At 43.5% G+C, this 144,179-nt stretch overlaps 3 protein-coding genes, 2 long non-coding RNA genes and 1 pseudogene across 15 annotated transcripts in view; 2 read left to right on the top strand and 4 right to left on the bottom strand.

The window, feature by feature from the left end:
* LOC103696110 (putative pentatricopeptide repeat-containing protein At3g05240 pseudogene) overlaps window positions 1-284 on the bottom strand; it is a 2,656-nt pseudogene extending 2,372 nt beyond the window's left edge. Inside the window, exon 1 of the transcript XR_015973758.2 lies at window positions 1-284. This exon is cut by the window's left edge and continues 2,372 nt beyond it. The product of XR_015973758.2 is annotated as a putative pentatricopeptide repeat-containing protein At3g05240 pseudogene (transcript).
* A 34,836-nt stretch (window positions 285-35,120) lies between these two features.
* Window positions 35,121-50,359, bottom strand: LOC103696112 (DNA ligase-like protein). 7 transcript variants are annotated; one of them, XM_039121098.3, is made up of 8 exons: window positions 50,176-50,359; window positions 36,804-36,925; window positions 36,646-36,734; window positions 36,480-36,575; window positions 36,304-36,398; window positions 36,185-36,225; window positions 36,020-36,103; window positions 35,121-35,562 (listed from the first exon to the last, which is right to left on the bottom strand). In XM_039121098.3, the coding sequence occupies exons 1-8, from the start codon at window positions 50,240-50,242 to the stop codon at window positions 35,413-35,415; spliced, it is 744 nt and encodes a 247-aa protein (XP_038977026.1). In that variant the 5' UTR covers window positions 50,243-50,359; the 3' UTR covers window positions 35,121-35,412. The 7 variants fall into 7 exon arrangements, 4 of the variants coding, with proteins under 4 accessions (XP_038977026.1, XP_088568068.1, XP_038977023.1 ...); XM_088711942.2 differs by lacking the exon at window positions 36,020-36,103; XM_039121095.3 differs by having other exon boundaries at window positions 35,421-36,103.
* A 1,832-nt stretch (window positions 50,360-52,191) lies between these two features.
* Window positions 52,192-59,141, top strand: LOC103696114 (pleiotropic drug resistance protein 1-like). Its single transcript, XM_089927212.1, has 24 exons — window positions 52,192-52,696; window positions 52,780-52,900; window positions 52,997-53,085; window positions 53,173-53,257; window positions 53,397-53,556; window positions 53,685-53,761; window positions 53,856-53,909; window positions 53,986-54,076; window positions 54,186-54,487; window positions 54,601-54,882; window positions 54,968-55,284; window positions 55,414-55,574; window positions 55,709-55,812; window positions 55,900-56,056; window positions 56,167-56,274; window positions 56,345-56,496; window positions 56,601-56,933; window positions 57,022-57,312; window positions 57,410-57,493; window positions 57,577-57,710; window positions 57,790-58,017; window positions 58,116-58,287; window positions 58,404-58,658; window positions 58,741-59,141. Exons 1-24 carry the CDS (start codon window positions 52,371-52,373, stop codon window positions 58,996-58,998), a joined length of 4,341 nt encoding a protein of 1,446 aa, XP_089783338.1. The 5' UTR covers window positions 52,192-52,370; the 3' UTR covers window positions 58,999-59,141.
* Window positions 59,142-77,958: 18,817 nt separating this feature from the next.
* Window positions 77,959-84,191, bottom strand: LOC149768856 (uncharacterized). The gene is made up of 3 exons (XR_016398333.1): window positions 84,052-84,191; window positions 83,893-83,960; window positions 77,959-78,289 (listed from the first exon to the last, which is right to left on the bottom strand). It is a non-coding gene; the product is annotated as an uncharacterized LOC149768856 (long non-coding RNA).
* On the top strand, window positions 82,870-93,466 carry LOC103696113 (pleiotropic drug resistance protein TUR2-like). Of its 2 annotated transcripts, XM_008777645.6 has the most exons (24): window positions 82,870-83,586; window positions 83,678-83,798; window positions 83,918-84,006; window positions 84,109-84,193; window positions 84,290-84,449; window positions 84,552-84,628; window positions 85,457-85,507; window positions 85,957-86,047; window positions 86,154-86,455; window positions 86,555-86,836; window positions 86,914-87,230; window positions 87,338-87,498; window positions 87,636-87,739; window positions 87,818-87,980; window positions 88,083-88,202; window positions 88,278-88,417; window positions 88,538-88,870; window positions 91,184-91,474; window positions 91,634-91,717; window positions 91,813-91,946; window positions 92,022-92,249; window positions 92,366-92,537; window positions 92,711-92,965; window positions 93,034-93,466. In XM_008777645.6, the coding sequence occupies exons 1-24, from the start codon at window positions 83,264-83,266 to the stop codon at window positions 93,292-93,294; spliced, it is 4,344 nt and encodes a 1,447-aa protein (XP_008775867.4). In that variant the 5' UTR covers window positions 82,870-83,263; the 3' UTR covers window positions 93,295-93,466. The 2 variants fall into 2 exon arrangements, with proteins under 2 accessions (XP_008775867.4, XP_008775866.4); XM_008777644.6 differs by having other exon boundaries at window positions 83,022-83,586; window positions 88,083-88,417.
* LOC120103958 (uncharacterized) lies at window positions 85,746-108,705 on the bottom strand. Of its 3 annotated transcripts, none has more exons than XR_016398331.1 (5): window positions 108,568-108,705; window positions 108,301-108,452; window positions 93,041-93,299; window positions 86,609-87,525; window positions 85,746-86,420 (listed from the first exon to the last, which is right to left on the bottom strand). It is a non-coding gene; the product is annotated as an uncharacterized LOC120103958 (long non-coding RNA). The 3 variants fall into 3 exon arrangements; XR_016398332.1 differs by having other exon boundaries at window positions 86,609-87,481; XR_015973746.2 differs by lacking the exon at window positions 85,746-86,420 and having other exon boundaries at window positions 87,275-88,952.
* Between the last annotated feature and the right edge of the window lie 35,474 nt (window positions 108,706-144,179).

Raw genomic sequence — 144,179 nt, 5'->3', positions numbered from 1 at the left:
CACCCATGGCCACCTCTGTTCTTCGCTTGCCGTCCTTCTCCCCCTCCGCTCACCTCTTTCGCCACGGCTGCTACGGTGAATCAATCATAATTACCGGCGCTTTCCGACCATCGAAGGGCCACCAAAGATCGACAGAGAGAGGAGAAATACCTATTCCCGCGTCAAGGGTATCCAGGAAGGGTGTCAAGGTTTTCTCTCGCCCCCTTCCCTTACCGGCCGAGCGAGCTTAGAAAATTTCTAGGCTTTTTCTTGATCCAACCCGTATTTCGGGCCGGGTGACGAGCTGACTAAACCCGTATTTCTTGATGCCAAACTTAACTCCGGTTGAATCTGATTACTTCGGTAAATAATTATACTCGCATTTCATTGGACAAAGTGTAGACAGTCAGCTTGGAAAGCCGATTTGTAGTCTGATTGACCTCTCAGTAGACATGAGGGGCTCAACGGCATCATTAGGTTTTACAAGGCAAGCTAAAGTATCTTGAAAAATAAGAGTTGAGGGTTAATGTCCTTTAAGAGCCGATTTGCAGTGTGATTTGCCCCACATAGGTGTGGCTAATGAATACAGTTAAATCGCTGCAAGTTTGATGTAATCTAACAATATTACGAGATACAGATAAGCCCCCAGTGATGGAAGTAAGTTTTACTACAAACAACTAAACACACTTTATCACGTCCCTTTCCCCAGGTTCATAAGTCTCAATATTTTATTATATACCAGTTATGATCATTTACAAAATCTTACTAAGAACTAAGCTCAGTAATCTCACTAAAAACTAAGCTCAGCAATCTCACTATCCAGAGAGTAACATCGTGATTTTCAATTCTAGTTAAGTCTGGTGGTTCCATAGAGAATTTTACTCTCATGTTATTGGATTGGAGCGTAGATAGTCCACCTTGGAAAGGCAAATTGTAGTCTGTTAGCTTCACACCGAAAACATGTGAAACTCGAGACATTATTAAGTTTTACAACACAAGCAAACTATGTTAAAGGATAGGGTGTGATTATATGGCTAATCAAGCAGTGTTTATATGGCAAATCGTGCTCTGCAGGGGAATGCGATGTGGACTTTGGGGGCTGTTTTGGACCCTTCGTTTGTAGCCATTCTTCAAGCTGATGGATATGCTATTTCTTTTATTAGAAATGAATAAGATAAGGATGTAGGGTTTTACTTCTGCGCATAGTATTATTGATCTGATAGGAGTGAAGTAAGATTTTCTTCAACTCGCTCAATTTGAATCTTTCAAAAAAAAATTAAAAGAAGATGAAAGAACATCTTCATGCTTCTTCAATCATTTAAATTTTTGGTTGGCTTCCGTCAAGCCATGTAGGGGTGTTATGATTACTGAGAAGTTTCTCATGAATTTTCTGATATACTGATCCGCACCCATGAAACTTCTAAACTTAGTTACGGTCTTGGGTCTAAGCCGGTTTTTGATGACCCTCACCTTCTCTAGATCAATTTACGGCTCACCTCCACCAACCACGAAGCCTAAGTACACTAAAAACTGCTTTCTGATCTTGCACTTCTTGAGGTTCATCTTCATCTGATTTTCCTTGCAGCACGTTTAGGACCTTCTTGATGTGCATGACATGTTCTTCCCAAGTATTGTTGTAGAACAGATTATTGTCGAGGTAGACAATCACAAATATCATCAAAGAAGGGCTGTAGAACCTCGTTCATCAGCCTCATGAAGGTGGCAGGGGCATTGCATAAACCCAATGGCATAACCAACTACTCGAACAAACCCTGCCTCGTCTTGAAGGTCGTCTTCCTTGCAAACCCGGACTTGATAGTGCTTGAATTTTAAGTCCACCTTGGTGAAGCAATATGCATTCTTGAGTTGGTCTAATAGATCATCAATTCAGGTTAGAGGGAACCTATTTTTTATTGGGATCTTATTCAAGGCACGATAATTGATGCACATCCTCCATCCACCATCTTTCTTTGGCACTAGAACCACAGGAGATCCACACAATGAACAACTTGGCCTAATCTTGCCCTGATCAAGAATTGCTCAGTGACTTGCTTCTTAATCTCCTCGTTCTCCATCATCGAATTGTGGTAGATCCCCAAGTTAGGGGTAAAGGCACGTCACTAATTAACTAAATCTTGTGCTCAATTGCTTTTTTTGGGTTGCCCCTTTACATCATTGAATAGATCTAGGAAACTCTTCAATAGTTGGCTTATTTCAACTTTCTGTCTTGGATTTAAGTCTTTTATCAAGAGGCTGAAACTTTCTTATGCGACATCAGCTTTTCGTATCATCATCAGCGCAAACTTTTTGCAGGCATTAACGAGTCATTTTGCCTAGGCAACAGTCACAAGATCTACATTTTCTTGTGTTTTGAAGCATTGATCCTAAACTCCTTCATGTCCTTCATGAACCGATACTTTTTCAAATGCCGGTAGAAGACTGCATCTCGATCCCAAAGGTACGGGCTCTTAAGGATAACTTAGCAAACATCTAAAAGAACACTTTACAAGTTACCTCGTCAATATACCTCTTGGTTATGACGAAATTAAAGGTACACTGCTTCGTAATCTTTATTTGATGTCCTTCTGAATCCAATTAAGAGGGTAGGAACGTAGATGAGGCTTGTCTACAACCCCAGCTTTTGAACCACATTTTCAAATATGAGATTTTTTTGGCTTCTAGGTGAAAGAGTAGATGCCCTATAAGCCAATCATTTGATGGGTTTCTCTTTGTAATCCTCCAAATCATGTACTTTGACACTCGATATATATCAATAAAGGCATTGTGTTTCATCATTTGCTGCTTATCTATTTTATTATTGGATGATGAACCCCATAAATTAGGACATTGATTTTAGGGTTATGATGAGATTATACCAGTGAGACCTAAAATCCTAAAATCTTAATTTAGAATATTCCCAGTCAAATTGGTATATTGAGTCGGGGATCAATATTACCGGAAAGACTGGCACATCTTATGTATGCTCAATGTAGAGGGTGATTGATCTCACAATCACTTGTGTCAGACACTAATACAAAGATGTGGGTGCTCATTAGAGGAATGAGTTCACTGAAATGACCAGCCATGAGAACATCTTATGGATTCTTACTTAATTATCAAAAGATGGTTCTCATAGTGGGAGTTGTGCAAGTGATCCTTAGACCTGAGATCACCATGGTACCTTGTGCACTTGAAGCTATATTTTGGTTTACCCTCATTCACGACATTGCGTTGTGTACGGGGTATTCTGGATATGGTGGATTTTGTACGAAGGTTGTGAGTAGGTCAACAAGGAATCAGTCACTTCTAGTAAGAGAAGGTAACATCCTACTTACTCTAATCTTATGATGATTCACGAAGCCTTTGATCAAAGCAAAATGAATATTAGAAAGAGTTTCTAATGTTTCATTGTTTGAATTATCATATAAAAGATTGAGAGAGACATGAATAAGTGATTGAGTTTGATATTGATCCATACTCGAGCACTTATTCAGGATGTAGTATGACTGAGGGATTGAATTGCACAGTAACTTTCCACTGAAGGGTATGTTTGGATTTGTCCAATACATTCCTCATCTTCCGGGTAGACATGATACGTTGCTAGACGTCAATCATGTCTTGTGGGTTGATCGGATCAAAGAGTTTGATTAGATCAAAGCATCAGAAAGGTTCTGATTGCTAAGTCAGGTTTAGCACTAAATTGAACCTAAATTGGATTAGAGGTATTCTAATCAGGTTAGGTCAACTTGCACCTGCACCTACTGCTGGCTAAGATAAGGAACCCAATGGGTCACACACAAGGGAATTGATCAAGGGTCTAATTGGATTAGATCATGTTTGCAAGATGAACATGCTAGCACGTGTTGCAAACCCTAGCTCCTGATTCAAATTAAATTCGAATATGATTCTTAGATTTGGTTGATCTAATATGATTAGATCATGACCTAATATGGGTTAGCCAAGAGTTGAAACCCATTTGGCTTTAATTAGACCTGATTTGATTAGGTTTAATGTTTTCTTTAAGTTGGTTAAACCCAATTGGATTGGGTTTGATAGGGCCTTCACTTCTGGACCATTGGATCGCTTCCTGGATGAAGGATCTGGTCCACTGGTTGGCGCCTTCATCTGGACCATTGGATGGCTTCCTGGATGAAGGATCTGGTCCACTGGTTAGCGCCTGAATCTGGACCACTGGATGGCTCTCTGGATGAAAGATCTGGACCGTTGCTCAGCGCCTGAATCTGGACCACTGGATGGCTCTCTGGATGAAAGATCTGGACCGTTGCTCAGCGCCTGAATCTGGACCATCAGTGATGGCATCTTACTTCTGGACCATTGGATGGCACCCTGGATGATGATGTCTTGATCTGGACCATTAGATGGCACCTAGATCTGGACCATTGGCTTTGGTTCACTGCATTTGGGCCCTTGGATCATCAGGATTTAAGAGGGAGATGTGAGAAAGAAGTTGATACACCCTTCTCCTTAGCACCCCATCATGATGGGATGCATCTCTTGGCACATGCCTCATCATGATGAGGTGTGTGGATGGGATGCATCCCTTTATGATGCATCCCTCCATCTCTTATAAATAGGAGGTGCCTTGGGGTTCTAAAGATCATCCAAGAAAAAGCCTCTCCTTCTCTCTCCCTTATCCCTTCTTTCTTACAAGCCTCTCTCTTTTGTCCTAACCCAAGACAAGAGGGTCTTCTTTAGGACAAAAAGGCTAGTGAATGTTTTAGAGGTAGAAAGGAAGAAGTGAAGGAAAATCAGCCAATTAAATCCTTTGGAAGGATTGAACAATTAGAATCAAGTTTTGGTGGAGCTAGAGTCTTGAACCCATTCCTGTGTGGATCAACATCGGAGGGTGAACATTTGGGCACCTTAGGACATCTTCAGACATATTGGATATAGCGTGATAGGTATTCTTCTATACCAAGATTATATTTTCTACATTATTTGGTTATACTATTAAGGTGATCTTGGCTTATTAGGGTTTCATATAATGGGTTTTATAAGAAAATTTTATAATCCCGTATCTTCCGCTGCGCCCTAGGGCACTGGGAAACCCCAACAGTGGTATCAGAGCCACCCTTAATCAGTTTAACCAAATGATAATACATGCTATTATCTTGATGCTATGAGATAGCTAGGTTGTTTGTATGCATGATTAGTTTATGCTATGAGATAGTGTTATATTCATGTTGTAGCACAGTATAATTGCTAGTACTAAATTATAGAATATGCAATGAGACCAATATAGTAGTATGAAAACTTTGGGCTGACCCATTCTGGAACAATCGACTCAGTTGGTGTCTAGGAAGGAAGCCACAGGTGGTTACTTAATTAGGACCTCACTCTCTGAGTGAGGGGTGCCTCCCACCTGCTTTCCTGGCCAATTATTTGATTGTCCTTTATGGTTGAGCTTAATGTTAGTAAGATACTATTATTTGAAAGCCCTCACTAAATTCATAATTAAGTCGTAGTGTTAATTGCTTTAAGCTGAGCCATTCTGAATCAATTGACTAGTTGGTGTCTAGGAAAGAGGCTACAGGTGGTTATTTAATTAGGACCTTACTAAGTAAGGAGAGCCTCCCATCTGCTTACCTGGCCAACTATTTGATTGACCTCCATGGAAAAGCTAATTGCTGATATAACACTATAAAGGTCCTTCCTTCATGCTTAGATATTATTATGTCAATATCTACGCTAGCTTGTTGTGATTCCCATAAGGCTAGTATTAGGGATTGATATTGTAATATCTTGGTGCATATGATGCATATGGCATATTTTAATATGTTGCCTTGTTGTGATTCCCACAAGGGCAGCATTATTCAAATATGACTGTATAAAAATGAAGGGTTTGACTTAACTAGACACAATAGTTTGTTGTGATTCCCACAAGACTATATGTGTGCTAGAGGACAGAATAAAGTTGGGAATTGCATGGGATACAATTGGAAAGAGTTTCCTACCTTTGAACTTATAAGGGCTTGTTGTGATTCCCACAAGGTCTTTTATAAGGAATTTGGATCTCAACCCCACTAAGAAAATTAGTATTTTCTCGTTCATCATACTTGAGGGTTATGACATTCGATAAAAATAGTGGGAGTAACAATTAGATAGAAGTCCTTGTCTGATTGAATACATGTCATCATGATTGGTCTGCTTATATTAGTGTTCTTTGTAATTATAGATTAATTCTGCAAAAATGGCATCTTCACTCTCACTTAGAGGTATCTTAGATACAAACAAATTGACTGGTCCCAACTATGTGGATTGGTTGAGAAATTTAAAGATTGTTCTCACACAAGAAAAACTTTCCTACATTCTTGAAACCCCTGACCTAGGGTCAGCAGGGGAAGATGCAACTGAGGAGGAATTGGCCACATATCGTATGTGGAAAAATGATAGTTTGACTGTCAAATGTATCATGCTTGCTTCTATGAATAATGAATTGCAGAGGCAGCATGATAGCATGGATACTCACTCCATACTCCTTAACTTAAAGGAGTTATATGGTGAGCAGAGCAGAACTGCTAGATATGAGATATCTAAACAGTTGTTCCGTGCTAGAATGATCGAGGGATCATCTGTGCAAGACCACTGTTTAAAGGTTATAGACTTAATCACTCGATTAAGTCAACTTGGTTTTGCTATGGACAGTGAGCTCAGTCAGGATTTGATCCTGCAATCACTACCCGACTCATTCTCGCAGTTTGTCGTGAATTATCACATGAACAAACTGAATTCCTCCCTGCCTGAGCTTCTAAATATGCTGAAAACAGCAGAGTCTCACATCAAGAAGGACAAGGGTCCGATCCTTCTTGTTGGTGAGAGCTCAAAGAAGAAGTCGGGCAACAAGGGTTCAAAGAAAAAACTAAACCCTAAGAGTCGCATCAAAAAGAAGAAGGGAAAGAAAATCTCTGGACCCGGTACCTGTTTCCACTGTGGCAAGACGGGGCATTGGAAAAGGAACTGCAAGAGCTTTCTTGCAAGTGTGAAGCCTGATGCAAGTGTTGCATCAAAAGGTATGTTTTTATTACATGCCAATATGACATTAAGTTCTTCTGATTCTAATTCATGGGTATTGGATACCGGTTGTGGTTTTCACATATGCAAATCTTTGTATGGACTGCAGAAAATTAGAAGTCTGAAGAAAGGTGACTTCGAGCTATATGGCGCTGGAGGAGAATCCATCCAGGCTGAAGCTGTTGGCACCTACATACTGGAGCTACCCTCCGGAAAGTTCTTGAAGCTAGAAGACTGTTATTTTATACCAAAAATCATTAGAAATGTAATTTCAATTCCTTTGTTGCTTAAGAAAGGATTCGAAATAAATGGAAAGAGCAATGGTTGCTCTATTTCTTTATCTAATGAGTATTATTGTCATGGCACTATGGAAAATGGTCTTTTAGTATTATGTCTTAATAATGTTATGTTTCATATTGGCAAAGATAATAAAAGAAAAAGAGAAAATATTAATAATACCCTCCTTTGGCATTACCGATTAGGTCATATTAGTGAGACAAGGTTACATAAGTTGTATAAAGATAAATTCTTTGACCCTTATGATTTTGAATCATTAGGAACTTGTGAATCTTGTCTTATGGGTAAAATGACCAAGTCTCCATTCTCGGGACATGGAGAAAGGGCAAGTGAGTTGTTAGAACTCGTACACACTGATGTGTGCGGTCCTATGTCAACTCAAGCTAGAGATGGATACTCTTACTTCATCACATTTACTGATGACTTATCAAGGTTCGGTTTTGTGTATCTAATGAAACATAAATCCGAAGCCTTTGATAAATTTAAAGAGTATCAAAGTATGGTCGAAAAACAAACTGGAAAGTGTATTAAAATCCTTCGATCTGATCGAGGAGGAGAATACCTTTCTAGTGAATTTTTAGACTATCTTAAATTAAAGGGTATACTCTCTGAATGGACACCTCCATATACGCCACAATTAAATGGTGTAGCTGAAAGAAGGAATCGTACCTTATTAGATATGGTACGGTCCATGATGTGCTTCACAAATCTTCCAATTTCCTTTTGGGGACATGCCCTAGAAACTGCTGCATTAGTATTAAATAGAGTACCATCTAAGTCTGTATCTAGCACTCCATATGAGATATGGAAAGGAAAGAAACCTAATCTTAAGTATCTTAAGATATGGGGTTGTCATGCTTATGTCAAAAGAAATTTTGGACATAAGCTAAGTGCTAGATCGGACAAATGTATATTTGTAGGTTATCCTAAAGACAGTTTAGGATATATCTTCTATGATCCTACCGAACAAAAGGTATTTGTTGCTAGGCATGCCACTTTCTTGGAAAAAGAGTTTTTCTTAGAAAAAGGCAAGGATAGAAGAATTGAACTTGATGAAGTTCAAGACCTACAAGGTGAAACACATAATAATCCTCAACCAGATGTACCCATGGAAGAGGTACAACCACTACACACTACTCCTCTCCGAAGGTTAGAAAGAGTGCGAAATGCACCTAAGAGGTATGGATTTATCATTGAGAATGATGAAGCCCACATCATTGATAACGATGACCCTCTGACCTATTCGGAAGCTGTCAAGAGTAGGGACTCTGACAGATGGCTAGACGCCATGAAATCCGAGATAGATTCTATGTATACAAACCAAGTGTGGACTTTGGTTGATGCACCTGAGGGAGTGATTCCAATAGGGTGCAAATGGGTATACAAGAAGAAGATAGGAGCTGATGGCCAAGTAGAAACCTACAAGGCCAGGCTAGTGGCAAAAGGTTTCAGGCAAAAACAAGGCATTGATTATGATGAAACTTTTTCGCCAGTAGCTATGCTCAAATCTATTCGGATTATCCTTGCTATAGCTGCATACTATGATTATGAGATATGGCAGATGGATGTCAAAACCGCCTTTCTTAATGGTCACCTTGAGGAAGAGGTTTATATGACACAGCCAGAGGGATTTGTCTCAAAAGGGAGAGCAAATCAAGTATGTAGGCTTAAGAAATCCATTTATGGATTAAAGCAGGCATCTAGGAGTTGGAACATCCATTTTGATATGATAGTCAAAGAGTTTGCCTTCATTAAAAATATAGATGAACCTTGTGTGTACAAGAAGACTAATGGGAGTGCTATTGTCTTCTTGATATTATATGTGGACGATATATTGGTCATTGGAAATGATGTTCCAATGATGCAATCGGTCAAGACTTGGTTATCAAAGAAATTTTCCATGAAAGACTTGGGTGAAGCATCCTATATACTTGGTATAAGGATCTATAGAGATAGATCTAAAAGGATGCTAGGTTTGTCCCAGTCTAGGTACATTGATAATGTGCTGAAGAGGTTCAGCATGGATGGAAGTAAGAAAGGTTTCTTACCCATAGGACATGGCATACAACTCTCTAGGAAGATGTCTCCTAAGACATCTGAAGAGAGGACTAGAATGAGTTCTATTCCCTATGCTTCAGCAGTAGGGTCGATCATGTATGCTATGTTATGTACCAGGCCTGATGTAGCTTATGCCTTAGGTATGGTAAGTAGATTTCAGGCAGATCCCGGGGAGGATCATTGGAAAATTGTGAAAAGCATTCTCAAATACTTGAGAAGGACTAGAGATGTTTTTCTGATTTATGGAGGATCAGAATTGAAACTAGAAGGCTATTCAGATTCTAGCTTTCAATCTGATCCAGATGATAGCAAGTCAATCTCTGGATATATCTTCACTTTGAATGGTGGAGCTGTGAGTTGGAAAAGTTCCAAACAGCAAACTGTAGCTGACTCAACCACTGAGGCAGAATACATAGCTGTTAGTGAAGCTGCTAAGGAAGCAGTCTGGATGAAGAAGTTCATCACAGAGCTGGGTGTAGTTCCTGAGATTGTCGGACCAGTCCCAGTTTATTGCGATAACACTGGAGCAGTTGCACAGGCTAAGGAACCAAGGTCTCATCATAGATCCAAGCACATTTTGAGACGCTTCCACCTTGTTCGAGAGATAATCGAAAGACAAGACGTCAAGATTGAACGAGTAGACACAAAGAACAATATAGCAGACCCATTTACTAAAGCTCTACCACAGCAGCAATTCAATCGTCACCTCGATTGTATGGGGTTAAAATATAAGGGCGATTGGCTTTAGTGCAAGTGGGAGATTGAAAGAGTAGATGCCCTATAAGCCAATCATTTGATGGGTTTCTCTTTGTAATCCTCCAAATCATGTACTTTGACACTCGATATATATCAATAAAGGCATTGTGTTTCATCATTTGCTGCTTATCTATTTTATTATTGGATGATGAACCCCATAAATTAGGACATTGATTTTAGGGTTATGATGAGATTATACCAGTGAGACCTAAAATCCTAAAATCCTAATTTAGAATATTCCCAGTCAAATTGGTATATTGAGTCGGGGATCAATATTACCGGAAAGACTGGCACATCTTATGTATGCTCAATGTAGAGGGTGATTGATCTCACAATCACTTGTGTCAGACACTAATACAAAGATGTGGGTGCTCATTAGAGGAATGAGTTCACTGAAATGACCAGCCATGAGAACATCTTATGGATTCTTACTTAATTATCAAAAGATGGTTCTCATAGTGGGAGTTGTGCAAGTGATCCTTAGACCTGAGATCACCATGGTACCTTGTGCACTTGAAGCTATATTTTGGTTTACCCTCATTCACGACATTGCGTTGTGTACGGGGTATTCTGGATATGGTGGATTTTGTACGAAGGTTGTGAGTAGGTCAACAAGGAATCAGTCACTTCTAGTAAGAGAAGGTAACATCCTACTTACTCTAATCTTATGATGATTCACGAAGCCTTTGATCAAAGCAAAATGAATATTAGAAAGAGTTTCTAATGTTTCATTGTTTGAATTATCATATAAAAGATTGAGAGAGACATGAATAAGTGATTGAGTTTGATATTGATCCATACTCGAGCACTTATTCAGGATGTAGTATGACTGAGGGATTGAATTGCACAGTAACTTTCCACTGAAGGGTATGTTTGGATTTGTCCAATACATTCCTCATCTTCCGGGTAGACATGATACGTTGCTAGACGTCAATCATGTCTTGTGGGTTGATCGGATCAAAGAGTTTGATTAGATCAAAGCATCAGAAAGGTTCTGATTGCTAAGTCAGGTTTAGCACTAAATTGAACCTAAATTGGATTAGAGGTATTCTAATCAGGTTAGGTCAACTTGCACCTGCACCTACTGCTGGCTAAGATAAGGAACCCAATGGGTCACACACAAGGGAATTGATCAAGGGTCTAATTGGATTAGATCATGTTTGCAAGATGAACATGCTAGCACGTGTTGCAAACCCTAGCTCCTGATTCAAATTAAATTCGAATATGATTCTTAGATTTGGTTGATCTAATATGATTAGATCATGACCTAATATGGGTTAGCCAAGAGTTGAAACCCATTTGGCTTTAATTAGACCTGATTTGATTAGGTTTAATGTTTTCTTTAAGTTGGTTAAACCCAATTGGATTGGGTTTGATAGGGCCTTCACTTCTGGACCATTGGATCGCTTCCTGGATGAAGGATCTGGTCCACTGGTTGGCGCCTTCATCTGGACCATTGGATGGCTTCCTGGATGAAGGATCTGGTCCACTGGTTAGCGCCTGAATCTGGACCACTGGATGGCTCTCTGGATGAAAGATCTGGACCGTTGCTCAGCGCCTGAATCTGGACCACTGGATGGCTCTCTGGATGAAAGATCTGGACCGTTGCTCAGCGCCTGAATCTGGACCATCAGTGATGGCATCTTACTTCTGGACCATTGGATGGCACCCTGGATGATGATGTCTTGATCTGGACCATTAGATGGCACCTAGATCTGGACCATTGGCTTTGGTTCACTGCATTTGGGCCCTTGGATCATCAGGATTTAAGAGGGAGATGTGAGAAAGAAGTTGATACACCCTTCTCCTTAGCACCCCATCATGATGGGATGCATCTCTTGGCACATGCCTCATCATGATGAGGTGTGTGGATGGGATGCATCCCTTTATGATGCATCCCTCCATCTCTTATAAATAGGAGGTGCCTTGGGGTTCTAAAGATCATCCAAGAAAAAGCCTCTCCTTCTCTCTCCCTTATCCCTTCTTTCTTACAAGCCTCTCTCTTTTGTCCTAACCCAAGACAAGAGGGTCTTCTTTAGGACAAAAAGGCTAGTGAATGTTTTAGAGGTAGAAAGGAAGAAGTGAAGGAAAATCAGCCAATTAAATCCTTTGGAAGGATTGAACAATTAGAATCAAGTTTTGGTGGAGCTAGAGTCTTGAACCCATTCCTGTGTGGATCAACATCGGAGGGTGAACATTTGGGCACCTTAGGACATCTTCAGACATATTGGATATAGCGTGATAGGTATTCTTCTATACCAAGATTATATTTTCTACATTATTTGGTTATACTATTAAGGTGATCTTGGCTTATTAGGGTTTCATATAATGGGTTTTATAAGAAAATTTTATAATCCCGTATCTTCCGCTGCGCCCTAGGGCACTGGGAAACCCCAACACTAGGATCTATAATAGCCTCTATGATGCTCTGTATCTGTTGACCCCCTAATGGATTTTGATGAATACAAAACACTAGAGTATAATTCTATTTATCTTAATAATTTATTTGAGAATTTCAGGTGTTTAATTAAGAATATTGTTAAGAAATGTCTAGGCAAGTTCCCATAACTTTTATGAATTTATTGAAGAATTTTTTAAGTTGAAGAAAACAGATCAGGGACAGCCGAGACGTCTCCGGTTTGTCCCAGAGACGTCTCTGGCACAAACAGGAAGAACTGGCACATCGGGAGACGTCCCCGGCACCTGGCGAGGCGTCTCGCAGGGTCGGAGTCGACTCTCTCAGTAGCGGAGTCGACTCTCTCAGTGGCGGCAGAAAGGCTGATTTCAAGAGATGCGCGCGAGCCGTCTCCACAGGACGCGGAGTCGTCCCCGCAAGTAAAAAGCAGACTTCCCGAGTCGTCCCCGAGGTAGCGGAGTCGGCTCTCTCAGGGTATTCCAGAGGATGTCTTTTTCAGTGATAAGGCAGCGGAGACGTCCCCTGAAAGAGCGGAGTCGACTCTCTCAGAGAATTCCAGAAGACATGTTTTTCGGAGATATAACGGCGGAGTCGTCCCCAAGGCAGCGGAGTCGTCCCCATGCAAAAAGCGCAAACAAGCCGAGACGTCCCCGTAAAGCGCCGAGGCGACCCTCTCAGAAAAATAGAAAAACAAGGATTCAAACCGTTCATCATCGGAGTCGCCCCCGTAAAGCGCCGAGTCGACCCCAAACATCGTCAAAAGTAAAATCTTACAGCCGAGACGTCTCGCGATGAAGCAGAGACGTCTCCGGAGCGCCTGGGACGCGACTGACACACTTTTGCAGGTTTGTTTGAGTTTCAAACGGCTATATTTTTGTGTCTAACGGATCTATTGCTTGTAGGGCTATAAAAAGGAGCTTTTAAGTGCCTTTAAACAACTTCTCACCAACCAAACACAAGATCATTCAAGAGAGAAGAAAGAGAAAGAGGTTCAAGGGAGTTAGTGCTTTCAAGAGGAGAAATCAAGTGCATTCAAGCTTTCCCATCTGATTTCGTGCTCAACTACTCACTCCCACTCGGCATTCAAAGCTCGCATTCAAGCAAACGTGATCCACATCGGAAGAACCACCATCACCCACGCTTCCAACGGCAAAAAGGATTCTTCCGGTTTTGTTATTTTTCATTGATATATTCGCTTTCTTAAGAGCTTTCAAATCTTTGTAAAACATTTGATTATTGTGCTTGTTCCAGTCAAGGAACTTGGAACAAGGGAAAGGCGTCCCAAGCCTAGGTTAAATTGGGAGATTGTAGGGTTCGTTGTTAGCCCGGGGTAAAACAACGAGTTGGGTAGTGCACTCGCAAAACTACCGGACTGTAATCTGGAGGATTATAGTGAAATTTCCAAGAGGTCTTGGGGAGTGGATGTAGGTGCTGGGGTGCACTGAACCACTATATGTTTGTTGTGTTTGTGATGCTTTTTGTCATTGTCTAACTTGCTCACTTACTTACTTAGATAAATTGCTTGCTTAACTCTTATCCGCGCATCCTTTAGTTGCAAGCATATTCAATTTACTTAATCAAGTCTCATTCAATAAATCAAACTGTTGCTAAGTTTAAATTCCACTGTGCATCTATACAACTTAGCATAATTAATTGAAAAGTGTTAGAAGTAGCCTAAAAGTTTTAAAAGACCCAATTCACCCCCCCTCTTGGGTTGTATCTACTGGGCAACAAGTGGTATCAGAGCCGGTGCTCTATAATTTCTTGCCTTGTGTTTTTGACCTAACCGTCAAAGAGCCAAAGATCATGACAACTCAAATAGATAGTTTTCTAGGAGAGGGACAATTAATTGATAGACCTCCACTATTTAATGGCATAAACTATACACATTGGAAAGCACGCATGCGCGTTTTCATACAATCGCTTGATTATAATTTATGGAGCATTATAGTCAATGGAACACACACAAATACTAATCATAATGAGAAAATGGCTCAACAAAATTCAAAAGCCATGAACCTATTATATTGTGCATTAGATAGGAATGAGTTTAATTGCATATCCTCTTGCATAACTGCTAAAGACATGTGGAATATGCTAGAGGCTAAATATGAAAGCACTAACATTTTTAGTGAATCTGAAATTAGCTCTAAAGAAAAAGAGAGACAAGGTGATATTGAAAACCTATGCCTTGTGGCACACAAGGACGAGGTATGTATTGAAATGCAAAGTGTCTCCTCTTCTGAATATGAAGTATATGATAAACTTGAAAATGATTTTACACTTGATGAGTTACATGATGCATTTCTTGATCTAATGAAAGAACATAAGAAACTCATTTATAAAAACAAGAACCTGAAGAATGAAAAGAAAATCCTAGTAAATGAAACTGAAATCTTAATTAAGGAAAATAAAAAACTAAATCAGAAAAACCAACTTCTCACTGAAAGCCATGATAAACTTAAGAAAAATAATGAATTGCTTTCAGAAGATAACAAAAGATTAACTAAAGAAGTTGACAAATTAAAACCTGTTGTTGAAAGATTTACTTTGAGCTCTGAAAAGTTGAATCTAATGATAAATAATCAAAGAGCTGAATTTGATAATATTGGATTGGGATGTCAACCTTGGTACACCCAAAAATCTTTCAAGAATATGTTTGTTAAAACAGTTTCTAATCATTTTAAAATAGATTCTTATAATGCTGATAAACAGGAACAAAGGTTATGCAAAATCTCTTCTGTTCCTAAATCTGTACATTACAAATTTGATAAACCTAAAAGGCAAAAACAGAAAACTGAAGGGTTATCTACCACTCATGTTAAATCCATGTTTGTTAAATTTAATAAGAAGATGCAGAAATACACTTCTTGTGGTCCTAAAATCTGCAAGCCTATGGACAAAATAGCTATTAAGAAAATATGGATTCCAAAAGGAACAATAATAGCTAACCTGCAAGGACCCAAAAGAGCTTGGGTTCCTAAGTTGAAAATCTAAATATTTTCTGCAGGTGTGTCTAGCACTCAAAGCTCCAACAAAAGATGTTAAATTGGACATTGGGTGCTCTAGACATATATTAAAGAATGAAACTTAAAATATACTTAAGAAAAGTCACTAAAATGGAAGAAATAATGAAATTAGTAATTCTTGCATCCTCTCATACTGAAATTGTTTTATTAGTTGATTAAAACATAACTTGCAAGTATTAATCATTCTTTTCTTGTGATATAAGTGATATTTCTGATATGAAAAGAAAATATATCCAAATCACTCCATCTTTCTAGATTATGCTTTACTTATAGATGGATAATTTGGTAAATCAATTCTCCTAAGAATAACTCTATGAATTCTCTATATGCTTGACTGAGAGTTTTTATCCATGGCATTATTGTTCATTGATCATAGATATGAAAATGTGTACTCGGTATATCTTTGAATATATGCATTATAAATACTATGATCAAAGAATTCTTTTTGGCATATAAAATTAACTTATGCTAGTATGGACCTAATGTCAAAAGATCTTGTCATTGGTTTACTTAGATTATCTTCTGCAAGGTCAAAGTTTGCTATGCATGTTAACTAAGGAAACAAACAAGAATCAATTTCTAAATCTAAAGATGTTGTTTCCATCACTAAGTTTTCACAAGCTTACATTGGATTTGTTCTTGGCAAGTAAAATTAAAGTATTTTTTGCATTTGCTAAATCTTGTGAAAGGGATCAATTGAAAAAGGTTTGCAAACTATGAAAGTAAAAGAAGTATCATGGCATAGTCTTGAAAACCAATTTTTTATTAAGTTGTGCACAGAAAATAATATTGAATACAATTGTTTCTGCACCAAGAACACCATAAGTAAAATAGGATTAATAGAATCCTTGAAGAAATGAAAAAGGCAATGATGTATGATCGTCATCTACTTAAATGATTTTTTTTAAAAAGCTATCATCATTGCTTGTCATATATATGGTTTCTATTAGATCTATTTTTGATGAAAACTCCATTTGATCTTCTGAAAAATAGAAAATGATCTGTTGCATATCTTTCATATTTTTTAGTAGTATATGTTATGCTTGATATGGTTTCTTGAAAACAATGCCAAATCTGATAAAGATATTTCTATCTTTGGATATCATTCATCAAGCAATGCATATAGAACATTCATGAAAAGATTCTAGTTGTAGAAATATGAACTCATTTTATTCTTTATGAGACTAATGATTTATTATCAAGATACTAAAATTAAATTATATATGTATATGGTTAATCTTTTACATATAACAATCTGAAAACTTGTTAATAATTAGAACCAAATTGAGTTTTTCAGAAATACACTTAATGAAGTAAAATTGATGATTACTAAAAGACTAAATTAAGAAAAGATGAAATAGATCTTGATGAAATTCTTGCATGATTAGAAGTAAAGATCACCATTATCATTTGCTTGCTTTATGAGCTTTATATTCTATCAAATGAATGTGTAGAATGCACTCCTAGGTGCTTATTTTATTAAAGAAGATATATGTTAAATAACCACCATATTTGAAAATACTCATTACAAATATGATAAAGCAATATATGATTTGGAACAAGCATCAAAAGCATGATATAAAAGCTTGAGTAACCTTTTTGATAGAAAGTAATAGTGATAAATCTATGCATCAAAAATAAGAATTTGTGATATCTTATTTGCTTAAAGTATACATTGATGACATCATCTTTGGTTCTACAAACGAGGATTTATATGAAGATTTTACTAAGCTCATGCAAGGTGAGTTTGAAATATGTATGATGAATGAATTAACATTTTCTCTCAAACTCCAAATTAAGAGAAACAAGAAAGAGGATCTTCATTGACCAAAGTTAATCCACAAGAAAACTCTTATAGAAGATTGGTATGAAGAAGGTATTCTATGACCTCATCTTGTAGAATTAGAGAAGGATGAGCAAGGTAGATCTATTGTTTTTAAAAGGCTGTATTGAAGCATGATAGAATACTTATTTTATCATACAGCTAGTAGACCAGATTGTATGCTCATTATGTGCAAGATTTCAATCTAACTCTAATGAATCATAATTTATTGATAACAAATAAATCATAATCTGAATTTTGATAGAAACAACTGTTTAAGATAAGTTGATTAAAACTTAGCTAGCGTGTCTTAGTGATAATTATCTTAAGCAAATAAATTCTAAATTAAATTATTTTTGAAAATAAGAAATTGATTTGACCTTGATAAATCTTCCTATTGCCTCACATGCTTGTCCTTGAACCATCTTGGTTAATGAAACTATCTCTTTAGTTCAAGTGATATGTGCTTGCTTATATTTAGGCAATCTTTTGAGTAAAGTAACTCAATATTCAACTATTGTCAATATTCAACTATTGAGTCATCTAGTTAAAAATATGTTGGAAGAATGTTTTGTATCTTGAAGAAACTAATGACTTTCCTTCTAGAAAGAAAAGAATTTTGCTAATAATGCAGGATCCTTGAGCAAGAAAATGAGAGATTTCAACTTGAAGGATATCTCCATGTAAGATACGACAAACATTCGCATGCAAACAAGAGAGAGGACTTTCTTCAGCCAAAAGTTTATACATAAGAAATCTATTAGGTATTTGACTTGAAGAATGCAGAATGATTCGCTAATTTTAGATACCTCTCTCATAAATTAGCTGAGCAAAGTCATTAACTTAAATCTTACTATGGCATGATTAAAGTCTTTAATTATTAATTTCTTGATATCATGTCTATATATGTATTGATTGACTTATGCTTTTAGAAATTGGTTCATGGTTTGCCCAAACTAAAATATATCTTTGCCTATATCATAACCATGAATTACACAAGTTTATGCTTAAAATTTTGATTTAAAATAACTTGTGAGAAGCTATGAATCCTTGAGCATAATGAAAATGTTGTTTGCATGATATACATCTATATGATAGATAAGATTATTTCTTTATTCTGCTCTTTCATGTAAATTACTTGAGAATAACAAAAAGAGAGAGAGATAAAGAAAAGAAATTGGACATTATTCAAGAGAAGTAAAATCTAAGTAAAGGCAAATACTCCAATCTTAAGGAAAAACAAAACAAGCATAATATATTCGGCATATTTGTGAGACTTGTGTGAGTATTCTTTTGGAAGGATAAAATCCATAATGAATTACACTTAAATAGAGAGAATTTGAAGTAAATATTTTAACCTTTCTATATTGCTCATCATAGGGATGGTGCCAATGGGGAGGCTAGTGGTAGTATCCGGCATTATTTGACCCAACCATTCGGTGTAGGGTATATTAGGGACGGCACAAGAGGGAGGCTAGTGGTAGTACCTCGTGCCCCTTCCAACTCCACCGGATAGGGAGCAAATAGAGTATAGAGCATAAGAAAGTAAAAATGAAAGACAAAGTAAATGAAAGTATATAAGAAGAATCAAGTCAAATTTTTAATCACTTGAAAACACATTTTAAGGATGAAATCAGTGTAAAATTATATTTAAATAGGAGGAGTTTATTTGAAAAGAATTGATTTTGATCCTTGACATGCTTTTTCTTAATATTTTAATGCATGACTTAACACATGATATATTTTGTATGTGGCATGATGTTCTGAATTATGGATTCTCAATATTTTGTAATGCTCCATGCTTGGATAATTTGATTGAATGTTTGAAATACTATATGAAGTTATTTTATGGTATTATTGAAAAGAAATTTTAAATTTGTCGTTCACAATCATCTTTGAAATCTGAAAGTTGAATAAATTTGTAAAAAGGAGAAGAGAAGTATATCTCTAATTAGGCAAAATGAATTGATTTTGTTTTATCTTTCAACTTGCCTAACCTTGGTATATAATGTTCTAATTCATACCAAAACTCAACATAAATACAAATATTCTGAATATGCTCTTATATGTTTGAAATATGTGTTTTCAATAGTAATGATTTAAGATGAGCTACAATGTGGAAGATACATATCTCAAATTATGATTTTGAAAGCCTCTATTGAAAATCTTTATGAAATTCAGAATCTAATTTTGTATAAAAGCTTAAACTCAATATGATTTCTAGATAAAAACTACAGTTTAAGAAAAATAAAGAAATTCTGATGCCTTGATTGTTTGCCCCGATACGCATCTGAAACATATCATTTCTTATCTTTAAAGTGTACTAATATTGGTCCAAATGATGTGTCTTTCGATGATCTTGATTGCAAACAAAAAAAAAATTTCTAAATATATGATTTTATTTTGATATTAAAAGATTTATTGTGCTTCATGTATACATTGCTGAAAAACTATGATTAAGAATTTGAGTTCTATAAATATATATACCTCAATGATCATCTATATGTTTTTCTCTTCTACACTCTTAAAGACTTCCATCAGAATATATATAGAGTGAATGATCTTAAAGCTAGAAATATTTCAGCTCACTCAAATGATTCTAAAAAAAAAAAAATGTAAATGCTTTTGAAAGAAACTGAGCTTCAAATGAATCATTTTCTGATTAATATTTCTATACATTTTCTCTAAGATTAAGAGAAAGCATAACTTGTTCTTGAAGGATTAGAAAGAGTAATTGCTACAAAATTTTGAATAACACTAGATTACTCTACATTCTCGATATCATAGAATTTCAGTTTTATTCACATTTATCACTAAAATCTGAAATTCAACAATAGAAAAGAATGATTAAAGAAGAATGCATCTTTTGAGGGGGAGCTTTAGATATTCAGTATCTCATACCTTGATTTTTATGGATTGATTTTGATGAACCTCCTTATATTGCAAGACTTGCTTTAATTATATAATAAGTTTATACCTTGAGATGAGTTCTATAAAGGTTGTCTTATCTCAAACATTGAGTCTTATGAAAATAAGCTGAAACTTATAGAAAATATATTTGTTTTGAGATTGACAATTTTATTGAACATTATCTTCAAATTCTAAACTCTTAAATGGAATGATCAATTGAGGGAGAGAAAGAAAATCTCAGAAGGAGAGATCTTATGGAACTTAATCGCATAAATCCATAACTAAAGGAGAGAGAAAGAATACTAAATGAAAAGTGATCCTAATACTCTCCAATATGTATCATCTGAAATTTAAATCTGAAAATCTTTATGATACACCTTGAGGCTTGTTAATTGGATAATATATCTTATGCATAAAAGAACTTTGAAGTCATTAAGAATTAATGATCCAACATGATGATATGTTTTTCAAGTATATAAGTTTTGATCTTATACTCTAAAAATTAATTAAATTGCTCTCATGTTGATAAAATACTTAATATATTGGGCAAAAGATCTTAAATGAACAAGCTTTCATACTTATTATTGAAGAGAGGTTAGATTTCTATTCATGCTTTCCTTGAATATCATTTGTGGTACTTCTTGAATTAACTTAAGAAAGATTCCATCTACACTTGAGTTGAAAACTATCCTTGGAATCACATTAGATGTGCTCTCATCATAATTTGCTCTGAAATTATCCGAAATGGCTCTGATCTATGCTCATTTATCTTTTTCTAACATTATTGCCTTGAGCATTCTTATCTTTGTGCTTAATGTTTCACTATCTTTTTGATGTTGTCAAAAAGAGGGAGAAATATCTGAGTATATGCTCATAATGCTTTATGTGTTGCATTTACTCCAAGTTTTGTCAAAAAGGGGGAGTAGAACCAATATGGAATGCAAAATGCAAAATTTAAACTCATACTTGAAATTTTAATTAGAATCAACAAAATGAAAAGATAAAATTGAAAAATATTGGCCTTAAGACAATTGCCCTTCTGGAAAAGAAAGGGGGAGTCAAAAAGAACTTAGCCTTCAATTGTCTTTAGCATCAATATTTCATTAATTTAAATTTTAACTTGATTCAAATTCAGTTGATATGCTAAAATTGCTTAAGAGCTATTAAGATCAATCTTATGCATAAGGATAGAACTGAAAGTTGACTATTTTGAATTATGCACGCTATATCTAGCTCAAATCAAAACATTATACTTGTACATCTGATCAAATACTGTGTATATGTTTAAATTTCGAATTTTGCATATACTCAGTGTTTTGTCATCATCAAAAAGGGGGAGATTGTTGACCCCCTAATGGATTTTGATGAATACAAAACACTAGAGTATAATGCCATTTATCTTAACAATTTATTTGAGAATTTCAGGTGTTTAATTAAGAATATTGTTAAGAAATGTCTAGGCAAGTTCCCATAATTTTTATGAATTTATTGAAGAATTTTTTAAGTTGAAGAAAACAGATCAGGGACAGCCGAGACGTCTCCGGTTTGTCCCAGAGACGTCTCTGGCACAAACAGGAAGAACTGGCACGTCGGGAGACGTCCCCGGCACCTGGCGAGGCGTCTCGTAGGGTCGGAGTCGACTCTCTCAGTAGCGGAGTCGACTCTCTTAGTGGCGGCAGAAAGGCTGATTTCAAGAGATGCGCGCGAGCCGTCTCCACAGGACGCGGAGTCGTCCCCGCAAGTAAAAAGCAGACTTCCCGAGTCGTCCCCGAGGTAGCGGAGTCGGCTCTCTCAGGGTATTCCAGAGGATGTCTTTTTCAGTGATAAGGCAGCGGAGACGTCCCCTGAAAGAGCGGAGTCGACTCTCTCAGAGAATTCCAGAAGACATGTTTTTCGGAGATATAATGGCGGAGTCGTCCCCAAGGCAGCGGAGTCGTCCCCATGCAAAAAGCGCAAACAAGCCGAGACGTCCCCGTAAAGCGCCGAGGCGACCCTCTCAGAAAAATAGAAAAACAAGGATTCAAACCGTTCATCATCGGAGTCGCCCCTGTAAAGCGCCGAGTCGACCCCAAACATCGTCAAAAGTAAAATCTTACAGCCGAGACGTCTCGCGATGAAGCGGAGACGTCTCCGGAGCGCCTGGGACGCGACTGACACACTTTTGCAGGTTTGTTTGAGTTTCAAACGGCTATATTTTTGTGTCTAACGGATCTATTGCTTGTAGGGCTATAAAAAGGAGCTTTTAAGTGCCTTTAAACAACTTCTCACCAACCAAACACAAGATCATTCAAGAGAGAAGAAAGAGAAAGAGGTTCAAGGGAGTTAGTGCTTTCAAGAGGAGAAATCAAGTGCATTCAAGCTTTCCCATCTGATTTCGTGCTCAACTACTCACTCCCACTCGGCATTCAAAGCTCGCATTCAAGCAAACGTGATCCACATCGGAAGAACCACCATCACCCACGCTTCCAACGGCAAAAAGGGTTCTTCCGGTTTTGTTGTTTTTCATTGATATATTCGCTTTCTTAAGAGCTTTCAAATCTTTGTAAAACATTTGATTATTGTGCTTGTTCCAGTCAAGGAACTTGGAACAAGGGAAAGGCGTCCCAAGCCTAGGTTAAATTGGGAGATTGTAGGGTTCGTTGTTAGCCCGGGATAAAACAACGAGTTGGGTAGTGCACTCGTAAAACTACCGGACTGTAATCTGGAGGATTATAGTGAAATTCCCAAGAGGTCTTGGGGAGTGGATGTAGGTGCTGGGGTGCACTGAACCACTATATGTTTGTTGTGTTTGTGATGCTTTTTGTCATTGTCTAACTTGCTCACTTACTTACTTAGATAAATTGCTTGCTTAACTCTTATCCGCGCATCCTTTAGTTGCAAGCATATTCAATTTACTTAATCAAGTCTCATTCAATAAATCAAACTGTTGCTAAATTTAAATTCCACTGTGCATCTATACAACTTAGCATAATTAATTGAAAAGTGTTAGAAGTAGCCTAAAAGTTTTAAAAGACCCAATTCACCCCCCCTCTTGGGTTGTATCTACTGGGCAACAGTATCATATGGATCTTCAAGCGAAAAAATTTCTCTCGTATTTTTCCACTATATATTAACTCTGCCTTCTGTCTCTCTGCTTGATTCTTCTCGAATAGAGAACTATGCTCGGTCAAAGTTTTACTCGAAAGAAAATTTTTGGTTTGAGCAGCCCATTTTGGGGCCTAAATAGTAGAATTTTATCCTAATTCAAATTTTTAGTTGTAGATCTCGAAAAGTTATCCAATTTCAAACAAAAGATCATCTCAATTGGGCATTATAAGACTAAGTTACGGCTACCAAAAATTTGGCATGCGACTCAGCTTTTCAATATGACAAATCTCACTTTTGAACCATGTCCAGCCCTGTTCATAATGGCTAAAATATTTCACATCGAGTCTACTGATCCTCCTGAATACTCGTAATGGCCAAATGATCTACATTGAGTCTGATGATCCTCCTAGATATCTATAGTGGTCAAAGTGGTTTACGTCGAATCTGGTGATCCTTCTGAATACTCGTAGGGGACAAAATATTCTACATTGAGTCTAACGATCCTTCTAAATACTCGTAGTAGACAAAGTATCCACATCGAGTTTGGTGATTCTCTTGTATAATTGTAGTAACCAAAGTAATCCACATTGAGTTGGTGATTCTTTTGAATACTCATAGTGGCAAAAGTGGTCTACATCGGGTTCGGTGATCCTCCTAAATTAGTTGTTGCTCTGCTATGGCAATATGTATAAAGATGTCATTATAAGTATCAATCCATGTTATGTGGGAGATTATGCTAACCTGGCTTATGGTCAAAGTGCATGTACGTATCAGTGCTATTAGGAATGATGGGGGTATTTGGTTATGTGCTAAATTAGATGGTAACTACTACTTCATTGCAGGTCTTCAATCTCAGTGGCTCAGAAGCGTCCATTAATATATGCTTATGTAGCTTTTACATTTTTTGGTGTGGTATCTCATATATAAATTTTGGTTTGATAAGCTGGGCTTTTCTGCAGAGATGTTTAAAGATTTGTTCTTCAATTTGTATTATGCTGCATTACATTATGGTTTTAGATGGGATCTTCAGCAGAAATATATAAACATATGGTTACTTTATTCTTTATCTTTATTTTCCATGGTGTTCTTTAATTGTCATCTGGATCAGAATTTTCACAGTTCAGGTGAAGATGATGTTTATACGGAGTTTGAAATAAGATCTTATAACTTTATAGCACAATAATATAACCACTTTGTCACTAATCTGCAGCCAGGACCTATCCAAATCTTCGTTCAAACATTGGTGGGCTAATTACATAGACATTATCCGGATGGACTAAAGCAGCCATTTATAATTGCAATGCAGTCATTTGGCTATATCTCTTCTATTTTGATTTCATGAGTTCATATTGTAGATCTCTATTAGATTCCTTGTACCACGGTATCAGCATGATTATGGCAGCTGAGTTTTGGAATTTACTGCTGGTATATCTATCTGGGGCTTTGTCTGTTTATACTAAGCAGGATTTCACTATGTTTCCTGTAGTCATGCAGGATTTCTCTTTTGGGCTCTAAATTTATAAACTTCTATTGCTCTGCCTTCTCTGAGAGACTGGCTGACTGCTTAAACTCTTGCCTAGATATTCTCATGGATTGCGTAGAATTCTCTTGACTGGGCTGCAGATTCTTCTGGCAATATTGTCGGTTGCTGCGTAAGGCACACTGTTTCGTTCCAATATGCTGTTATCATCTTATCGTCAGGATATCAGAAGACTCATTAAGCTCTACAACTGTTTGGTGGCTATGGCATGCGAATTATATCAGCTAGTTTTATCCCTTACAGCATTCAGCAGGGTGTTTTGCTTACTGTATGGTTTAATAATAGCTATATATATATATATATATATCCTTTAAAGTTGAAGCTGATCTATCTTGTGTATATGCATGTTTGGGTGATCCTTTTTGTATGTAACTCTCAGACTATGTAATCTCATTTGTTCTGGAATCAAGCTTAATGCTCCTCTTTCTACCCAAAAACAAAACAAAAAAAAAAAGATCCTCTTTCCACCGAAAAAAAAAAGAAAAAAAGATAGGGTGTGAAGGAAATATCCTTTTAAGACCCACGTGATGACCGTCATAAAAGTACCTTGCATCCAAAGGTGAGTAAAATAATATTTATGTTACAATTTTAACCCTCACGAATTAATAAGTTCAATAATCAGTTTGGTTAGAAGGGACGATGAGTCTATGACCGTTCAAGGACATGCTCCAATAGAGGAGTCGGGTGCAATCTAGCTCATGTAGATTTGGCTCAACACAAGTTTGATATAATTTAATAAGTTCCCATTTATTTAATTTTGGTAATTAATTTGGATCAAGGTAGGTTAAAGAAAAACTAGAATTAGGGCTAGTTTTGAACCTCAAAACCTCAAAATTAGAAATCTCAAAAAAGATAGATGAATAATCAAATTAGCATGATTGAGGGATGGTTGATCATTGGTAGATTAGTTTCCAGATTCTTATGAAGATAATTACTTTCTCTAATTATATTACATATTAATACTATGTTGATTAGATGTGTTATGTGTACTCTAAAATTGGTAGACACCTTGTTTAGGTTTTACTATTGATGGAAGAAAGAATCATCCAGCATGTTCACTCATATGGATGTAAAATTTTTACTATGTATATATGTACCACGTATAGATGGCATTGGATTTGCAAGGACTATGATACTATTTTGCTTTTTTATTTTGCTTGGAACCTAATATAAATTTACATTTACTGTGGTAGGCATAGTTAACTAATAAAATCAAATTTTGCAGAAGTGGACGGTAAGAGATATTTGAACTAACAACATTACTATAAATAGTCTCTGTCATAGATAGGAACACAACATTCTGAATAGCCCCGTCATAGGCTGGAATACAACATTATGGATAGCCTTATCACATATTGAAATATGACATAACAAATAGTTTCATCACAAGCTAAAATATGATGGTAAAAACCTGATTGTCGATAATTTTGTTACGAGCAGGAATACAACATTATGGATAGTCTCCTCATGAACAAAAATACAACATTATGAATAGTCTTGTCATAAATAAAAATGTGAAACTATTTTTGCCGGTTATGGTCTAGAGCGTAACCATGGTAAGTCCAAAATTTAAAAATAATTTAAATTACTTATTGTTTAATCTCCGCAATGTTGTATCCGACCCTTGCAAATCAAATAATAATAAAATGTTTATTTGAAATTACTATCAAATGGAATTGCTATCTTGATTATTTGCAATTGATAGATCAGGACAATTGAGCAGCAGATATGAAAATTTAAATAGAAATCAATTGAAACATGCATTTCATGATGTTAATATTTTTAATGTTGTTGAAATAGTTATACTATATCTAATTATTTATATTGATGCATGTTAGGGAATTATTCCTAAGCTGTTATCTCCTACTATTCATTTACCTTTCTTTGTAGAGCCATAGGACACTTAGCACTCGACTAAGATTTAGAAGTGTTATTTGGAGAGCTTGGGAGTAGAAGGTTTGGAAGGGGCGGGAATAATAAAAGTTAGAGAAAGAGAGGCTCGACATACAAACCATCTTTATCTCTGTACAGTTTTTAGATGTGCCAGGTGTTGCGTCGGCCCATTTATTAAACAGGTTTAGCCACATGAGACAGGTTAATCAGATCACCCCTTTATAATTTGAACCTGCTAGAGCCAATCCATAACCTTTTTACCTGAGTCATCAGTCAATGAAGCAGCTTGTACAACCATCTGTATGCCATAAAAGAAAATGCAGAAAAACAACTCCTCTTTCCTAAATGTTTCTATCATGGAACATTATAACTAGGATTTGTAGCTCTTTGATGTGCAGAAAATCTCTTTTCTCAAAAAAGATAAGCAGCAGAAAATCTCATGATTGCAATTCAGCTTAAGATTTGGAACTCTAGGTTCAGAAAGCATGGCCAGATATCATGTGCACATTGGCCTAATTATCAAACAGCTCGTCCTATCTGAAAGAATTGCCACTGGAAAAGGAACTCAAGAAATTCACCAGAACTGTAGTTCATTTTTGCCATCCTGCCATCCTACCACTGAGATATGCACAAATATTCGAATACATGACAGATTCTTTAAAACAAAGGCAACTCATAACTTATGCAAGTACATCAGAAATCCTTCTATGAGACTAAGCACATAAGAAATGAAGTTTGTGCAAGTTTGGCATTGTTGCTTCTTCTGTGTTTTTGTTTCTTTACAAATTAGTTAAATCCTCCTACATGGAGAGTGATTTTTGAAAGCAATAAATCTTTGCTTCCAAAAGCTCTGAAAAATTTTACAATTATTTATTTAGAAGGATTTTGTCATACATGTTGTTCAGTCTTGTTCATTTTTCTTCTTGGATTTCTAAAAGTAAACCATAAAACAAAAGCAATACCACACTGGCAGTTATCTTCCATTCATGAACATGGTCGTGCCTAATTTGATCACAATATCAAATTACTTGAAAAAAATATGGGCTCTTAAGAGTAAGAACTGCCAATCCTTGGAAATACAAAACTTCCAAACCTATAATGCTAGAAGCAATCAACTAGTTATACCAGCGGTGGTGATTGGACACAATATAATGCATAATTATGCCAGTCTGTTTTCTAGTTATTGATGAATCACTTGCTTCAACTAAAGAAGTACTGCCGTTTGATAAATACATTTTTTACATACCCTAAGCAGCTAAACCAAAGAACAGAGTCAGAGACCAATTGCTAAGGTGAGGGAAGGGGGGAAAACTCATGAAAGGTAATCAAAGTGGTTCTCTGATGAAGTTAGCCATTACTCAACGTAAGTGACCAGTGAAACCTACGTATGACCATTTTATGAGGGTATTGACTTACTGAAATACTTACCAAGAAAAAAAGAGCATCAATTCTAGGAGATTTTTTTCCCCATAAACCATATGCATTTTCTTTGAAAAAAAGATAAGGTAAAGTTACTAGAGGGTATTCACATTTTCACTATTATTAAACATAAATTATTGAGAGAACAAATGGACTTTTATAAAACTGACAATAAATTCCACTATTTTCTATTGAGCAGTAGCAGCAGGTAATGCAATTAGCAAACCATGATTTGATCCCCTATTGATGCACAACATTGTATGTATTCACATTTCCAATCATAGATTGTGGCCTCCCGTGAATATCCCAGTAGGAAATACCTAGCCCTATTGATATTGGAAAGAGGAAATATTACTGTAGCTACAAACCATGAAGAAACCATGGGGGCTGTTTGTGGAGGAATCACTCTTTCAACTTCTCTTTAATTTGAACACAGAATTTGGAGGAATCACTCTGTTTTCTTAAGAAAATTATTTTTTTTTTTTTTTTTTTTTGCTAAAGCGGGTATTTCATACAACACGGGTACGAATACACCCAATAGAGTCAGAAAACAAAAGGTCCCGAAGTGCTCCGGGCATCTCTCTCTCTCCAGACCATAGGGTGCCTCCTGAGTGGCTCGCAACATATGCCGCCACCCAGTCGGCCGCCCCATTGGCCTCACGGTATGCATGCATGGCTCGGAATGTAACACACTCCCTCGCCATCTCAAAAATGTCGAATAGTAAGGGGTGGACCCCCCCATAACTGCTTGAGCCCTTTCGGACCCAGCTGATCACAGTAGCCGAATCTCCCTCTAAAAGGATAGACCTCGCCTGAAGCACTCGCCGCGCGTAACACATGCCCATCCAAGCCGCCCGCAGCTCTGCCCCAGGTACCGAAGTGTCAAAAAATTGGCAGCCCCCCGCTGCCACTGCGCCAGAGCTCGGCCCCCTGATGACGAATTCCGCCCCTCCTCTCCTACCTCCATCCAAAACTGAGCCATCAAAATTGACCTTGAGGAAACTCGGGGGTGGGGGCTCCCAGGTAAAGAATACCCTATGTGGAGCAGCCGAAGCAGTGTGGGGGCCCCAGATGTCCCGAGCTGTCAAAGGTCTATGGGCTAGGTCTACATGTGTGATCTCTGCTGCCTGAGCTCGAGCCCGCTCCATCACGAACCGCGGTGATGGCTTGCCCTCGCCAAAGATCCGGGCGTTCCTGGCCAGCCATGCCTGGTAAGCTGAACAGGACGCCTGAATAGCCAAGCTGCGCATCTGTGGGATACCAGCCCATCGCCGAACCACCTCCAAAAACCAATCCCTCCGGCTCCAAACCTCCTCCGGAATCCCAGTCAGGCTCCACACACCTCGCGCCCGGTCGCACTGGAAGAGCACATGATCCACCGACTCGTCCATCCCACAATCCAGGCATAGGGGGGAAAGACTCACTCCTCGTCCACTCAACACTGAGCACGTCGGCAGACGCTCCCAGGCCACCTTCCAGAGAAAAAGAGCGACCCTCTGATGTAGCCCAAACCTCCACACCCAGCTACAGTCCAAGCCCGGCGCTGACATCCGCTGAATAGCTCGAGAAACATCACCGACCCCAACTCTCGCTCTACTAGTAGTGCTCCAAACCCTGACATCTGGGCCTGCAGATCCCGGAATGGGGAGCGTCCGAACCCGCTCAGCCAAATGCTCTCCAAACAACTGGCCTAGTCTGTTACCATCCCACTCCGCCGTCCCCGGCCTAAGAAGGTCAGAAACCCGAAGCCCCTCTGCTCCCTCGCCACTAAACATCGTCGGCCATAATCTCAATGGGAGTGCATCCACCCACGGATCCTCAATCACATCAATGCTCCGTCCGTCGCCGATCAGCCATCTGGACTGCGCCAAGGCCATCGGCAAGTACCTCCCGATCTGTCGCCACATAAAGGAAACCCTCCGGCTGCCGACCGCCTGCACAGTGACTCCGCCTCGACCATATCTAGCAGTCATGATCTGGCTCCAAAAACCATGTGGCTCAAGAACAACCTGCACCGCCCGCCGTGCCAGAAGAGCCTCGCGTCGCGCCAGGAGTGACTGCACCCCGAGACCACCCTCACGCAGGGGCAAGCATACTCTCTCCCAAGCCACCAGATGTACTCCGTGGCCCCCCCCACAAGAGCCCCATAGGAAACTCCTCATGAGCCTCTCGATCTCCTCCAGGACCCTCTTTGGCATGACAGTATGTGCCATCAGATAAATGGGCATGGAAAATAGAACTGACCTGATCAGCGTCAACCTGCCCATCATAGAGAGTGATGATGCTCTCCAACCCTCTAGCCTGCTCCGCACCCTCTCCAACAAGGTAGAGCACTCCGCCACCCGCAGTCTCCTCCCTGTGAGGGGGACCCCTAGGTAAACCAGGGTCCCCTCGTCCTCCTGCATCCCCAAAATCGCCCGTACCTCCCGTCGTGTCCTCCGCTCCGTGCTCGGACTGAAATGTATGGCAGATTTTTGGAGGTTGACTCTCTGCCCAGACATCTCACAGTATCCTTCCAGAACTCCCTGAAGAGCTCTCGCATCAGTCTCTCTCGCCCTGGCGAGCAAGAGACAGTCGTCTGCAAAAAGTAAGTGAGAAATGGGGCGGGCACCCGGGGCTGGACTATAGGCTGCCAACTCCCGGTTCCCACAAGCAACATGCAAAGCACGTGAGAGTACATCAGAGCAAATGATAAATAGATACGGGGAGAGAGGACATCCCTGACGAAGACCCATGGTGGCTCGAAAGAAAGGCGATGGCGTGCCATTGATCAGAATGGAAAAACTAGGCCTATGCACACATCCCAATATCCAGTCAATCCAAATCTGGTGGAACCCGAAGCTCTCTAGCGCTCGCCGAAGAAAATCCCACCGTATCCGGTCATAGGCGCGCTCCATGTCCAGCTTCACTGCCATCAAGCATCGCCTCCTCGAGGCGCGCAGTAGGTCCCCCATCATCTCCTGTGCTAGCAAAATGTTATCAGAAATACTCCTCCCCCCACAAAAGCTCCCTCACAAAAGCTCCCTGCTCCTGGCTAATGATCCTCGGCAATATATCTTTCATCCTCCTCACCATGATCTTCGCAACCACCTTGTACATAGTAGTGCATAAGCTAATAGGTCTATAGTGACTCGGTTCCGAAGCATCCTGACGCTTCGGTATCAATGTTATAAAAGTGGCCTTCCAATCATCTGCCATCACTGCCCGACCAAAGTAAAACTGTACTGCCTCCACCACTCCCCTCCGAATAATGCACCAATATCTCCGAAAGAAGAAAGGTGGAAATCCGTCCGGTCCTGGGGCCTTATCCTCGGCCAGACTCCATACCGCCTCCTGCACCTCCATCTCTGACACTGGCCGGATCAAAGTTGCATTTTCTGTCTCCTCAACTCTGACCAGCGGCCTAGGGAGCTGACCTGTAACATGTGTCCCACCATCCTCCGTCCACCTGGATCTGAAAAACTCCAACAACACCCGTCTCACTGCAGCATCCTCCTCCACCCGTGGACCAGCCCCAACCCTCAAGGAGCGAATCATGTTCCTCTGCCTCCTGATGACTGCCGATCGGTGGAAGAAGCTGGTATTCCGGTCACCATCCCTAACCCACTGAACTCTGGACTTCTGTCTCCAAAAGATCTCCTGCTGGCGGAGCAAAGAATGATGGGTAGCTAGTGATCGTCGTAAATCCACCATCTCCGCCTCCGTGAGCTCCTCTCCCCGATCCTCCCGCCCCTGGAAATCCACTATCTGAGCCTCCACCCCCTCTAATCTCCGAAAAACATTGCCGACGACCTCACGGTTCCATCGACGAAGACGCCGCTTGGTAAGCTCCAGTCTGCGCAACACCCTCTGCATGGCATCCCCCCGTACTGGCATGCCCCAAGCCTCCCTGACCACATCCCAGGACTGGGGGTATGACAACCATAACTTCTCGAACCGGAAAGGACTGTGATGAGTGGACCCCGATACTGTGGAAATCAAGAGAGGGCAATGGTCAGATGCAATCCGGGCTAGATGACTAACCTGATAGGATGGAAACCGTTGAACCCAGTCCGGAGATGCAATTGCCCTGTCAATCCGCTCCCACACTCTAGTATGCCCAAGCTGATTGTTGCACCAGGTAAACCGAGGTCCTGAGAAGCCGAGGTCTACCAGCCCATTCCTCTCCAAGACCTCCCGAAACTCCCTTCTATCCACAGAATCTGAGTAGGCCCTACCTCCTCTTTTCTCACTAGGGCTTAAAATGCAGTTGAAATCACCTACCACCATAGTCGGTACTCCCTGGGCCAACAGAGTCGTCAGTTCATCCCAAAGGGCTCTCCGAGTCCGATAGTCGGTACTGGCATAAACCCCACACAGAACCCACGGAGGGTCATTTGGTTCCGAAAGTACCATCACTACCTGCTGAGAACAGTTGCAGATGATATCTACTGAAGCTATCCCACGCTTCCATAACACTAGGATGCCCCCAGACAAGCCCCGAGACTCAACTGCAAAAGATTCCCAATCTACTGCCAAGCGCCGCTGCACACGGCGTAACCCATCTCCGGACACCCGGGTTTCACAAAGAAAGCAAATATCCGGGCAATGAATCTGAATTAATCTTTTAAAGGACGACGAGAAGGACGGCTTGGCCGCCCCTCTACAGTTCCAAGCTAGTACCTTCATTCAAACACAGAAGAAGAATTTTTGCCCTCTTGCCCCGGGCCAAACACTCCTGATGCAGCAGTCACTTCTCCTTCCATCGATGCCAAAGCATCTCCCTGGATCACAGCTCTCAGCAAGTCTACCACCTTCCCATGCTCCAAAATCGGTGAAGATGATCCCTGCCCCAAGCCCCCTGACAAACCTCTCCTCACCACTGCCCCTGATGGCGATGGGATGGAGCTCTTCAACTCCATGTTGTGCCCCTTCACAGGCCTCCCCTTCCCTGATGGCGTAGAAGAGGGATTGACCCGTTTTTGGGTACTCCCGGCCGAAAGCACATCAACCGTAGCTTCACCCGTTCCTGAAGCCGTCTCGCCCCCTTCCAACCCCTGTCCGTCGGCGGTAGCCTTCCCATCGCCTCTCCTCGCTGCCATCTGCAGCGGTGGTGCTTCCTCCGCCGCTCGCCTTCCGGTCGGCACGGGGACGCCTTCCACCGTCGGTGTCTTCTCCGCCCGTGCTCCACCGGCAGCATCACCCGCCGGTAGAGGTCGATTAGGGTCCCTCGCCGGGGGCAGGGAGGCGCTCCGGAAATGTCTCCTCCCTTCCTCCCTCCGGCGAGACGCCAAGTCGTCGAAGGAGATGGAGGAGGACGATCTGGGGAGGGTCGACCCAGTCGCACCTCGTCCTGCTCCGGAAGTTTTCTTCGCCGGGCTTCTAGCCCGTTTCATCGGGCTTGGGCCCTGGCCCAATGGCAGTCCGGTTGCATCGGCCTGGTCCGTCTCCGCCTGGCCCATACGACCTCGGGCCGCCGGCCTTGGCACCAGCCCATCCAACCAGGCCCGCCCCAGCTCCGCCTGGCCCGGCTCACCCAGAATCCCAGTAGACTTGGAGTGTAGACCGGGCCCCAACCCAGGATGAGTTACCTCAGTGTCCGGCGCCACCAAGTCGCCCACCACCCCCGTCTCCGGCGACCGCCGCCTGGCCACCTTGGTTGGCTTTTGCCACCCATCAGTGTCCGCGGGCGACTCCGGGGAGGTCGGCACCACGTGGGAGGGGCTCGGCACGGACTGAACAGCCGGACGCACCTGTGTTGGGTCGGCACCAGCACTCATCGGCACCGGTGGCACTCTGTGCGTGGCGAGCCACGGGCCATAGACTCGGCGGCCGCATTCGCCGTCCCCTACTGATTCCGACTGGCCACTGGACTCATGGCCAGCCTTCTCCCCCTCAGTCGCTTTGGCCCCCGGCCCCCCACTCCCGGAAGCCGACCCCGGCGTAGCGTACCGGCATCCGCTCCCTCCATGGCCAAGCCGACCACATCGGTAGCAGACCGGCGGCAGGAACTCATACTGGAAGGTCTGCCAGAGCTTCCCTTCCTTCCCCCTGATGAACACCCCCGGCCGCACGGGTAATCTGGCGTCCACCTCAACCTTAATCCTCGCATACCCCATGCGACGGCGATCCACCGTGAAGCCATCCGCTTCGATTGGGACACCGGCCTCCGTTGCAATCTCCCAGATGGACTCCTTACGCCAATACTCGAGTGGCAACCCCGGGAGGCGTAACCAAACCACCACCCTATTGACCTCCCTCCTCCCAGGGACGAAATCGGGCTGCCACCTCTCCACCGCCATTAACTGGCCAGCTATAATCCACGGACCTCTTGCCAGCGCCGCCTCCCTGTCCTCCACATTCCGGAAGCGTAGGGCGAAGTACCCAGCGGCCATGGGGAAAGCTTCAACCTCGTAGTCCAGTTTCCCCTTTGCTTTCATCTCCCGGGCAGCCCACTCTGGCGGGACTCTCCTTCCCAAGCTCCTCCCAATCACCGCCGTGGAACTCCAGGCCTCCCTCTCCTTCTCCACCCACTCCGGCGTCAGCTCCAGCACCTTCGGGAACCTCCGCTGGACCTCCTCTAACTCCTCGACTGGGATCTCGTGGTTGGTCCACATGGGTGGTCGGGCCGAGCCTCTAGCCACCTCCGACCAGGACCGCGAGGACCCAGCCTTCCCCGGTCCTTGGCGCTTCCCAGCCATAGGCGTCTTCGATCCCTCCGTCTCCTTCCCCTTGCCTTTGTCCCCCCTGGTAGCCATACTCCACCCCCCTCCCCAGCTGTTTGGGGAAATGCCACACCGGCAGCGCGATTTTTGGCGCACCCGCTCACACCCGCTCACCAAAAAAACCCCTCACTGATTAAGAAAATTATTTGTAAGAAGAAAATTGACTTAGGAAGGAGAAAAAAAGAACATTCGATCTTCCAGCTATCAGAACTTTCTAATTCTTATGGATCTAATAAAGCTCTGTAACACATGCACAAAGCTCTGTAACACATGCACACATACAGACATTCACCTGCGCGCACAGGACACCACCCAACCACCCACACGATTGTGGCTTACCTTATGAAATTTGCAATGTCAAAAAATAATCATGATTTGTAGGTACAGCAAACAAAATCCCAAAACAGTGATATTCATCCTTGGAAACAGAAAATAGCTAGTCAATCCAGATGAAAATCAAACCGCTACAATCAATTGATTTTTGGACTGAGATAGTAATTTGGATCTCTGAAGAACCTTACAATCCTTTCTGCTTTATCTGCTGAAAGGTCTGTATTTTCCAGAATAAAGCCCTTTGATGCTTTCGATATTGCTTCAATTGAACCAATGGCTTGGGCAAGCTACAAGGCAATGCAACAAAAATTTCTTAGTTTTCTTTAAAAACCAAGTATTTCTTGGATGTTGAGAAGATAAAACACAGCACTTGGAGAAGTATCATATAGGCAGAACTTTGCACAATAAAAAACAATGAAACAATGTTCACTTTAAGAAGCCAAAAGGTCGTTACTGCAGAGACTATGTAATGACAGTGATTATTGACTAAATGTCTCTAATTGCAATAATAGCACTTGAAATTTAAATTAAGCAGGGTCCGGACTATTTAGGGATTTGAGATACTTAACAAATTTATATTTCTCCTAGTTTGATTAGTGAAGCAGGAAATGTGTCATAAAGAGTCTGGTGATGCTCATCCCTGGCATAATCAGTTTTCTGACCAAGGAAACTTCCTTCTAATTTAGAACCATCGTCAACAACATATCTATACACAATTGCCTCAGATAAGGAAAAGATAGTTACTGCATTTGCATCATGGTTGTCGATTCCAGGTATGGAGGTAACCACTCTGAGGAATAAGTCCATTCCTTGCACTGCTTGCTCACGCTTTCAAATGGAAGCAGTACATTATTCAAACAAACAAGGATGTTAGAAAACAAGGAAAATGAAAAAAGTTCATTAACTGACCTCATTCTTCATCATGGAGATGGCATCTTGTCGTTTGCATACTGCAGATGAGTGATTAGCTTGCTATGTGTCATTCAAAGAGGAACAACTTGGACTAGCAATAGAGATCAACATCATACCCCCACGAGCATGAGCTATCTTCACAATCTTCTCAAAGCCCATCTCTGGATCACGAACTGGCACGAAGGTTGGGCTACCAAGTTCCACAGCGTACCTTAATTACCAAACATCCAAGTCCTTGACAATCACTCAAACCAGGAAGAAGCTTCAGGCCTTGAAAAGTTCTACTACCTACTTGAAGTATGAGTGATTGAAAGAATCATTTTGTTCCCTTGTTGGGACAGATACGACAACATACAGATGCCTGAACTGCCTCTTCAATTTTTCAGCTCTGTACATATTCTAATAAAGTCAAACAATCGCATAACAAGGAAAGTTAATTAATATAGGGTTCGAGATACCTGTTAAAGACAGCAGATCCATTATCAGAGTCCCAATTCATTACGAAAATAAAAGCAACCGACAGTCCGCCATTGTTGAATATGAAATCCTACAATCCAGTGATCATAATGACAGATGAACTTGTTGCATGAATCTCAAAACAAGATATGAGAATTACAGGGGCTATGGGTAGGAAGTTTAGACGGTATGAATTTGCACTAAGGAAGGATGAAATGAAGAGAATGAAGGATGGATGCTGGTTATCCCTCCATGATGTATTCATCATGCAAACTCCACTACCTGCATAAAATGGAATATGTGGTTAAGCCTTATTTCTCAAAAGTTGGAATACAATAAAATTTTAAAGCAGAGTCCCAGCCTAGGCATCAGAAACAAACATAAACATTAGACTGCCCTTTTATCTGATCTGATGGGTATGAAATCCATTGCTAATTTCTGCATGCAAATAGAACATTGAGTTCCAGTAGAGTATTGCCACCCCGAATGACTTAAATTAGACCAGTGACAGCAAAGGTCTCAAAGCAGAAAAACATTAAAAAATATGCAGTAAAACAGAAAATAAACCCAGAGAAAATGAAGTATAGCAGCATTTTTCTTTTCCAGTAAAGGCTTGAAGCATGACTGAATGAATAAAATTGCATTTTATATGTCCGTGCACCAATTATCATGTATGTAGTATCTCAAAGGTTGTTGCCTATAAGAAAGTGTACATATTAAAGAAACTAACTGCTACTGAAGATTGTTGCATTACTAAGATGCTCCAACATTTCTCCTCAAGCATCTGTCATCATAATGCTGAGGACTTTCACCCCTTACAGATAGGGCTGGAAGTGGGCTCGGGCCGGCCCGAAGCCCATCGGGTCGGGCCGCCCGCGGGCCGGGCTATGGGCTAGAAAATTAAACCCAAATTTTTATCGGGCCGGGCTCGGGTTTCCCATTGGCCCGGCCCAGGCCCGGACCAAGCCCGAGCCCAGTGCCAGCCCGAACCAAGCCCGAATTCCAGAAGCGGTAAATAACCCTTGCCCCTTGCCGAATCGCGATTTCCCTATTTGCCGTTGCCGATTTGGGGATTTGCAGAGGGCCAGCCCGGAGGAGACCGTCGTCATCGTCGTCGTCGTCGTCTACGGTTCGGTGTCGGCTCGTCATCGTCGTCGTCGTCGGCTCGTCGTCATTGGCTCGTCGAGTGCAGAGGCGAGACGAGAGCGGGGGAGGCTCGTCGGCGGTGGTTTTCGAGTGCTACTGTGCTAGGGTTTCTCCGCTCGTCGTCGTCGGCTCGTCATCGTCGGCTCGTCGGCGGCGGCTCTCAGGTTAGGCTCCCTACTTCCGATTTTGCTGTTCTCCTCCCCACCCCCACTCTCTCTCTCTATCTTTCTCTCTTCTCTCTCTCTCCCTCTTACCCGGCTCTGTTTGTTGATTTGGAGAGGAGTGCTGTGGGAAAGCTCTTGTTTTGATTCTAGGATCAAGATCTGGAATACAAATGTGCATTTTCCCCCTTATCTTTCAGTTGCTCTTGTTTGGGCTGTTTGATCCGTTAAACTCAGAATTTTTTCTGAAATGGCATATGGTTTATGTTGATTTGTTCTTTAACTTGTCTTCTGTGACTTTTCTGTGGTGCCATTTTTATTGATCTATCTTTCGTGATTTATGCCTAATTTTAGACACTGTAACTGAACTTTTGAAAGTAACTGGGTGCCTTTAGGTATAGCAAGACTGCTCTTTGAGAATTTTTAATACCTTGTTTCCTTCGATTACTGACTGCGAGGAAGTTATGGTGTCAAGAGGTGCAGCGGCACCTTCAATTCACAATGTGAACTTTGATGGTAGAATTTTTCCTCGTGCAACTAATAATTATCTTTCGTTTTTTTTTTTTGAGAAAAAAATCGTCCTTTGGTTTTTAAGCTTATCAGGTAGTTTAACAAGTTGCCAAAAGTTTTCATGTTCTATAGTAGTTTATACATTTCCGTCTAGTTCTTTATATATTTCCTAACATCCTATTCTCAGGGGTCATTTGATAAAATCTTGTGAATTGATTATTCGATCTTGACATGAAGATATATTGTGTCCTATGATTACATTCAATTATTGTGAACTCCTCTTCACCTCTAATGCAACTGGAGCACAGATTGATTCTATAGCAATAGGTAAATTGTCCACTCTCAGATATTTATCAAATTGTTTATGGTCCCCTACAGACATGGCTATAGATTGCTGCATAACAGCATAAGTGGTTATAGACTATAGTGATTTGTTATTATTTATTTGTTTATTTATTTATGGGTTCAATTTTCAAATGAGTTAGTAAATTTTTAGTTGAACTGGCAAGTTGATCATCTTTGTTATGTTATAGCAATTGGAAGTTTTCATGCTTTTAATTATGATGCCTGCTGAAGAGAATTGTTACAATAGTTGCAATTGTGGCTAGATTACAATAGTTGATCTCCAACTTTGTCAATAACAAGAGTTTTAAATTTTCGTACATATCTGATGCTATAGGTTAAATTTGTGATATTTATTTTGTTATTTGGGCAGATTATTTTTACTAATGTCTCATTCTAAAGTGGGTGAAAATGAGACTGTTGAAGATTTAAGGAATGAGGATGATAGAAATGAAAATATTGCTGAAAATGTTTGTGACAATTCTTCTAGAAAAAGATCTTGGGTATGGAATCACTTTATCGAGGAAAAAAATTCTGAAGGGTCAATAGCTAAGTGCAAATATTGTAAAAAAGTTTTAAGTGGGAGCACTAAAGGAGGAACGAGTCATCTAAAACGCCATCTTGAAAATGTTTGCAAGAAGTATCAAAAGAATCCGACTAATCAGTTGCTCTTACTACCAAGTTCAAAAGATCTGATAAAGTGTTTCAAATTCAATCAAGAAGAGAGTAGAAAAATACTTGCAAAATTTATCATATGTGCTGAGCTTCCATTTCGTATTGTTGAGCACACTGTTTTTCTGGATTTTATGAGATCTCTTCAGCCATTATTCAAAATTATGGGTCGTAAGACTGTAAAACATGATTGTATGGCTTTGTATCAAGAAGAGAGGAAAAAATTGCATGATGTATTCAAGAACCTAAGTTCTCGGGTTAGTTTTACTACTGATATTTGGACATCAAATCAGAAAATTGGTTACATTTTTTTCACAGCACATTATATTGATTCTGATTTTACTCTGCATAAGAAGATTATTAGTTTCAAGAAACTTCCATACCCTCACACCAGCTTTGCAATTGAAGATGCTGTAAAAAAATGTCTTGTTGAATGGGAATTGGATTGTAAAATATGTGCTATTACTTTGGATAATTGCAGCACAAATGATGCTGTAATGAGAAGGCTCCGAGATCACTTTTGTTATTCAATGTTGTTTAGTGGAGAGTACAGTCATATTAGATGTTGTGCACATATATTAAATATTATGGTTCAGGATGGAATGAAAATCATTCATGAAGCTATTGAATGTATAAGAGAAATTGTTAGATATGTCTCTGCATCCCCATCTCGAATGCAAGCATTTAATGAAATTCTACAGCATATGAGACTTCCTGCTAGAAAAGGACTCACTTTGGATGTTCCTACAAGATGAAATTCTACTTATGAAATGTTGCATGATGCACTTGGTTATAAAGATGCTCTTATTAGATATGCAACTGAGCATTCATGTGTATGCCCCACCAATGATGAATGGAAAAAGGCTTCTATAATTCTTAAATTTTTAGAAGCCTTTCTTGATGCCACTAAAGTATTTTCTGGTTGTAAGTATCCCACATCCAATTTATACCTAAAAGAAGTTTGGGGAATTAGGGCTTTGTTGATGGATGAAAGTATCGATACTGATGAAACAGTGAAGCAATTAACAAATGAGATGCTAAAGAAGTTTAACAAATATTGGTCTCAGTGCAATAATTTATTGGTAATTGCTTCTATTTTGGATCCCAGATCAAAGTTGATTTTTGTAGAGTTTTGTTATCAAAAGGCATTTGAGTTGGAGGAGTGCAAGAAAAAGATTGATGATATTCGTGCTTGTCTTTTTAAATTGTATAATGAGTATGTAGATGCAACAAGAATGCATCCCTCTATGAGTTCAAGTGAGCGAACATCTAATTTTGGTGGACAAGGTGATATAAGTTCAGTTTCTTCCAAAAAAAAATTTGGTATGGATTTTGCTCAATTTAGAAGTCAGAGTTCTTCAAAACGCCCTAAGAGATCCGAGTTGGATAGTTATTTGGATGATGATGTGCTTCCTGATTTGGAGAAAAAGGAGTTTGACATCTTGGCTTGGTGGAAGAGCAATGCAGCAGTCTATCCTATACTATCAAGAATGGCTCGAGATGTTCTAGCTATTCCAGTCTCCACTGTTTCATCTGAGTCAGCATTCAGCACTGGTGGTAGCTTTGTGGATCAGTATCGAAGCTCTTTGAGCCCTTCTACCGTAGAAGCCTTAGTGTGTACCCAAGATTGGCTTCGTGAACAATATGATGAAGGTATATAAATCTTTTAAATTTATCTAATATTTTTTATTTGCTTATTGTACTTATAATTTAAACATTTATGATTGATTTGTGTGTTAACAGTTGCAAATTGCTCGAGTTCTGTAACGTTGAATGTAGATGACGACACCCTGGACTCCTGGAGTGGGCAATTTGGGAGAACTGAATGACGATACCCTCATCAGATTTAGTTTATACCTAAAGAAGGAATGTTCTATTGGTACACAGATTCAACTTCAGGACCATCTTTCTCTCAGGTATTTTCTAACATTTTGACTGTTGGAACATCCAGGGTTTAATTGAGGCAACTTCTTCCTCAAAATTTACAAAACTCTCAATGCAGGGAACAATTGGCTTCATTTTTTCTGTTGGTTCGGCGGGTTCTATACTTGGGGTTTTGCTCTACCAAAATGTTCTGAAGGATTATCCATTCCGTGGCTTGCTTTTCTGGAGTCAGTTGCTTTCTAGTTTATCAGGAATGCTAGATTTGATTTTGGTACTTCGTCTAAACCTGAAGGTTGGGATGCCTGATTATTTATTTGTTGTGATTGATGAGTGTGTTTCTCAAATGGTTGGCCGGCTCAAGTGGATGCCACTTCTAGTACTTGGCTCCAAACTCTGCCCCTTGGGAATTGAAGGCACTTTTTTTGCTTTGCTTATGAGTTATGTCTATTGATAATACTGGTTTGCTCACATCATCATGGGCCGGTGGCCTACTGCTTCATATGCTTAAGGTTACTCGAGCAGAATTCAGTAATCTCTGGGCTGCTATATTGTTAAAAACACCCATGCTAGTTAATTCAAGGCATATTTTTTTCTTCTACGGTATATATCATTCTACATATGCAGGTTGAATGTGATCATCAAACTACAGGTTATAAGGCTTCAAATATCTCACGTTGGTTGCTGTTTGGTCATGCCTGAAATATTATACATTCTGGTAGGGAGATATATATATATTCGTGCGTATAATCCTGTAAACTGGGCCGGGCTCGAGATCGGGCCGGGCTCGTCATCGGGCTGGCCCAAACGGGCTCGGGCCGGGCTCGGGCCTTGTTCCTTTAAAATTGATCGGGCCCCGGCCCGGCCCAAAGCTCGGAAAAAAAATTCGGGCCGGGCTTGGGTAGGGGTTTGGCCCGGCCCGGCCCGGCCCACTTCCAGCCCTACTTACAGAGGGAAAGAGATATCAATACATTTTCTTGGAATCTCTAAAACATACACAGGATAAAGAGGAATGCACCAAAAGAAGGTTATCATGGCTATCTAATCACAACTTTTTGAGTGGACGTGACATAGCAAGAATGGTTTTGACAGGCACTTGACCTGGAAAAGGAGGTCCAGTATGGTCGACTTGATATCATACACACATAGAGTTTTAATCCGATACCCTCAAAATTCTCTGTTCTTCCAAAACACATAAGCACAGTCATATACAGAAAATAAACAATATAAAATAAAATGAAAGAGGAAGCAAGAAGCAATTGTCCATAAATTTCCCAACCAAGCAGAATTGATAGCAAATGAATAGAATTTCCAAATCATTTGATACCAAAGTGACAGAGAAATCTCGTGATGTAAGCAAATAATGTGTTGTCAGTGAGTAGAACAGAAATTAAGAACCAACTCTCAGTTCACCATGAGGCAAATAACATGTCATCTTAAAATCTAGATTAGGCAGAATCTAATATGGCAATAACTGAATAAAATCTGCACAGAACTCATGTTGTTTTACATGGAATTTTTGTGCACAAGATCCATACCAATCTTAAAATCTAGCTTTCTGACACTTCCAGAACCCAAACAATTCCAAAAAATTGAAAACTCCAATAGTTTCACGCCCTTTTCCAGATCAAACCCTATTTACATGGTTCCCAAGAGCACCAATAAATATCAATACACGGATTTCCATGAGTACAAAAAATTCTGATCATCGTGCTTTCCTTCATTTTTCCTTAAAGAAAAGAAAGGTTATAACCATTCTCAAGCAACAAATAGAGATTCAGATACAGACTCGTTGAATTCTTGATCAGATAATTCCAACGAAAAAAAGAGTCAGACCAAAGAAGAAGCACACAAGAAGAAAGAAATAACATTGTTACATGGCCTACAGCGCATGCGTGCGTGGCATATAGAGATTACAGGATAACCCATTTAAACATCCTCTAGGAATAACAGGAAATAGTTGCAGATGCGATGAAGTTGACTGAAACAAACAAGAAATCAAAGGGACCGATCTAAGAATCAGGGTTTACGGCCTCGACCATTATCTCAAAATTCAGATCTATCAAGAAGAACCACATTAGTCATGGATGACATGGTCTAAATCGCATGCATCGCATCCACAAACCAAATCACGAAATAATCGACTTCACATCATCCAGAAATCAGTGAAAAAAAAAAAAAACTTCTCGTATACTATCCAAGTTCCAAGAAATCAAAGAATTAGGGCTGACGGGCGAGACCAGGATGATCGTATCAAGTTATTGAGAGGCAAGAAATCATCTCGAGACCAATAAAGGGGTCGAAAATTACCGGAATTAGGAGGGATCGGCGGATTTCTTGCGCGGTCGCTCCAGCTTCCTGTCACACTCGCCATTCGACCTGTCGCCCCAGTGGAGAACAAGGAAAGAGGGAAGCAGGGTTCTCTAAATAGCGATCACTCCGGTACCGCCCTTTTTTGAACCGTCGCATAATACCCTCGGCATTGTACGGAATTACGATTATATTCCCAGCTTAGGAGATGACACGTGTACCTGCTGGGTTACAGGCCCGGCCCAGAACACACCACCGCTGACTGCGTTCAAACTATGGCCCATCGATTCAACGAAGACACCAACATCTCTATAAGAACCATTCGAGATGGTTCCCAAATTAAACCACGTTATTTCATTTAGGATGTTAAGATCCAGGAGTTATAGATGCTGTAATGTTTGGTGTGAAATATTTTAGTAAATGGTAGATGGCCAAAGTGCTTAGTGAATCGTTGGAATACATGGAAGAGAAAAGAACAAGAGAAATAAAAACACTCTATATATTCCAGAAATTTGAATGCCATTGTCATAAAAGTACTAGGGTCATCAGCTCCACATAATTCAGTATGTGATTGGAATCATATTAACAAGCACATTATTATTGTGAGATAAGTGAGCTGTACCCATTCGTCTCATCTTACACGTGTGAACCTAGATATATGTGGCTCACCGTCTTCCCCTTGCCGCATGTGGCAATACTAAGCTTTGTCCATATGCGAGATGGCGTGCCAGCTGAAAACATGGAAGGAATGTTTGGGAGAGTGCAGGAAGGCCACAGGTCTCGATCCTCACGGGAAGAACAAAAAGAGAGAAAGACCTCATGTTTGATGGTGTTCTTGGATCATAGAGAACCTTCCCGTCAATATTGTAGTTTTGGGGAAGGGCTGTTTGCAAATGGCTTCCCGTGAAAAATTGAATTAGTTTCGAGTCATATCATCAGTGCTTTTGAAAAAAACTCAAGATGAATGTAAAAAATATAGAAAATTTGTCAAATCTGAGGTTGCCGGCGGAATCCATTTTAGAAATCTTTGTATGGCAATAGCTCGAGTTTTAGGGTATGTTTGGTTCGTGACTGAACTCGGAATCAAAATGAATTAAAATGGAATAAAAATGGTTATATTCCTCAACATGCTTGGCTCGTAATTAGAATCGAAATCGGAAAGAAATTTGAATATTAGAGAAGAATCTAGATTGAATTTTGGAGGATTGAATATTCCTCAAAAATCAAAATGAGAATGAGAATTTTCTCAACCAAACAACCACTCATTTTTATTTCAAAGCCCAACTTCTTTCAACCAAACATAGCTTTAGTGCTAAGCTAATTCTAGTTCAATTTGTAATACTATTATTTCATCCAAAAAAAAAAAGGATGACGAAAGCAAAGTTATCGACCACATTTAGGAACAAGTGATTAAGCTTTGTGATAACCCATATCAGCCATTAAATATTTTCAAAAGAAATCTTCCTGCAAATTTGTACACTTTCTCAACAAGATAACAATCAATCAGCCTTCTATAGCTATATTCTAGCCAGAAGATATCATTAAGAACACGGGCAAAAATGATCCAAGACATAAATAAGAACTGAAAGTGAGCAGAATACTACTCCTCAAGAGAATGGCAGTGAAAAATTGGCAAACTGCTCCTCACGCCTCCTGCTTAATAGTTTAAAAAAAAAAACATGGTGTAATACATCAACCAACGATTCCTTCTGAGTTTTGCCTACTGCTTCATGATAAAAAAACATGGCGTAATACATCAACCAACAATTGTTTTTAAGTTTTATTATAACAGCTCAGTTTTGTGTTCTATGATAACAAATGATGACCAAACTAACACAGAATTAATAAAAGTAATTGTTCAAATGCAGTGAACATGAACTTGACAAATGTAGTAATTCAATATCATGAAAGTCTCTAGCTCTGCATCAAACTGGTCTCTATAAAATAATTAAAAAAAGGAGATATCAATTAACACAACCAACAAATGTACTTGAACATTTGAATTGATAACGAGCCACCTGAACATATGCACATATGAATGGTTTATGATTAGAAAAGCCAGCAAAATTCTCATGCATTTCCTTCTTCAAATGTCTTTCAGATGCACTGGTTCCCTTGTCAGGACACGAGTAATCTCAAGCTTCTCTGCTATTTAAACACCTTTAGCATTTCAATTCTGGTGCTCCAGAAAGCCCATAAACTTTTGAGAGGTAGCCTTGCATGCGTCCTATCACTTTCCACATCACTGAATTGGGCTCCTTTTGGTTTTGCAAGAAGAGACATACTGAATGACAAGAGTTCCCTTTTCCCCTGTCGAAGATTGAGTACTAGCCAACAAATAATTTTGTCGGATTTTGCTGAAGAAAGTTCGGAATACCACGCCATCAGTTTCTTAATTTTTGCAAGTCTTCAGTTAACTCAATGGAGGCCATAAGAGCACATAAAATTGGGGGCTTGCGTGCAAGAAAAGAGTTCAGAGACCATATTCTCGCAAGCTTTGAGAGAACAAAATGATGAAGAGGCTCTCAGATGGGCTGCTCTTGAGAAGCTGCCAACACACAACCGTGCAAGAAAAGCAATCCTTGCAGGAACTGACCAGAAGGTTGTTGAAGCCGATATGCAAACGATGGGGCATCAAAACAAAAAGTGATAGGTCCCAATCAGAGAGAGAGTGAGTGAGTGTGTGTGTGTGTGTGTGTGTGTGTGTGTGTGTGTGTGTGTGTGAGAGAGAGAGAGAGAGAGAGAGAGAGAGACGTCGAATGGAATAAGGGAATACTTTTATTAATAGGGCTCTACTTTAGGTGAGGGCAACCCATTACACTCGAGCAAACCAACTCTCTACTTAGCTTCCCCTCTCCCATCCCTATTTAAAGTCACGAACATAACTAACCCACAGAATACTCGGGGGACAAGGCAACGGACGCCGAAGACGCCGATGAACGACCTTCTGCTCCCGTAGCAACCGCAGCAGAGCCTCCTTCTTCACGTGGCCCTCATGCATGGCCAGTGGTCGACTCCTTTACTTGACCCAACAAACTCCCTTGAGCTCCGGCATCTCCGTGTGGAACATGGTTGATGGACACTAGGTAACGCGGGTTCGGTCTCTGGACCCGCTGAGATCTAGTGCACCCATCATCCCTTCCCCCTTCAGCCAAAACCTTGTCCTCAATGTTTGCTCTTGGGTACTGTTTCTTCAGCTGGTCGTATTCTTCCCAGGCGGCGTCCTCCTCAAGCAACGAACGCCATTGTACGAGGACTTCTTTGATGATTTTCTCTCCTTTTTTGACCCATCGGTAGTCCTTAACGGTGGCTGGCTCCAACATAAAATGTCCATCTTCTTGAACGAGTGGTGGTCCTTCACAAGGGACTTGCCCATCTCTTAGTTTTCGTTTGAGGAGCGATACATGAAACACTAGATGAACCTTCACGTCCTCTGTTACGACTGGTCCAACGCACTCTATAATGCGATATGGCCCGAAGTATTTCTGGGGAAGCTTCTGGTGAGCTCGTCGGAAAATCATCTGCTGTCGATAAGGTGGAAGCTTTAGGAACACCCATTCCCCCTCTGTAAAAGTAACTTCTCTTCGCTTCTTGTCTGCCTGCTGCTTTATTCGACCTTGCGCCCTCTCCAAGTTGCCCTTCAGCTCCCTTATCAGTTGGTCTCGAGCGGCCAAGGTTCTATCGACCTCATCTACAGCCAAGAGTCCTTCCATGTATCAGATGATCGTTGGTGGTGCTCGTCCATATAGTGCCTGGAAGGGTGTCATTCCGATAGTGGAATAGAAGGTGGTGTTATACCAATACTCTGCCCAAGCTAAATTATACTCCCATGTCTTAGAAAACCGGCTGCATAGGCACTTGAGGTATTGTTCGACACACTTATTGACAACCTCGATTTGGCCATCAGATTGAGGGTGGTACGCTGAACTCATGCGGAGCATGGTGCCTTGAAGCTTGAAGAATTCATGCCAGAAATTACTCACGAATACAGGATCTCGGTCACTGACGATCAACCTTGGCATCCCATGCAGGCGAGCTACTTGATTAACGAAGAGTTCTTTCCATCACTTTTGATAACATAAGATACTCCATAGACATGCCAACGGTAACTAAAGATTAGACATTGGCGACAACGTAGATCTTTAGATATGCCTAAGCCCTCCGATGGTATAACTATTAAGAAACAAACTAGTATTTTCTCTTGAACTGCACCTGCAGGAAATGAAAGCACAGGGTTTTCAAGAAGATCAGCTCGTACTTTTAAAGGGTGTGAGTGGAGCTTTCAGGCCAGGAGTCCTGACAGCTCTAATGGGCATTAATGGTGCCGGAAAGACTGCATTAATGGATGTGCTAGCTCGAAGGAAAACAGGTGGATATATTGAGAGAAACATTACTGTGTCTGGATACTCCAAGAAGCAAGAAATATTTGCTTGCATATCAGGATACTGTGAACAGGACATCCATGCTTCTAATGTTACAGTATACGAGTCACTGTTATTCTCCTCATGGCTTCACGTACCAGCTGAAATTGATTCTGCAACAAGCACGATTACAGTGTTTGTGCTAGTTCATTCCTTGGATTGCTGTCTGACTTTCTTCGTATGTTGAATTTTCTCCATGTTAAAGGCATTAATAATTTTTAGCAAAAAAAAAAAAGGCATTAATAATAGCTAAAGAGCCAAACTGAAGCACTTCCCACACACGAAAAAATAAAAAGCAGAAAACAATTTATCCTACTACAAGTTTCAACTTCCACAATATCTTGTTTTGTCAGGGGAATTGAAGGAGTCAATAGAAAAGCAGATGGGCATAATCCCTCAACATGGATGATGGAAGTATCTACAATTGCACAAGAAGAGATATTCAGCATTAACTTTGGTCATGTATACAAGAACTCTGACTTGTTTCAGTAAGCGGACAATTTGATTCTTTAGGTTTGGCTCATAATGTCACAACTTATGCCTCTTAACACCTGATTATATACTACAATCAATGCAGAAGGAACAAAGCATTAATCAGGGATCTCAGCACCCCTCCAGCAGGTTCAAGCAATCTATATTTTCCAACTGAGTACTCACAATCCTTTCTTGTTCAGTCTGTGGCTTGCCTGTGGAAACAGCGCTTGCAATACCCCCATAAAACGTGTGAAACTTGATCTACATAACCACGAACATCTTGATGATAGGAACTATGTTTTGGGATTTAGGCTCTAGAAGGTAATCCGGTGAACAATTTTAGAGGGGTTAATTTCGCCCTCTTGATGCTCAAATTGTCTAGTTTAATTAGATGGCTACTCTGACCAGTATCGCAACTGCAGGAAGAATAAACAGGATCTGTTCCATGCCATAGGTTCGATGTATAAAGATGTTTTATTTGTTGGGGTAGAGAATTCTCTATCCATTCAACCAGTTGTGGCTATTGAGCGAACAGTGTTTTACAGAGAAAAGGCATATATGTTCCCGTAGTATCTGTCCTGGTTGGGTGTGAGTGGAAGGTTTCCAAGTTCTTCTGGACCTTATTTTTCACATACTTCACACTCCTATACTACAAATTTTATGGGATGATGGTGGTCGCCTTGAGTCCCAATTTACAATTTAGTGCATTATTCTCCATCATCTTCTATAATATATGGAATCTTTTTGCTGGCTTGTCAATCCCTCATATGGTAAGTCTTTCAGAGCCCCATGCTTTCTCTCAATTCTTGAGAGGAGATCAATGCAACATCCATGCAACGACTCCTGGCCACTCATTCATGGAGAATTCCAGAATGGTGGAAATGGTATTATTGGGCATGCCCAGTCTCTCGGAGCTTGTATGGACTGCTTGTCTCCAAATTTGGAGATTTGACGGACAATCTCGAATCCGGCGAGACTTGTGGCCTGGACTCTTGGATGACTACTATTGGGTACTGGCCTCAGGTGTAATCATCGGGTTTGGGTTGCTCTTTGCATTCACATTTGCCATCTCCATGAAGTGTCTCAACTTCCAGAGGCGATAAAGAAAGATAAATCTTCTCCAAGAAACAGCTCTTTCTTTTTGCCCCAATTTCAAAGAAAAGACAGGAAGACGGGTGCCCAATGTTATCCTTGGCCATGATCCATCCCTAAACCCTATACTACTGGACTTCTAGTCTTAGTATACTGGTTGGAAAGAGCGATGGCGAAGTCTAAAACCACTAATAGAAAGTTTGTAATCCAGTAGACGATGATCATGAAAAAAAATTTAGTGCACAATTGAAAGATTGTGATGCAACAGTCAAAAAAATTGTCGACATTGCCTTGTCCATGATCCATAAACTATACTATTAAATAGGCAATGCAGGATTCGAATCAAGCAATAAGATTCTTAAAATCCAGTAAGCAAGGATGAACTAATTCTTCAATCACAAACGGATATTCTCGCCTAATCGAAAGATTATGATCCAAAAAAGCGAGAGAAACCAAGCGTCACAGATTGATTAAAAGAGGAAGAAATCAAGAAGCAAAGAATTGGGAGAAGCCAACACCGTACCTTCGGTTGATGCCCATCGTCGCTGTGAAATGGATCTCTGATTTCTTTCCATCTCCGGTGGTGCCATTAGCGAGGTCGCCACAGCACACCACCAAGGCCACAATCGTCCCCCTCTGGACGCTGTTTTCTCAAACAGGAAGGAAGCCTCGCTTGTCGGAGACTTGAGGGCACCGCGCTAAAGTAAATGTTAATGGAAAAATTATTACTAGGTCGCTGTTTGTACAGAAACTCCAATATAAAATTTTACTATAGAATAAATTGTTCAAATAATTTAATTATGGGGTTTTTTTTTTGGCATGAATATCCATCTAACAATTTAAATTTACGTAAATACTCTCTGAAAATTTATATTTATTTTTATATCATCATAAAACACTACTTTTATACAAATATTTTTAATATAACGATTCTTTTAACATGGTTAATAAAAACCATATTTATTTTAATTAAAATATAATGAAATTTTGAAATTACTTTTTTATGTTTCTTTTTGCACATCTACTCATTAAGAGTATTTTAGTTATTTTAATTTAAAACTATTAATTTTTTAACGGCGTTAAATGATGTAGGTACATTTGTAAAAATAAGAATAAAAAAAGAGTAAAACAGTAAAATAAGTGTTTTATGAGGATATATATATATATATATATATATATATATATATATGTGAATATCAATTTTAAAAAAATATTCATACAAAATTTGATATTTAGAAAGATATTTATGAAAAAATTATTAAATTATTTAGGATCAGTCTAGCATCGTTGCTTTTTTTTTCGGGTGCCACTCCAATACAGAATCCTTCTTGGGCATTTTAAAATAAAAATAGAAAAATAAAAGCAATATCAAATTAGAAAATTCATATATTCTTCATATGGAATAAGTTTAGAAAAAATTACAGTAGATTTCTAAATAAAAAATAGAATTTTTTTTTTAAAAAAAATAACTTTAAGGTCTCTAAATGCAAAATTAATCATTAACATCCCTTAAGTCACAAATTTATATAAATTGGAAATTTCTGTCCCACGCTGGAAGATGTTTGGCATATTCTTATCCATAACCCTCTTGCTTGAAACATCTGAAATTCTTTATCAAATAGAATTCAAATACTGCTTATCTTCGGCTCTATTTCATCCTTGTTGGAGATCATTTCAATCCAGGATACTACAGGGATCATGCAAAGGTTGCTCTATTTTGCTCATATTTACTAGTTGGATGTTGTGGAATGCGAGAGATCTTCCGTCTTCCTCTCAATTGTATACCAAATACAGGGAAGCCAAAAAATAATCTTTGAATCACAAATCAGTGGCATTGGATTTGGGTGGATTGAAGGTGAGTCATTCCTTCGTACAAAAAATACGGCCCCCATCCTTCTAGAAGGTCCGATGCGCTATTTGTGTACATATTTTAATGCTTGATAGCAAAGGAAAGTAATAAATATAAATCCATCAACTTATTTCTTTATATATATTTAGTATTCCTCCCAAAATAGAGTATAGAAAGTAACGGAGTTTAAAAAGAAACAGTTGTTCAAAAAGAAAGTAGCTCAATGCTTCCTGCATGGTAGTTGGTCGAAACAAACGAGCGTCATACCATTTATGCTTTCGTAGTAATACATATCCAAACCTTCTGCTTCAAACATGCGGTGGGCTGGGTCATAGGCCTTTCTAGAAGATCAAGACGGGCTGGTATGAAATATACTATTATAGTATGCGATGAATATTCCATTATTATGGCATGATACTATAAGAATGACAGGAGAAAATCTCGACGTGTTTCTTCAAATATGTTGATATCTTTACATTTTCGTATGACAGCCAGTTGTATATTGCTGATCACTTATTTATCCCATCAATCTGGAAAGAATGATGGCTGCTCCGAACTCAAAGAAGCAAAGAATTTATATAGGCACAATTAAGTGTTGGTCACAGATTGCTTAAAAGAGGCCCGGTCCATTTGTGCTTTCAGAGTAATATATGGCATGATACTAAAAAGAGACAGGAGAAAATTAAAGCTCGACGTGTTTCTTCAAATATTTTGGTATCTTTGCACGACAACCAGTTGTATATTGATGTTCATCACTTATCAGTCCCATCAATCTGGAAATTATGAAATCCCTCCCATCCATTTAGAAGCTCTTCTCTTTCATTCTTTCTTCAGGTCTCGGTTTTTCTTTTCTGGCTGGCTGGAAGGAGATGGCTTCACTGGATGCCGGTGATGCATTCAGAGCCGGGAGTTTGCGGCGGAACAATTCGATTTGGAGGAGCGGAGACGACATCTTTTCACGGTCTTCGCAGGAAGAAGATGATGAGGCGGCCCTGAAGTGGGCTGCTCTCGAGAAACTGCCGACCTACGACCGACTGAGGAGGGGCATACTGACTCTAACCGAGGGAGAGCACAAAGAAATCGACATCCAGAGCCTTGGGGTGCAGGAGAGGAAGACATTGCTGGAGAGACTCGTTAGAGTTGCAGAGAAGGACAACGAAAAGTTCTTGTTGAAGCTAAGGGATCGCATCGACAGGTGAGAACTCGGTAGCCTTATTGTTTCGCATCAGCTGGATCCCCAAAAGGCCGCTAATCCTGCTTCTTACTCTTTTTTTCCAGAGTTGGAATAGAACTTCCTACCATTGAGGTGCGTTATGAGAACCTCAACATCCAAGCAGAGATTCATGTGGGCAACAGAGGATTGCCGACGATCTGGAATTCCACCATAAACGTACTCGAGGTACAATGCAAATCTCAAGTGTTCCCGTCAAAACAGCAGTACGGAATACCACTGTGCTCATAACTTCCTTCTGCGTTTGGTATCCTTCTGAACCAGGCTCTTGCCAATAAATTCCACATATTACCAAGCAGGAAGAGATCATTGCCGATCCTTCATGATGCCAGTGGAATCATCAAGCCTCGCAGGTAAGAGAGCTTTTTTCTTTTTCTTTTTTTTGACTCATATGAAAGTGAGATGCATTGTTCTCTCTGTCTTTTTCTTCAACATTTCAGGATGACTTTGCTCTTAGGTCCCCCGGGCTCAGGAAAGACCACATTGTTGTTGGCCTTAGCTGGAAAGCTGGATTCGGATCTGAAGGTCAAAATCATCCATTTTCCATCCATTTTCCATCCATTTTCTTTAGTTTCAAAACATAAATCCCCCATCCTCCTCTTTGATAATTTGGAACTAGCATAAAAGTTGCAATTTTGCTTACTATCCATGCAAAAGTAAACAGGTTTCAGGGAGAGTAACTTACAATGGTCATGGAATGGATGAGTTTGTTCCTCAAAGAACAGCTGCTTATATCGGTCAACATGATCTTCATATAGGTGAGATGACAGTTCGTGAAACCTTAGCTTTCTCTGCAAGGTGTCAGGGAGTAGGAGCTCGTTACGGTAAGAATCACCTCATCAAAATTAAAGCACAGAATTAGTCCACTGATTTGTTCTTTTGTGTGTGTGTGTGTGTGTGTGTGTGTGTGTGTGTGACCGCAAATAAATCATCTCCATTTGACACCATACAGAAATGTTAGCCGAGCTATCAAGAAGGGAGAAGGAAGCTAATATCATGCCAGATCCTGATATCGACGTTTTCATGAAGGCAAGACACAAAATTTTAGATAGAATTCCTCTTCTAAAATCCTCAACCGCAGCCAGCTCCAATCTGAAATTTTCCTTGCTTTTCACTCATGCAGGCAGCTACCACCGGCGGACAAGAAACCTCTGTTGTCACAGACTATATGTTGAAGGTACATTCTCCGCATTTCAATTATATACAAAGGAATGCTGATAGAATGAAATGAATATTTTCTTTATATTATGCAGATCTTAGGATTGGAAATCTGTGCTGACACTATGGTGGGAGATGAAATGCGGAGAGGTATCTCTGGTGGCCAAAGGAAGCGTGTCACGACAGGTATAGCGATCGATAATACGAACATCTAAGTTCAAAAAATTTTCTGTACGAGGCTTCATAGAATACATGTGCCCTTCTTGTATCTCCAAAATTAAATGGATTGGTATAGGCGAGATGCTTGTCGGACCTGCAAGAGCTCTGTTCATGGATGAGATATCAACTGGTCTGGACAGCTCCACAACTTTCCAGATAGTCAACTCACTCAGGCAGTCCACTCACACTCTTAGCGGGACAGCTCTTATTTCCTTGCTCCAGCCTGCTCCGGAGACATACGAACTTTTCGACGACATTATTCTTCTCTCCGATGGACAAATTGTGTATCAAGGTCCCCGTGAACATGTGCTCGAGTTCTTCGAGTCCATGGGCTTCAAATGCCCGGAAAGGAAGGGTGTTGCAGACTTCTTACAGGAGGTAGGTTAACCAGGAAAATGAATTAATTCATCCAACCATGAGATCAATGCATACTCTGCACTCTTGTTTCACCATCACAAGGATTATAGTTAGTATCTTTTTTGGGTACGAAGGTGACGTCGAGGAAAGACCAGCAGCAGTATTGGGCACGCCCTGAGGAACATTACCGGTATGTGCCTGTCAGGGAATTTGCAGAGGCCTTTCAGTCTTTCCATGTTGGTCGGGCTATAGGAAATGAGCTTTCCATCCCTTATGACAAGAGCAAGAGCCACCCTGCTGCCCTAACAACATCACAATATGGCGCTTGCAAGATGGAGCTTTTGAAAGCCAACCTTGCAAGAGAACTATTACTGATGAAGCGAAATTCATTTGTCTACGTCTTCCAAGCAACTCGGGTGAGCGACTTGGACTCGTGGCGATTGGCTCAGACTCAACAAATAAGAACCCTATCTTTAAAATCTCGTAAATTTGAAATTTCAGGTGGTAATCATGGCCCTCATCACAATGACAACGTTCCTGCGCACGGAGATGCATCATGGCTCTGTAGCTGATGGGGGAATCTATTTGGGCGCACTTTTCTATGGATTAGTCACGATCATGTTTAATGGGTTCGCGGAGCTTGCTATGACCATTCTGAAGCTTCCTGTCTTCTTCAGGCAAAGAGATTTGCTCTTTTATCCTGCATGGTCTTATACACTTCCAACATGGATTTTGAAGATTCCGATTACATTTATAGAAGTTGGAATCTGGGTGTTCGCAACTTACTATGTTATCGGATTCGATCCAAATGTAGGAAGGTAATATGGTTGACTCTGGTTCTGTCTGTCTTCCATTAAAAGAAATGACTCTCAGTTTCTTGGGACCTTGTAGCTCAATCCTTACATTCCATGACCTTCAAAATGACTGCGTACTTGTCTCCTTAACAGGCTGTTTAAGCAGTATTTACTGCTCTTAGCGATCAATCAAATGGCATCGGGACTTTTCCGGTTCATTGCCGCACTGAGTAGGAATATGATCGTTGCAAATACCTTTGGAGCCTTTGCGGTGCTTGTTCTTATGCTTCTTGGTGGGTTCATCCTGTCGAGAGGTAATTATGTTCCTATCACTTGATTTCTTCTTTAGGTCATATGCCTTGTCCCGAATGTTCGTTATCTAGTCCTGGTCTCAGTTGCCTGCAATAATGGTTTGCTTACTATAATGCTATCTCTGTTCTTTTGATAGAGAATGTGGAGAAATGGTGGATATGGGGTTATTGGATCTCGCCCATGATGTACGCACAGAATGCAATATCGGTGAATGAATTTTTAGGAAAAAGTTGGAGCCATGTAAGGACATCTCTCCTTGATAGGAGAAGGAAAATGCATGACTTGAGGAAAGAGTATCTGATATCTGTGTTCGATGTTATGTTGCAGATTCTTCCTGAATCAAAAGAGTCACTAGGAATTACCATCTTAAAGTCTCGTGGGATCTTTCATGAGGCAAAATGGTACTGGATTGGTTTTGGTGCCTTGGTTGGATACATGTTTCTATTCAATGCTCTTTGCACTGTGGTTCTCACCTACATCAAACGTGAGTATAAATCACATGATACCATGTTGTGGAAAAAAAAAATCTTACAAGCTACATGCTGAAGTTATAAGATTGAGAACTCTATTCTGAGCATCGTCTAATGTCCGCAGCATTTGGGAAAGCTCAACCAGGGATACCTGAAGAGACATTAAAAGAAAAGCATGCAAATTTAACTGGTGAAGTATTAGAACCATCATCCACATCCAAAAGTAAGTCTAGTAAATGGGTTTGACATAAGCTAATTTCCTCGCAGCAGGCTTCGTCAATTGTAATTTTCATGCTGTGCAGAAACTGCCGATAAGATTAGGAGGAGCAGGACCTCATCAAGATCCAGAAATGAAGTTCTTAATTCAAATCAGAACAAGAAAGGAATGGTCCTTCCATTTGTACCACTTTCTATGACCTTTGAAAATATAAGATACTACGTGGACATGCCACAGGTAATACCATAGGCAATACATATACCGAACCTTCGAGTAACTATCATGGTGATATACCTAAATCCTGACAAAAAAAAAATTGAAAATTTTCGGCAAACTTGTAGGAAATGAAAGCAGGAGGTGCGACAGAAGACCGATTGGAACTCCTGAAGGGGGTGAGCGGGTCTTTCAGGCCAGGAGTGCTCACAGCTCTAATGGGTGTTAGTGGAGCCGGTAAGACAACACTGATGGATGTGTTGGCTGGAAGAAAAACAGGTGGATATATAGAGGGAAACATTACCATAGCCGGCTACCCGAAGAAGCAAAAAACATTCGCTCGTGAATCAGGATACTGTGAACAAAATGATATCCACTCTCCACAGGTGACAGTCTACGAGTCTCTTGTATTCTCTGCATGGCTACGATTGCCTGCTGAGGTTTATTCTACAACAAAAAAGGTTGGTTAAATGGATGTCGACCTAATCCTTACAATTCCTTTGTCTGTCCATGCATAGAATTAATGACCAATACAACTATTATCCACAGATGTTCATTGAAGAGGTCATGGAGCTCGTAGAGCTGACACCATTAAGAGATGCACTGGTTGGATTACCTGGAGTTAATGGGCTATCGACTGAGCAACGGAAGAGGCTGACGATTGCTGTGGAGCTTGTTGCTAATCCTTCTATAATTTTTATGGACGAACCAACCACCGGACTTGATGCACGGGCTGCAGCAATTGTTATGAGGACTGTGAGGAACACGGTGGACACTGGGAGGACAGTTGTGTGCACCATTCACCAACCTAGCATCGACATATTTGAAGCCTTTGATGAGGTGGGGGAATGTTAGGATTAATTAGCTTTTTATTTGTGTTGGTGCATTTGAAGTACAACGAGGCATAACTTTTGATATATCTTATATTTGCTTGCAGCTATTCTTGATGAAGCAGGGAGGAGAAGAGATATATGTAGGCCCACTGGGGCAACATTCTTGCCATCTTATTAATTATTTTGAGGTGACACACAAAGGAAAGCTTACTTCTTTTTAAGATTCAGCTCCACAAAACAACCAACAATATCTTTTGGTTTATTTATCAAGGGAATTGAAGGTGTCAGTAAGATAAATGATGGCTATAATCCTGCCACATGGATGCTGGAAATGACTACATTGGTTCAAGAAGAGATGCTAGGGGTTAATTTCCGTGAAGTATACAAAAATTCCAAACTGCATCAGTCAGTAACTTTCGCTTTAGCTTTTTGCCTAATTGAGCAGCCAGCTTGTCCTTATTCATACTTGCATATTTCATTTCAGGAGGAACAAGAATTTGATAAAGGAACTGAGTACACCATCTCCTGGTTCAAGTGATCTTTACTTCCCAACTCGGTATTCGCAGTCCTTCTTCACACAATGTATGGCCAACCTATGGAAACAGCACTCGTCATATTGGAGAAATCCTTCATACACTGCAGTAAGGCTCGTCTTCACGACAACTATAGCCTTACTATTCGGGACTATTTTCTGGAACCTTGGCACCAAAAGGTACATTTTCAGTCAACCTTTCTCCCCGTAAGCTTTTCACTCTTCTATTTTTTTGGTCCAGAATGATTTCAGTGCACATATAACATTTGATGTTACAGGAGTACGCAACAGGATTTGTTTAATGCAATGGGCTCCATGTATGCTGCTGTTCTGTTCATTGGAGTACAGAATGGTTCATCTGTTCAGCCAGTTGTGGCTGTTGAACGAACTGTATTCTATAGAGAGAGAGCAGCCGGAATGTATTCAGCCTTGCCATATGCATTTGGACAAGTAAGTACTCTTACTTCACCTTGTCTATCCTCCTTTCGAGCTTCTTGATCTAGAGGTTCTAAAACCTGAGTTGAATATTTTCATATTTGTCGCTGACCACCATGTCTGATTTGAAGGTTGCAATCGAAATTCCATACATCTTCATCCAGACTTTGATATATGCTGTCATAGTATATGCAATGATTGGGTTTGAATGGACTGCAGCTAAGTTCTTCTGGTATGTGTTCTTCATGTACTTCACATTACTTTACTTCACATTTTACGGAATGATGGCAGTAGGCTTGACACCCAACCACAACATTGCCGCAATAGTTTCCTCTGCCTTCTACGTACTATGGAATCTTTTCTCTGGGTTTATTATTCCACGACCTGTAAGTTCCAACTCTGGGGCCTTGATTCTTGCAAGATCTTTTGCGAAATTATATCCACTGAAGCAGCTTCTTCATTTCACAGAGGATTCCTGTTTGGTGGAGATGGTATTATTGGGCATGCCCTGTTTCATGGACCTTGTATGGTTTGGTTGCTTCTCAGTTTGGAGATGTACAGGATAAGCTCGACATCGGTGTGGCTGTTGATGATTTTGTCGAAAGCTACTTTGGATTCAGACACAGCTTTTTGGGAGTGGTAGCAGCAGTGGTTGTCGCATTCTCCGTGCTATTTGCTTTCCTATTCGGGATCTCAATAAAAATGTTTAATTTTCAGAAAAGATGAAGAAGGTTATCCTACAATCGACCATGATGTTTTGGACAAATACATTCAGATTAGACTACCATGTCATGCAGACTGGAGTCGCTTGTTTTGAAAAACATTTAGATAAATACTTGTAAGACTTGATCGGCAAAGAAGTAAAAAACTCGAACAGAACGACTCTCAATTTTTCCTGTAGCTTTGTATTTTTTGCCATTTGTCTGCCACATTTTTTTTCAGACTTTCTCTAAATGTGTTTGTACAGATGTCTGTACGTGCTAAAATGAGAACTGAAAAATGGTCTGGTGGAATTCCAAAATGCTCACTTCAATGTGTTTTTACAGAAAAAGATAAGATAATTTCCAAATAAATTCAAAATATGGACACCTTACAGCACTTCCGTCACATAACATGAATGCAAAAATAAAGAAAATCATATGAGGAAACCCCAATTCTATTGAAAGTGACAGATGATACTATGACCATGCAAGAAGCAAATATCAATGGGAGGAACCTAAACAAGTCCAAAAGTTGGTAAAGGAGATTGTTGAAATATGAAGGACAGATCAAAAGTGCTTTCTAGCCCATCAAAAGTTTTGTCAAATGGGGCCTAAATTGTTGTTCGTTGAGAAACTCCAACATGAAATTTTACTCTCGAATAAATTGATAAGATAATTTAATTATTTAGGGCCAGTTTAGCACCATTGCCGTTTTTCTGGTGCCAGACCAGAGTACATCATCCTTCTTGGGCTTTGAAAAGAGAAACAGAAAATACAAGCAATATCAAGTTGGCTGTGTATCCCAAATCATATATTCTTCCTACGGGATAAGTTTAGGAAAAATTATGTTAGATCCCTAAGTAAAAAACTATTGTTCACAGTTCCTAATTCCCATGTTGATGCAAGGACGGTAAACAAAATAGGAACAATTTTTTTAAGTCACAAATTTATATAAATTGCAAATTTCTGTCCCGAGCTGGAAGGTGTTTAGCCTATTCTTATCCACATCCCCCTTACTTAAAACACTTGAAATTCTTTATCAAATAGAATTCAAATACTGCTTACCTTCAACTATGTTTCATCCTTGTTGGAGATCATTTCAGTCCAAAATACTATGGAGATCATGCAAAGCTTGCCCTATTTTGCTACTATAGCAGATCAATGTCTTCATCCTTTTACTATTTTGTTGGAAATTTGATCGGAATTTGTGTCCTTGGAGATAGAAATTGTTGCTGGTGGTCCAAACCGAGAACGATTGGCACAACGGTGTGAACGGGGTTCCGTCTGAGTCGCCTTGGTTGGTGTTGATTACGCTCCACTTTCCACCAGAAAACCTGCAAGCAAGCCTCGCACCACCACTGGGGTAGTGGGGGCCCTCCGACGATCAAGTCAGAGGAGATTGGAGGAGAAGGAGAGATAATTGCAGGTAGTAGGAGAATGCACTGGAAGTTCTTGCTTACCTCCCCCCTTCTCCCCCCCCCGCAGCATATATACCAGGCTGGGGGTCCTTCGGGGGGGTTGGTCATCGTGTGGCACGATGGAGTTGCCACTGACATGGCCGTTACAGGGCGTCGTGGGGCAGCGGTGGGTACGGCCGTGACAGGGCGTAGTGGAGCTCCGCCTTGTACGGCTGTTACAGGAGATCGTGGAGCAGCGCCGGATACGACCGTTGCAGGGACAGAGGGTCGTGGCGTGCTTCAGGGGAACAGCCTGTCGTTGTCGAGAGATTGCCGACTCGGGGTCGGATTGCTGGATCAAGGGGCAGCCGACTCGGGGTCGGGCTGCGAAGCCGAAGATATCCGACTCGGGGTCGGATTGCTGAATCAAGGGGCAGCCGACTCGGGGTCGGGCTGCGAAGCCGAAGATATCCGACTCGGGGTCGGGTTACTGGATCAAGAGGCAGCTGTAGTCTTCTTGGGCGCGCGTGTCGGTCACGTGGGGTATGGTGGCTGAGTTCCCCCGTAACAGTAGCCCCCCACTTCCGAGCCTGGAACCAGAAGGGGAACGGGTGAAGGAAGTGATGCTTCGAGATTGCCGCCATCCCTCGGAGAGGCGCGCGCGCTTCGAGCTCCCCGTCTTCTTTATGGCGTATGGCGGTTGTTGCTGACCTGGCAGTCTGAGGATTTCGGCGGACATCCTTCCTTAATGGCGTCGATTCGCCTTTGGGGCGCGAGCGACCCTTCGGCAGCCAGGCGTCCTCTGGCGTCACCGGGGCGTCACCCACCTTTCCGCCTATTTAACCGGGGGTCCTCCTCCGTCCGCCTTTCTCTTTACAGACATCTTCGAGTTTCTCCTTTGCGCTGCCGTCATCGCCGTCGGACTGTTCGCTTGCTCCTCTTTTGACGCTCTCGGAGCCGTTCTTCCTTCTCTTCCGGTGAGTTGCCCCATTCTTTAATTTAGGGCTCTCCATACTCTCCTTTTGTATTAGTGTACTCCAGTCGTTCCGGTCCTTTCCCCCTTCTTGACCCTGTCCTGACCGTAGATTCACTGGCCATTAGGGATGGACGAAGTGAGAGCAGACCGCATTAAGTCGGAGTTGGTCGCCGAAGACCTAGATAGGTTCGTGGCTCGATACCACCTTCCCGAGGCCTGCAATGTTACACTCCCGGAGCCTGAGGAGAGGATGTCCCATCCTCCTCCAGGGAAGGTTGCCATCAATGAGGGCATTCTTCAGGCCGGGTTCCGCTTTCCCCCCTCGGACTTAGTCGTTCAGGTGCTTCGGGGTTTAAGAGTGGCGCCGACGCAACTGGTGCCGAACTCATGGCGCGCCCTGACGGCCTTTCAGGTTCTCTGCCGCATGCACGAGGTTCCCGCCACCCTGAATGTCTTTTGGGAATGCTACGGCCTGAGCGGCCACCCCCAGGATAAAGGGTGGTGGTGCTTTGCGGCGCGGCGAGGGTGCGGCCTCGTCAAGGAGGCTCCTACCTCCATCCACGGCTGGAAGGAGCGCTTCTTTTTCGTTGACGCAGATCCCTCTTGGGGAATCAGGGCAACCTGGGAGACGCCGATGAAGTCCCCGATTGGCCTATCGAGGTTGTCGAGGGAGGAATCCGATGGCGTCGCCGTCTTGAAGGAGTTGGTTGCCGAGGGCCGGCTCCCCCCGGTGGCTCGCCTTATTTTCGAGGATACCTTGGTGAACGTCGGTCTGAGCTCGGTCCCCGCTGACCGTGAGCCCGCCACCATTTCTTTTTTAGCTCTTTTCTCCTCTTTCGTCTCGTTCTTTCCTTCAGTTTCTCAACCTCCGACCACCTCGTCCTTTTTGCAGAGATCGACGACGTCATGCGGTCGGACAAGGCAACGGCTGTTGGTAGGACGTCCCTACTGGAAGCAGTCCGGAGGAAGAAACGAGCTCCTCCGAGCGGGGCTCCACCGGCGAAGAAGTCCCGCCGGCAGGCGACTCCGACGCCGACAGACGGGTCCGGACCCACCGATCAGGGGGACGCCGCGGGCGCGGACCGGAAGTTGATGCTGTATCAGCCCTCCGATGCCGAGACTACCGTTTCTCCGGAGGCATCACCCGGGCGCGCCCGAGATGGACGGGTCGGACGTGATCGGTCCCCAGCCCAGCCTTCGACTCGGTCGGCTCCGGATGATACGAGGAGGGACGCGCCGAGGCCCCGGCCGAGCGGGACCCTGTCAATTCCAGGGGCGGTCCCCGCCCCGAACATGGTCAGCATGACTCTTCCCCAAGCGATGGATAAGGGTAAGGCTGCAGAACCACCGTCCGACTCCGGGGAGAAGTCGGGGTCGGCCTTCACTTTCGCCGGCGCCCGAAACCTCATCGAGACGGTGCTGCTGGAGAAGGACCGCAGACGGGTCCGGGAGATGAGGGTCCCTGACGTTGGGGCTGCCAGCTGCGTCTGTCTCATGTCGGTGAGTGCTCTTTTGGTCACTTTCCTCATTTATAGGCTCTGTTGATCCCCGCCTGACGCCCTCGTTTTTCCTATCTCTTAGCTCGCCCAGTACATGGTCCGTCTGGAGGAGTGCTACGAGGAACAGGCGAGGCTTCTGGCGAGGGCCGAGAGCCAACTGAAGGCTGTAGAGGAGGGAGGTCAGGCTGCGGCGGGGAGGACGACCAGGGACCTCGAGACGAGGCTCCAGGTGGCCGAAGAGCGGGCACTCGGCTTCGCCACCCTCGAGAAGCAACTGTTGGAGGCTCGGGAGCAGCTCAAGGTTGCCTCGGGTCTCGAGGGCGAGATCAAGAAGACGGAGGAGCGGGCCGAGAAGCAGTCCCGGAAGGCTGCCGACTACCGGGAGAGGTGGGAGAAGGCCCAGCGGTCAGCCGACAACGCCCGCAACCGAACCCGGTCTCTTGAAGCCAAGCTGGGCGAATTGGAGTCGGCCTTGGAGAAGTTCCGCGCGAGCGACCAGGAGCTTCATTCGCGCCTGGAGGAGGCTGAGGCTGCTCGCATTGCTGCCGAGGCGAAGCACAAGGAGGCTCTGGCTGATCTGCTGAGGGTCTCCTCCGAGGCGGATGACCGGATTGTGGCGAAGGTCTTGGAGGCGAAGGCTCAGATTATGGAGCGGGCAGAGGCGACGCTGGCCGAGAAGAGTGCGGAGATCGGGCGTCAGGCGGTACAGGCTTATCGTCAGTCCGCCGAGTTCACCCGTGATATGTCGGAGGCGGTACAGGCCTATCGTCAGTCCGACAAGTTCGTCCGTGATATGTCGGACGCGGGGTCCGACTCCTTTGTCTTAGGCTTCGAGGAAGGCCTGGCAAGGGTGTCGGCTAAGTACCCCGAAATTGACCTGAGTGGGATCTCCCTTCTCGACTCCCCTCCGGCGCCATTGCCTGCTGCTTCTCCAACCGTCTCCCTACCCCCTACGGACGTGCCCGACGTTCTCGACCCGGGGGTTCCTCCAAGCTGACCTTCTGTATTTTGTTCTTTTCTTTGTGTGTTGGCGTTTTGCCAAGTTGTATGGGTCTCAGCCCTGAAACAATGAAAGTTAATGCAAATAGAGTTTCTTCATTTCACTTTCGTCCTTCTTCTTTTTAACTCTTGGTAGCGTCTCGCTGACTCCCGACTCAGGAAATTCTTCCGGCGCTAGGCCAGGCATCCGAGGGTTAGGCCTCAGAAAATTCTTCCGGCGCTACGCCAGGCATCCGAGGGTTAGGCCTCAGGAAATTCTTCCGGCGCTAAGCCAGGCATCCGAGGGTTAGGCCTCAGGAAATTCTTCCGGCGCTAAGCCAGGCATCCGAGGGTTAGGCCTCAGGAAATTCTTCCGGCGCTAAGCCAGGCATCCGGGGGTTAAGCCTCAGGAAATTCTTCCGGCGCTAAGCCAGGCATCCGAGGGTCAGGCCTCAGAAAATTCTTCCGGCGCTAAGCCAGGCATCCGAGGGTTAGACCTCAGGAAATTCTTCCGGCGCTAAGCCAGGCATCCGAGGGTTAGGCCTCAGGAAATTCTTCCGGCGCTAAGCCAGGCATCCGAGGGTTAGGCCTCAGAAAATTCCGCTCGTTGGTCGGCCAAGGCTGGCGCAAGCCGAGGCGACCGGTCGGGGCTTCAGGCTAGTCTGCTCCCGGGATGATCATCGGGTTAGCCTGGCATCCGAGGGCCGAGCCTCGGGAGATTCCGCTCGTTGGTCGGCCAAGGCTGGCGCAAGCCGAGGCGACCGGTCGGGGCTTCAGGCTAGTCTGCTCCCGGGATGATCATCGGGTTAGCCTGGCATCCAAGGGCCGAGCCTCGGGAAATTCCGCTCGTTGGTCGGCCAAGGCTGGCGCAAGCCGAGGCGACCGGTCGGGGCTTCAGGCTAGTCTGCTCCCGGGATGATCATCGGGTTAGCCTGGCATCCAAGGGCCGAGCCTCGGGAAATTCCGCTCGTTGGTCGGCCAAGGCTGGCGCAAGCCGAGGCGACCGGTCGGGGCTTCAGGCTAGTCTGCTCCCGGGATGATCATCGGGTTAGCCTGGCATCCAAGGGCCGAGCCTCGGGAAATTCCGCTCGTTGGTCGGCCAAGGCTGGCGCAAGCCGAGGCGACCGGTCGGGGCTTCAGGCTAGTCTGCTCCCGGGATGATCATCGGGTTAGCCTGGCATCCAAGGGCCGAGCCTCGAAAAATTCCGCTCGTTGGTCGGCCAAGGCTGGCGCAAGCCGAGGCGACCGGTCGGGGCTTCAGGCTAGTCTGCTCCCGGGATGATCATCGGATTAGCCTGGCATCCGAGGGCCGAGCCTCGGAAAATTCCGCTCGCTGGTCGTGCGCCTGTCGCTTGCCGCCCGACGGGATTTCTCCATGGCCAGCTGCGATTGTATTTCTCCTCCTCTCCAAGCGTCGCCTGGGGAACACCAGATGGGCATTAAGTGCTAATTAAGGGGTTACGTGGGAAATCGGATCGCCAGTTGCTGCTTGCGAGGAGTGTCAGTTAAGCGGCCGCGATACGCGCGTTCTTCGAGGCGGATGCGGCCTGGGGCGCGAGCGGAGATACGTGGACCTAGGGGTACAGGCCACCCGGAGTGTCCTGCACAAAAAATGCGATTAAGGAGAATGACGCTTAGGAAATCGCGGGAAGATACGCCTTGAGAGCCGGATCGGCTCCGGATTCAATGCGCCCGCATTTATTGGAGCCACCCGTATCGGAACGACCGGGGGGCCGCAGTTTGGCTATAAATATAGGTGCAGGTGCGATGGAGCCTGCCAAGCCGGAGCTGTTCAGGTTGCCATGGATCGTGGGCCTCCTCTCCGGCGCATGGTTGAGAGACCCCTGCCGAAGGAACGGGAGGCGCGCCCTTCGCGACTTCCGCCAACTAGCCGTTTCATCTGGGATCAACAAGGAGGTTCTCCCCGGCGGAACTCCGCTCTAGGCGTTTCATCCGGGATCACGTCTCCCCTCCTTGAAGTTCGGCCTCCCGATTGAGCTCCGCACCAGGTGCTTGATCCGGGACCGCGCCTCCATATGCTCTTCCCCCTTGTATTCCTTCTCTCCCCTAACACTGGGGAGGACCGGAATATCCCTTGGAGGTGGCGTTCCCCTGGAGGCAGCGGGAGCTTCGTCTGCGGCGGCTCCTCGTCCTCTTCGTGGGGCGTGGATGGCGCCTCCGGTTGGAGGCAGTGTGGACTTCTCCTTCGTCCACTTCTTCTTCATCCGCGCCGGCTCTTCGTCTCTTTCGTGAGACGCCGATGGCGCCTCCGGTTGGAAGCACCCACTTCCGGCGGGATTGCAACCGCTTCAGATGGAGGTTTCGGGATCCCAGATCTTCAGCTCCTCGGAGTCTCCACCTCTTCTTTACTTTCTTTACACCCTAATTCCCCTCTGGGAATTCCTTGTAATCACACGAGCACGCCGTTGTAACCAGAAATTATTGAAATGCAAAGTGTTATACATTTTTGAACTGTCTTTCTGGCATCGTCGTTCTACTGGTAATACATCCGCAGGTTAGCGGAATTCCAGCTCCTTAGAATTTCTCGACCATCTAGGGCCTCCAACTGGTAGGAGCCAGGTCGGTTTACCCAGCGAACCTTATACGGGCCTTCCCAATTTGGCGCTAGCTTCCCACCTTCCGCAGGTTGAGATGCTTTAGCTCGCCTTAGCACCAGATCTCCGATTCTGAAAAGCTTCGGTCGGACCTTGGAGTTGTAATATCGGGCCACCCTCCGCTGATACATCGCCATCCGAACCTGCGCCATTTCCCTCGCTTCTTCCAAGAGATCCAGGTTCCCTCGGAGTTGCTCCGAATTGGCCTCGGGTCGGTGCGCGGCCACCCGGGGTGAGGGGAGTCCGAGCTCCACGGGGACAACGGCTTCCGTGCCATAGGTTAGGCTGAAAGGCGTCTCCCCGGTAGGGGTCCGATGCGTGGTCCGATACGCCCAAAGGACATTCTCGAGTTCTTCGACCCAAGCTTGCCCCGTCCGACCGATTCGCGCTTTGATTTCTTGGAGGATTGTCCGATTTGTGACCTCGGCCTCGCCGTTGGTTTGGGGATGCGACACAGATATGAACCGATGCTCGATCCCGAATTCCTCGCAGAAGTCACGGAAATGCTTGTTGTCGAACTGTCAGCCATTATCCGAGATGAGGACCCGAGGTACCCCAAATCGGACAATGATGTTCTTCTTCACGAACTTCCGGACTTGCACCTCCGTGATAGTGGCCAGCGGCTCTGCCTCCACCCACTTGGTGAAGTAGTCGATTGCAACAATCAAAAATTTCCGCTGAGCTGAAGCGACGGGGAATGGTCCGAGGATATCCATTTCCCACTGGGCGAAGGGCCAGGGTGCAGTGATTGGTGCCAAGGGGACAGAAGGGACTCTCTGGACGTTGGCGTGGCGCTGGCAGGCGTCGCATTTCCGTACATGATCCTTTGAGTCCTCCAACAAGGTAGGCCAATAATAGCCTTGCCTCATGATCTTGTGCGCCAAGGACCTAGCCCCCAAGTGGGATCCGCAAACGCCTTCGTGGACTTCGCCGAGGACGTAGGCCGCTTCCGAGGGGCGGAGGCACTTTAAGAGGGGGGCAGTGAACGAGGTCCGATACAGCCTCCCTTCATTGAGTACGTAGTGGGCAGACTTCATAACAAGTCGCCGAGCTTGATCTTCGTCTTCAGGGAGGATCCCTTCGGCGAGGTAGGCGACAAGCGGATCCATCCAAGACGGCTCCGGGTCAATCGCCATCACCGCTCCAGCCTCGCCGATGCTCGGGGCATCCAGGGTCTCCAGGTAGATCGCCCTCGACAAGTTGTGCGCGTCTGCGCTCACTAAGCGGGACAGCCTGTCGGCCCTGGCATTTTCACTTCTTGGGACCTGCTGGATGTCGACACTGCCGAGGTCGGGAATGAGTGCTTGCACCTTCCGGACGTAATTCTGCATGGTCGGGTTCCGGGCTTCGAACTTCCCACGGACCTGCCCGACCACCAGCTGGGAGTCGGTGAAGACCTTCAGGCGCCGGATGCCGAGCTCCTTGGTGAGTTTGAGTCCCGTGACTAGGGCCTCATACTCCGCCTCGTTGTTGGTCACTGGAAATCCGAACCTCAAGGCATACTCGGCTATCACTCCATCAGGGCTGGTGAGGACCAGCCCGGCCCCTCCACCTTCGGGGTTCGACGACCCATCGATGTGAAGCGTCCAAATCGGGAGGTCGAGGCTAGGTGTTTCCGGCGACCTAGGTTTCGCCTCCTGCACCGTGCACTCAGCGAGGAAATCCGCGAGCGCCTGGGCCTTGATGGCGGGTCGGGGCTGGTAGCGGATGTCGAACTCACCAAGTTCTACTGCCCACTTCACCAGCGGTCCCGCATTCTCAGGATTGCTGAGGATCTGCCGCAGCGGTTGATCGGTCAAGAGGGTGACAGAATGGGCCTGGAAATAGGGGCGAAGCCTCCTGGTCGCGGTCAGCAGCGCGAAGGCGATCTTTTCAGCCTTCGTATACCGCGTCTCGGCATCCCGTAGGACCCGGCTGATGTAGTACACAGGCTTCTGGAGCTTTGCCTCTTCCCGAACCAGTACCGCACTGACTGCGGTTGGGGAGACCGCCAGATAGAGGTAGAGCATCTCCCCTTCTTGCGGCTTGGACAGCAGGGGAGGAGACGCCAAGTATTCCTTGAGCTGGTCGAATGCTGCTTGACATTCGGCCGTCCAGAGGAAGTCTTTCGGGCGTTTCAACACCTTGAAGAAAGGTTGGCAGCGTTCGGCCGATTTTGCCACAAATCGTCCGAGCGCGGCGACCCTCCCAGCGAGCTCCTGAACCTCCTTCACTTTGGTCGGAGGGGACATATCTTGGATGGCCTTGATTTTGTCCGGGTTGGCTTCGATCCCCCGCTGGTTGACAATGAAACCGAGGAACCTCCCGGCCGAAGCGCCAAAGGCGCACTTCGCTGGATTCAGCTTCATGCAAAACTTCCGCAAGGTGGCGAAAGTCTCCTCCAGATCCGCGATGTGCTGGTCTGCATGGCGGCTCTTCACCAGCATATCGTCCACGTACACCTCCATGTTCCGGCCGATTTGCTCTTTGAAGATTTTGTTGACGAGGCGCTGGTAAGTGGCGCCAGCATTCTTCAGACCGAAGGGCATTACCTTGTAACAGTACAGCCCCCGGTCTGTTATAAAGGCAGTTTTCTCCTCGTCCTGTGGAGCCATCATTATCTGGTTGTAGCCGGAGAAGGCGTCCATGAAAGACAGCAGCTGATATCCGGAAGTCGCGTCGACCAGTTGGTCTATCCGCGGAAGCGGAAAGCTATCCTTGGGGCATGCCTTGTTCAGGTCGGTGTAGTCGACGCACATCCTCCACTTTCCGCTCGCCTTCCGGACAAGTACGACATTTGCCAGCCATTCGGGGTAGCTGACCTCCCTTATGAATCCTGCCTCCAAGAGCTTGTCTACCTCCTGGTCGACCACTCGGATCCGATCCGGGGCACAGTGTCTCTTCTTCTGCTTTACTGGTCGGTGGGTTGGGTCGACGTTGAGGGCGTGAGAAATGACCTCCGGGTCGATCCCAGGTACATCGGCCGCCGACCAGGCAAATACATCGGCGTTGGCTCGGAGGAATTCCACCAACCGAGCCCGAGCTCCCGGGTCGAGATTGGTGCCGACCCGGACCGTCCGGTCCGGGCGACCTTCCTCGAGGGGAACTTCGATCACACCTTCGGCCGGCTCCCCGTGCCGCAAGGCCACCTCGTCTCTGGCGTCGAGGGACTCGACGCTTAAGGCTTCTACGGGCTTCTTCCCTTTGAGAGTTGCTAGGAAACATTGCCTTGCGGTCGGTTGGTCACCTCGGACCTCTCCAATCCCGGCCGCCGTGGGGAACCGCATGAGCAAGTGGTACGTTGAGACCACCGCGCGAAGGGCGTTCAGTCCGGGTCGTCCGAGGATAGCGTTGTAGGCCGAGGGAACACGGACGACCAAGAACCCGAGCCGCACCGTGGCTTCTGCGGGTGCAACGCCCGCAGTCACAGGCAGCTCAACGACACCTTCGGCCGAGACAGCGTCTCCAGTGAATCCTATGAGGGGGGTGGATGTTTTGTGCAACAATTGTCTGGACAAGCTCATCTTTTGGAAGGCCTCGTAAAACAAAATATCAGCTGAGCTTCCACTATCCACAAGAACACGCCTTACATCATAGTTTGCCATAGTGAGGGAGATCACCATGGCGTCGTCGTGGGGGGTCTGAACCCCCTTTACATCTTCATCACAAAAAGTGATTACATTACCGACCCTCTGCCTCTTTGCGACGGCTGCCCCTGATGCTTCAGTCGAGCCCCCCGCATTCCTCTCGGGCCGGGGGCAGCCCCCAGTGATAGTATGGATCACGCCCGCGACGGGTCGATTCTGCTCCCGAGGCTCCGGAGGGGCCGGGTCGGCCGGACGCGAGTCTGCGGGGGGACGTCGGTCGTTCACATATCGACCGAGACGCCCTCGGCGAATGAGAGCCTCGATCTCGTCCCGAAGCTGGAAGCAGTCTTCGGTGTCGTGGCCGTGGTCCCGGTGGTACTCACAGTACGCCCGAGAGGGCCTCCTCCCAGGGATCTTCTTCATCTGTCTCGGGACCGGGAGGTCCTCCCGCCCCTTGATTTCCATGAAGATCTGGGTCCGGGGAGTCAGGAGAGGAGTGTACCGGTTGAAACGTCGGGGCGGAGAACGAGGGCGTAGGGCGCCGTGGTTCCTCGCCGGCGACAGGCTTCTGCGCCGACGTTGAGGCGTCGGGCTCCTCCTCTGGCGTGCCTCTTTTCGCCTTTTCTTCTCGAGCTTTGGAGGGATCTCGGCGGCCTCCTTGCTCCGGTGGGCGGCCGCCTCCTCGGCGTCCGCATACTGGTTCGCCCAGGACAACAGCTCCGGGAAGCTCCGCGGCAGGCGTTTGTCCAGGGAGAAGGTGAGTCTGCCCTTTCGGAAGCCACGCTTCAGGGCTGAAAGAGCCACCTCCTGGCTCAGGTTCCGGACTTCCAGCGTAGCCTTGTTAAAGCGGGTAAGATAATCCCGCAAGCTTTCTCCCTCGTTTTGCCGGATATCGAAGAGGGAGTCGGAGACCAGTCGCCGCCGGCTACTGACAGCGAAATGGGTGATGAAGAGGCGAGTAAACTGGTCGAAGGACTGGATTGAGTTAGCCTCCAAGCCGGCGAACCACGCCCTTGCCGGGCCACGGAGGGTCGCTGGGAAGGCCTTGCAGAGGAGAGGATCTGATGCTCCGTGGAGGAGCATAAGAGTCCTGAAACTCTCGACGTGATCTCGCGGGTCCGCCGCCCCGTCATAGGGCTCGATCGCCGGCATTTTAAACCCCGGCGGATTCGGGGTCCGCAGGATCCTCGAGGCAAGCGCCGGCTGGGAGGAGATCTCCAAGTCGGCGAAGGGATCTTTGGAGTGGCCCTTCAGGACCTGGAGTTGTCGGTGGAGATCGTCCACCCGCCGGTCCAGAGAGCGCGACCGATGGGTGGGAGACAAGGAGCACCGAGAGGGGGACCGACTGGAGCGCGGGTTCCTTGAGGACTGGGGGGTCTGGGAACGCGCCCGGGCCCGCCTCTCGTACCCCGCGCAGCTCCGATGGGAAGGTCCCGGCAGAATGGACCGTGCTCGAGAGTCTTCTTCGCGCCGGCGCTCCTCCCCATGGGAGAGGAAGGAGCGCGGGTTGAGGAGGACAGGTGAGCGCTCAGGGAGCAGCGGCTCCTGGGCCCGCTGCGGCGCCCGAGACATCACACCCTGCAGGTTCTGCACTGTCTCCGCGAGGGTGCGAACCTGCTGGGCTAACTGGTCGAACTGAGCGGCTTCGACCATCTGAATGGGGGGTGGAACGGTGGAGTGTTGCTGAGAATGTGTTGGAGACGCAGCGGCCTCCCGGCCGGAGGCGCGAGAGGCCCCGCGACCGGAGGCATTGGAAGCTCCACGACCACCTCGCCGTGCCATTACGATCGCTCTAAGATTCAGGCCCTTCCTCTAGCGCCAACTGTTGCTGGTGGTCCAAACCGAGAACGATTGGCACAACGGTGTGAACGGGGTTCCGTCTGAGTCGCCTTGGTTGGTGTTGATTACGCTCCACTTTCCACCAGAAAACCTGCAAGCAAGCCTCGCACCACCACTGGGGTAGTGGGGGCCCTCCGACGATCAAGTCAGAGGAGATTGGAGGAGAAGGAGAGATAATTGCAGGTAGTAGGAGAATGCACTGGAAGTTCTTGCTTACCTCCCCCCTTCTCCCCCCCGCAGCATATATACCAGGCTGGGGGGTCCTTCGGGGGGGTTGGTCATCGTGTGGCACGATGGAGTTGCCACTGACATGGCCGTTACAGGGCGTCGTGGGGCAGCGCTGGGTACGGCCGTGATAGGGCGTAGTGGAGCTCCGCCTTGTACGGCTGTTACAGGAGATCGTGGAGCAGCGCCGGATACGACCGTTGCAGGGACAGAGGGTCGTGGCGTGCTTCAGGGGAACAGCCTGTCGTTGTCGAGAGATTGCCGACTCGGGGTCGGATTGCTGGATCAAGGGGCAGCCGACTCGGGGTCGGGCTGCGAAGCCGAAGATATCCGACTCGGGGTCGGATTGCTGGATCAAGGGGCAGCCGACTCGGGGTCGGGCTGCGAAGCCGAAGATATCCGACTCGGGGTCGGGTTACTGGATCAAGGGGCAGCTGTAGTCTTCTTGGGCGCGCGTGTCGGTCACGTGGGGCATGGTGGCTGAGTTCCCCCGTAACAGAAATAATATGAGTTTTGCTACCATAAGAACAAACAACCATGAAAATCTAGCTACTTGTATTCTTTGAAGCCATGACAACTGAAAGAGCTGGAAGGGATGAAGAGATGCTGCAGAATGCTATTTCAATATTTGCTATGAAGAGAATGATAATATAGAGTGGGGAGGATTTTTCTTTACGGACTCTTTTTACATATTAATAGATAAAAAATTGGGACTGTTTTCGGTTCACATTTTATAAAGACATAGAACTAAATGGAGAAGAAGAGAATCAATTTCAATATTTGCGATCACCCAGGATATTGAGAAGAATAAAGAAACGATTTCAATAAACATATTGATTTGCATAAATAACAAATTTGGGGTATGCGTGTAAGATCGTGACAATGCTGCTATGATTAATTATATTAATAGAAAGGGATTAATTGCAATCACTCGCGATTTACTCAATATGGTTGTAACGTTTTGGTGGGAGTCATGGGTATATCTGTGGAATTTTAGAATATTGAAATGGTTATTAGGGCCCAAAAAACGAAAAATTTTGTTATAGCGTTATCGTCGAGAAGATGAAGAATTAATTTTTGCTATTTTTTTAAGGAGAAATTAATGGTTGGTCCATCCTTGGACTGGACTCTAACTTTTAGTTCCTCTTGACCAATTTTATAACAATGACTCCGGCAGCAATGTTTCGCTATTTAACTATTTTCCAAGAGACAAAAATACCCCCTCACTGTTCCGCTCTTCCGCTCTTTCCTAGTTTTCAACCCTGAGTTGGACTTTCTATCCCTCGTATCAAGATCATTTGCAACATTCCCCAGAGCTCTTACTCAAGAGCAGAACCAATTAAGGAATGCTGATTGGAGAAAAGCATCAAAATCTATTGCATATCCTGCTGTAGCAAAAAAGCTCCAGCAGGATATGCTGTAGTGAAAAAGCATGATTTTGTATCACGGAATGGCCTAGCGAAAAAGCTCCAGCAGGATATGCTGTAGTGAAAAGGCTTCTACTTCGAGGGAGTTTCGTGATTTTGTATCGCGGAATGGCCTAGTAGATTTAGGTTTCTCCGGACCACAGTTTACCTGGTATAATAACCAATATGGCAGTGCTAGGGTTTGGGAGCGATTAGATAGGGCTTTTGCATCCCCAGATTGGATCCTGCGATTCTCTACCTGTCATGTTAGTCATTTACCTCGGATTGCATCGGACCACTGTCCTTTGCTGCTGTCCACTTCATCTGGACCTAGACATCACAGCCCCTTCCATTTTGAGAAGGTCTGGCTATCGTACCCCCAATCTTGGGATATTGTCCGCAACGCGTGGCGCCTTCTGGTGCGTGGGGATGCTATGCAGCGGGTCTCGCCTAAATTAGAATTGACCAAAAGACGGTTTCGCCGTTGGAACTGCGAGGTAGTGGGCAATATCTTTCGGAGACTGGAGGGGGTAGAGTCTGCTATTGCTGAGTTGCAAAGGAAGGAAGACCTAGGAGGTGTGCTCCCGGTGGACGATATGGTCGACTTCTGGGGGCTATTAGCGACTCCCCACTCGTTGCTACAGCAGCATGAGATCTTCTGGTGACAGAAATCTCGTGTGCAGTGGGTATGTGAGGATGATCGCAACACTAGGTTCTTTCACCGGATGACGGTTATTTGGAGACAGCAAAGCATGATCCACTCTCTGCGAGATGGGTCTGATCATCGGGTGGAAGGTGAGCCTGCTGTCCTGCATATTCTTCATGTTCTTCACATTCCTTTACTTCACATACGATGATGGCAGTGGCACTGGCACCCAATTCAGACATCGCTGCAATAGTATCCACCGCATTTTCTTTTATATGGGATCTCTTTGCAGGCTTCGTGATTCCTCGTCCGGTAAGTTTAATTTAACATATATTTTTTATTCAAGGATTCAAGCACTAAATTTCATTTATTGACTACAGAGGATACCTCTATGGTGGAGATGGTACTACTGGGCATGCCCAATTTCTTGGACCCTTTATGGCCTGATTGCCTCACGGTTCGGAGACATGGATGATGCCATGGACACAGGTGAAACTGTGAAGCACTTCTTAAGGAGGTACTTTGGATACAAACACGACTTCTTGGGAGCAGTTGCTGCTGCAGTTATTGCATTTCCTTTGCTCTTTGCAACTGTCTTTTCATTTGGAGTCAAGGTGTTGAATTTCCAACGGAGATGAGATCTCTAGCGAACGGCAGAGCTTATATTTTGTTAGATGCTGGTAAAGTAGCTCCTCTGTTAATGAAGAAGTGCAAGCTTTGGTATTTGTTATTTCTGAAAGATCACTGGATCCATCACGATGTAAAATAATAAAATAATAGACCAGATTTTGGCTCACAATATCTGTGGGCACAGAGACTAAAACCCTGGCTACCTTAACCAATAGATTGATTGATGGGATTGTAGAGAATGAGAAGAATTTAATTGTTTAATAAAAACCTTGGTATCGAACTTTTCTTGTTTCATATTTCCAGGATCTTTTGCGCCTTCGAACTACATCCGAGCACCTCATGGCAGGAGATTGCTCTGTTTACGTTTCAAACAACCCACGAAGCAGATGTAAGACTCAAAAACAAATGTAGACACTCTTCCAAGCCCAAGAATAGGAAATAGTACAAATCAGTTCAAGCTATAGTGGTGGAAGAACTCCACTATTCTCATTTGATGAAAACACAGTGCATTGCATATCTCTATTCTACTCTGCTCCCTCATGTCCTCTCGGTCTCCGCTCGTCAATGTGATTCACAACGCCGACACGTTCTTTGGCCAAATAGCCTCAAAATTCCCTCATGTCCTCTCGGTCTCCGCTTGTCTCTATCCTTTTCCATAAGGCATTAAATTAGGGATAGAATAATCCTCCTATGTAAACTTGAGCTACCAAGAAAGAAAGAAATAAACACTATCCTCTCTCTCTCTCTCTCTCTCTCTCTCTCTCTCTCTCTCTCTCTCTTCTCTTATTTTATTTTATCTTTTCCTAGGAGGGTTGAAAACTATAGATAAGAGAGTTGTATCTTTTGCGCGAAAGAAAAATTTACCTTCTTTCCCACGAGTTCACCATTGGATCGTACAATAGTGGCTTGGAGATCTATACAGCAGACGAATAAGAGAATTTGGAATAGTTTAAGAGCTATGCAAAGAGTTATCCAACAGTTGACGTCGCAAAAGTAGAACAATTATTTTTTTATTTTTTCGCATGAAGGATACAATCCTAGCACATGGAGAAGGATATAACTCAGTAGCCGGAGGGCAGCAATATTTTAGATTCGTCTCGTCTTTATTATTAAAATGACCAAAAAAATCTTTTATAACCAAAAAAAACTCTTTTTAGCCCAACAATAACCATTTATATATTAGTTGTATAATCATGATATGAAGATCAAAGTGAACTATCTTTATAAAAAAGAAAAAGAAAAGAAAAGAGAGAGAGAACAATGTATCCGACCCTATCTCGGATAATTACACTTTATCTCTGCATTACACGGCTCCTCTCTTCTGTTTCGCTAACCTATTCAACAATCCAGTAAGGATATAGTCACATTGACAAGGATGGTGTCTCTTGTTGATCAGCTCCTGACTGCGACAAATGAAATAACGATACTGCCTATGACGAATACAACTCTAGGGTCAAACTTAACATTTTCCTTAAAACCTCATGGAAAAACATCAAACCACATCATTTCATGGAAAGATGCCTTCATTGTAGGTCTCTCTTGCCAACAAATCGGATTGACCGACGAGTCAAAAATGGAGCTATTCCATTCAAGGCCGGCCCAATCCTTAGGCGACCGCCTCGGACGCCTAAGACCCCGGCCCAACCCTTAGGCAACCGAGGCGGTCGCCTAAGGCCCCGGCCAAAAGAAAGGCCCCGACAGGCACTAGGCAATGTGTTCGCAGGCACTAGGCAGCAGGCTCCAATCTCTCTTTTTAGGCCTCGCTTCTTCTCTCGCCAAAAGAGAGGAAGCAGAAGGGAGGTGGAGATGGGGTGGTTCCCCTACTCCGAAAAGGCCACCAAAAAGACCAGAAGGAAGGATCAATTTGCTCCCCCCTCAGGTACTTCGAATCACTATCGTTGGTTTAGGGATTTTTTTGTTCAGTCTCCAGTTGGGTTTTCTTTGGTCTTTCATCTTAGTTCCCGATTCGAGCTGAAAGATTGGATTTTTTTGGACGGAGGTATTCAATATGATGATTTGTCCGTGTTTTCTTGAAAAAAAAAAGTTGAATTATTGAATGCAATTTTGGCTATCGGATCCTGGTTTGGTGTTGAAAAGGGTGTTTCTATCCTATTCTCTCGACATGGTTCTCTTCGAGTATTTCTATATCGGCTTAGAAGAAGGTATTTGATGGGGCTTGGGAGGAAAAAATTGTTGTAATAGTCCAAAACAATCACCTTTGGATTATTTGTTGAAAGAAATATCCTTTTTGAAGGGAGATATGATGTTCTGTTTTTAATCATCATGTTTGATGAGGCTATTGTATTGATATTGGATAGATGATTTTTGGCGTAGTTTTCTTTTGGGTTTTCACTGATGGGGCACCATAAGTTTCTAATAATTTGATTGTGGATTAATTTGAAATTTTTTGAGGAACATTATACCCAGATGGCCAAATTATTGTCGCGCATGTCAACAAATAAGTTTTGTTTTATGTTTGACCGCTCACTTGAATGATGGGAATTAGAGTTTAATGTCATGAGAGCTAAACTAATTATACGTATACGGTTTCTCCATTGTGTTTTTTTTTCATTAGTTATGTGTTTATTTTGGGAGAGTACACAGTGCGTTGTTGTTAGGTGAATGTATTGAAAGTTTGACAGTGGAAGCTTATATTATTTCTATTCATAGAGAGATGTTGTTCTTGAGCTTTTTATTTGATGATGTTGCTCCAATCCTTCTTTGGGGCCTTCTGCTTTAGAACTTGTGAAACAATGTTCTTTTTTATCATATAGAGTGTGGAGAGCATCGCATACTTCTCTGGCATCTATCAATGTTTGCGTTTCTTTTTCCTTTTCTATTATATGCTTGTTGTGGAGATGGTTTTGATTACCAGATAATAGAGAAGTCAAAGCCAAATTCCGCATCCAATGTGAAGAAAAAGAGTTCATTAGATGGAAAGAAGAAAGCTTCGGACAATGGTTTTGACACATTGCCGCCCAGACCTTCACATTTCGTGAATTGGCTACCGCAACCAAAAATTTCAGAGCTGATTGCCTTTTGGGGGAGGGAGGGTTTGGTCGAGTTTATAAAGGAAGATTGGAGAGTATAAACCAAGTCAGTTTTGTGCTATATTTGCTTTATTTATTTGATCATTCCTGCATTAGACTATGATAAAGTAAACTTTCAGCCTGGTCTTGAATTACAAGGTGATTTAGAACTTAAGAAATAATTATAAGATTTCAAATTTGTACTTCTCACGGATCAATATTACTGTCTTGGACAGATTGTGACTATAAAGTATTTTGCACTTATTAAAATTTTCTCAATCATTTAGAAAAAAAAAACCTCCATTAGCGAGTTCGTCTTAAGCCCCCAAATGCATTGAGCCGCCCCTGATTTCATTGGAGGAACTGACAAATAATGGTGTGGACGAGAAGCTTCCAACCGACGGTCAACTTTTTGAGGTAAAGATTTCGGTTCAATTTTGGTGGCAAAAGAATTCCCTCGGCCAAATTGCAGAAGATGTACGCCGTCTTTATGTGCTAAGTTTGTAATGGCTGGGATGAAGACCAACAAATCTTTGCATCAATTTGCAGCTTAAAAAATAATAATAATAAAATGTAATAAGTAAAGACACTTCTACATGCTCAAGTTTTCATTATCCTTGAAAACCACCACCGACAGCCCACACATATCACGTGCAACCAACAACCAACAGATACCACGTGCACGTCCTTCGATCCTCAAACAGATGGCGAGAATCCACCAGATGCTTGAGCAGATGGGAGAGGGATTCGTCATCAGCTTATAACCTAATAAGTCTTTTGGATTCTCGTACTCGCCGTCTCAACCTTCGGATGCTGTGCAAATTTTTTATTTCCGGACAACCATGTGAAGGGTTCATGCGCTGAACAAATCCTTTACATACAGGTACATGTGCCTAATGGTGACGACAATTTATATATCTCACATCTAATGACTCCATGCTGTTCTCACCATATTAATGCTTCGTCTGCTAAATCAGCAACCACACTGATGACCATTAAATAATTTGTAGAACATACATCTTTCTCTGTGAAACTTTGACCATTCACTCATTCATAAATATTTTCAGTTCAAGCTATGGTGGTGGAAGAACTCCACTATTCTCATTTGATGAAAGCACGGTGCATTACATGTCTCTATTCTACTCATGTCCTCTCGGTCTGCTCGTCAATGTGATTCACAATGCCGCCTCAAAATTCCATAAAACTTGCGTTTTCTAGAAGGGAGAAGTAGTACGCATGCTTTTTGTAAGCCCCCCGCCTAATTTATCTAGTGAAATCGCCATCTAGTCTGCCGGTACTTAGATAGTGCTAGTGTGACATAATCACACGTGGAAGGAGCTGCCACGTTGGTAGACCTCCTCAACGGATGGAGAGTATATGAGTAAAACTTGTCTGCCTGTATCGAACATTTTCTAACAGGAAAGAGGCCCAATAGGGGTTGCTACACGGGTGAGATTCTTCTCACCCTCCTCTTCCCTTTCGTCTTGCAAAAAAAAAAAAAAAAAACAAACAAACAAACAACAACGTCACCCACATGGTTAGGTCGTTCTTAGAATCTTAGGAATTGTCTAGTTGGTAGCCGGCGGTCTCTAGCTTCATTTATATCCCCATTCCACGTGATATTCCCACGGAGTGGGAATTCGTGGGACATGACTACTTATTTTAATAAAAGGATAAACTAAATTTGCTAAGAATAGATGTTTTTACAAAGATGGTTGCCTTGCCTTCCAATCACATGCTAATTATGACTACATTCTCTCCCTAGGACATAACTTGCACCTCTACCGTATGGATCATGACAGCGGCAATTTACCATGTTTCGCACCCCTAAGAAAGAAGTTATACCATATATTTGTACAGCGTATACTAATTTTTATGATGTACTTACGCCATAATCTCAATTATTATCTTTACTTGGTGGCCCAGTTCATACGGCTTTCTTATCTTTTTAATCCAACCCCCGCGATTGCTCCCCAGAAAACTTGCCTTTCATCCTGAGATACAGTTCCAACAAGCTGGTAACTCTCTTAAAATAGAAAGAGACATGTATAACAGCTCACGATTAAAACTGACGTGCAGCATTAATGCAGTCGATTTTTTTTAACTAATTGAGATTTTAGACAGCAACTCCGTGCTATAAGCTCCATTAGATCTTAAGGTCTAGTTTGGAAATTGGATGAAGTGTCTTATTCTTGCGATAAATACCAAAGGCATCATTTAACAGCTTGGAATCGCCGATCCTGCATATAACTCAGTAGCCAAGAGAGCAGCCATATTTTAGATACCATGAAACCAGGTTATCCTCATGTTTCGTCTCATCTTTATTACTAAAATGACCAAAAAAGCTTTTATAACCAAAAAAACTCTTTTTAGCCCGCTCATATATTACTTGTATAATCGGAAGATTAAAGTCAACTATCTTTATAAAATAAAAAAAGAAAGAAAGAAAGATACGCTCTCCTATTCAACAATCCAGTAAGGATATAGTCACTTTCACAAAGATGGCGTCTTTTGTTGATCAACTTCTGACGTGACAAATGGAATAGTGACACTGCCTATGATGGATACAGCTCTAGCGGTCAAACACATTTTTCTTAAAACCTCATGGAAAAATATCGAACCACATCATTTCATGAAAAGATGCCTTCATTGTAGGTCACTCTTTTGAACAAATCGGATTGATCGACGGGTCAAAAATGGAGCTATTCCATTGGAGAAATTGACAAATAAAGGTGAGGACGAGAAGCTTCCAACGGACGGCCAATTTTTTGAGGTAACGATTTCGGTTCAATTTTGATGGCAAAGAATTCCCTCAACCAAATTGCAGAAGATGCACGCCGTCTTTACATGCTAAGTTTCTATTGGTTGAGATGAAGACTAACAAATCTTTGCATCGATTTGCAGCTTAAAAAATTATAATATAAAATATAATAGAATAAAGACACTTCTACATGCTCAAGTTGTCATTATCCTTGAAAACAACCACCAACAACCCACAGATATCACGTGCAGCCAACAACCTACAGCAAGACAGGGCTTCACATGCTTTTGAATTTTAAGTTTTTATTTTCAGTCCATGATGATTTCATGATTCTTTGACCACAAAAATATTACAGGGTAGGGATGCATGCTTTGATATTAGTTACTTAGTAGAGATTATGAAGGACAAATGTTGGAATCTAGAGTACATCTATTAGAGAGGAGGTAAAGAAATATCGGACACGATGGGTTAATAACTTGCATCCTTGGTAGAGTTTGATCATCTGCTCTAATTAAATAAATCACTAGATCTTATAAATGCTGAATTCCTTGATGAAATGCATGTAATTTGCTTTCTCTCTCTCTCTCTCTCTGGAGCATAGATTTGTGAAAGAACAACATATAGAAACCTTTTATCAAATCACTACCAAAAGACAAAGTTGCATGGCATCCATGCGCTTAATCTTTAGCCGTTCATGTGCTGAATGCATGCTTTACATACAGGTGCATAAGCCTGATGGTAACGACAGTTCATAGATCTCACATCTAATGACTCCACGTTGTTTTCACCATTTTAATTCTTGTGCTATTAATCGTCAAGGACACCGATCACCATTAAATAATTTGTAGAACATACATCTTTCTCTGTAAAACTTTGACCATTCACTCATTCATAAATATTTTCATAGTTCTCGATCACGTCCGTCAGATTCTATGTAGCTCTTTTTTTTTTTTGGCAGTCTTCGAGGCTTGATGACCCCAGGGTTCAGACTCCCCTTGGAGGGGGTTTTCCATTCATATATACAAATCATAGACTGAACCAAGGGGTAGACTGGATCACCAACACCGCCTACCAAGAGGAGAGAATCCATGAGCTTGGGTAGTCATGTATCTGCGAGTTTACACCAGATTTTGGCTCACAATATCCGTGGGCACAGAGGCTATGACCCTGGCTACCTTAACCAATAGATTAATAGATGGAATTGTAGAGGATAAGAAGAATTTAATTGTTTAATAAAAACCTTGGTATTGAACTTTTCTTGTTTCATATTTCTAGAATCTTTTGCACTTGCAAACGATACCATAGCACCTCATGGCATGAGATTGCTCCGTTCATGTTTTTAAACATGACAAGTAGAGAAATCTAGACAAGCTGAATCGCTGAGTAGAAACTATCGAGATTAATATCTACATCTTAGCTACTTGTGTCCACATGTGAATGGAAGCCTGCACAAACTAAACCTCCATGCAGAACTTCTTGTCGTTGATATCGGTCCCATAGTAGATACAATTTTTTCTTTTTTTCCAAATGTTCTTGAAATACAATATAATAATGTAATAAACTATAATAAATAAAAAGTTTCAATTGCACATTAAATAATAAACTTTAATTATAATCGAGCATATTAATATCAGCAGCATTAATATCCGATGCGTATCAAGCAGCCCATACATTAGTATATTAATATCAATATCATTACTACAGAAGGCGCCCATACGGAGAATGAAGAGTTATGTGCAAGCTAAACGTCCATTTCTATAAGGGTAGTGTTTGAGTGGTCATGGATAAGGATCAAAGTAGTGACATATATAGACGGTCACATATTCATCATCAAAAATCAACAGCTTGTATGTATTCATAGTGCATAAAAGTTTATTCTTGTATTATATAAAGCCTTGCTCTCTCTAGTATTTAGGTATGCTGAGTGCATGCTGGGGAAGCATCCGTCCTTTCATTAGACTATTTAGAGATAGTCGTGATCCATGCGGTACCACGTACCAAGATAAGTCCGTGGTCCACCGGCTTGTGTGAACCTACACGACTTTGACGAGCGGAAAAGCAGCGTCCAACAGCCATATGTCTGACACGGACGCGAGGGCCAAACTGGTCGGGTTCGAGACCAGAACCAACATGGACCGGGTCAGGATGCTGGACCGGACCCCAGATGAACCGGTGCTAAGAATAATATATATATATATATATATATTCTTGTATTAAATATATTATGGTTTCTAGCGGTGGGCGGCGAAAGGATGGATCCTTACGTTGAAATGGAAGGCCTCCCCCTCCTCTAGAAACGTTGAAGTCCAAACGGTCACGTGCTGTTCTCACGCGCAAAGAAGGCAGGGAGCTTGCGTAGCTACTGGTGCATCCTTGAAGTCCCCGAGGAATACCATTTCACTAGTGCTTCCTTACATCATTAACACCAGAGGTTCCGGTTCTATTTAAAAGGCGCTATCCTCCTTACCTGCCCCAGTACTTCCTTCCCACGAGAAGCAGAGACCCCATATTCTTCCCTCGCAGCTACCTCCATATCTTGGGATCTCAATTCTCTTAGGGAGGAAGCTGGTGATTCCCAGTCCCTTTTTGGCTGTCAGCCAGAGCCCAGCTATTCCTTGTTTGAAGTTCTTGAAGTTCCCAAAAAGTTTCGGCAGGGGCAGAGAGCTTTTTCTATTCTGTTTCTGAAAAAAAGAATCAAGGGAGTTCGAGCAACCAAAGATAAGATGGAAATCGCAGGAAGCAGCATAGTTGCAAGCTTCCACCGGAGTAGCTCGGCGTGGCGGAGCGGCAGCACCAAAGATGTCTTCTCTCGGTCTTCAAGGGATGAGGACGATGAGGAAGCTCTGAAATGGGCAGCGCTTGAGAAGCTGCCCACTTACAACAGAATGAGAAAAGGAATACTGACCGGGGCCACAGGTGAGCGTATGGAGATCGATGTAGAGAATCTTGGATTTCAAGAGAGGAAGAATCTGATGGAGAGGCTAGTGAGAGTGGCAGAGGAGGACAATGAAAAGTTTCTATTGAAACTCAAGAGCCGTTTGGACCGGTAAGTTTATTTACCTGGATTGCTGGTTTCCTTTTAAGGTAGGACCTGCTGGTTTCTTCGAGTTTCTTGCTGATTTTTTCACTCTTTTCAGTGTTGGAATTGAAAATCCAACAATTGAGGTCCGCTTCGAGAACTTAGAGGTTCATGCGGAAGCTTTAGTGGGAAATAGCGGTGTTCCTACGGTCATCAACTTCTTTGCTAACAATATAGAGGTAACCTACTAACTATAGAGACAATCATGCAAGCTCATATAAATATAAGATGGATTCATGAATTCGACGTAGCAAAAAACTAATAATGGCTGACCTGATATACTGTTGTCTCTCCACAGGGGTTGCTGAACTCCCTTTATATACTTCCAAGCAGAAAGAGACCTATGACAATACTTAATGACATCAGTGGGGTCATTAAGCCTAGCAGGTAAGAAACGAATCGATGATAAATTTATAATAAGAAATAAAATACTTGGCAGTGAATCAGCTTTCCGTTTTGGCTTGCGTGCACTAAGTTTCTGCATTTCAGAATGACTTTGCTCTTAGGGCCTCCAAGTTCTGGGAAAACTACTATGCTCCGAGCTTTAGCAGGAAAGCTTGATACCAGCCTCAAGGTAATTTTATCACCTTATCTATTTGTGGCCTCTCACTATGGTTTACATGCTCATGATATTTCAGGATTACTTAAATATTCGTGTATGAAACATTAGGTTTCGGGTAGAGTGACTTACAATGGCCATGGGATGGATGAGTTTGTCCCCCAGAGAACGTCTGCTTACATCAGTCAACATGATCTCCACTTAGGTGAAATGACAGTGAGAGAGACCTTGGCTTTCTCTGCAAGATGCCAAGGTGTTGGAACACGTTATGGTATGCACAAGATAAAAATGTCAGTCCCGAGTTCATTTGAGGGATATTTCCAATGTTTGAATCTAATAACTTTTGTATCGGCCTTCTTGCAATGAACTTCAGAAATGTTGACAGAGCTATCAAGAAGAGAGAAGGCAGCAAATATTAAGCCAGATCCTGATATAGATGTCTATATGAAGGTAAATATTCAATCAGTAGGATCGAAATTATCCCATCTCAGACAAAATAGACCATTAACAGGAGCAACCAAAGAAGAAAAAGAAAGGAAGAAGGAGATCATTTGAATTGCAAGATATCATTCTATTGTAGCACCCGAGTAAATATTCAACTGTTGATAGCAATTAAATTTCTTAAATTTCATATTGCATGAACCGAATCTGCCTCGTCACAAGCATATTACTTTTGTCCATGACTCAAGAATCCTAGTTCTAGGATACAACACAGACCACATTTATACTACAGACAAGTGAAAGCACTTCTTCATATACACTTGCAAGTCAAAAGAATCAAGCATTCTAGCTGTCTTGAGGAACATAACTGCAATAAAAAACCAAAAACAACTTTCAAAATAATTAACCACTCTTCTTGAAACAGCAAAGAATGAAGCCACAAAGATTTCTTACTTCTTTCTATATACCCACCATTTTGTCTAATCATAAAAGATGAAAAGATGCATGGATACCTATTGGAATTCTGGAAATTTGCCTTCGAAAAAAACAACCTCCAGTTATTATCTCTGGCACAAACCAAAGCTTGATTATGTCATCTCAGGCAAAAAGATGCATCCCTAAAGGCATTCAGATTTGGTATAAATATCCGCATGATAACAAGCTCGTCATTCATTTGACAATTCTCTAGGCTCGCTTTCTTTCATATTCTCACATTGCTATCCTTTTTTCCCTCTTTTTGTTCTTAGAATATGTCTAGCACATATATTTTAGAAGCTTGATTTAGTTAGATGTTGAATTTTCTTTTTTTAATCTTTCTTCCTTTCTCTACTTTAACAGGCTATTTCAGTAGAAGGTCAGGAAAGTGTGGTCACAGACTACATTCTGAAGGTATGCCCTGAGATCAAAAAGATATAAACTCTTCAGCAAGTGTAGAAAATGCTCTCAGAAGTAGATAACCTACATATTTCAAAACAGTACTCCTTATGCCGTGCTCCATCAATCATTCCTGTAACCCCAACTATTATGAGTGCTTCCATCCAAGCAAGTCAACTAGGTGCTATGGTCAAAATACTGCATGAATCAAAACCACTGACCATTTTATAGACATTCCTACTGAGAGCAGAGATACTGCAAAAGGTATCCCACAGGATGGTAATTGATAAAATGATTACATAGAGAAGAAAATATTAAAGTCCAATTAAGGATAAGGTACAAGTGGCAAGGTTGGAGGCAAGCGCTCGACATATTAGGGCAACAAATAAGTTCAGAGATCTCTTACCCTAATGCACAATAGTCATGACTCTATCTTCTTCTCCCTGCTTCCTCTAAAACTGCAGATTTTAGGACTGGATATCTGCGCCGATACTATGGTCGGTGATGCAATGTTAAGGGGTATCTCTGGAGGGCAAAAGAAGCGAGTCACGACAGGTCAAATTACTGTTAATGAGAATCTTTGGGATTGTACTCTCGCACTCAAAAACACTCCTTTTGTTGTAAGACTGCCAAACTTGAACAAGTCTCTTCTTGTCAATAGGTGAAATGCTTGTCGGTCCAGCAAGGGCACTGTTCATGGATGAGATCTCTACTGGCCTGGACAGCTCCACAACTTTCCAGATTGTCAATTCCCTCAGGCAGTCCGTTCACATCCTTGGAGGCACAGCACTGATAGCTCTGCTTCAGCCAGCTCCAGAGACTTACGACCTTTTTGATGACATTATTCTCCTCTCCGAAGGGCAGATTGTGTATCAGGGCCCACGTGAGCATGTACTTGAATTTTTTGAATCCATGGGTTTCAGATGTCCTGAGAGGAAAGGTGTTGCCGACTTCTTGCAGGAAGTAAGTAGCTAAAATAGTTTGATATGATATTTTGTTTATATTGTCTATGTTCCAAGAATTGTATTGTAATTTCAACAATAAATCTGATTGCATTAACAGGTAACATCAAGAAAAGACCAGCAACAGTATTGGGCAAGAAGAGATGAACCATACCGTTTCATTCCTGTTAAGGAATTTGCAGATGCATTTCTGTCATTCCATGTTGGTCGTAGGTTGGAAATTGAACTGTCCACCCCTTTCGACAAGAGCAGAAACCATCCAGCTGCTTTAACTACATCAAGATATGGAATTAGCAAGAGAGAATTGCTGAAAGCTTGCATGGCGAGAGAGTTTTTGCTGATGAAGAGAAACTCATTTGTCTATATATTCAAACTCTTCCAGGTCAGTGACAGACCTTGCACAATTCCTAAATTCATATCATTCTGCATCTTACATGCTCTGGCCTTTAACAATTTCAGCTCTGTTTGATTGCAACTATTGCAATGACGGTCTTCCTGCGCACCAAGATGGGCCATAGTGACACGGAGGATGGTTTAGTTTATATGGGTGCACTTTTTATCGGTATTATCACGCATCTGTTCAACGGGTTTGCTGAACTTGCAATGAGCATTGCAAAGCTTCCCGTCTTTTACAAGCAAAGAGATCTCCTATTTTATCCTGGCTGGGCATATGCACTACCTGCGTGGATACTGAAGATTCCGATCTCATTCTTGGAATGTGGTCTCTATGTCGCCATGACTTATTACGTCATTGGTTTTGATCCAAATGTCCAAAGGTGAAATTGGATAGAAAAATCTGATCACCATCAGTAAATCCAGATTGCAAATTTGTAATATATATCTTTCAGCGTCTTGAAATAACCAGACAATTTTCTTTGCACAGGATGTTTAGACAATTTTTGATATTTGCACTGGTTAGCCAAATGGCGTCTGGACTCTTCCGGCTCCTGGCTGCATGTGGTAGAGAAATGGTTGTTGCAAACACATTCGGTTCCTTTGCACAGCTGGTGCTCATAGTCCTTGGAGGCTTTGTCATATCAAGAAGTAAGATGTCTTTAAGATAATGTGCTTCTGTACAAGGCCAAGATTCTTGCAACAAATTAAAAGCCATTATCTCAACTTTAATTTTATTAGTAAGACTAATGACAAATGCATGACTAAATCTTCTTTGCTTTCTTCAGAGGATATCAGGAAATGGTGGATCTGGGGTTACTGGTCTTCACCCTTGATGTATGCACAGAATGCAATAGCTGTGAACGAATTTCTTGGGAAAAAATGGAGATATGTAAGAAATTCCCTACTGAATATGCAAAAGTTTGATTCATTGGAATTGATCTAAGTTAGCATTGACTCCTCAAAACAGGTTGTTAATGCGACTGCTAGCACAGAAACTTTGGGAGTCCAAGTTTTGGAGTCTCGAGGTCTTTTTCCCCAAGCAAAATGGTATTGGATTGGTGTCGGTGCATTGCTTGGATATATTGTGGTTTTCAATTTCTTCTTCACTGTTGCGCTTTCTTACCTTGACCGTGAGCTCCCTCCCCTCCAAAATTAAATGTTTCTCAGTAATACTGGTCGCACTTCTCAGCAGGATAAATCAATGATCTAATTGACAAATTACATTGATGCAGCAATTGGAAAAGGCCAAACAGTTATATCTGAAGAAGCGTTGAAAGAGAAGCAAGCTAACCGAACAGGTGAAAGTGTCGAGCTGCCAACTAGAGAAAGGAACTCCAGCCATCCATCTGAAGGTCAGTTTAATAAAAAAGTTCGCAATCTGATTTACAGGAACACTGATGCTTACCTACAAATCCACATGACTGCAGCAAGAGGCAGTGGAAGTAGGACCACGGGGATGGAGATCAGCACTGAGGCTAATCAGAACAGGAGGAAGGGTATGGTACTTCCATTTGTTCCACTCTCACTCACATTTGATGATGTCAAATACTCCGTGGACATGCCACAGGTATGCTCGAGTTCAAACATATTATGCAATTTTACAAAGTAAAGGCTAGGTTACGTCATTCACATTATTATAAATTTATAATCAAAGAACTGCGGACTGATTGTTAATTTACACTCACAGGAAATGAAAGCTCAAGGAGTGACAGAAGATCGATTGGAACTGCTCAAGGGTGTAAGTGGAGCATTCAGGCCAGGAGTTCTCACAGCACTGATGGGTGTCAGTGGAGCAGGTAAGACAACATTGATGGACGTGTTGGCTGGGAGAAAAACGGGCGGATATATTGAGGGAAGCATCAAAATATCTGGTTATCCAAAGAAGCAGGAAACTTTTGCACGGATATCAGGATACTGTGAGCAAAATGACATCCACTCACCCCATGTGACAATATATGAGTCTCTTGTCTACTCTGCATGGCTAAGGTTACCCCCTGAAGTTGATTCTAGCAGAAGAAAGGTAGGCACTGCAATAACTTTACACCCTACAGCTCAAATGGTAGCATCATGTAGTATGTACAATATGCATCATTCATCATTTCCTGGACATTTAAACATATATGTTGGGTCTTTCTTTTTCAGGAAAAATAAAGGGTCGGTGCCAGCATGTAATACAACACTTTAGAAAGAATGTTTTCTACATAATTTCCTCAGATGATATGTAGTTTATATTGGAGCATCATGATATTATTATGCAAATGAACAGGCAAAAGTTAGACTAGACCACATAATCATGAGTTGGTAATCTGCAATTACCTCCTAGAATACCAAAACCTGTTCACAAGCTCATAACAAGTTGATTATACAGATCCAGTAGGTTGATTACACCATCAGTTCAACAAGTTTTATTATATATCACATTTGAGACTAAGTTTATAAAGTTGGTTATTCAGATCCAGTGGGTTGATTGCCTCATCAGTTCATTGTATATTCGATATATGCATGAAAAGAAGTATGTACTTCTTTTCAACGTCAGCTTATCTTCTCCATAAGCTCATCGGTATCACTTTCAGATTACAACTATTGACCTAACCTTATATTTCGCAATTCCATTCTTTCCACTTATTATACTTTATGTTATTTGTGTCTAAGTCACACATGTTAACAGTTTCTATATGATCTATACAAAACACTCATCATAAGCTTCTATCTTATTTATGTCTTAATAGCACCTGAGGTGTAAATTCTCATGTTTTGTGATGTAGAGAACACAAGGAATTTCTCTTAGTGGATTCCAAGCATTTTATATTATGTAATCAAGTTGCAGGCAGGCTCCCAACTTGGTATAACCAGTTGTTCAGTTATTGTTTGAGGAATTTGTCACCGACCAGCCACATGCAGCATCTTCCTCCCAATCCTTATTGCACTTTATATCATAAAGTGCTGAAAGAGCATGGCATGAAACACGAGACTATTAAATAAACAATACTTATCTAAAAATTCTAATTAATCACATAATGCATACAAAACACATATATGCCCTGAAAAAACAATACAATTGCATACATAAGATTTAAGGAAGGAAAAGAAAATTTTCTTTCTTTCCTCTTCTTATGAACATTTTGCGTGCCTTGTTTCATTTATCTATCTACACAAACAATAGAGGCAAGGGCTAGCATACTGGCATACTAGTGATTGTAGAAGCAGGATTGCATGGATCACCTGACATGGATTGTCCAAAAACTATTTGTGAGGATATCTTTAAACTCAATGCTCATATTTTGCTGATGTTCGCATGCATGTGACTACTTACAAAAAGCAAAACATATAGAGAGGGCGTGTTTTGTAATTTCTTTTGGGGCTAATAATTTGGTCATATAGTTTTTTATGTGTTTCATGCTGTGTCTGCTATACTTACACATGCTACATAGCATATGACATAATATACTGAACTTTGATATTAAACATCATACTCACTCTTGACTTTGCTTTTCTCTGATCCATCAACTCTTGATGCCTATGGTCTCTTACACCAGTAACTAACAACATTGTGGTTCTAGTAAAGCCATATTCAATGCAATTTATGTAAGATATTCATTTTTAGATCTATTACCTATTTACAGAAATAAATCAAATAAATAAATTTATAAAAAACACATTTCTAGGATGACAAATCTTCAAAAATAAAATAAAATAAGTCCTCTCTATTGTAATTGAACCAGTCCAACTCCCTCTCCTTGATGTTTCTATGATTTGTTGTACATCCAGAAACCATGTAATACATCCATCATGCATTTCTAATCGAGTAGCGTATCTCAAATATTCCATATATCTTAAAAGAAATTATCTCTGGTATCCTATAAATTGTATGCAAATGGTAAGATGCTATTTGGATGATAGTGGTGATGAATGAAAATTTTAGTGATAGAAAAAAAAAGAGTGAAGGTCGGTCCATACAGCTAGCTCAGAAGATTGATTTTTAATATAACAAACTACAATTACATTTAATCAAATTTAACTATATAGCAAACTCAAATCTAATGTTAGTGAATAAAGAAGATTAGCAAATGTACCTCTATAGTATTCCAATATTGATGGCTAAGAAAAAAGGCCCAAGTTATTAAAATCTTTTCTAGCATCTTAAGCAGGAGAAGAATAAATTGATATGGCACATATGCAATGTATTGATTTTTTAAAGATTAGAAGAGTTCATATATCCTTAACAGTATTTCCTACATTGGTCTATGCTTGTCTATATCAACTAATGCCTAAATGAATTGGTTTACTTCTAGTCTGTTTAGCCAATAATCGACAGTGGACACAATAAATGCAGATGTTTATCGAGGAGGTTATGGAACTAGTCGAGCTCACACCGCTGAGGAAAGCAATGGTTGGCTTGCCAGGTGTAAATGGGCTGTCAACCGAGCAGCGCAAAAGATTGACAATTGCGGTTGAGCTTGTTGCAAATCCTTCCATAATTTTCATGGATGAGCCTACATCTGGACTAGATGCACGAGCAGCAGCAATTGTCATGAGAACTGTCAGGAACACGGTAGATACAGGAAGAACAGTTGTGTGCACAATTCACCAACCTAGTATTGACATTTTTGAAGCCTTCGATGAGGTAAGAGATAACTGGAAAAGCAAAATTTGCTGTTCCTCCTTAGAGATGGATATGCTAATGCACCACAATTCCATGACCTTTCTGTGCCAGACCAGCCAGAGGGGTTCTTTTGGCTTATTGGTACTATTGTTTTGATGTCTAATTTTACCAAAATTGCAGCTCTTTCTTATGAAACGAGGCGGTGAAGAGATCTATGTAGGCCCACTGGGGCACAACTCATGCGAACTAATCAAGTATTTTGAGGTGATGAGAAAAATAGTATAGATCTGCATGAATTTTTCCTTTCCCTTGATGAGATCCCATGTTATAGGTGCTGATAGCAATTGTTTATTTTTAAGGGAATAAGTGGAGTCGCTAAGATAAAAGATGGTTATAACCCAGCAACATGGATGTTGGAAGTCACTTCAATGGCACAAGAAGAAATTCTAGGAGTTAATTTTGTTGAAGTATACAAGAACTCAGATTTATTCAGGTATGTTGACTACTAGCACTTTCACTGCATCTCTGACCTCTTGTATTAAGAAAATTTTTGTGGTGATTCTTGCAGGAGAAACAAAGCTCTGATTCAAGAACTCAGTACACCTCCTCCTGGTTCAAAAGATCTCTACTTCCCCGCACAATATGCACAACCATCCCTCATCCAGTGCATCGCTTGCTTCTGGAAACAGTACAAGTCATATTGGCGCAATCCATCATACAATGCCATACGGTTATTCTTTACAACAGTTATAGCCCTAATGTTTGGGACAATATTCTGGAGACTTGGCTCTAAAACGTATTAATTCTGGATCTTTACTTCAATTTGATGTAACTCTTGTCTTCATGTCAAATTTATGATTTTTTTAATTTGGTAATGACAAAAGCACCTCTACGTGGTCGTAAAATTTGCAGAACCACACAGCAGGATCTGTTCAATGCCACGGGATCAATGTATTGTGCAGTCATGTTTATTGGAATACAGAATTCTCAAACTGTCCAGCCTATTGTGGATGTTGAACGGACAGTATTCTATAGAGAGAAGGCTGCAGGAATGTATTCTGCTTTACCATATGCATTTGCACAGGTAAATGTATAAGATTTCATGCTTCAGGACTGTCATGTTTCAAACAATCAAATGATTTTTCAGGTTATTCTGTACTGGATCCTCATTAACAATTGGGGACCAATATTACCATATTTATGCATTTCTTTCTTTTCTTTCATGAATCACTCCTCACCTTATTCTATTGCATTCAGGTTGCAATTGAAATACCATATACCTTCCTTCAGACAGTGGTATATGGGTTACTTGTGTACAGCATGATAAATTTTGATTGGACAGCTGCCAAGTTCATGTGGTACATATTCTTCATGTTCTTCACATTTCTTTACTTCACATACTATGGGATGATGGCAGTGGCACTGACACCCAATTCAAACATTGCTGCAATAGTATCCACTGCATTTTATGCAATATGGAATCTCTTTGCAGGCTTCGTGATTCCTCGTCCGGTAAGTTTAATTTATCATATATTTTTTATTCAAGGATTCAAGCACTAAATTTCATTTATTGACTACAGAGGATACCTGTATGGTGGAGATGGTACTACTGGGCATGCCCAATTTCTTGGACTCTTTATGGCCTGCTTGCCTCACAGTTCGGAGACATGGGTGATACCACCATGGACACAGGTGAAACCGTGAAGCACTTCGTAAGGAGGTACTTTGGATACGAACATGACTTCTTGGGAGCAGTTGCTGCTGCAGTTATTGCATTTCCTGTGCTCTTTGCGACTGTCTTTTCATTTGGAGTCAAGGTGTTGAATTTCCAACGGAGATGAGATCTCTAGTGAACAGCAGAGCTTATATTTTGTTAGATGCTGGTAAAGCAGTTTTTCTGTTAATGAAGAAGTGTAAGTTTTGGTATTTATGATTTCTGAAAGATCACGGGAGCCATAATGATGTAAAATAATAAAATAATTGCTTGTTAATACAATCACTCGTTTGGTGTGACCTTATGCATTCTCAAAGGTTGATTTTCTCCAATATGACAGACACCAAGGATGAAGTTTCTTTTTATGTGTCACGTCCAATTTTTTTGTACTTATTAATTAAGGATAAATCTTTTTTTGAAAGGCGAAGAAGGAGCGAGTTGCCTCCCTCCGCAACAATTTATTCAAAGCATAGAGAAAATACAGGAAGAAAGATTACAAGTTAGGAATCAGAGCTAATAAGTAGAGAGCTAAGATTGCATGTTATTTTAGGATAAATCATGTTGTTTTGTTTCAATTTGCCTTTGTGTTTGGACAACTCCACGGCAACAGGTACGAGCAAGAAGATTTCATTGATGTGCTCTAACACAACCTATGACCTCCTCCAAAAAACTAGCTGGTAGGTGTCATTTGGATTTCTTGGCCCTGTATAAATATCCAAGATCTACCCAGTGTATAGCCGATGTGGAACTAAATACATACCTGCATGGGTTCTCACATACTTCTTTTTTTAAGCTCCAGCTTCCTTGCCAGGCTAAATATCCAAATCTATTCAAATCCAATCATAAATGCCACAAATCCATTCACAAACACCACATACAACTCATGTGCAATCCAAATAAACCTATGCTACGGTATCTTCTAATCCATATGAGCTATGAGCTGGACCCACTCTAATACCATTTACAACAATCCAAGACCTTATCAAAAAAAACTAGTCGGAACATAGTATGTTATACCAACCTGAATCGGATGGTACGTACCGTACCGTACTATACCATACCAGTTCGATATCGATATTCGATATGGATGGCGTACCGACAATCGGTACGCTATAAAAATTCTATACCATACCATATCGATAATGTGCTAGTGTGGCACCGGCACCAAGATGACGAATCTTGAGTCGGAAAGTATTATTTGGATTTCTTGACCTTATATAAGCGCCCAAGATTTATCCAGTGCATATGGGAGTAAATACGCGCTCGAGCGGGTTCTCACATGGTACCTAGCACTTTTGTACTTAGGGATCAGCTGATGAAACCACTAATCACCACATATCCTCATATCAATCACCAAGTTTCATATATACTCTATTTAACTAGATAATTACCTTATCACTAGTCCCATTGGATTTTCATAACAAAAAGGATGCCATGACCATGTAATTGTTTGTTAATATTATCATGATAATTTCTCTCCTTCAACACTCCTTTCATCATCACCTATGACACACTCTAAAGCTAAGACATTTCACAACGATGTCTTGAGACCAAGGCCCAGAAACTCTTACAATTACTCCCCCTCTAATTGATATATTTTGCCACATGATGCAATTTTATTTCCTAAATGAAGGACTTCAGCCACTTATGTTCTCTCCTACCAATATTCACGGACCTTTTGATTAATTTGAGTAAACATAATCAATCCTACCACTGATAGAGACCTTATCACCAATTTCATCCACTTTCTGTCTACCCTTAACACTGCCACATCCTCATCCGGCTTCCCATTCTAGCAACCTCCTCTTGTCTATTTCAACTAAGTAAGGTCATTGCCTACCACTATTTGACTACCACAGTCCATATTTTGCTATCAAAATTACGACCCGTCACCCATCTCACCTATCAGTAACGATCGACAACTGTAGGCTCAATCAGATCGCCCCAATAGGCACACATGAAAACCTTGTTGATGCCTCATCCTCCATTGGTTAATGCACTGCTCATATAATCTACCATCTTCCCACTCCCACATCTAACATCTCGTCTTGAAGCACTGTAACACAAATAATTGAAAGTGTTTGAACTTTCAAGTGTTGAAATCCGAAAGATACAGAAATGTAACTTCGAGAAGGCCAATAAAATAATGCACGATAATCGTGAGACAGCAAAAATCAAGCAAATTTGATGGTCCAAGCAATGTTACACTTGCCAACTTTCGGCAATAGTGTAAAACACTAACATGAGAGATTATCATAATGTTTTGGTGATGACCGTTGTTGCTGGAAACTGGACCCGGGGGCGACCGGTCCACTGGGAAGGAGGAGCTCCAGCAAGAACTGGCGGGCGGCGATCCGTCAACGGGCGGCATCCTCCGCAAGTGGCCTGCAAAAAGCCGGTGGCCGGGGTTTCCGGCGCCGGCCCTCCGATGGCTAAGTCAGAGGGGGCAAGTGTATTCAAAAGTGGGAGGGAAGAAAAAATATCATCCGGACTTCGGAGTCCAATCCCCTTTTTAGAGGGAGATATAGGATTACCTGTGATACGACGGGGCGAAATTACCGTATGGTTAAGCATTTCGTCGGAATTAATGCACGATCGTATGTATTAATGGCTTGCCGTGTGAGATCAGGTCGGAGCCAGGGAGTTGTCATGACGGATCGGACGTAGCCGAGCTGAGTTGCCGTGAAGAGCTTGAGGTCCGTAGATAACAGGAGTCGCGTGCATTAATTGTTGAGTGAGCTGAGGGTTTGCAGAGACCATGTGCATTAATTGTTGAGTGAGCCGAGGGTCTGCAGGGACCATGCTCATTAATGGTTGAGTAAGCCAGAGGTCTGCAGAGGTCATGCGCGTTAATTGTTAGCGGCGGTGACAGGGTATGGCCTCTGGTTAAGCTACAGAAGGATGTGACCGTGGTGGGTGGGCGGCGAGGTCGGGCTTCCGAGGTCGGCGAACTCCGAGGTTGTGCGCCTGGTCGAGCGTTAGGCCGGGCGTCCAAGGTAGGGTGCTTAGACCGAAGTTGCGTGTCAGGTTGGGCGCCTTCAGTTCGGCCGCCCTCAGGTCAGACACTTAGAGGTCGGACGTTCTCAGGTCGGGCGCCGGCAGCCGGTTTACGGGCCTTGGGGCTGTTTATTTTCCTCCAACACTACCCCCGACTTCCGAGATCGAGCCGTTTGCGAGCTCGGGCGTGGGAAGTAGCTGCCTTAATTGCGCTGGGGGCCAGGGGGTCTTAAATTATTTCGGCATTCCGCGCGCTTCGGGGTTTCTTTAATGAGAGGAGACGGGGCGACGTCCTGTCGTCCTTCGAGGCTGCCTCGTGTGGCGGGCTCGTAATGGAGCTTCGGGATCCGATGGGACGCTGCATGATTCTGCATTCGAAGCGTCTATCCGGGTTAAGTGTGCCGTCTCGGCTTCCGAGGCCGACACGTGGCAAGATCTGGCCAGAGGGCGGGATTTAGTTTCGCTGATCTGGACCGTTGGGGAGGTCTATATAAACTCCTTGCCTTAGCCCTAAGGTCTCGCTTGGCCGCTATTGCTTTTTCTTTCTCACTCGTTTTCTCTCTTCTTCCTTTGTCCGACCGAGTCTCCCCGGCGGTGTGCTAAGGCGATTTCCGGCGGCCGCCTCGTAGGTCTTTTTCCCACGTAGGCTCGGGGGTTCCCTTCTTCTCCTTCTTCTCCCCCTTATTTCTCGTTTTCTTCTTTGCTTTCCTTCGGTTTTTTGTCTTTTCGGTCGTCCCTCTTCTTTTCTGGGATGGGTCGTGGTCCTGGTGAGGTCGGGTCTAACCTGACCGAAGAGGAACTGGACTTGGTCCGTTCCCGGTTCTTTTTTCGGCCTGGGTTTCATCTTGAGCCCGCAGGGTCGGAGGACCGGGTAACAAGGCCCCCTCCGAGCCGGATCGAAGTATACGTCGAGACACTCTGGGCCGGCCTTCGGTTCCCCCTTCACGAGTTCGTGAACGAGCTACTGGTGGAGTACCAGCTCATCCCAGCTCAGCTCGCCCCGAACTCGTGGAGGACCATTATTGGGTTCATATCCCTTTGCCTTGCGCACGGGATACCGACCCTGGTAGGTGTTTTCCGCCGGTGCTTTTTGTTAAAGTCAAACCCGGCGGACGGAGAGTGGCTATACTTCGCCTTTCGAGGCGGTATGTCCCTCTTCCGAGGTGCCCCCTCCTCTATCCATGACTGGAAGGAGAGATTTTTCTTTCTTGCTTCCGTGCTCTCGTGGGGGTTTGACCCGAGATGGGGGACTCCCCGACTGAAGGCTCTCAACCGGCTCACCGATCTTTCGGCAGACGAGCAGAGGGCATTTGATGCCCTACGCGGCCTCGAGGGCGACATCACTGTTACCGACCTCCTGAGTGAGGAGGCTTTGGTGAACGCCGGCCTAAGCTCGGCGCGCCCCGAGGGTAAGAGCGGTTGCATTGCTTCCCTTGTTTTGCTAGTCTTTTCGCTCTTTTTCTTTCCTTAATCATTGATCTTAATACTTAGAAAGATTATTTCCTTTTCAGACGTTTCCAACATGGTGACGAGCAATACCGCGCTCTTCTCCCGCCTTAAGAGAAGGGCGGCCGAAGCTGGCGGGGCTCTTCCAGAGCCCAGGAAGAAGGCCAGGGCGGCCTCGACTTCCGCCCCTGCCGAGGCGAGGGGCTCCGGGGCCGGCCTTTCCAGATCCGTCCGGGTTGAAGCCCCGGTTACCGAGCAGGCGAACTCGGGCTCAAAAAGGGGGGCGGGCCCGGCGTCCCCAGCGTGCCCTGTGCCTATTTCCCAGCGGCCAAATCGGCCAATCGTCCGCCTGCAGCGTTCAGGCCCCCAGCCAAGCGGGGGCGACGGGGTTCCGAGCTCGTCGAGGGCTGGAGGTCGCGTCGAGGGGGAGTCCGATGACTCGGAGTCCCCCATTCGCGAGGGCAGCTCGGCCCTCCACGACAGCGAGGTCACGCGCGCGGTGTTTCGTCGCGCGCTTCTTCCGGCCGATCGGGCCGAGTTCAGGTCCGTCGGCCTCACCGAGTTGGTCGACCAGACCTACTGTAATGCTAACCGGGTAAGTTACTTCTTTCTCTAGTTTTGGTTGTGTGTCACTTCCTTGGCCTTAACTTACCGCTTCTTTCCTTTTCTGCAGCACCTCCACGAGATTGACAACCTGGTATTCATAGCCTTGGAGTGCCAGAATGAATCTCGGCGATTCCAGAGGCAGATGGAGATGTCCGAGAAGGGACTGGCCGATTCTGAGGCAGCGCGGGCGGAGGCTGTCTCGCGGATGAAGGCCGCCGAGGCCGAGCGACAATCGGCGCTCAACCAACTGACTGAAGAAAAGGCTGCGCACACACTGGCGCGGTCCGAGTTGCGCGCCTCTGAGGCGCGTCTTGCCGAGGCCCGTGCCGAAGCCGCGGGCCAAAAGTATGAGGGCGGAGTTCTCCGTCTAAAGATCGAGCAGCTCGAAGCTCGAGAGAAAAGGGCGCTCGAGCGAGCTGAAAAGGCTGTGGAGCTCTTCAAGGAGTCGGAAAAGTTCCACGACATGTTGGAGGAGGAGACCGTGGACGGGTTCCTCCGGGGCTTCGAGAATTTTCGAAGGCAGATGGCTCGGTACTGCCCCCAGCTCGATCTTTCGGGGATCCGTCTGAGGATGGGGATAGGCGCTGAGTCCGAGGACGACGTCCCTGCAATTCTCGCAGCCGAGGAGGAGCTCGCCGAGGCCGAAGCTGATATGGCCGATCAGGCGATGTCGGAGGCTCCTCCCGGGGAGGTTGCCGAGGGCGCTCCCGAGGCTTCTAGCGAGGTACCAGCTGAGGCCGCTGCGGAGGGTTCCAAGCCAGCGCCTGCCGAAGGCTCTCAGGTTATTACCATAGATGACCCTGAGGGTGACACTGGTGCAGCCGCCGCTCCCTAGACTTAGCTTTTCTTTTGTTTTTTCCCTTTGTGAGTGAGATCGGCCTTCAAACTTGTTGTATGGCCGGTCTCTGATTTTGTATTTCAGCCTTCGGGTTTTTATTAATGAAAGAACTTTCTTTATGAATTCATGTCTACTTTTCTCTTCTCTGCTTAACGGATAAGCCTTTATTTTAACCATTCGAGTTGATTCCCTCCTGGCGGATTCCTCTAAGTACTGGAGCTCGGCTAAACTCATGGACTCAGGTTCGGGTTATGTGTGCCAAACCATCAAGCTTAGGTCCGATGAAGAATTTCTAGGCGTCGGGCTCAAATCTTAGGAAGATTCACTAAGTCTTCGAGCTCGAATTCGGAGTTTGCCAGGCCCTCGAGCCTGGCTCCCAAATTTCTAAGGCACCGAGCTCGAGCCTCGGACCCCAAGAGGGGTTTTGCCGGGCTTTCAGATTCATCTTCCGGAGTGTTCGGCCGTAGGTTCGCGGAAAGTTTTGGGATCGGTCTCCGAGGAGACCGTGAATCAAAGTTAAGTTGCTGCTGGGGCCTCCGCGGTAATTGGCCCCGAGCCCAGTCGAGGTACCGACAAGTGGAATGAAAATATATGGTGGGTGCCTTGGCACTCCCGAGCTCGACCAGAGCATCAAAGGTCGAGGTCATCGCTACAAACGAACGTTGGCTTTTCGTGTTTGGGTTTGGCTGGGCCCTCATTCAGAGTGGTTTGTGCGGGCTGAGATGGAGATCATAAATAAGGAGAGCATGCGCGGGGTTGACGGGACCTCGGCCTTGGGTCGATCCAAAAGGGCATCCCGACCTTGGTCGGGGAAAGTCCCGAGGTTGATCGAGATCTCGCCAACGATTCATAAGCAAATGGATATAATGGAGCAGGCGCTAAGTGGGATGTACCGCTTGTGCCTTCGAAGTCGAGCGCCCAATGTTGAAGCAAGCCGCTTGGCTCCTCAGCCAGCTTTCAGAGGCATTTTTTGGCCTGGGGTCCGCTTAGGGAACGCCGGCATGCTGGGAGATGTCGCTACCGTCGGGACTTTGCGTAGATGTCATTCCGCCGTCGTCGTTAGATATCACGGAGAACCGCGAAGGTACTACCCCATCTTCCCGAGGTCGAGAGAGCTCGGGCTCGCTGTCGACCTAATAATGCTTCCCGGGGTCGAGGGAGTTTGGGACTCTACGGTCGACACACGGGGCATCCCGACCTTAGTCGAGGAATTGTGCGCAAGGTCGAGGGGTCCGAGAACGCACTGTCGACCTGCGACGCTTCCCGAGGTCGAGGGAGTTTGGAACTCTACGGTCGACACACGGAGCATCTCGACCTTAATCGAGGGATCATGCGCAAGGTCGAGGGGTCTGGGAACGCACTGTCGACCTGCGACGCTTTCCGAGGTCGAGGAAGTTTGGAACTCTACGGTCGACACACGGGGTATCTCGACCTTAGTCGAGGGATCGTGCGCAAGGTCGAGGGGTCTGGGAACGTACTGTCGACCTGCGACGCTTCCCGAGATCGAGGAAGTTTGGAACTCTACGGTCAACACACGGGGCATCTCGACCTTAGTCGAGGGATCGTGCGCAGGTCGAGGGGTCTGGAAACGCACTGTCGACCTGCGACGCTTTCCGAGGTCGAGGGAGTTTGGGACTTTACGGTCGACACACGGGGCATCTCGACCTCAGTCGAGGTTTTTGAGGGAGACCGGGACCGAGCTCGATATCGACGCGGCGGGGCGTTCCAGGCTCTGCTGGGGCATTCGAGCTTGGTCGGGCATTCGAGCTTAGTCGGGCATCCGAACTTGGTCGGGCATCCTGAGATTCACGGACATCACGTTGTCAGGAAGAGTATGAAATAATTAATGGAGAACCGTAAGCGAATTATCATAAGTGGAGGGTGAGAGTTGTATTCCCATTTGTCGACGACCCCCGAAGAGTCTATTGGTAGTACATCCGAAGATTCTTGGAGTTCCAGCTTTGAGGGATGAAAGTTCCCTCAAGAGATTCCAATTTGTACGCTCCGGGCCGCTGGACTCGCGCGACCCGGTAAGGTCCTTCCTAATTTGGGGCTAGCTTCCCTTGTTCAGTCGACTGAGAGGCTTCAGCTCTTCTGAGGATAAGATCCCCCACTTTGAAAAGCTTGAGCTTGACTTTGGAGTTGTAGTACTAGGCCGTTTTCTGCTGGTATCTCGCCATGCGGACTCGGACGACTTTCCTTGTCTCTTCGACGAGGTCCAAGTTGTTCCTGAGCCGAGAAGAGTTGGAGTCGGCATCGTAATGCTCCACTCTCAGGGACGGGAGACCGACTTCCAGAGGAATAACGGCTTCCGTCCCGTATGCCAGGTTGAAAGGGGTTTCGCCTGTGGGTAGTCGGAACGTAGTCCGGTAGGCCCAGAGAACGTTGTACAAGTCCTCGACCCACTGTCCTTTGGACCGATCGAGCCGACCTTGAGCCTCTGCAAAATGGTGCGATTTGTTACCTCGATTTCTCCATTTGTTTGGGGATGGGCGACCGAGGTGAAGCGGTAGTCGATGCCGAGCTCGAAGCAAAATTCTCTGAAGCGCATGTTGTCAAACTGGCGACCATTATCAGATATAAGGATGCGGAAAAGTCCAAATCTACATATGATCGACTTCCACACAAAGTCCCGCATCTTTTGCTCGGTGATCCGGGCCACCGGTTCAGCTTCGATCCACTTGGTGAAGTAGTCGATGGAGACAACCAGAAATTTTTTCTGTCCGGTTGCCAGAAAAAACGGCCCCAGGATGTCGATTCCCCACTGGGCGAATGGCCAGGGGACACCGATCGAGGTCAGCGAGGCCGAGGGTCGGCGTTGGATATTGGCGTTTCGCTGGCATCGGTCGCATTTTCGAACGAAGTCCGTTGCGTCCTTTTGGAGTGTGGGCCAAAAGTACCCTTGGCGCAAAATTTTATGAGCCAGTGCTCGGCCTTTCAGATGGTTCCCACATATCCCTTCATGGACCTCTCGCATAGCATAGTCCGCCTCTGACGGACGGAGGCATCTGAGGAGAGGAGAGGTGAAGGATTTTCGGTAGAGCTTGCCTTCATATAATATAAATCGGGAGGCTAGACGTCTAACTCGGCGAGCCTCGAGCTCATCATTGGGGAGGACTTCACTTTGAAGATAATTGACAAGCTCGTCCATCCAATTGGCTCGGCGTCGATGTGCATAGTCGGTTCAGGCTCTTCCGTGCTGGGTGTTTGGAGATATTCAAGCGCCGTCGCCTTTGGGAGCTCGCTCATACGGAAGGTCGCCAACTTCGACAGTTCGTCTGCTCTCAGGTTCTCTGACCTGGGAATATGCTGGATGTTGAAGGAGCCTAGGATGGATGTGAGGTCTCGCACTTTTCGGAGATATTTCTGCATCGATGGCTTCTTCGCTTCAAAATCTCCCAGAACCTGGCTCACGACCAGTTGGGAGTCACTGAAGACCTTCAGGTCTTCTGCCTTCAACTCCTTCGCCAACTTGAGCCCGACAATGAGCGCCTCATATTCCGCCTCATTGTTAGAAGCCGGAAACTCAAGGCGTAGGGCCTGCTCTGCCACCACCCCATCTGGGCTTGTAAGGATAAGACCGGCTCCGCTACCCTCCGAGGTTGAGGAGCCGTCCACATATAGCATCCATGGTAGCCCCGGGGTCTCCTTTGTTGGCATGAGTGGGTGCTCGGGGTCGTCCGGCAAAGTGCACTCCACGATGAAATCGGCGAGCGCCTGGGCTTTGATTACCGGCCTTGGACGGTATTCGAGGTCGAACTCCCCGAGCTCGACTGCCCATTTGGCAATCCTTCCGGCACGGTCCGACCTCGGCAAGATTTGCTTTATAGGCTGGTCAGTCAGTACGGCCACAATGTGGGCCTAAAAGTAGGGCCGAAGTCTCCGAGCTGAAGTGATCAAAGCGAAGATTGTTTTCTCCAATTTGGAATATCGGGTCTCAGGGCCTCTGAGAACCCGGCTGGTATAGTAGACAGGCCTCTGGAGCTTGTCCTCTTCCCGGACCAGGACTGAGCTTACTGCGATCGGGGAGACGGCCAAGTACAAATAAAGGACTTCGCCTTGCTGAGGCTTGGTGAGTAGCGGAGGGGAGGCAAGAAGGCACCTAAGCTCTTCAAAGGCTTGCTGGCACTCCTCCGTCCATAGGAAGTTCTTTGGTCGTTTAAGGATCTTGAAGAATGGGAGGCAGCGCTCGGCCGACCTGGAGACAAATCTCCCCAAAGCCGCGACCCGCCCGATAAGCCTCTGCACTTCCTTGACCGTCTTTGGAGGTACCATCTCTTGCAGTGCTCGGATCTTCTCGGGATTAGCTTCGACTCCACGCTGGGTCACTACGAAGCCCAGGAATTTGTCCGAGGTGACTCCGAACGCACATTTTGCAGGATTGAGCTTCATTTGGTACTTCCTGAGCTGGGAGAATGTTTCATTGAGGTCGGCCACGTGGTGCTCTGTGGTTCGGCTTTTCACCAGCATGTCATCCATGTAGACCTCCATATTTCGGCCTATCTGATCTTTGAAGATTCGGCTGACCAGTCTTTAATATGTAGCTCCTGCATTCTTCAGTCCGAACGGCATCACCTTGTAACAATAAGTACCCTTGTCGGTGATGAAAGCCGTCTTCTCCTCATCCTCAAGTGCCATTCGGATCTGATTGTATCCCGAAAAGGCGTCCATGAAGGTCAGCAGCTGATATCCCGAGGTCGAGTCGACAAGCTAGTTGATGCTGGGAAGGAAAAAACTATCCTTTGGGCAGGCCTTGTTCAGGTCGGTGTAGTCTACGCACATACGCCATTTTCTATTGGCTTTCTTCACGAGGACCACGTTGGTGAGCCAGTCCAGATAGGAGACCTCCCGGATGAAGCCGGCCTCGAGGAGTCTGTCTACTTCCTCGGCCGCCGCTTGCTGTCGTTCCGGGGCTGAGCCTCGCTTCTTTTGCCTCACGGATCTGCAGGTTGGTTTCACCTGGAGTCGGTGAACCATGACCTCGGGGTCGATTTCCGGCATGTCGGCGGGCGACCAGGCGAAGACATCCATGTTGGCCTGGAGGAATTTGATCAGGCGCTCCCTTTCGCAGGAGCTCAAGCCGGAGCCAACCTGCACGGTTAGCTCAGGATAATTTTCCTATAAAGGGATTCGGGCAAGAAGCTCACCAGGCTCTACCCGCTTCTTCCAGAGGTCGTTCCGTACGTCTAAGGTTTCAATGGGCAACATGCGATCCATTGCTTGAGTTGGTGCCTCGGCTGGTAGCTCCTGTTGGTTTGACGCCTCGACCGGTGGTTTTGCTTTGCAGGTCGCCATGTAGCACTGCTTGGCCACCGCCTGGTCTCCATGGGCTTCGCCTATCCCGTAATTGGTGGAGAACCGCACGAGCAAGTGATAAGTTGAGACCACAGCCCGGAGGGCGTTCAGTCCCGGCCTTCCCAAAATGGCATTGTAGGCTGAAGGCAGGTGGACTACAAGAAAATCCGTTCTCACGGTGCTTTCTCGAGGGGCGAGCCCAGCTATGACAAGAAAACTGACCTCGCCCTCAACCGGGACTGAGTCCCCGGTAAATCCAACTAGTGGGGCGTTCATCCTCCGAAGCTGATTTTCTGTCAGCCCCATTTTTTGATAGACATTGTAGTACAAAACATTTGCCGAACTCCCATTATCAACCAAGACGCGCTTTACATCGAATTTATTTACAATCATAGAGATGACCACAGCGTCATCGTGAGGGGTCTTAACCCCTTCCAAGTCCTCGTCCGAGAACGAGATGACTTCAGAAGTGCGCAGACGCTTCGATGGAACCCCTTCTTCGGCTGGCTCTTCAGCCGAGCTCCCTCCTCCAATGACATTGATGGTGCCGGCGATGGGCCTGTTGTCATTTGGATTTTCGGACGGCACGGCGTTTTCCACTGGCCTCCTTTCCTCACGTCGGTTCCTCACAAACCGATTGAGCACCCCGCGGCGGATAAGCGCCTCGATCTCGTCTCGGAGCTGAAAACAATCCTCCGTATCGTGGCCGTGGTCCCGGTGGAAGCGGCAGTACTTCCTAGGGTTGCGTGGGATTCCTACATCGCGCATCGGAGGCGGGGGTCGGAAGAAGTCCCGACCCTCGATCTCCATTAGGATCTCGGCCCGGGGCGCGTTGATGGGAGTGTAATTCTCGTACCTCCCCGGGTGCATTCGAGGCCGTGGCGGGGATCTTAGTCGAGGCGGGGACCTTGGTCGAAGCCGTCCCTGCTGCCGAGGCGGGTTCTTCAGCCGAGGCAGGTTCCTATCCCGGCGGGGAGAACGGCTTCTCGGGTGGCCATGCTCCTCACGGCGCTTCCTTTACTTCTTTGAGGCCGGCTCGATCGCGCCCCGCCTAGAGGCAATAGCCTCCTCGGCCTTCACATATTTTCGAGCTCGGACCAGCATTTCGGTGAAGTCGGCGGAAAAGCTCTTCTCGATGGAGAAGAGAAATCTGTAGGAGCGAGCGCCGGTCTTCAGTGCCGACATGGCTATCGACTGGTCGAGCTCACGGACCTCCTAGGTCGCAGCGGTGAAGCGGTCAAGATATTCTCTGAAGGATTCCCCCTCCTTTTGTTTGACGTCCCGGACGGAATCCAATGTCCGCCGCTAACATCGGCTGGCAGCGAAGTTGGTGGCGAACTGCCGGCCGAGCTGCTCGAAAGAAGATACCGAGCTCGGCTTCAGTCCAGAGAACCAAAGCCGAGCGGTTCCCCGAAGGATAGCTGGGAAGGCCTTGCAAAGCACAGCCTCCGAGGACCCTTGCAATGCCATGAGGGCTCGGTAGCTCTCCAAGTGGTCAAGGGGGTCGGCAGTTCCGTTGTAGGGCTCCACTTGGGGCATTTTGAATCTCGGTGGGACCGGCTCACCCTCGATTTGGCGGAAAAAGGGGAACTTGGTGGTGAACTCAAAATCACCCTCGCGCCTTGCCTTCCTGTTATGAAGCGCTTCAATCTGGCGCTCCAGGTTCTCGACCTTCCTGTCGAGCTCCCCAACCTGGGGGATTGTCACGGTAACCTGCTCCGGTTCGTGGCGGTCCGGAGCCGACTCAGCCTCCGAAGGCTGCGGCCTTCTGCCTAGGCTTCTTTCCGGCAGTTCTCTCCGGAGAGACGCTCGTTCTTCATTATTAGCCCTGGAGGAGACATGAAAACTTTGGCCCTGGAGGATCGGTCTATTTGGAGGAAGCACCGGTTGGGCCAGGGCCTGTGGAGGTAGCATGGGTGAGGCTTCCTCACGCCGCAGGCCTTGGACGACGGCGGCCAAAGCCTGGACCTGCTGCGCCAGGATGCTGAACTGTTATGGCTGGACTTGGGGAACCGGATCAGCCGGAGGCGGCGAGTTCTGGACGGAATGTCCAGGGCTTGGTGGAAGACGCCGGAAAACATTGGAGGCTCCTTTACTTCTCAACTTCATGGCCGCGACTCGGGCCCTTCCTCTAGCGCCAACTGTTGCTGAAAACTGGACCCGGGGGCGACCGGTCCGCTAGGAAGGAGGAGCTCCGGCAAGAACTGGCGGGCGGCGATCCATCAACGAGCGGCGTCCTCCGCAAGTGGCCTGCAAAAAGCCGGTGGCCGGGGTTTCCGGCGCCAGCCCTCCGATGGCTAAGTCAGAGGGGGCAAGTGTATTCAAAAGTGGGAGGGGAGAAAAAATATCACCTAGACTTCGGAGTCCAATCCCCCTTTTTATAGGGAGATATAGGATTACCTGTGATATGATGGGGGAAATTACCGTATGGTTGAGCATGTCGTCGGAATTAATGCACGATCGTATGTATTAATGGCTTGCCGTGTGAGATCAGGTCGGAGTCAGGGAGCAGTCATGACGGATCGGACGTAGCCGAGCTGAGTTGCCGTGAAGAGCTCGAGGTCCGTAGATAACAGGAGTCGCGTGCATTAATTGTTGAGTGAGCTGAGGGTTTGCAGAGACCATGTGCATTAATTGTTGAGTGAGCCGAGGGTCTGCACGGACCATGCTCATAAATGGTTGAGTAAGCCAGAGGTCTGCAGAGATCATGCGCGTTAATTGTTAACGGCGGTGACAGGGTATGGCCTCTGGTTAAGCTTCAGAAGGATGTGACTGTGGTGGGTGGGCGGCGAGGTCGGGCTTCCGAGGTCGGCGAACTCCGAGGTCGTGCGCCTGGTCAGGCGTCAGGCCGGGCGTCCGAGGTAGGGTGCTTAGACCGAAGTTGCGTGTCAGGTTGGGCGCCTTCAGTTCGGCCGCCCTCAGGTCAGACACTTAGAGGTCGGACGTTCTCAGGTCGGGCGCCGGCAGCCGGTTTACGGGCCTTGGGGCTGTTTATTTTCCCCCAACAACCGTTATGTTGTCTTGTCAAGGAGTGTCCATGACTCTTGAGGAGCTTAGGGCTCGTTTGGTTCGGAGGAAAGTGTGGTCAACAGGAAAGTAATGAGATGCCTCTTGTTTAGTTAGAATTTTTAAAGAAGAGAGACAAAAAAGTTGTATTTGCATGGAAATATGATTCCCACATTTCATTAAAAAGTCTTTTCCATGAAAAACATGGAAAAGTTACTTTTCTATGAGTCGAAAATCACTCCATTCTTATTTTTTTCCAAAAAGGCCCTTCATTATTAAAAAGACATTAAAGACCTAATTTTTATTAAGAATATAATAGAAATTATACATAACTTTTTCATAAAAGTGGATGGTCAACCAAACATAAACACTCTGAAAATCTGTCACTTTCTCATGATCAACCAAGCATGCCAAAAGTACTTTTTCAGGCATGCTCTTTCTAGAAATCTGCTTCCTAAGAATTATATTCCTTGGAGGAAAAATGTTTTCCGCGAACCAAACGAGCCCTTAGAGTTTTCAGGTGTCTGACATGCCAGAAACTATACGCTTAGAGAGTTTCCTGGCAACCAAAGTGCAGGGACTCACGTAAATCAAAAATCTGAAATCATTCCACCAAGAAAGCAAAATCTTTCCAGGTGCAACTGGGGACTTGAGGGAAGAAGATGGCATCTTGTTTCACAACTCATTATGCCAACTCAATGCTAAAGTCGCTTCAACACATTGAACTCTTGGAGTTATTCGGCAAGACAGGGTCGATAAAACTATGATAATGGACATGAATCAAAATCTATCAAGAAAAGTGCCTCTAAGAGAACGAAATGATGACCCATTAATCAAGAGGGCGAACAGGACGAACTTTTGCAGCGCATTTGGAAGCGTAACATGAAACAGTCAAGAAAAACAAGAAATTAAAGAAGATGGATGAAGGAAGAGAGGATGACCTACCAGTAGATCCCGTCGAGATATCTGGTTTAAAATATCTTGATCTCACCAAGAAACAGCAATGGAGATTGAAATAAAGCAGGTGCCTCCAAGAATTCGAGTAAATAGAATTCAGATACATCGATTACATCGGTCCAGAGACGGCCATCTGAAATCTTCAAAACAAGGAACGAGATCTCAATATCTTTCAAATAAATCAAAAGCAACAATCGCAAGAAAAAGAGAGGAGAGCAATTAAGGCGGCCGATCAAGAAGAGAGTCGAAGCTCACCAAAGAGTTCAAAAGTCTCCAAGATAGAGAGGAGAGGAAAGAAAACACAAATCCTTAGGGTTCCGTCCTTCTCCTAAGCTGTGAAGGAAAAAAACAGAACAAACCCCCCACACGCCAGTTGTGTGACCGTTGCTTTCCCGTGGAGTCGATCGATCCGATGTGATCGGAGGCGGCAGCGTCCGATGAGATCTGGACGGTCTCCGTGGCTGACCGGGCGTGGATGGGATTTTTTTTATGCTTTCTCGAATTCTTCAGTGAAGCGACAGGTGGGACCGTGGGTGAGTGAGGCGACCGAAGGTGATATAGGGAAATCCGGTGTGTGCCAGGGATGACATGCCAACCGTTCGATCATAGTCTGTTTGACGTCCTTCGAATTTAAGTTCAAACCAGGTGGTTGAGGTGAGTTATCAGGGATTGGCTGAAGCACCGCTGTTGAAACTTGAAAGCCTTGGGCATGAGAAGGTTAGAGTCGGTTGGGGTCCCTCTTTTTGTTTCCCTTTATAAATTGAGGTCCATGGACTGGATGGCTCTGATTGAAAGCAATGTTCGAGGTGGAAAACACTCAACCGTCAATTATGTGCGTGCAAAGATTTTACTGTTGGTTCACATGCAACATTGATCAGCCAGATGGCCTCTGGACTAAAGTTGGAAGAAGATGATTGTCACAGATGGGCAAGGGCGGCCCAATGCATTTGGGGGCTTAAGGCGAACTCGCTAAGAGAAGCTTTTTTTAAAAAAATGATAAAAAAATTTAATAAGGGTAAAATACTTTTAAAAATTTATTTAAAAATAATTCATCTATCAAACAAAGTAATTAAGACAATCGCTACAAACAAATCAAAATATAAAAGAGTTGAAAACGATAAAACTTGATAATGTCAAGAAAAACGAACTCAAGTTCCAACAAAGCAGGGCCAAACTTGACGGTGAGAAGCAGTGCCGGAGACTGATGGATGAAGTTGGAGAAGAGGCCGAAGATGCAACCGTCGAGATTCGAGAATGCTCAGGATGCAAACTATCCAAAAACAGTAAGATGAAACCAACAATCAAAATTAGAAGAGAACAATGGGAGGTTAGATGATAGAATACGCCATGAGAGCTTATTTGACAGACAAAGCACTCGTTAGCAGCCCTGGCCCAGTCCACTATGCTGCTGTCTTTTTATATCGTTAGCCTAATCTATGTGCTATAATTATTGGCCCAGTTGGCCCAGACCACTAGCATCACTAAAGGACAAAAGAAGGCGTGTTATTCCTAAAGAGTTGTTCCAAACATGGATGGAGAGAGAGGCTGCAAACTGTGACAGAATCTACAAACAATCTCCATTACAAATCAGATTTAGATGTAAGATCTTATAAAAAGAAGTTGAGCCCAACTTTAAATGCGATCTTGGTCCTCTTCCCAGGATTACAAGCACTCAAATCCAACACCCTTAGACATAAAATCAGGAAGAAATTTTGTGATCCTAACCACTCCCCTGAGTCCCCTCATGGAAGATCTCAAGTTTGCAAGCCCATCTGAGAGTCTGAGATTATTGAGTGGATTTGAAAATGGAAGATAAAAGGAATTATTTTGGTATTTTGCTTTCTATTTGTTCATAGGCATTTCCTCAAACATCTTTCTTGTCCATCTAGAGAGACTGTAAGAGACACTGAGAGAGTGATAAGGATCAAATTCAAAATCCTCCAGATTTGGATTCAATTAAGGCATCCTCGGTCAAGGCACGATCTCCTCCCTGAGGATATTGCAAAACTCTCATACCAACTTAGTAAAGAGACTCGGCTTTATATAGTCTAAATGTACATCTATTGATTACATTTGAAAATGGAAAAACTATTGTTTACAAGGAATGTATACCAGAATTTCTATAATTATGGAAAAATATGATTTGGTTTGACATCCTACAATCATGGGTAATAGGGAGGAGATTGTGCCTTGACTGAGGATGCTTTAACCGAATCCAAATTTGGAGGATTTTGAATTTTGAATTTTGAATTTGATCCTCATGGAGGAGATCATGCCTTGATCGAGGATGCCTTGATTGAAACCAAATCTAAATCCAAATCTGGAGGATTTTGAATTTTGAATTTGATCCTCATAGAGAAGATCGTGCCTTGACCGAGGATGCCTTAATTGAATCCAAATCTGGAGGATTTTGAATTTGATCCTTATCACGCCCCTGCAAGATCAACAGGGAGGAGATCACGTTGAGCTTGATGCGGAGATGAGCAAAACGAGTCGAGACCAACGGTTTGGTGAGACCATCGGCTAGTTAGTCTTTGCTGGAGATAAAACGAACTTCCAAAGATTTCTGTGGAACTTTCTCTCTAACAAAGTGATAATCGATTTCCACATGCTTAATGTGAGCATGGAAAACCGGATTTGCGGTGAGGTATGTTGCCCCTATGTTGTCGCACCATAAAACAGGCCGAGTGGGGAGAAAAATTCCAAGTTCGCAAAGCAAGGATTGGAGCCAAATAGATTCTGCAGTAGCATGAGCCACGGCACGATATTCAGCCTCCGTGCTTGAACGAGCAACGGTGGGTTGTTTCTTGGAGCTCCAAGAAATGAGATTGTGTCCAAAAAAGGTGCAAAAACCTGATGTGGATTTTCTATCGTCGGGACATCCACTCTGCATCTGAGTAAATAGAAATTTGAGAAGAGGAGGTGGGTCGAATGAGAAGTCCGAAATCAATGGAAAATTTCAAGTAGCGGAGAATGCGCTTTACTGCCGTCCAATGAACATCCGTTGGTTTGTGCATAAATTGACAAACCTTGTTAACAGCAAATGAAATATCTGGACGTGTGAGAGAGAGATATTGGAGTGCACCCACGACGCTACGAAAAAGAGAAGGATTCGAAAATGAATTTTCGACAAACAAGGATAGTGGTTGAGAGGATGACATCGGTGAGGAGACCGGCTTGGCGTCGAGCATATTAGTGCGCTGAAGAAAGTTGAAAATATATCTTGTTTGAGAGAGAAGAAGACCAGTAGATACACGCAACACTTCAACGCCCAAGAAATAATGGAGATCCCCTAAATCCTTGACAGCAAACTCACAACTTAAATCAAAAATGAGTTTATTAATTGTAGCATCATCAGATCCGGTAATAATAATGTCATCCACATACACAAGAACAAATAAAGTAACCGAACTATGTTTGAAGATAAATAGAGAAGTATCAGAACTGAAATTTACAAATCCAAGAGACAAGAGCTGCTCACTCAAACGAGAGTACCAGGCACGTGGGGCCTGCTTCAAGCCATAGAGAGCTTTGTGTAATTTGCAGACGTGGTTGGGAAAATTAGAATGCATATACCCAGTTGGTTGGCGCATATAAACATCTTGTGAAAGAAAACCATGGAGAAAGGCATTCTGTACATCTATTTGACGAATTTTCCAATGATGTAAAACTGCAATACTGAGAACCAAACGGATGGTAGTTGGTTTAACCATAGGACTGAAAGTTTCATCAAAGTTGATACCTTGCTGTTGGTGATACCCTTTGGCAACCAGCCGAGCCTTCCTATGCTCCATAGAGCCATCAGACTTTTTCTTTGTTTTGTAAACCCACATAGAACCCACAATGTTCATACCTGGGGTAGCCGGCACAAGGGACCAAGTGCCATTTTTCATGAGAGCTGAAAATTCCTCATCCATGGCAGAGCGCCATTCAGCATGCTTACTAGCCTCAGTGTAACAAGAAGGATCTTTAGGGACCGTGCTCATAGCAAGAAGAGCTTTGGGTAAAGGATAACGAACTATGCCATCAGTAAATATCTTTGGTTTCACAATATCATTCTGAGAGCGAGTCCGCATAGGATGAGAACGAGGCATGGGAACATCAGCAATGATAGCAGATTCAGGAGGCAGAAGATGTAGATTTGTCGGCAAGGACTCAGATGTTGTGGGAGACGCAGAGGAAAAGGAGGGAGACTGGTCACAAGAAGGAGAGACACGTATCGAAGGAGCAGGAGACGACGTCGCCTCATTCAATGATGTGGACTCGTTTGGAAGAGAGGACAACATAGAGGTGGAGGGTGTTTGAGTGTTGTGTAGACGTATGAGAAAAGAAAGGTGTGTCATTGGTGTGGCAGCAGATGGTTGAGTGGGTGTCGAATTTAGATGAGAAAAGAGAAATAGATTCTCATCAAAAATAACATGCCTAGAAACATATATCTTGCCCGAGGTGAGATCTAAGCATTTATATCCACGATGGTTGTTGCTAAATCCAATAAACACACACTGCTTTGACCGAAAGTCAAGTTTGTGTTTGTTAAATGGGCGAAGGAATGGGTGGCATGCACAACCGAAAATACGAAGAAGAGAAAAATCTGGAGTTTTGTTAAACAATTTTTCAAAAGGAGAAATGCTAAGAGGAGATGTAGGAAGTCGGTTGATGAGATATGTGGCCATAAGGAAAGCGTCATCCCAATAAGCATGAGGAACAAGACCATGAGATAAGAGAGACACCCCGTTTCGACAACATGTCGATGTTTTCGTTCAATAGAGCCATTCTGTTGAGAAGTATGGGGACAGGTGATGCGATGGTTAATACCAATATCTATGAAGAATTTGTGGAGAGAGCGATATTCACCACCCCAATCTATTTGAACTGATTTTATTTTGCAATCAAACAATCGTTCAACCATTTTTTGAAAAAAACGAAAGATAGTCAAGACATTAGATTATCTGGGAATAGGATAGAGCCAAACAAACTTGCTAAATGATCCACAAATGACACATAATATTTATTTCTATGAGAAGACATAATAGGGGATGGACCCCAAACATCTGAGAAAATTAACTCAAGAGGAGAAGAAGACTCTGACCGAGACTCACTGTTGATCCCCTAATGGATTTTGATGAATACAAAACACTAGAGTATAATACCATTTATCTTAACAATTTAATTGAGAATTTCATGTGTTTTATTAAGAATATTGTTAAGAAATGTCTAGGCAAGTTTCCATAATTTTTATGGATTTATTGAAGAATTTTTGAGATGAAGGAAACAGATCAGGGACAGCCGAGACGTCTCCTGATGGTCTCAGGGACGTCTCTGGCACAAACAGGAAGAACTGGCACGTCCGGAGACGTCCCCTGAAAAAGCGGAGTCGACTCTCTCAGAGAATTCCAGAAGACTTGTTTTTCGAAGATATAACGGCGGAGTCGTCCCCGAAGCAGCGGAGTCGTCCGCATGCAAAAAGCGCAAACAAGCGGAGACGTCCCCGTAAAGCGCGGAGACGTCCCCGGAGCGCGGAGTCGTCCCCGAAGCAGCGGAGTCGTCCCCATGCAAAAAGCGCAAACAAGCGGAGACGTCCCCGGAGCGCCTGGGACGCGACTGACAACTTTTTCAGGTAGATTTGAATTTCAAACGGTCATATCTTTGTGTCTAACGGCTATATTTGCTTTTTGGGCTATAAAAGGGACCTCTTAAGTGCTTCTCAACAACTTTTTACCAACCCAACACAAGATCATTCAAGAGAGAAGAAAGAAAAAGAGGTTCAAGGGAGTTAGAGCTTTCAAGAGGAGAAATCAAGTGCATTCAAGCTTTCCCATCTGATTTCGAGCTCATCTACTCACTCCCACTTGGCAATCAAAGCTCGCATTCAAGCCAACGTGATCCACATCAGAAGAACCACCATCATCCACGCTTCCAACGGCAAAAAGGGTTCTTCCGATTTTATTGTTTCTCATTGTTATATTTGCTTCTTAAGAGCTTTCAAATCTTTTGTAAAACGTTTGAATATTGAGCTTGTTTCAGTCAAGGGACTTGGAACAAGGGATAGGCGTCCCAAGCCTAAGTTAAAATTGGGGGATTGTAGGGTTCGTTGTTAGCCCGGGGTAAAACAACGAGTTGGGTAGTTCACTCGAAAAACTACCGGATTGTAGGGTTCGTTGTTAGCCCGGTGTAAAACAACGAGTTGGGTAGTGCACTCGCAAAACTACCGGACTGTAATCTGGAGGATTATAGTGAAATTCCCAAGAGGTCTTGGAGAGTGGATGTAGGTGCTGGGGTGCACTGAACCACTATATGTTTGTTGTGTTTGTGATGCTTTTTGTCATTGTCTAACTTGCTCACTTACTTACTTAGATAAATTGCTTGCTTAACTCTTATCCGCGCATCCTTTAGTTGCAAGCATATTCAATTTACTTAATCAAGTCTCACTCAATAAATCAAACTGTTGCTAAGTTTAAATTCCACTGTGCATCTATACAACTTAGCATAATTAATTGAAAAGTATTAGAAGTAGCCTAAAAGTTTTAAAAGACCCAATTCACCCCCCCTCTTGGGTTGTATCCACTGGGCAACAAGTGGTATCAGAGCAGGTGCTCTTCTATTGATTATAGTCTTAACCGACTAGAGCTAAAGATTATGACAACCCCACATAACATATTATTTGCCGAGGAACTTTCCATAAACAGACCTCCACTGTTTGATGGAACTTACTATATTCAATGGAAAGCTAGAATGAAAATTTTTGTTCAATCACAAAACTATAAAATGTGGAATATTATTATAAATGGACCTCACACACTTTCTCAAAATGTCAATGAAAAAGACTTAGCACAATTGAATGCTAATGCTATGAACTTTCTATATTGTGCTATCCATGAATCCATATTTCATAAGATTTCTGCATGCTTATCTGCTAAAGAAATCTGGGATACTTTAACAATTATTTATGACAAATCTCAAATTAGCTCACATGTGCTTCAATTGCGTACTAACAATGAGATTGCAGAATCCTCCACAATAGCCGAGTCGACTCCAACAAGGCCCGAGTCGACTCAGAGGCAGATTAGTTCAAAAAATAAAGAGTACGGTGATGGAAACAAGGATCCATTTCCGAACACCGAAAGATTCAAAAGCTTCCTAAAGACAAAGAAGAAGAGGAAGCAAGAAGAAAGGAAGAAAGAAATAAAAAGCAAGAAAGCCTTGACCAAGGAAGAGTCAAGCAAAAAATTGAAAGCTAGAAGCAACAATGAACTACAAGAGGTAACTAACTTATGTTTTATGGCATTAGAAGATAAAGTAGAATCTGAATCTAATTTTACACCAAATAAATTTTATGAAGAATATTCTTATGATGAACTATTAAATGCTCTTCATGATTTGTATGATGAATGTAGAAAATTAGCTATCAAAAATAAAAATCTTAAAAAGCTAAATCTGGAAATCTCAAAAGAAAGAAATTCTATTGCTAAAATATATGACAAACTGAATTCTGAAAATGAAAGCTTAAGGTTAAATTCAGAACAATTGATTCAGAAAAATCAGAATTTAATTAAAGAAAATCAAAACTTAAGTGAAGAAATTAACCAATCAAAATCTCTTATTAACAAATTCACTGTAAGTTCAGAACGATTAAAATTGATGTTTGAAAGCCAATATGTTGCTTATGATAAATCAAAACTTGGCTTGACTCCTTTACTTAACAATAAATCTCTAGAGAAAAAGGTTATCAATGCATCAAGCAAACCATTAAATAAGATAACTTATTTCAAACATGAAAAGAATGGGCATAACAACTTTTTCCATCGTTCTAACACAATTAAATCAAATGGTAAAGTTATTACTATTAAACAGATTTGGGTTCCAAAAGGAACCATATGTCCTAACTCTCAAGGACCCAAGCAAGCTTGGGTACCCAAAATAAAATTATGAGGATGTAGACATAGGTGTACCAAGATACCCATGGAACAAATAGAACTTTCATACAGATGGGTGCTCTAGACACACGTCAAAAATGAAACTTAAAATATACTTATGAAAAGTAATTTTAAATAAAAAAATAATAATAATGAAATCAGTAATCCTTGCATCTCATCATTATTTTGCTTTAGTATTTGATTAAAATCTGAATTGCAAGTATTGATCAATTTTGTGATATAAAAAATACTTTTGGAAATATAATCAAATCACTTCATTTTATAGTATGCTTTACTCACTATTGGATAAGTTGCTAAATGATTAATCAATTTATTAAGAATAACTCTATGAATTCTCTATATGCTTGATTGAGAGTTTTTATCCATGGCATTATTGTTTATTGATCATAGATATGATAATGTGTACTTGGTATGCTTTTGAATATATGCACTATGAATACCAAGATTAAAGAAACCATCTTTGGCATATAAAATCAACTCATGCTAGTATGTACTTAATCTCAAAAGACCTTGCCATTGCCTTACTTAGATTATCTTCTGAAAGGTCAAAGTTTGCTATGCATGTTAACTAAGGAAACAAACAAGAATCAATTTCTAAATCTAAAGATGTTGTTTCCATCACTAAGTTTTCAAAAGCTTACATTGGATTTGTTCTTGGCAAATAAAATTGAAATATTTTCTGTATTTGCTAAATCTTGTAAAAGTGTTTCAAATGATAAAGGTTTCCAAACTGTGAAGGTATCATGGCACAGTGTTGAAAACCAAAATCCTGATAAAGTTTATACAGAAATTAATTATTTCAGCACCAAGGACACCTTAAGTAAAATAGGGTTAATAGAATTCTTGAAGAAATGAAAAAGACAATTGTGTATGATAGTCATCTACTTAAATAATTTTTAAAAGCTATCATCACTGCTTGTCATACATATGATTTCTATTAGATCTATTTTTTTATGAAAACTCCTTTTGATCTTCTGAAAAATGAAAAATGAACCATTGCATATCTGTTGCCCAGATAGACAACCCAAGAGGGGGGGGGGGTGAATTGGGTTTTAAAATAATTTAGATAATTTAAAACGTTATGGATGATTAATTAAAAACTATTGCAAGTTATTTAATTAATTACTATGTGCTGTGAGTAATATGAAATGAGAAGAAGGAGAGACAATCAATCACAAACACAAGTTTTATAGTGGTTCGGAGCTAACCCTTGCTCCTACGTCCACTCCCCAAGTCTCACTTGGGAATTCACTATAATCTCCTTGGATTACAGCCGGTTGTTTTCCAAGCTCACAACCAAATTTGTTGTTTTACGAGCTCACAACGAACTCGGTCGGTTTTCTCAGGCTCACCGACTAGAACCACCCCCGATTGTTTTTCCGGGATCACAATCGAACCCTTACACACGTTGGTTTTAACTCGGCTCACCAACCAACCTCAATCCCCTTGATTCAATCCCCGATTGAACCAAGTAAATACAAGTTGTAGAAAGAAAACAGAAAATGAGCTTCTCAAAAAGCAGATGAAAACAATATGAACAATAAATGAAGTTAAGAAGCCTCAAACGCTTTTAGATTGGAGATGAGGAATGGCTTCTTAAACTTCTGGTCTCCTCTTGAAAGAGTAGTCGACTTGAATGCAGGAGAAGGAGGCTTTAATTGCTGGGAAGATGTAGTTGGAAGCAGTAAATGCAGATCTTCCTCTTTTTCGTTGAAGAGCACGTTGCAGAGCTTGAATGCTTGATTAGTTGGAGTGAAAATAGTTGTTTTTTTTCTTGCTACAGTCCTCTGTGGCTATTTAAGCCAACCCCCACGGAAACTAGCCGTTAGAGTGCTTTTTCTGCCCGTTCTGAACACTCTGCGCAGCCTGATAATATGACCGTTGGTGGGTTGGAGTCGACTCGCGCGATCAGGAGTCGACTCGGCTGTAGCGGGAGTCGACTCAAGCTTTTCCGGAGTCGACTCGGCAACTGTTCCAAATTTGAATTAAAGTTGCCTTCACGACTGGGAGTCGACTCGTCTTGACCTGGAGTCGACTCGTCAACTTCTAGAGCTGACTTGGCAATTTTGGAGTCGGCTCATCCACTGAAGTCCGTGGATCCAATTTTGAATTTTGTCCACTCGAGTCGACTCGACTGTCCTGGGAGTCGACTCGAATCTCAGAGCCCGAACTCCCGATCCTCTGTCTTTTGGCTCGTCCAGTCTTGGAGTCGACTCGAACTTTCTTGGAGTCGACTCGGCTCTCAGTTTCCGAAAGATGGTCTTCTGCCTTTTGACGTGAAGCTGTCTTGGAGTCGACTCGAGCTGTCTGGGAGTCGACTCGAATCTCAGAGGCAGTAACTTGGTTTTCTGTCTGTCTTGGGGTCGCGGTGTCTTGGAGTCGACTCGCGTATTGCGGGAGTCGACTCGAATCTCAGAGTCCATAAAATGGTCTCTGACTTTCTTTGTGCACCGCTGAGAGTCGACTCTTGCTTTCTTTGGAGTCGACCTGTCAACCATCGGAGTCGACTCGCGTTCCACTGGAGTCGACTCGAATCTCAGACCCGAAAACTGCTCTCTGACTTTTCTGCCTGTGACTGCTTGGAGTCGACTCTTACTTCCCTGGAGTCGACTTGGTGAACATTGGAGTCGACTCGCGCACTTCAGGAGTCGACTCGTTGACAGGTTCTGAGTTGATCCTTTCTGTTCTTCTGTCTGTTCTCAGTCGGAGTCGACTCGTACTCATCTGGAGTCGACTCGAGCTCGTGCCAGTGAACTTGATACGCTTGGAGTCGACTCGTGATACTCGGGAGTCGACTCGAGTCTCAGACATTGGTTCAAACAGACTCCTTAACTTATCCAACAATTATGAACCAAGTCTTGGGACACTTAGACAGGATTTTCACTGAAACACTCAATTGAATTCATTAGTAATTAAAAGATATACTCAAATGCTTTGAGCTCATCAAAATCAAATGGGGTTTTAATCAATTACTCCACAATCTCCCCCTTTTTGATGATGACAAAACATTGAGTATATGTAAAATGAATTGCTCAATAAATAATGAAATAAAATCCATAAATGAATTCAAATGTCTGGTAATTCAATTTTATCCAAGCTTGAAAGAAGTGAAACATTAAATTTCGGAGTTAAAGCTCCCCCTTTCATTTGGAATTATGTAAGCCTTCATATTATGCAATCAATTGTTTGGCTTATATGTCATTAATGATTTAGTTTGATTAAAATTCAGATTCTCCCCCTCAACATATGCATTCAACTATGTTTTGATTCTCTGAATTTCTTTTTAATGCTTTGAAGTTTTTGAAATGAATTTTTTGGTTTTTAGAGGGAAAATCTGTCAATTTGTTCATGAGTAGGATTCAGCTAATCTCCGAATATTCCTTGAATAGATTCTGGAGATTACTCCATTAGGAGCCCCAAAAGAGAGATAATGAGCCTCGAGGTACCGAATCCACTTAGAACAAATTTGTGTGTGTTTTTAAGAGTTTATCTTTTTATTGATTTCTTTTACATATTTTATCCATGTTTCTCCCCTTTTACATATTTTATACATATTTCTCCCCCTTTTTGTCATCATATCAAAAAGGAGGTAATCACACACAATCAATGGCACAAATGGCACAACCAATCATCAAATGGCACAGAAATGAAGATAAGATGTCTACTCATTGTATTGATATGAATGTGAATACATTTGAGCATACAATAAGTAAAGCAAAACAATACAAAACAAAACAAAAAGAACATCTATGGTCTCCTCGAGGATGAAGATCCCCCCTCGAGGATGTATCTCCCCCTCTCGATGAGGTGGCTTCTCCTCTCAATCGGCTCTGCTCCATGAGGAGGGTGACTGCATCTGTAACATGTTCGAGCTGCGTGATAATAGACGTAGTGGCTCTGCTATGTGTAGTGGAGAGCTCAGTCACCGACGTCTGAAGCCCAGTCACTGACGTCTGAAGTGCGTCCAGCTTGTCGATGAGTACATTCGACAAGCGCTCGGCCCCCTCGGTGGTGGTGTGCATGTCACGACCTATGTCCTCTCGCATCTGTCGAGTGGTGCTCGTGACCTCACTCATGCTCTGGAACTGGGCCTGGACCAAACTCCGGACATTGTAGATCTCTTCCCGTACATGAGCCGTCATGTCAGTCACGGCTGTCAAGGAAGGGACTAACTGAGAAGATACGGGTGCAGGAGTGGGAGCAGGCACCGCACCTCGGAGCTCCCGAAGCAGCTCATCCCTCACCTCTCTGACTATCTCCTGTCGCAGCTCCCGGAGCTGCTCAGGATCAATCCGGACCGCCATAGAGGGTGGTGCCGAGGAGGAAGGTCCGGCGGAGGTGGTAGGAGCAGGAGGAGTGGATGGAAGGTCTGGAAGGTCTGGGTAGTCTGAATCGGGCTCAGAACTGGGTGAAGGTCTGGTGGTCTGAGCGGTGAGGGTAGACTTCCTAACCCATACCCCCTCTCTCTTCCGAAACCCCATCCTGTGTAGGGTCCCCGCACGCGTGCGATCAGTCCATCGCAAAGCGCGAAAGGGCTCCCCCTCAGGAATGGGAACCTCGTACTCCCTAAACAGAAGGGTGAATATCATGCCATATGGGAGGGTGAGCCTAGGTCTATCTAGGGGCTCACACATGTATCGATATATGAGTTTAGGGAAGTTGATTGGGGTGTCATGAAGCATATAGAACATAAGAGCTAGGTCCCTCTCATTTACAAAATCAAATCTCCCTGTCTTAGGGAAGATGGACCTAGACAGTATACTCAAGAGGATCCGCATCTCAATCGGTAGTGAAAAGCGGATACCTCGTCTACGGGTGACTGGGGTGGATGCCCGAGAACGGCCGTAAGGGCCTCAACTCTGTCCTCGGGATGTGTGGGAGCCACCCCTACTAGTGGAAGGTGGAGGATGTGGCCAATAAGATCCTCCGTGACAAACACAGGGACACCGATTACTGTGCCCTCGATACCCCCATCTCCCCGATGGACGGTACCGTAAAACTCTCTAACGAGCCCTGGATATGTGGGGAGGTCCAATGTAAGGAAGAACTCTAAGCCCTGGACCCTAAGTCTTTCACCTATGGTGAACCCTTCCCGGGAGAGGAAGTCGAAATCGACATACCTCCCGGTGGAGACGACCTTCCCGGCCAATGGCCTCGCGGGAACCGCCCTAGGCGGGGAACGAGCCGGAGGTGGTTGCCTCGCGGGATCGTGCCGCGCCTTGGAGCGCCGCTCGGGACGGGACCTCTTCCTAACCACGGTCTTACGTGGCATTTTGACCTAAAATGGAATGAAGAACCTAAAGGACGGAGAAGGGTCGACGGAGGAAGCTTGGGACGGACCGGAGACGACCTAGGAACGGACGAAAACCCTAAGAACCGGTGAAAAATCGACGGAAAAAGGGTTGGAGACGATCGGGGACGACCTAGGAGTCGGCTCTAGGGCTTTTTGAACAGTGGCGGCTTGAGAGAAAAGTGTTTTCGAAACGACAAACCTAGGGTTAAAAAGTCGGATCCCGACTGCGAGTCGACTCCACTGAGTCGCGAGTCGACTCGATCTCGAGTCGACTCCAGAATATGCGCGAGTCGACTCTCCTTATGCGCCTGTAGTATTGCCCAGATAGACAACCCATGAGGGGGGGTGAATTGGGTTTTAAAATAATTTAGATAATTTAAAACGTTATGGATGATTAATTAAAAACTATTGCAAGTTATTTAATTAATTACTATGTGCTGTGAGTAATATGAAATGAGAAGAAGGAGAGACAATCAATCACAAACACAAGTTTTATAGTGGTTCGGAGCTAACCCTTGCTCCTACGTCCACTCCCCAAGTCTCACTTGGGAATTCACTATAATCCCCTTGGATTACAGCCAGTTGTTTTCCAAGCTCACAACCAAACTTGTTGTTTTACGAGCTCACAACGAACTCGGTCGGTTTTTCCAGGCTCACCGACTAGAACCACCCCCGATTGTTTTCTCGGGATCACAATCGAACCCTTACACACGTTGGTTTTAACTCGGCTCACCAACCAACCTCAATCCCCTTGATTCAATCCCCGATTGAACCAAGTAAATACAAGTTGTAGAAAGAAAACAGAAAATGAGCTTCTCAAAAAGCAGATGAAAACAATATGAACAATAAATGAAGTTAAGAAGCCTCAAACGCTTTTAGATTGGAGATGAGGAATGGCTTCTTAAACTTCTGGTCTCCTCTTGAAAGAGTAGTTGACTTGAATGCAGGAGAAGGAGGCTTTAATTGCTGGGAAGATGTAGTTGGAAGCAGTAAATGCAGATCTTCCTCTTTTTCGTTGAAGAGCACGTTGCAGAGCTTGAATGCTTGATTAGTTGGAGTGAAATAGTTGTTCCCCCTCTTGCTACAGTCCTCGGTGGCTATTTAAGCCAACCCCCACGGAAACTAGCCGTTAGAGTGCTTTTTCTGCCCGTTCTGAACACTCTGCGCAGCCTGACAATATGACCGTTGGTGGGTTGGAGTCGACTCGCGCGATCAGGAGTCGACTCGGCTGTAGCGGGAGTCGACTCAAGCTTTTACGGAGTCGACTTGGCAACTGTTCCAAATTTGAATTAAAGTTGCCTTCACGACTGGGAGTCGACTCGTCTTGACCTGGAGTCGACTCGTCAACTTCTGGAGCTGACTTGGCAATTTTGGAGTCGGCTCATCCACTGAAGTCCGTGGATCCAATTATGAATTTTGTCCACTCGAGTCGACTCGACTGTCCTGGGAGTCGACTCGAATCTCAGAGCCCGAACTCCCGATCCTTTGTCTTTTGGCTCGTCCAGTCTTGGAGTCGACTCGAACTTCCTTGGAGTCGACTCGGCTCTCAGTTTCCGAAAAGATGGTCTTCTGCCTTTTGACGTGAAGCTGTCTTGGAGTCGACTCGAGCTGTCTGGGAGTCGACTCGAATCTCAGAGGCAGTAACTTGATTTTCTATCTGTCTTGGGGTCGCGGTGTCTTGGAGTCGACTCGCGTATTGCGGGAGTCGACTCGAATCTCAGAGTCCATAAAATGGTCTCTGACTTTCTTTGTGCACCGCTGAGAGTCGACTCTTGCTTTCTTTGGAGTCGACCTGTCAACCATCGGAGTCGACTCGCGTTCCACTGGAGTCGACTCGAATCTCAGACCCGAAAACTGCTCTCTGACTTTTCTGCCTGTGACTGCTTGGAGTCGACTCTTACTTCCCTGGAGTCGACTTGGTGAACATTGGAGTCGACTCGCGCACTTCAGGAGTCGACTCGTTGACAGGTTCTGAGTTGATCCTTTCTGTTCTTCTGTCTGTTCTCAGTCGGAGTCGACTCGTACTCATCTGGAGTCGACTCGAGCTCGTGCCAGTGAACTTGATACGCTTGGAGTCGACTCGTAATACTCGGGAGTCGACTCGAGTCTCAGACATTGGTTCAAACAGACTCCTTAACTTATCCAACAATTATGAACCAAGTCTTGGGACACTTAGACAGGATTTTCACTGAAACACTCAATTGAATTCATTAGTAATTAAAAGATATACTCAAATGCTTTGAGCTCATCAAAATCAAATGGGGTTTTAATCAATCACTCCACAATCTCCCCCTTTTTGATGATGACAAAACATTGAGTATATGTAAAATGAATTGCTCAATAAATAATGAAATAAAATCCATAAATGAATTCAAATGTCTGGTAATTCAATTTATCCAAGCTTGAAAGGAGTGAAACATTAAATTTCGGAGTTAAAGCTCCCCCTTTCATTTGGAATTATATAAGCCTTCATATTATGCAATCAATTGTTTGGCTTATATGTCATTAATGATTTAGTTTGATTAAAATTCAGATTCTCCCCCTCAACATATGCATTCAACTATGTTTTGATTCTCTGAATTTTCTTTTAATGCTTTGAAGTTTTTGAACTGGATTTTTTGGTTTTTAGAGGGAAAATCTGTCAATTTGTTCATGAGTAGGATTCAGCTAATCTCCGAATATCTCTTGAATAGATTCTGGAGATTACTCCATTAGGAGCCCCAAAAGAGAGATAATGAGCCTCGAGATACCGAATCCACTTAGAACAAATTTGTGTGTGTTTTTAAGAGTTTATCTTTTTATTGATTTCTTTTACATATTTTATCCATGTTTCTCTCCTTTTACATATTTTATACATATTTCTCCCCCTTTTTGTCATTATATCAAAAAGGAGGTAATCACACACAATCAATGGCACAAATGGCACAACCAATCATCAAATGGCACAGAAATGAAGATAAGATGTCTACTCATTGTATTGATATGAATGTGAATAAATTTGAGTATACAATAAGTAAAGCAAAACAATACAAAACAAAATAAAAAGAACATCTATGGTCTCCTCGAGGATGAAGAGCCCCCCCTCGAGGATGTATTTCCCCCTCTCGATGAGGTGGCTCCTCCTCTCGAGGATGTGGCTCCTCCTCTCGAGGATGGTGCTCCTCCTCTCAATCGGCTCTGCTCCATGAGGAGGGTGACTGCATCTGTAACATGTCCGAGCTGCGTGATAATAGACGTAGTGGCTCTGCTATGTGTAGTGGAGAGCTCAGTCACCGACGTCTGAAGCCCAGTCACTGACGTCTGAAGTGCGTCCAGCTTGTCGATGAGTACATTCGACAAGCGCTCGGCCCCCTCGGTGGTGGTGTGCATGTCACGACCTATGTCCTCTCGCATCTGTCGAGTGGTGCTCGTGACCTCACTCATGCTCTGGAACTGGGCCTGGACCAAACTCCGGACATTGTAGATCTCCTCCCGTACATGAGCCGTCATGTCAGTCACGGCTGTCAAGGAAGGGACCAACTGAGAAGATACAGGTGCAGGAGTGGGAGCAGGCACCGCACCTCGGAGCTCCCGAAGCAACTCATCCCTCACCTCTCTGACTATCTCCTGTCGCAGCTCCCGGAGCTGCTCAGGATCAATCCGGACCGCCATAGAGGGTGGTGCCGAGGAGGAAGGTCCGGCGGAGGTGGTAGGAGCAGGAGGAGTGGATGGAAGGTCTGGATGGTCTGGAAGGTCTGGGTAGTCTGAATCGGGCTCAGGACTGGGTGAAGGTCTGGTGGTCTGAGCGGTGAGGGTAGACTTCCTAACCCATACCCCCTCTCTCTTCCGAAACCCCATCCTGTGTAGGGTCCCCGCACGCGTGCGATCAGTCCATCGCAAAGCGCGAAAGGGCTGCCCCTCAGGAATGGGAACCTCGTACTCCCTAAACAGAAGGGTGAATATCATGCCATATGGGAGGGTGAGCCTAGGTCTATCTAGGGGCTCACACATGTATCGATATATGAGTTTAGGGAAGTTGATTGAGGTGTCATGAAGCATATAGAATATAAGAGCTAGGTCCCTCTCATTTACAAAATCAAATCTCCCTGTCTTAGGGAAGATGGACCTAGACAGTATACTCAAGAGGATCCGCATCTCAATCGGTAGTGAGCTGGCGGATACCTCGTCTACGGGTGACTGGGGTGGATGCCCGAGAACGGCCGTAAGGGCCTCAACTCTGTCCTCGGGATGTGTGGGAGCCACCCCTACTAGTGGAAGGTGGAGGATGTGGCCAATAAGATCCTCCGTGACAAACACAGGGACACCGGCTACTGTGCCCTCGATACCCCCATCTCCCCGATGGACGGTACCGTAAAACTCTCTAACGAGCCCTGGATATGTGGGGAGTGTTAGATGTATGCCCTAGAAGCCAATTTGGCTGACACATTGTTGATTCTAGGGACATAATTTTGTACTTGACTATTTATTATTGAATAAATAAAAGGCATCTTTTCATTCATATTGTTTATGTGTCTATGAATCGTCCAAGGAATTAATAAGATGATGATACATATTCTCAAGAGTTGAGAATTTGAGCCATGTATCATTGGTGATTAATTTCTAAATGCTCCTGATCAATGGATCATCACGAGGACGGTGATCGATCCGATCAGTGCATAGATCACTCTCCTTCTGGATGGACGAGGCTGGAGTCCACAGTGTAGGGACACTGAAGTGATAGTGCAGGTGCTTGTTAGAGAACAAGGGTACTGAGCGTGACCAAGACAAGAAGTCACTTGGATGTCTATCCACTCGTCAGTGACTTGCTTGATGTTGCAGTAGTGTGACTGATCCTTTGACCTGCGGTGCTTCGGCTACTCACAGTGAGGTTATTGTAGTTTGACTGCACAAATACATGGTCTCTAGCCATATGGGTCCATGCAGTGTAGATTGGCTGCAGTAGGTTCACTGTAGGAGTAGGGTATGCACCTATAAGGAATCTATCGACCTTGATAGAAGAGGAGTGATCCTATGTGATTTATTAGACTGAGTTCTTAGACCTTGGCCAGGGCAGTAATATAAAGTGGAAAAAGAGTTTTCCACTATCGAACTCAAGTCGAATAAATCTTGACATATGACAGACGATGGGGTTTGACGAGTTGTCCATGACCTCCGTCCTGTAGGGATCCACGATAGTAGGATTGTATCACACGTTAACTGCACCTAGAGGTTCATCATTCCATTCTGCTGGGTAGCCACTACATGCTGCTAGGTGTCACTGGTGGATGGTGGGACTCATAGGGATTATCTCGATGATCGATAAACCCTAATGAGTTGAGTTGGAACCGTTCCAACCCATTGAAAGGAGTTTTCAATGATATAGTGATAGAGATCACAATATATCTCACTACCAGTCAGAATAGAACTTATGGGGTCACACACACTAGAAGTATTGACCGATCCGATGGTTGAAATCGTAATTAGGAATCACGAGTAATCAATTTGATTGATAAGAAGTTGAAGAAGGAACAAAGGGAATTAATTAATTGGACTTAAAACAAGAGTCCTACTTCGGATAGGATTCCTAGAGTCCCAATTGGATTAGGACTGGGAATCCTAGTTGGAGTAGGACTGGAATTCCTATTTGAAATAGGATTCCTCAATCCTAATGAGATTAGGAGATTTGAATCAAAATTGGATTCCTACTTGGAGTAGGATTCCTAGAAATCCTAATTGGATTAGGACTTTGGATTCAAATAGAGTCCTAATTGGATTAGGACTGAAATTAAATACATCCTAATTAGGTTAGGATTCCTTAAGTCTAAATTAATTAATAATCTAATGAATCAACATGACTCCTAATTGGATTAGGATTGAAGAGTTCAATTGAGTCATGGTTCATTCAAGTCCTAATTGGATTAGGACTAGCATAGATTGAACCCAATTGGCTAATCCTAATTGGATTGGGATTAAACCATGAGAGAGGCACCTAATCCTCTTTGGAAGAGGATTAGGTTAACCAAGTAAGAGGGACATCAGCCCCTCTCACTTGGCTAGGGCGACATGAAGAGCTAGGGCCGGCGCCCTCTTCTTTGGTAAGTTGTCATGGAGCTCCTAATTGTTAGGAGCTCCACTCCCTTTAAAAGGAGGACTAGGGCCGGCCCCCCTTATGCATTGAAACCTCTCTTCCTCCAAGCCGTGGCCCTCTCTTTTCCTTGGTGTTTTCAGCCGCAAGCAAGGGAAAAGATCTCCAAGTGTTGGCGGCCTCCTTCCCTTCTCTTCCTTCATCCAACGCAAGGAACAAAAGAAGGCTGCGTAGGGGATCATCTTCTTCCTCTTCTTCATCCTTCTTCTTCCTCCTTCTAAGCACAATCAAGAGTTGATTGAGAAGGAGGACATCAGCCATCAAAGCTATCTCTGCAAGGGAGCTAGCACCCTGGTGAGATAGAGAGCTTGGATCGGATCCTGCTTCGTGTGGATACCCGTAGAGGCCGGACGTTTGAACGGCTTCAAGCGAACCCTCTTCCAAAACCACGAATTCAGATTTGCGGTGATCATCTACCCGCGCAAGGTGAAGATTTGATCTTCCTAATAGTTTTAAAAGTTTTAATTCTTACCTAATTACGAAAGGTCTCGAAACAACGTTCATGCGATGAACGTCGATCCCGCACATGCCTCTTCCGCTGCCATCTGATTTAATTTTTGAAATATCAGCGGCATGGGCGGGTTCCCAACAGTGGTATCAGAGCCTAGGCTTCGTAGATTAAGGTAAGAATTAAATATTTAAAGGCTTATTAGATCTGAAAATTGATTGATCATGCATGCTGAAAAATTCTGCATGCAGATTTTTTAGGGGTGCTGATTTTTTTGCATGCTGATTTTTATGGATAAAAAGATGATTCTAATTGCATTGTTAATGGGATTACAAAGTTTAGAATCATGATTAGCATGATCAGCAACCTATGTCATGATATAATCAGTTAGTTTTCAGATCTGAAAATTATAATTGTTGCATACGGTGATGATCATAGGATTCAACCCCTTTTGGTATCAAATGTAATGACCTACGATGTGATCTGCAATGTCATGTAATTTTTCAGATGCTTGCATGCATCTTATTTGATATTTTGAGAGGCCTGCGTGCCTCCTAAAAGGAGATGTAAATTATTTTTATTTTTATTTTACATCTGGTTGTATTTCTGTGATGTGATGTACATCAACGATCAAGCTGAAGCAAAGGCATGAGATGAAAGGTGATCTAAGCGGTTGATGGCGATGGGATCAAGAGTTGATCAAGGATCGAATCAAGGAGGCTTGGAACCAATTCAAGAGTTGAAGACCACTTGATCGATTGATGTGCATGTGCTTGTAATACGACCTAATTAGAATCCATGATCATCACCTAGTTAAAGTTTAGCTTTAATTATTGCTGCGATTATAACTGCCTGCAATGCGCCGTTTGCATGTGATGTGAATGAGAGTCGGGTAGATAGGTTTACATGTGATGTAGCAAACCCAAATTGAGACCTAAATCAAAACCTCCTCAATCAAGTCGAGAGTGAACCGACATGAGCAAGTCATATTAGACTAATTGATCTAATTGGTGTCTAGGAAAGCATGAAAGGTGGTTACTTAATTAGGACCTTACTCTCTGAGTAAGGGGAGCCTCCCACCTGCTTACCTGGCCAATTGTTCGATTACCTCTTATGAAGGGCTCAAGTTGCAAACACTAAGACCTGATTAATCAATATTAAGTCAATAGGTCTTCCACTGTAGTAGAGTTGCTAAGGCCTTTCTGATGTTGATTTGTCTCGGCTGGACACAGTGGTCAAGTTGCATCGGGGGGCTGGACCTCTCTATAGACATGAGATGTTGTAGGGTAAAGGTGGGGTTGGGCACCAATAACTGTTAGGTGAGGACCCAATGACGACTTTATTCCTACGGTTATACGGTGGGTCTGACTTAACTAAGAAATGGGACCAATAACTGTTAGGTGAGGTCTTCATGGCTTAGAGACCAAGTTACACTGCAACATGCTTGAGAAGCATTGTACAAGAGTTGTACACTCATCCATCTATGTGTCACCAATAACTGTTAGGTGAGGTGGCATGTAAATCGGTGGGACCGCAGTACCCACTAGAACCCTAGTCGCGTAGGATTTCCGTTTCCCTACCAGGGGAGTGTGAGGGATTCGAGAAAATAGTGGGAGTCACATTTGTTCTAAAAGACCTTAGAACAGATTAGGATCAAGTACAAAAGTCTAACTAGAATCTTTACTCTTTGCAGATACAATGTCGGCTTCAAACCCTCTGACTCGTATTCTTGAGACCAACCGACTGACCGGAACCAATTACAAAGACTGGCTTAGAAATCTCAAAATAGTTTTGGACTGTGAGAAGATAGGCTACATACTCGATTCAGATATCCCCACATTACCAGCACGTCCCACTGATGTTCAGCGTGAGTTGCATAAAAAGTGGTTGGATGATGACATTAGAGTAAAATGCTATATGATGGCATCCATGTCTAATGAACTCTAATGCCAGCATGAAAGTATGAAGACTGCTAGGGAAATACTGGCACACCTGCAAGAGTTGTATGGTGAGCAAAGTCGCACAGCTCGTTTTGAAGTGTCGAAGAGGCTTTTCAAAGCGAAGATGCGCGAAGGGCAGTCTGTCCATGATCACGGTCTGACCATGATCAAGGACCTAGAGGAGCTTGAGAAGCTCGGTATGGACATGCACAAGGAATTGCAAGTTGATCTGATCCTTCAATCCCTTCCTGATTCATTTGGTCAGTTTATAGTAAACTACCACATGAATAAGATTGAATGCACTAAGACTGAACTAATCAACATGTTGGTAACTGCTGAGGGAGCCTTGAAAGGTTCAAGGGGCAATGTCCTTGCTGCTGAGTTGACTTCTGGTTCCAAGAGAAAGTCTACTTGGAAGAAAAAGAAGCCTGCAAAGAAGCAGAAGAAAGACAAGAAGCCAAAGAAGGAAGTTCAAAAGAAAAAGACTAACGACAAAGGAAAATGTTTCCACTGCAATGTCGAAGGCCACTGGAAGAGAAACTGTCCTTCATACCTCGAGAGCCTGAAGAACAAGAAAGGTGACACACCTTCAGAAGGTATAGACTTGCTCATTATTGAAACTAATCTAACGGTTTCTTCTACTTCTAGTTGGGTTATAGATTCTGGTTCTAGTGCTCAATTGTGCACTACCATGCAGGGTCTAAAGGAAAGTAGAAGGCTGGCGGAAGGTGCGGTAACCCTTCGGGTTGGCAACGGGGCAAAAGTTGCTGCTGTGGCTGTAGGCACCTACCATCTGCGACTACCGTCTGGATTTAGTTTAATACTTAGAGACTGCTATTATGTACCTGTTGCTAGCAGAAATTTGATTTCTGTTTCATGTCTAGCACAGGAAGGTCATGTTTTTTCATTTAACAAAGACTGCTGTTCTATTTATTTAAGAAATAAAATAGTCGCACGTGGTTTCATGATTGACAGTCTCTATCATTTACATATGGATGTATCTGTGAATGTTACCGAGCAAGAAGTGAGTGCCAAAGGATCCAAAAGATCCAGAGATGAGATAAACCAAAGGTATTTGTGGCACCTCAGGCTTGGCCATATTGGAGAGGACAGAATGAACAAAATGGATAAAGATGGGCTTTTAGGCTCATTGACTTCCGAGTCATATCCAGTTTGCGAGTCCTGTCTTCAAGGAAAAATGGCTAGACTGCCCTTTGTAGGACATGGGGAGAGGACCACTGAAATACTTACCCTAGTACATACAGATGTATGTGGCCCATTCGATGTGATAGCCAGGGGACGTTATTCTTACTTCATTACCTTTACCGATGATTATTCACGGTATGGGTATGTGTATCTTATGAGACACAAGTCTGAATCTTTTGAAAAGTTCAAAGAGTTCAAGAATGAAGTAGAAAAACAAACTGGAAAACTCTTAAGGCTCTTCGATCAGATCGAGGAGGAGAATACCTTAGTGGGGAATTCCGGGACTATCTCAAAGAAAACGGCATAGTCTCACAATGGACACCTCCGGGTACACCTCAACTCAATGGGGTGTCAGAGAGGAGAAATCGGACCCTATTGGATATGGTCAGGTCCATGATGAGCTTCACTGATTTACCTATGTTCCTTTGGGGAGATGCCTTACTCACAGCAATTTATTTATTGAATAGGGTTCCCTCTAAATCCGTTCCTACCACACCGTATGAGATATGGCATGGTAAGAAACCAAGTCTGGGTCATCTCAAGATTTGGGGATGTCCGGCCCACGTCAAAAGGCTACAGGCGGACAAGTTAGAGGCTAGGACCATAAGTGCTCGTTTTATAGGATATCCTAAAGAGTCATTAGGATACAATTTTTACGTCTCAGAGGATCACAATGTGTTTGTGAGCCGTCATGCCATCTTCTTGGAAAATCAGTTTATCCTTGATAGAGGCAGTGGGAGGAAAATTGAGCTTGAAGAGAAAGTCTCTGAAAAGCAACGAGTCATGGATCCTATAGAACCCATTCATAAAGAGCCAGTACACGATGTCCCTCGACCACCTCGTAGATCTAGTAGGGTCTCCCATCCTCCCGATAGATACTTAGGTATACTAGAAGAGGATACCGAGAAAATGTTCCTAGTGGGAGATAGGGATCACATACAGGATCCCAAAACCTACAACGAGGCGATATCTGATATCGATTCCGAGAAATGGCTGGAAGCAATGAAGTCAGAGTTAGACTCCATGCGTTCCAACCAAGTCTGGACCTTAGTAGACCCACCAGAAGGTATTGTACCTATTGGATGCAAATGGATCTACAAAAGAAAAATAGGTTCGGATGGAGAGGTAGAGACCTATAAGGCAAGGCTTGTGGCGAAAGGGTATAGTCAGCGCGAAGGCATTGACTATCAGGAGACCTTTTCACCTGTAGCCATGCTAAAATCCATCCGAACATTGCTTGCCATTGCAGCATTTCATGATTATGAAATCTGGCAGATGGATGTGAAAACTGCTTTTCTGAATGGATATCTTGATGAAGATATCTATATGGAATAGTCTTTGGGTTTCACTTCCAGTGATGGAGATCACAAGGTCTGCAAGCTGCAAAGGTCCATCTATGGACTAAAGCAAGCATCTCGGAGTTGGAACACTCATTTCGATGACACAATCAAAACGTTTGATTTCATCAAAAACGAAGAGGAACCGTGTGTTTACAAAAAGGTTAGTGGGAGTGCTGTCGTTTTTCTCGTACTGTACGTAGATGACATTCTCCTGATTGGGAATGATATTCCCATGCTAACCTCGGTCAAGGTCTGGTTGTCAAAAGAATTCTCCATGAAAGACCTTGGGGAAGCATCCTATATTTTGGGAATAAAGGTCTATAGAGATAGATCTAAAAGGATGCTTGGCCTGTCACAGAAAATGTACATAGAGGAGGTACTGAAGAGGTTCAGCATGGAAAACTCCAAGAGGGGTCTCTTACCCCTAAGGCATGAAATTCATCTCTCCAAGAAGATGTGCCCCAACACATCTGAAGAGATTCAACGCATGAGCAAGATACCCTATGCATCGGCAATAGGGAGCCTCATGTATGCCATGCTATGTACACGACCTGATATAGCCCTTGCTGTGAGTGTCACAAGCAGATATCAGTCGAATCCAGATGAAGAACACTGGACAGCTGTGAAGAATATTCTTAAGTACTTGAGAAGAACTAAAGATTTATTCTTGGTCTTTGGAGGGTCATCAGAGTTAAAGGTAGAAGGGTACACAGATTCAGACTTCATGACTGATGTCGATGACAGGAAGTCAACATCTGGATATGTGTTCTTGTGCAATGGTGGTGCGGTAAATTGGAAGAGTTCTAAACAACCGATCATTGCTGATTCTACTATGGAAGCCGAATACATCGCCGCCTCTGAAGCTGCTAAGGAAGGCTTCTGGTTCAAGAAATTCATTGCAGAATTGGACGTGATGACATCAGATGCCATAACACTCTACTGCGATAATAATGGCGCCATAGCCCTTGCTAAGGAGCCAAGGTCTCATCAGAAGTCTAAGCATATAGAGCGGCGCTTCCATCTCATACGCGACTATGTTGAGAAGAAATATGTAGAGGTGCAGAGAGTAGACTCCGCGGATAACGTGGCAGATCCGTTCACTAAGCAGCTGAGTCAGCAAAAGACTGAAGCCCACCTTGAGAAGATGGGCCTAAGATATATGACCAATTGGCTTTAGTGTAAGTGGGAGATTGTTAGATGTATGCCCTAGAAGCCAATTTGGCTGACACATTGTTGATTCTAGGGACATAATTTTATACTTGACTATTTATTATTGAATAAATAAAAGGCATCTTTTCATTCATATTGTTTATGTGTCTATGAATCGTCCAAGGAATTAATAAGATGATGATACATATTCTCAAGAGTTGAGAATTTGAGCCATGTATCATTGGTGATTAATTTCTAAATGCTCCTGATCAATGGATCATCATGAGGACGGTGATCGATCCGATCAGTGCACAGATCACTCTCCTTCTGGATGGACGAGGCTGGAGTCTACAGTGTAGGGACACTGAAGTGATAGTGCAGGTGCTTGTTAGAGAACAAGGGTACTGAGCGTGACCAAGACAAGAAGTCACTTGGATGTCTATCCACTCGTCAGTGACTTGCTTGATGTTGCAGTAGTGTGACTGATCCTTTGACCTGCGGTGCTTCGGCTACTCATAGTGAGGTTATTGTAGTTTGACTGCACAAATACATGGTCTCTAGCCATATGGGTCCATGCAGTGTAGATTGGCTGCAGTAGGTTCACTATAGGAGTAGGGTATGCACCTATAAGGAATCTATCGACCTTGATAGAAGAGGAGTGATCCTATGTGATTTATTAGACTGAGTTCTAAGACCTTGGCCAGGGCAGTAATATAAAGTGGAAAAAGAGTTTTCCACTATCGAACTCAAGTCGAATAAATCTTGACATATGACAGACGATGGGGTTTGACGAGTTGTCCATGACCTCCATCCTGTAGGGATCCACGATAGTAGGATTGTATCACACGTTAACTGCACCTAGAGGTTCATCATTCCATTCTGCTGGGTAGCCACTACATGCTGCTAGGTGTCACTGGTGGATGGTGGGACTCATAGGGATTATCTCGATGATCGATAAACCCTAATGAGTTGAGTTGGAACCGTTCCAACCCATTGAAAGGAGTTTTCAATGATATAGTGATAGAGATCACAATATATCTCACTACCAGTCAAAATAAAACTTATGGAGTCACACACACTAGAAGTATTGACCGATCCGATGGTTGAAATCGTGATTAGGAATCACGAGTAATCAATTTGATTGATAAGAAGTTGAAGAAGGAACAAAGGAAATTAATTAATTGGACTTAAAACAAGAGTCCTACTTCGGATAGGATTCCTAGAGTCCCAATTGGATTAGGACTGGGAATCCTAGTTGGAGTAGGACTGGGATTCCTATTTGGAATAGGATTCCTCAATCCTAATGAGATTAGGAGATTTGAATCAAAATTGGATTCCTACTTGGAGTAGGATTCCTAGAAATCCTAATTGGATTAGGACTTTGGATTCAAATAGAGTCCTAATTGGATTAGGACTGAAATTAAATACATCCTAATTAGATTAGGATTCCTTAAGTCTAAATTAATTAATAATCTAATGAATCAACATGACTCCTAATTGGATTAGGATTGAAGAGTTCAATTGAGTCATGGTTCATTCAAGTCCTAATTGGATTAGGACTAGCATAGATTGAACCCAATTGGCTAATCCTAATTGGATTGGGATTAAACCATGAGAGAGGCACCTAATCCTCTTTGGAAGAGGATTAGGTTAACCAAGTAAGAGGGACATCAGCCCCTCTCACTTGGCTAGGGCGACATGAAGAGCTAGGGCCGGCGCCCTCTTCTTTGGTAAGTTGTCTTGGAGCTCCTAATTGTTAGGAGCTCCACTCCCTTTAAAAGGAGGACTAGGGCCGGCCCCCCTTATGCATTGAAACCTCTCTTCCTCCAAGCCGTGGCCCTCTCTTTTCCTTGGTGTTTTCAGCCGCAAGCAAGGGAAAAGATCTCCAAGTGTTGGCGGCCTCCTTCCCTTCCCTTCCTTCATCCAACGCAAGGAACAAAAGAAGGCTGCGTAGGGGATCATCTTCTTCCTCTTCTTCATCCTTCTTCTTCCTCCTTCTAAGCACAATCAAGAGTTGATTGAGAAGGAGGACATCAGCCATCAAAGCTATCTCTGCAAGGGAGCTAGCACCCCGGTGAGATAGAGAGCTTGGATCGGATCCTGCTTCGTGTGGATACCCGTAGAGGCCGGACGTTTGAACGGCTTCAAGCGAACCCTCTTCCAAAACCACGAATTCAGATTTGCGGTGATCATCTACCCGCGCAAGGTGAAGATTTGATCTTCCTAATAGTTTTAAAAGTTTTAATTCTTACCTAATTACGAAAGGTCTCGAAACAACGTTCATGCGATGAACGTCGATCCCGCACATGCCTCTTCCGCTGCCATCTGATTTAATTTTTGAAATATCAGCGGCATGGGCGGGTTCCCAACAGGGAGGTCCAATGTAAGGAAGAACTCTAAGCCCTAGACCCTAAGTCTTTCACCTATGGTGAACCCTTCCCGGGAGAGGAAGTCGAAATCGACATACCTCCCGGTGGAGACGACCTTCCCGGCCAATGGCCTCGCGGGAACCGCCCTAGGCGGGGAACGAGCCGGAGGTGGTTGCCTCGCGGGATCGTGCCGCGCCTTGGAGCGCCGCTCGGGACCGGCCTCGGGACGGGACCTCTTCCTAACCACGGTCTTACGTGGCATTTTGACCTAAAATGGAATGAAGAACCCAAAGGACGGAGAAGAGTCGACGGAGGAAGCTTGGGACGGACCGGAGACGACCTAGAAACGGACGAAAACCCTAAGAACCGGTGAAAAATCGACGGAAAAAGGGTTGGAGACGATCGGGGACGACCTAGGAGTCGGCTCTAGGGCTTTTTGAACAGTGGCGGCTTGAGAGAAAAGTATTTTCGAAACGACAAATCTAGGGTTAAAAGTCGGATCCCGACTGCGAGTCGACTCCACTGAGTCGCGAGTCGACTCGACCTCGAGTCGACTCCAGAATATGCGCGAGTCGACTCTCCTTATGCGCCTGTAGGCCTCGAGTCGACTCCTGACAATATGCGAGTCGACTCCCCCTCTGCTGCCATCTTTGCGAGTCGACTCCCGCCAATGCGCGAGTCGACTCCCCCTTAGGAGCCGGCTCTGTAACTTACTCGAGTCGTCTCTAACCTTGGCACGCACCTAAAAATCATGCTATAATCGTGCCAAATGAGGGAAAATCACCTAATTAAGATCTGATTTGATGATCATTGAAAAGGAACTCTATTTTAACCACATTGTAATCATCAAAATCAATGAATCTAGTGGAAACTACCACTAGGATGGATCAATCACTCCTAATCCCCTCCTAAGCACACTAAACCTCTCTTCACTTAGGGGTTTTGTAAAAATATCTGCTAATTGATTATCAGTACAAACAAATTGGAGTGTCACATCACCATTCAATACATGATCTCTTATGAAGTGATGTCTTATCTCAATGTGTTTAGTTCTTGAATGTTGAATTGGATTTTTAGTTAGATTTATGGCACTTGTATTATCACAATTAATGGGAATTTTATCTTGTTTAATGCCATAATCTTCTAACTGTTGTTTAATCCATAAGATTTGAGCACAACAACTCCCGGCTGCAACATATTCAGCTTCTGCAGTGGATAATGCAACCGAGTTTTGTTTCTTGCTAAACCATGAGATAAAGTTTTCTCCTAAAAATTGACACGACCCGTTGGTACTTTTTCTATCAAGCTTACATCCAGCGAAGTCTGAATCTGTGTATCCTATTAAGGTTAGGCTAGATTCTTTAGAATACCATAGCCCTATGTTCTTAGTTCCTATTAAGTATTTAAAAATTCTCTTAACTGCAGCTAGGTGTGTTTCTTTAGGATTAGCCTGATATCTAGCACACATGCACACACTAAACATAATATCAGGTCTACTTGCAGTAAGATACAGTAAAGATCCTATCATACCTCTATAAAGTTTTTGATCTACAGATTTACCTGATTCATCTTGGTCTAATTTGCATGATGAGCTCATGGGGGTGCTGATTGATTTGTTTCCCTCCATATCAAACTTCTTGAGCATCTCCTTGATATATTTAGCTTGATTGATGAAGATGCCTCCTTCAGACTGTTTGATTTGAAGCCCGAGGAAGTAGTTCAGCTCTCCCATCATGCTCATCTCAAATTCACTCTGCATCAAATCAGCAAACTCTTCGCAGAGGCGATTGTTAGTAGCACCGAAAATGATATCATCAACATAAATCTGTACTAATAACATATCCTTATTTTGCTTTTTCAGAAATAATGTTGTATCTACATTTCCCCTAGAGAATTCATGTTCTAATAGGAATTTGCTAAGCCTCTCATACCATGCTTTAGGTGCTTGTTTTAAACCATAAAGTGCTTTGTTTAGTTTATATACATGATTGGGATATTGATGATTTTCAAAACCAGGAGGTTGTTCTACATATACCTCCTCATTAATATACTCATTTAAAAAAGCACTTTTTACATCCATTTGATATAGTTTGAAGTCCTTAGTGCATGCATATGCTAATAATAATCTAATAGCCTCAAGTCTAGCTACGGGAGCAAAGGTTTCATCAAAATCTATGCCTTCTTCTTGATTATAACCCTTTGCTACTAGTCTAGCCTTATTCCTTATAACAATTCCATTTTCATCTAGCTTATTTTTATATATCCATTTAGTACCTATAATTGGATATTCAGAAGGTCTCTCTACTAGATTCCACACTTTGTTTCTAGTAAATTGGTTTAGTTCTTCTTGCATTGCATTTATCCAATTTACATCATTTTCGGCTTCTTCTATATGTTTGGGCTCAAAGTGTGAAACAAAAGCTAGATGGTTATTCAAATTCCTAAGGGATGCTCTAGTCCTAACGGGTTGAGATGGATCATCTAGAATTAGTTCCTTAGGATGCCCATGAGCATACCTCCAAGCTTTAGTTAGCCCATGATCCACAATACCCTCTTGGCTTGATGATTCTCCTTCAATCAACTTTTGATTATTATCTTGAAATCCCATCTCATCTATCTTTTCTTCAAGTATTTCAACATCATCATCAAAATTAATCTTCTTACTAGACGAGATGTCACTAGAGTCATCAAAAACAACATGTATAGATTCTTCTATAACTAAGGTTCTTTTATTAAAGACTCTATAGGCTTTACTAGTTGTAGAATAACCTAAGAATATTCCTTCATCCGATTTAGAGTCAAATTTACCTAGATTATTTTTCTCATTATTATGAACAAAACACCTACATCCAAAAACATGAAAGTAATTAACTTTTGGTTTTCTGTTTTTCCAAAGTTCATAAGGTGTTTTCTTTATAATGGGTCTTAACAAAACTCTATTTAATATATGGCAAGAAGTATTAATGGCTTCTCTCCAAAAGTACTTAGGGAGGTTACTTTCACATAACATAGTTCTAGCCATTTCTTCTAGTATTCTATTTTTCCTTTCCACAACTCCATTTTGTTGTGGTGTCCTAGGTGCTGAAAAATTATGGGTTATCCCCTTTTTACTACAAAATTCCTCAAATGACTGATTTTCGAATTCGGTACCATGGTCACTTCTAATAGCTATTGCTGAGTTATCTCTAGCATTGGTTACTTCTTTATGGAATTTCTTAAAGACAGAAAATGCTTGATCCTTATGTGCTAGGAACATAACCCATGTGTACCTAGAATAATCATCTACAATGACTAGACCATATTTATTTCCACCTAGGCTTGTTGTTCTAGTTGGACCGAATAGATCCATGTGTAATAATTCTAGAGGTCTAGAAGTAGAGACACATTTTATGGATTTAAATGAGTTCCTAGATTGTTTGCCAAATTGACATGCTTCACATATTTTGTTCTTTTCAAATTTTAATTTTGGCAAACCTATCACGGAGTCTCTTTTAACTAGTTTAGTTATTGTGTCCATGCTTGCATGACCTAACTTACGGTGCCATAACCAACTAGCATCATTTTCTTTAGTTTCATTAACAACTAAACATTGGTTATGTTTTGCAAGATCTTCTAGGTCTACAACATATACATTTCCACGCCTAATCCCTTTAAAAAACTAAACTATTATCATTAGGATTTGTTATAATGCATAGTGATGGTTTAAACATAACATCATATCCTTTATCACATAATTGACTAATGCTTAACAAGTTATGCTTAAGACCATCAACATATCTAACATTATCTATAAAAGTAGAAGGGGTGATTTGAACTTTACCAATACCAATGATGTGACCTTGGTTGTTGTCTCCAAAAGTCACAGCACCTCCCTTCTTAGCTTCGAGGGTGAAGAATTGATCTTTATCACCCGTCATGTGCCTTGAGCAGCCACTATCCAAATACCAGCAGTTTTTGTTGACCTTGGCTGCAAGACACTCCTACACAAGCGAATCATGTCATCTTAGGTACCCAAGTTTTCTTGGGTCCTTCATGGTTAGTCAAGTTGGTTCCTTTTGGAACCCATACCTTTTTTATTTTCCTTTTTGTTTTACTTTTCCTATAGTCACATACATTTACCTTATGTCCGATAGTTCCACAACAAAAGCAGGTTATTTTCTTAGTTTTAGTTTTCCCAGCTTTAACAAAGAAGTTACTAAGAAGTTTTTGTTTATTTCTTGGTTTATATCCTAATCCCGCTTTATTAAATACGGCTCGTTGACTATTAAGTATCATGTTTAACTTTTCAGAACTATAGGTAAATTTTTCAACTAAGGGTTTGTATTTGTTAAGTTCTATAGTTAGTGTTTGATTTTCTGCTTTTAGATCATTAAGTTCTTTTGTGAGATCCTTGTTTAGGATTTGTTTATGGTTTTTGGGTTCTAATGTTTCTTTATTTAGCCTTTCATTTTCTTTAGTTAAGGTATTAGTCTTTTGAGTTAAAAGTTTATTGCTTGTCTTAAGTTCCATATTTTCTTTGGTGATTAAGTCCTTATCCTTAACTAATTTATCGTACTTAAGTATGTATGATTGATTAGCTATTTTTAGTTCTTTATTCTTCAGATTTATTGCCTTATATTCTATCATTAATTCATTAAAAGCATCATAAAGCTCATCAAAAGTAAAATCTAAAGGTGATTCGGATGTTACCTCACTTTCATTGGCCATGAAGCAGAGATTGGCCTTTTTCTCTTATTCCTCATCCGATGAAGAGGATGATGAGTCGGAGTCGGATAGAGTCGTGACAAGAGCCTTCTTCTTTTTGTACTTGCTTTCCTTTTTCAGTAAAGGGCATTCAGCTCTTATGTGACCCGGCTTCTTGCACTCGTAACACCCAATCCCCTCGTTTTCCCTTTCCTTACCTTTGTCCTTGCGGTAGAAATTTGAGGGGCCTCTCCTTTGATGATAGGACTTCTTGTGGTTGATGAATCTCTTGAACTTGCGCACAAGAAGAGCCTCACCATCATCTTCCTCATCCTCTTCTTCGTCACTGCTGCTACTGCAAGATAAGTCCTTGTTAGATGAAGTAGATTTTAGAGCTATTACCTTTTTCTTATGGGAGGACTCTTCCTCGTTGTGTTGCTTCATGGTTAGCTCGTGCGTCATTAGGGATCCAAGAAGCTCCTCTAGTGGTAACTTGTTCAAGTCCTTGGCTTCTTGGATTGCCGTCACTTTAGCTTCCCACGACCTAGGTAGACACCGAAGGATTTTCCTGACAAGATCACTGTTAGTATAGCTCTTGCCAAGGCTTTTTAGGCCATTGACAATGTCTGTAAACCTAGTGAACATGCTAGTGATTGTCTCATTAGAATCCATTCTAAATAGTTCATACTTATGAACCAGTATATTTATTTTGGATTCTTTAACTTGATTTGTGTTGTCGGCGCCCCGCACCGGAACCCACTCACACCAGCGCCGCCACCGACGTCGGACAAGCAAGAGAGATACAAACGGATAAGCACTCTCTCGCTCCCTCGACTCCGGACTCAAGGATCACCTTTTCGCTCCGCCTACGAAGGGCAAAAGATTACCCCGTGGTATCAGTAGGGTAAAACACTTGAGCACCGCAACGGATTATCAAAGATCAAAGGAAGAAGAAGGAAGAAAATAGCAAAGCAAACACAAAAATGTAACGAGGTTCGGCTACAAATAGCCTACGTCCTCCACCGCTCCAAATCTCAATAAGGATGAACTGATTACAGAGATAGCACACACCCGAACGATCACAAGCGATCGATCTACAAGAGATTCACACAGAATTCCCTTTGCACAAGAAGTAGGATCCCAATCCTCTTCTTCTCTAGAACCCTAGCCTCACAAACAAGAGTCTCTCTCAAATATACGGCCAATCACAATAACCCTAGGGCTCTCATGAGTCCTATATATAGTCTCAAGACCTTCAGATGATCATAGCCGTCGAAACGCCACCAAAAACACCAAAAGAAAATCGTCCGTACGATTTTTCGCGAGCCCGAGTCAACTCGGCTGAAGTCCGAGTCGACTCTGGCACGTCTGAACAACTTCCAGTTTAACTGGCACGATCTCGAGTCGACTCCACTGTATCTCGAGTCGACTCGACGATGCTCCGAGTCGACTCGACTATAGCTCGAGTCGACTCTGACAGTCCAGACAGAAACATGGTTTTTCGGCCTTTCTTCTCCCGGGTCGACTCGACAGACTTCGAGTCGACTCGACTGTTCCCGAGTCGACTCGACTGAAGCTCGAGTCGACTCCGACAGTCCGCCAGACAGAAAACTATGCAGAATTGATTTTTCTTCAATTCTCTTCATCACCAAAGGTCTCCACATACCCCAACAATCTCCCACTTGGAGACCTTGGGTATATCCTCTTGTTACTTGGCTCTCCTCTGTGCTCCCACTGAAACTGAATCATCCTAGTGAAATAGGTACGATGCCTCCTCAACGTCTTCAAGCATGAAGACCAGCAGAAGCTGAACAACTCCTCAGCTTCTCCACCGTGACGACCTTCGTCAGCATATCTGCAGGATTCTGACTTGTATGAATCTTCTCCAACTTGACGAGTCCCTGCTCGAGCAATGACCTCACGAAGTGGTACCGTATGTCAATATGCTTCGTCCTCGAATGGAAAGCTGAATTCTTCGCCAGATGAATTGCACTTTGACTATCTGAATATAACATGCAATCCTTCTGCTCCTTCCCAAGCTCCTTCATCAAGCCTTGAAGCCATATTAGTTCCTTGCACGCCTCTGTGGCTGCCACATACTCCGCCTCCGTAGTCGACAATGCAACAACTGGTTGCAACCTGGAAATCCAACTGACGGCTCCACTGCCCAAGGTGAACAAGTACCCTGTCGTGCTTCTCCTGCCGTCCAAGTCCCCTGCCATGTCTGAGTCCACAAAGCCCTGTAACTGGATTCAGAACCTCCATAGCACAATGACATGTGCTCCGTGCCCTTCAGATACCTCAGTATCCATTTGACCGCGCGCCAATGCTCCAAGCCTGGGCAGCTCATAAAGCGACTCACAACTCCCACTGCTTGAGCAATGTCTGGTCTTGTACACACCATAGCGTACATCAAGCTCCCCACCGCCGATGCATACGGGATTTTTGACATATTGAGCTCCTCCACCCGCGTCTTCGGACTTTGCCCTTTGGAAAGCTTTAAGTGGGCACCCAGCGGTGTGCCAACAGGTTTGGCACCCTCCATGCAGAATCTCCTGAGTACTCGGCTGATGTACTCCGCCTGAGATAGTCTGAGGATATGTTTAGACCTATCTCTGCTGATCCGCATTCCAAGGATCTGTTTCGCTGCTCCTAGATCCTTCATTGCAAATTTTCTTGACAGCTTCAGCTTCAATTTTGCAATCTCATGCATGCTAGCTCCTGCAACTAACATGTCATCAACATACAATAGCAAGATAATGTAAGATGTACCGAAGTCCCGGAAGTAGCAACAGTGATCCTCCTGACATCTTCTGTATCCTATCTCAAGCATGTAACTATCGAACTTGAGATACCATTGTCTGGGTGCCTGTTTCAAACCATAGAGGCTTTTCTTTAGTTTGCAGACTAAGTCACCCGTGCCAGCTGCAATGTATCCCTCCGGCTGCTGCATATATATCTCCTCATCGAGATCTCCGTGGAGAAAGGCCGTCTTCACATCAAGCTGCTCTAAGTGAAGATCCTCTACTGCCACCATGCTCAGCACCGCTCGAATAGTACTCATCTTGACTACAGGAGAAAAGATCTCTGTGAAGTCGATACCTGCTCTCTGCTGAAATCCTTTTACAACCAGCCTGGCCTTGTATCGCTTCTTCCCGCCTTGCTCTTCCTTCAGCCTGTAAACCCATTTGTTTGACAGTGCTTTCTTCCCCTTGGGCAGATCCACCAAATCCCACGTTTGATTCTGCTCCAATGACTTCATCTCATCATCCATGGCCAACTCCCACTCCTTCCTGGTATCAACCTCCAATGCCTCCGTGAAGCATTCAGGTTCGCCATTATCTGTGAGCAGCAAATAACTAAGAGTCCCATCATACATTT

This window comes from Phoenix dactylifera, chromosome 1 (assembly GCF_051530095.1).
Source record: "Phoenix dactylifera cultivar Ajwa chromosome 1, Ajwa_hap1_PhDact_Kaust_v1.1, whole genome shotgun sequence".
NCBI classification, from domain to species: Eukaryota; Viridiplantae; Streptophyta; class Magnoliopsida; order Arecales; family Arecaceae; genus Phoenix; species Phoenix dactylifera.
This window is presented reverse-complemented; position numbering and strand designations above follow the sequence as displayed.

Coding starts and splice junctions, on each gene's coding strand:
- LOC103696113 (XM_008777644.6), top strand. CDS start 83,264: ATGGAAATCGCAGGAAGCAGCATAGTTGCAAGCTTCCACCGGAGTAGC. Junction 84,194..84,289: donor AGCTTGATACCAGCCTCAAG/GTAATTTTATCA, acceptor ATGAAACATTAG/GTTTCGGGTAGAGTGACTTA. Junction 87,499..87,635: donor AGGCTTTGTCATATCAAGAA/GTAAGATGTCTT, acceptor TGCTTTCTTCAG/AGGATATCAGGAAATGGTGG.
- LOC103696114 (XM_089927212.1), top strand. CDS start 52,371: ATGGCTTCACTGGATGCCGGTGATGCATTCAGAGCCGGGAGTTTGCGG. Junction 57,711..57,789: donor AAAAATTCCAAACTGCATCA/GTCAGTAACTTT, acceptor ATTTCATTTCAG/GAGGAACAAGAATTTGATAA. Junction 58,659..58,740: donor GGTTTATTATTCCACGACCT/GTAAGTTCCAAC, acceptor TTCATTTCACAG/AGGATTCCTGTTTGGTGGAG.
- LOC103696112 (XM_039121095.3), bottom strand. CDS start 50,242: ATGGCACCACCGGAGATGGAAAGAAATCAGAGATCCATTTCACAGCGA. Junction 36,399..36,479: donor TTCAATCACTCATACTTCAA/GTAGGTAGTAGA, acceptor TTGGTAATTAAG/GTACGCTGTGGAACTTGGTA. Junction 36,226..36,303: donor GATAGCTCATGCTCGTGGGG/GTATGATGTTGA, acceptor ACTCATCTGCAG/TATGCAAACGACAAGATGCC.